At 37.0% G+C, this 127,458-nt stretch overlaps 1 long non-coding RNA gene across 1 annotated transcript; it reads right to left on the bottom strand.

The window, feature by feature from the left end:
• Window positions 1-20,306: 20,306 nt before the first annotated feature.
• On the bottom strand, window positions 20,307-108,602 carry LOC126820292 (uncharacterized). The gene is made up of 3 exons (XR_007679915.2): window positions 108,455-108,602; window positions 75,137-75,185; window positions 20,307-20,414 (listed from the first exon to the last, which is right to left on the bottom strand). It is a non-coding gene; the product is annotated as an uncharacterized LOC126820292 (long non-coding RNA).
• Window positions 108,603-127,458: the final 18,856 nt, after the last annotated feature.

Below are 127,458 nucleotides of genomic sequence, written 5' to 3'. Positions count from 1 at the left end.
CTATACCAAAATTCCATTAAAAAAACCAGTAAAATTCAGATACATAATATCCTCCAGCATCTGCCAAACAAAACCTTTAGCAAAAACTATTACCAAAGGACTTAAATTATGCCAAACCCAACATGCCATTTGGTGCAGAACACTCCGTAGCTATGCTGGAATTAATAGCTTTTTCATAATTGATAAAAATAAACCCATAGTAGATACTTTAGATAAAATCAATAAAAAAAAAGTTAATGCAAAAACAATAGAAACGTTTAACTTTTCTACTTTGTATACTATGCTACAAAATTCAGATTTTACAGATCATTTGGATTGGTTTGTAGATAAAGCCTTTAATGGAGCTTTCGGGAAGGGCAGAAACTTGATGACCATTTACTCAGAAGATGCTAAATGGATTATAAAACGTCGCAATGCCGACACTGTAGTTTTTGAAAAAGAAAAATCTCTAAATATTATACATTTTCTCATTGACAATGCCATATTTGAGGTTGGGGATCAGATACTACAGCAAACTATTGGTTTACCAATGGGAAATGACCCCGCCCCATTGATGGCAAATGCACATATATACTATTCAAAAAAAGTAGGGGATATTTGATTTTGGGGGCATAATACTAAAATATGCAAATGACTACGAAAAAAGTCACTATAGAACCTAACAGAAGAAACATTTCCAGTTACATGTGACGCCCAAACGCACCAATAGCTACCGCATGGAATGCAGGTGATGCTTGGGATCATCATGGGGGTCCAACCCAAGATTTGCACGACTCTGACTTTGAATGTTACAGTCATTGTGGCATTGAATTCCAGGGTGGAAACATCAGTTTAATTGTTTTAGTGACCAGAAAACAAATTTTGATATCCGTCGGCTTACCCAAAATGAAAGGTTACGTGCCCTTGGCATGCTACAGATCGGCACAACACAGGCGGTTGTGGCGCGGACGATGAATGTTTCTCAGTCTGTCATAAGCAGGCTATGGTCCAGATACCGTGATACACAATCTGTACAGGACAGACCACGCTCAGGTCGACCAAGGGCGACAACTCAAGCCCAGGATCGATTTATCCGTACCTTGGCCTTGAGAAATCGTGTCATCACAGCAAATCAGATCAGCGCTCGTCTTCAAACAGACACTGGTGTGAGAGTGAGTGGCCAGACGATTCGGAATCGACTGCATAGGGGTCACCTTCGCGCCCGACGTCCTCGCGTGATCCCTTGTTTGAGAGATCATCACATTCAGGCAAGACGTCGTTGGTGTAGGGATCGTCAACACTGGGATAATCGACGCTGGAGCAATGTGATGTTTTCAGATGAGTCAAGGTTCACTGTTGATTTTTTGGACAGACGTAGGAGGGTGTGGCGTCGTCGAAACGAGCGCTTCCAAGAAATTAACGTCATCAGACATGATCGATTTGGGGGTGGTTCTGTTATGGTGTGGGGAGGCATCACTGTTGCTGGAAGAACGGCTTTACATGTTGTTACAGGGCGTGTTACAGGCCAGTACTACCGGGACAACATCTTGGCAGTCCATGTTGTGCCGTTCGCACGACGTCATGGCCGCCGTTTCATCTTCCAGGATGACAACGCATGATGTCACACGGCCAGGATCGTTACAGGTTAACTCCAACAACAGAACATCACCACATTACCTTGGCCAGCACTGGGTCCCGACCTCTCCCCCATCGAGCATGTCTGGGACATGCTTGGACAGAGGTTACGTCAACGTCAACAACGTCCTGCCAATGTCCAAGAACTTGCTGCTGTGTTGCAACAGGAATGGGACAATCTGGACCAAAATGACCTTAGACGTCTCATTAGGAGTATGCCACGTCGGATCAATGCTTGTTTGGCAAACAGAGGAGGATTTACCCGTTACTGACTTGGTTGTGATGCTGTGGTAACTTTGCTGTTTGACCCCGGGTATCATTTTACCCTTATAATGGTCAGTCTGTGCCTTACTTAGTCTAACGACCATTTGGAATAAATCGATGAATGTGAACTTCATTTCATTTTGTCATTTGTTTCTTCGTCAGTTTCATTAGGTGACTTTAATAACACTTAAAAATCAAATATCCCCTACTTTTTTTGAATAGTAAGTAGCTAAAAGTCTAAACTATACCTTCCGATACATTGATGACATATAACACATATAAGAAAGATGGCCACCGGTATGAAGTCACCGACGATAGTGCTCTGAGTTTGTGAGAATATATGGGCTAAATGTCATGTTACAATACATAAGATGTTATAGATTGATATATCATATGTTTTAGATGCGGTATGGAATAATTGTTAGCTGCAAATAATATTAGATCGCCTGTATTTAGCTAAAAACTACAAACTATATACATATTGTTGGGGTGATGTGAGTTGTTTTCATAGTAGAGACAACACCTAATTGCTGAGTCGACTTTCGCTTGTGTTAGCCGTGTTGGACCTTATCAAGTCAAGAATCTACAACCCTCACAGAGGTTGTTGTGCTGGAAATAATAATTACTTTATATACCAAGTTTGTAAACTTTTGATGGAAATTCTTCGGAAACGTCTTCTGTCGGTTTCAAGTTCGTCCCATGAAAAGATCAAAAAATCCAGGCTCCGTTTTCGCCGAGGAGGATATAATGGATGACATAATGGCTGAATCTGGAGGTAAGAATTTTATTGCCCAGATGATTATTGCAATGCAAGATGAGAGAGTGGTCAAGACAATGGCTATTGCAGTAGCCGATCTTGTTGGATCAAAATTAAAAGAACACATACGCTGTCTCGAAAATAGAGTTGTTCAACTTGAAAATGAAGTGAAGGAAAAAAACTCTGAAATGGCACATGTTTATGATAGACTTGATGAACTAGAACAATATGGGCGAAGAGAAGGGATTCGAATTTCTGGAGTACTTGAAACCGAGGGGGAATCTACTGATGATTTAGTCGTGGCGGTCGGTCAACATATCGGTGTAAACGTTTCCAAGAACGACTTAAATCGAAGTCATAGAGTTGGTCACCCAGAGAGGTACAGTGCTACACAAAACCCAAAACCCATTATTGTACGTTTTAAGGGCTACTACACGAAACGTGATTTTGTCAAAAATGCGAGTAAGCTTCAATCGATTAAACAATCTCATGCTACGGAGGTGCTAAAGAAACATTCCCTTTCAATTAACGACGATTTAACCAAAACCAGAGCTGAACTTGCTTATAAAGTGCGGAAAATGTGTAGGGAGAAGAAATTTGATAAAACGTGGGTACGTGATGGTATCATCTTTGTCAAAACAACATCAGGAAGAGTTGTGCTTATCAAGTCCCAAAGTGAATTTCAATCTCTCGTTGAAGATACCAGCCTCAAGTTTACAACACCTTGTGAATCAAAACAACATTCTGCAGAAATAAACCAGTCAATAAATGAATCTTTTGTCGACCTGTCCTCATAATCTGTTATCTGAGCATTTACACTTAATAATATGTCATTTAATTCATAAGTCTACAGAAATATACTTGGAATATACAACTTTATGCCCAGCATTTGTGCTTAATTTCCATGGCAATACCCTATTGTTCACGAAACCTATCAGTTTTTGTGTATATATTGTGTATATCATTTGTATTATATGTAATGTATCTTTTTATTTATTTATTTATTTATTTATTTTTATCATCCTCACTCCAAAACCAAAACGCCTTATCAACATATTACGATTGTTTTATGTCCTATATACATACAGCATATTCGAGCTGTATAAACAAACAATAAAGTTAAACTGTCTTCTTGATGTATATGTTGGCCAGGTGATTTATGCTATTTTGTGGAGCGGACCGTGTCTTATATATTTACATGATATTATTATATACGCTCTTATCATTTGTCTTTTGATTGTTTTGTGTGTAGATATTCACTCTAACCCTGGTCAGAATTTAATCAGAATAGTTCACTTGAACATAAGAAGCTTAAGATATAAGATTGATCATATTTCTGCTGAACTGTGTAATAATGATATTTTATGCTTCTCAGAAACCTGGCTTACTGATGCAGTGCCGGTTGATTCTTTGTCTGTTGATGGGTTTTGTTCGCCTTGTTTACTAAATAGAAATGATAGTAGGGGAGGGGGTATTGCTGTTTATATTCGTAACAATTTTTACTTTAAACGTAGATATGATCTTGAACTTCCAGGACTTGAAGCTTTGTGGTTAGAAATTACTTTAAAAAATAAAACATTTTTAATAGGAACTTTTTATCGTCCATCAAATAGCAACTCTGATTATTGGAATTTAATTGAACACAGTTTCTCGCAAGCTAAATATAATACTATAATACAGTCAGTTGAAGTCAACCTATGTGGTTTGAGTGATCACAGTCCTGTTGTTGTTTTCTTAATACTAGAAAAACACAAACCCAAATGTTACAAGCGTCTCATCCGGGACTATACCAAATATTGATGTTGTAGGATTAAATAAAAGTATTTTAGATTTTAATTGGAATAAGATTTTTAATGAAGATACTAATTTAATTATTTTAACTAAAACGTTTTCAGGGAAACTACTTGAAATCATTTCAAAATATGTTCCAAATAAGACCGTTACTATACGACCTCGTGATAATCCATGGATGAATTCTCATATACGTCATATTATTCGCAAGAGAAATAGAATACACGGTAAAGCCAAAAAACATAATTTACCTTCTAATTGGACAAACTTTAGGAAATACAGAAACTATTTAATACAATAGGTTCGTAAGTCAAAAAGGTCTTATTACGAAAAGATCGAATCAAATATTAATACAGACACATTTAATAATTCTGACTGGTGGAAACTGGTACGCATTTTTTCATTTAGAAATGGAAATTCTATTAAAGATATCCCCCCTCTGAAATCTGGAAATACCATCAAATACACAAATAAAGATAAGGCCGAGCTTTTTAATAACTATTTAGTAGACAAATCACTATTACCTAATGAAATGGACTACCGACTTCCAGAACTAAAATTACTCGATACTGACATTGAACCGCTTTCTATTGAATATCAGGATGTCGTTGACATTCTTCACTGTTTAAAGGGTAAAAAGGCCTCAGGACCAGACAAAATTAATAATGTTATTTTAAAAAATGTGTCAAAGTCGCCTGCTTTCCCACTGTTAAGATTATTCAATCTGCTTATATCGAAATCCATTTTCCCCGATTGTTGGAAATTGGCACACGTTATACCAATTTTTAAAAAAGGCGATAGACACGTATGTTCTAACTACAGACCAATTTCACTATTAAGTGCCTTGGGTAAAGTTTTTGAAAAAATAATATATAAGCATATTTATAACTTCGTTCACACTAATAAAATTATATATATGTACCAGTCTGGGTTTCGACAAAATGATTGTGCTGTTTACCAACTCACCGATATGTATAACCATGTTTCTTCCTGTTTAGACCAAGGACGTGAGGTAAAAGCTATATTTTTTGACATAAAAAGCGCATTTGATAGGGTATGGCACCGTGGCTTAATACACAAACTGAACTCATCAAAAATTATTTATCAAATAGAAAGCAATCAGTTATTATTAATAATGATTCTTCAGTTTTTAAAAATATATATTCCGGCGTACCCCAGGGGTTCGTACTGGGACCGCCCCTTTTTCTAATTTTCATTAACGATATTACAAATGAAATTATCTCCCGATTAAGATTATTCGCAGATGACACTTCGTTATTTTTGGTTATAAATAATCCCCCCGACACCCTTAATACTTTGAATAATGATCTAAAGAAAATTCATGATTGGTCAGAAAAGTGGAAGGTCGAATTCAACCCAGACAAAACTACCAGTCTTACATTTAGTAGAAAAAACAACCCAACTTTGCTTGTCGCTTCTTTTAATGATATCCCTTTATATGATGCAAATACCCACAAACATTTAGGTGTTATTTTTAACAAACATTGTAAATGGGACAATCACGTGGATTTTTTAATTAGTAAAACCTCAATCATGGTCGACTGTCTGAGAAGTTTGAAATTTAGACTATCGCGTAAATCATTGAGTATTTTGTATAATTCTTTTATTCTTTCTATCTTTGACTACGCTGATATAGTTTGGAATAATACTACTGAAGTAAATTCACAAAAATTAGACGCGTTACGAACGATAACTGGCCTGCCTCGTGGAACCTCCCATAATACACTTTATACAGAATCCGGATTCTCATCTTTATCAGTGCGACGTCAAGCTCATAAACTAACAATGTTTTACAAAATGGTAAATAAGATAGCTCCCAATTATCTTTGTTGTCTTATTCCGCCAATTTCCTCTTCCAACAACCCTTACAACCTACGTAACTCCGACCACATTACGCAAATTAAATGTAAAACTAATATTTATAAAAGCTCATTTTTGCCGTCTACTATAAAAGCGTGGAATAGTTTAGATAATGAAATAAAAAAGGCCTCGTCTTTCTCTGATTTTAAAACTAAGCTGTATCCAACTTTATTTCCCAAAGTTAACAAACTGTTTTTCTATGGTGAACGACAATTCCAAATTATCCATTGTAAACTGCGTAATAATAAAAGTGATTTAAGATACCATAAGTTCCTTATGCATATATATGACAATCCTCGATGTGACTGTGATCTCGACCTTGAAACCACTGAACACTTTTTACTCTACTGTCCAAACTACACACTTCAATGAAATAATACCATTCATTTATTACCAATGTATTTTAGAAATATTACTTGCCTACTCTATGGTAATGCCGAATTATCTCCAGACGTCAACAGCGATATCTTTAAAAGTGTTTACAAATATATTAAAGATACAAAACGGTTTACTCCGTAAAATACAACATTGGGGTGAGGAATTTATTTACTTATTTATTTATTTATTTCTTATTTATTTTTTATATGGAGGTTGTTGTGGATTAGCGCCGAAACAGCCAAAGAAGGAGGACCCCACCTGATGATGGAATTGGATTAGCATTCCTTTGATGTTTACAAGGTAATACACCCAAACCAGAAGGAAGCAAATTAATTAAAGCCTACTCGGCTTGTTTTTGTATCCTATTATTTATGCCTTTTACATTGTATAATATTCTCGAAATAAATACTGTTTAAACCAACACCCATTAATGACAACGGAAATTTGAACAAATATAAAAATGACATATATCCCCAAGAATTAATATTAAATAAAGAAAATTCCGGCATAATAAATGTATTTGTTCTTGACCTGGACATTAACATAATTAACAATAAATTTAATGTCGGTATTTTTGACAAAACGGACAAATTTGGTTTTGAAGTAGTAAAATACCCGTCAATTTATAGTAACATACCAGATACCACGCTGTATAGTGTTTTCTATTCACAGACATTACGATTTTTAACAATATGTAAGATAAAGAACTATTTCTTTCCCGAATAAAATCTCTTTATTTTAATAAGTGCACTGCCAAAGGCTGTTCAACGACTACTCGACACAAACTAGACCATTTCGTTACTAACATATGGTTCAATTTTATTTCAATAATTCGCTTGCGAGGAGGGGTCTAGCAGTGGAAGCAACCAGGAGGACCCGGAGAAAACCAACGAGGTTGGACAGGCCACACTACTCCTTGTCAAGTACAACCGCCGAACCGATAATCGATGCTGAAATTGAAAACAACATTGAACGTGATATGGTTGGCAAATACTATTTCAAATACAAGCTAAACAACATTTGCGGTTCAGCTTATATTTGAAATATACTATTCAAAAAAAGTAGGGGATATTTGATTTTTAAGTGTTATTAAAGTCACCTAATGAAACTGACGAAGAAACAAATGACAAAATGAAATGAAGTTCACATTCATCGATTTATTCCAAATGATCGTTAGACTAAGTAAGGCACAGACTGACCATTATAAGGGTAAAATGATACCCGGGGTCAAACAGCAAAGTTACCACAGCATCACAACCAAGTCAGTAACGGTTAAATCCTCCTCTGTTTGCCAAACAAGCATTGATCCGACGTGGCATACTCCTAATGAGACGTCTAAGGTCATTTTGGTCCAGATTGTCCCATTCCTGTTGCAACGCAGCAGCAAGTTCTTGGACATTGGCAGGACGTTGTTGACGTTGACGTAACCTCTGTCCAAGCATGTCCCAGACATGCTCGATGGGGGAGAGGTCGGGACTCAGTGCTGGCCAAGGTAATGTGGTGATGTTCTGTTGTTGGAGGTAACCTGTAACGATCCTGGCCCTGTGACATCTTGCGTTGTCATCCTGGAAGATGAAACGGCGGCCATGACGTCGTGCGAACGGCACAACATGGACTGCCAAGATGTTGTCCCGGTAGTACTGGCCTGTAACACGCCCTGCAACAACATGTAAAGCCGTTCTTCCAGCAACAGTGATGCCTCCCCACACCATAACAGAACCACCCCCAAATCGATCATGTCTGATGACGTTAACGTCTTGGAAGCGCTCGTTTCGACGACGCCACACCCTCCTACGTCTGTCCAAAAAATCAACAGTGAACCTTGACTCATCTGAAAACATCACATTGCTCCAGCGTCGATTATCCCAGTGTTGACGATCCCTACACCAACGACGTCTTGCCTGAATGTGATGATCTCTCAAACAAGGGATCACGCGAGGACGTCGGGCGCGAAGGTGACCCCTATGCAGTCGATTCCGAATCGTCTGGCCACTCACTCTCACACCAGTGTCTGTTTGAAGACGAGCGCTGATCTGATTTGCTGTGATGACACGATTTCTCAAGGCCAAGGTACGGATAAATCGATCCTGGGCTTACACGCCCTGCAACAACATGTAAAGCCGTTCTTCCAGCAACAGTGATGCCTCCCCACACCATAACAGAACCACCCCCAAATCGATCATGTCTGATGACGTTAACGTCTTGGAAGCGCTCGTTTCGACGACGCCACACCCTCCTACGTCTGTCCAAAAAATCAACAGTGAACCTTGACTCATCTGAAAACATCACATTGCTCCAGCGTCGATTATCCCAGTGTTGACGATCCCTACACCAACGACGTCTTGCCTGAATGTGATGATCTCTCAAACAAGGGATCACGCGAGGACGTCGGGCGCGAAGGTGACCCCTATGCAGTCGATTCCGAATCGTCTGGCCACTCACTCTCACACCAGTGTCTGTTTGAAGACGAGCGCTGATCTGATTTGCTGTGATGACACGATTTCTCAAGGCCAAGGTACGGATAAATCGATCCTGGGCTTGAGTTGTCGCCCTTGGTCGACCTGAGCGTGGTCTGTCCTGTACAGATTGTGTATCACGGTATCTGGACCATAGCCTGCTTATGACAGACTGAGAAACATTCATCGTCCGCGCCACAACCGCCTGTGTTGTGCCGATCTGTAGCATGCCAAGGGCACGTAACCTTTCATTTTGGGTAAGCCGACGCATATCAAAATTTGTTTTCTGGTCACTAAAACAATTAAACTGATGTTTCCACCCTGGAATTCAATGCCACACTGACTGTAACATTCAAAGTCAGAGTCGTGCAAATCTTGGGTTGGACCCCCATGATGATCCCAAGCATCACCTGCATTCCATGCGGTAGCTATTGGTGCGTTTGGGCGTCACATGTAACTGGAAATGTTTCTTCTGTTAGGTTCTATAGTGACTTTTTTCGTAGTCATTTGCATATTTTAGTATTATGACCCCAAAATCAAATATCCCCTACTTTTTTTGAATAGTAGTATTTCAATTTGCAAACCATGTCACGTTGTTTCCAATTTCAACACTCCGCCAAACCATTCAACCTGAAGAAGAGCGAGTCGTTGGTATCAACATAATGGTCCCAATCACACGGTGGCGACACCAAACGACGTCATAATGATGGTTGCTAAGTAGAAGTCTCAAAATTCTAAATTTGTTTGACTTCCATGCTTAACATGTAAAGCCTCAATGAAGAAGGCATTTCCATCTAAATAATAGAAATAAGATGAAATAATTTAGAAATTACATGAATAGAAGTTAGAAATTACATGAATAGAAATTAGACGATAGCATGTTAGAATTTTGAGTCTAATATACTGCCACAATTAACTGTGATTTGGCAATGTTTTAAGATTGACAGGGGTCATGACTATATTTCAGATTTTTTCCCATCATTTCACGAAGTTATTTCTAAGATGGCGACCATTTTTGACAGGAAAATCGGACCTTGTGCTGATTCAGATTAAGTAGTAGTGTTTTGTGTCAATATATATGTTTTCTGGGTCACAGATTCCATTCCTGACATTTACAACCTTGTAAAATGATCACATGTTCAGATACTTAGCATATTTCCAAGATGGCGCCATTTTTGACAAGAAAATGAGACGATGTGCAGATTTTGATTAAGTAGTAGTGTTTGGTGTCAATATATATGTTTACGGGGAGGTAGAATCCATTCCTGACATTTACAACCTTGTAAAATGATCATATGTTCACATATATCATATTTACATTATTGCTGCCACTTGTGTCGGAAAAATCGTACGATATGCTGATTTCGATTAAATAGTTGTATTTTTTGTCAATATATATGTTTTTGGGGCGCAGATTCGATTTCTGCCATATACAACTGCGTAAAATGACGTAAGTTCACCAATTTCGCATATTTGCAAGATGGCGGGACGTTTTCTAAACACATTATTATCATTTAGTTACTTGTTGTTATTTACAGGTTTCTGAGTCTAATTCTGCTACGTAGGCTATTAGCTTGTAGCACATTCCTGAAAGCCGGTACTGTGTCGTATATTATCCAACCACGAAAATTCCCTATCCGAGATGACCACTGAGCTGAAATCGATTTTCCTTTTCACTTGGTCTCCTGACATGAAGGCATAGAGAGCGTAACGGCAGCTTGGGGCTTGCGCCAATAAGCGTGGCAGGAAATTGACACGCGCCCATCATGCTCATGCTACGACCACACCAAGCGCTCCAGTCAAAGGCCGTAACAGCGTAGCAAGCATGCGGCCAGGAGCTTCGTTTCAGCCTGGCGGCAACGTGGTTAAAGGTGGTGGGGACGTGGCTGTAAGTGAAATACACGCTTAGAAGCCCTTATGGCATATATTAAGTTATCAACTGACTTCCAAGCTGAATGTGGAACGGGCATGTGGAATGCTGTTGAGTTGGAAACATAAAGTATGTCACCATCTACACAACAACGTTGCCGGCCACTTTGACATCACGGCCACCAGTTCTTTCAATGGTGATGGCAGAAATGGCATAAATGACTTGCATGTCGTAGTTTAAGTAGTGATATAGTTTGTTTTTCCAACGTGACAGTATTCCTCTGAACAACTCCTTCCACACGCAGCTCGGGGCCAGTTGATAATAATATAATCTATGCCACAAAGGTTTCTTATAGCAAGTATTACTATTTCATTTGCAGTCCTTGTTTTTATTTCTTTGTATACAGCTTTATAATATACATTTCTGTTCTACTTTTTAATTTATTAATTACCGTTTCAAAAGTTTAACATTTTTAACCATCGTTAATTTTGTATCTATAACTCGATGAAGCCACCAAGTCTTAAAATCAGATTGGAGTCCAACTACTAAAACGCGGTCGAACAAATAAATGTGCTATGTTCCTATGTTTATTTCTTTGTATACAGCTTTAAAATATATACATTTCTGTTCTACTTTTTAATTTATTAATTACCGTTTCAAAAGTTTAACATTTTTAACCATCGTTAATTTTGTATCTATAACTCGATGAAGCCACCAAGTCTTAAAATCAGATTGGAGTCCAACTACTAAAACGCGATCGAACAAATAAATGTGCTATGTTCCTGATACTGACATTCAGGAACATGCTATATAAGCTTATACATAGCAGAATGGATTCAGAAACCTTTTCTGTAATGTGTTTAGAAAATGTCCTGCCACAAACGGCGGCCATCCTAGAAATATGCTGAATGGATGAACATCCCATCATTTCACGAAGATGTAAATGGCAGAAATCGAACTGCCGCCGAAAACATATATTGCACAAAAACCCGACTACTTAATCAAAATCAGCACATCGTCCCATTTTCCCGTCACAAATGGCAGCCATATTGGAAATATTCTAAATATGTGATCATTTTACACAGTTGTATACGGCAGAAATGGAAACTGCACCCCGAAAACATCTATCCTGATACCATAGATGACTACTTAATCAATATCAGTGCATCGTCCCATTTTCCCGCAAAAAATGGCCGTCATCTTGGAAATATGCAAAATAGGTAAACTTGTGATCATTTTACACGGTTGTAATTGGCAGAAATGGAATCTGAGTCCCAAAAACTTATCCTTATACCAAAGACGATTTCTTAATCAACATTAGCGCATCATCCCATTTTCCCGCCAAAAATGGCCGTCATCTTGGAAATATGCAACCACAACTAGCAACCTTCCTACTGACGAATTAAAAAATAAAAATTGACCTGTGCAGGCGTAATAAAAGAAAGGAGAAATAAATTAAAAACACCAAAAATTGGGATAAAATGTTCCTTTTATCAATACTCCAGATGAAGAATATGTATGGACATCTTTACAAATTTAATATATTCCATTTAATCTATAGCAAGGATGATTTAGACTTGAGAGGGAGAACAAAAAATGGGTTTAACGTCCACTGGTCACAAACTAGGTCATTTTGGGACAGACATATGATGATGCATATGTTTGGTAATCTTTACAAAGTTTATATATTCTATTCAGTCATCATCAAGGATTATTTTAACTTGAGAGAGAAATGAGGTTTAAGGTCCACTCGACACAAACTAGGTAATTTTGGGACTGACATATGATACAGTTTCAATAATTCGCGTGCGCGAGAATAGAGAATCCGTGAAATTGGACAGACAACACTAGACCATGTTACCTACAAGCTTGTAATGGAAACCACGCCACTTAACTCTGTGACATACGTTATGATCTAAAGCGCATCTGTTAGACCACTTTTGACTTAACTAAGGGACGAGTTTCACGAATGTCCAATGAAATTTACACATAATAAATTTATATGAATATGATATAGTACTGAAATGAAACATATGCGGGGGGGTTCGCAGTAGCATCTCCAATACGTTCTCGTGGCTGGAAATGTTCCGTGGAGAACCGGACAACCAATCACAAACAGTTACGTCGCCCGTGGCTTGAAGTAATTGAAGTGTTTCTAAGGGATTTACATGTTCTCGCGTGTTAAAGGTTTTAAGGACATGGGGGTTGTAGATGATTCAGTGGCATTGCTACACATGCTAAAATTGATTATCATGATATCTTTCAAATTAACAATTGTTGGAATGGAATGTTATATGTATAGAAATATAGAAATGTTAAGTATGGCATTGTTCGACGGGTGCGTCTCTTCGCTGTCTACTATCTTTAAATGACCGCTGATTATCACCTTTTCTCCCTTGGATGGTGCCAAATAGGTTATTTTGGTCAAAAATATTTTAGGAATTAGACCGCAATAATTCCCATCTGTATTTAGAAGCCGAACAGTGAATAGAAACATTTGGACATTTTAATGGAAAGGTATTGAAAATCAGGAGGCAACATACATTCCATATTGAAATCTACTGAAGGAGAAGATGACATATATAGGCTTAAAACATCATTATAAAAATGGGGTCCCGAAACTAAGAACATAGTCAGAATCTAAGTAAGTGAACACTTCTAATCGAACATAGGTATATGTCGATGGTTGGCATGTGCAGTCAGAATTATCCTGGATTGACTAGAGTGCCATGCCCGTGACACCTGTTGTGATATATTTTTTTTTTTCTAAACAATATTTATTCACAGACACTGGATTGGAGAACAGGCAGAAGCCTATAGGCCCACTCTCCATAAAAGTACAAACATAAATATATAATGAAAAGTAAAGTAAAGTAAAGAAAAGTAGAGGAACGATTGAATTATAAGATGGCTATATACTCTATATACACGACATGTACAAACCACAATCAGAATGTTTATATTTCATAAATTTACATACGGAAATTTCAAAATCTTTGGGAGATGTCGATGAAGTTATGTACTGCCGAAAAAATTTCATCAGAATTGTTTCTGTCTTCAGTTCCGAATAATAAATCTTGAGAATTTTGATAAAGATTTGGAAGTTTTGATATTGTCGCAGATCGTGCATCTGAACGTAAGGGACAAATTAAAAGAAAATGTTCAGAGTCTTCAAAGGCGTGACCACAATCGCATGTAGGGCTGTCAGAAATATGCCTGAGAAAACGATGTCCGTTTAAATCACTGCAAGCGAGTCGAAGGCGAGAATGGTGAATTTGATTTTTCCTGCTGCCAAAGTAGTATGATGAAGGTATAGTTTGATCAAGGTAGCCGAGTTTAGATTTAAAAGAAGATGAAGTAGGTAAGTTTCTAGTAGAAAGATCGAGTAGATTCCATTCTCGAATTATAGATGGTATAAAAGAAGAAGAAATAAAAAAGTTCTGCAGAAGTATGTTGGGATGTTAATTTGGTTTCGTAGGCGATACGAATTTATATTAGGTTGTATCAGTTGAAATAAGTATTAGGGAGTGATATGGTTTATGATTTTGTAGAATAAAATTAATTGATGTCTCCTTCTTGAATATCGAAAATTCGCCAATATCAAAAAACAAGGAGAAATATCAGTTTTATGTGAATCCACTGCTCAGGCATCCTCTATTACGATATATTTAGTTCGTTTAACAAAATTGATTTAATCAAATCTGTTTTGGAGACATTCTGTCGATGTACATCCATTAAATCTACTTTTTTGAGATTCAAGTTTGAATATCGAAAAACGAGTAGCTCGTTTTTCGAGATTCGCCAATATAAAAAAAAACAAGAAGAAAGAGAAGTTTTATGTGAATCCACTGCTCAGGCATCCTCATTTATTATATCTTTAGTTCGTTTTAGAAAACGTATCTAATCAAATGTGTTTTGGAGAAATTCTGTAGATATACAACCATCAAATCTGCTTTTTTGAGATTCAAGTTTGAATATCGAAAAACGAATAGCTCGTTTTTCGAGATTCGCCAATATCAAAAAACCAAGGAGAAAGAGCAGTTTTATGTGAATCCACTGCTCAGGCATCCTCTATTACGATATATTTAGTTCGTTTAACAAAACTGATTTAATCAAATGTGTTTTGGAGACATTCTGTCGATGTACATCCATTAAATCTACTTTTTTGAGATACAAGTTTGAATATCGAAAAACTCGCCAATATCAAAAAACAAGGAGAAATATCAGTTTTATGTGAATCCACTGATCAGGCATCCTCATTTATGATATCTTTAGTTCGTTTTAGAAAACGTATTTAATCAAATGTGTTTTGGAGAAATTCTGTAGATATACAACCATCAAATCTGCTGTTTTGAGATTCAAGTTTGAATATCGAAAAACAAGTAGCTCGTTTTTCGAGATTCGCCAATATCAAAAAACAAGGAGAAATATCAGTTTTATGTGAATCCACTGCTCAGGCATCCTCATTAATGATATCTTTAGTTCGTTTTAGAAAAAGTATTTAATCAAATCTGTTTTGGAAACATTCTGTAGATATACATCCTTCAAATCTGCTTTTTTTTTCGAGATTCGCCAATATCAAAAAAAACAAGGAGAAATATCAGTTTTATGTGAATCCACTGCTCAGGCATCCTCATTTATGATATCTTTAGTTCGTTTTAGAAAACGTATTTAATCAAATGTGTTTTGGAGAAATTCTGTAGATATACAACCATCAAATCTGCAGTTTTGAGATTCAAGTTTGAATATCGAAAAACGAGTAGCTCGTTTTTCGAGATTCGCCAATATCAAAAAACTAGGAGAAAGAGCAGTTTTTATGAGAATACACTGCTCAGGCATCATCTATTACGATATATTTAGTTCGTTTTACAAAACTGATTTAATCAAATGTGTTTTAGAGACATTCTGTCGATGTACATCCATTAAATCTACTTTTTTGTGATTCTAGTTTGAATATCGAAAAACGAGTAGCTCGTTTTTCGAGATTCGCCAATATCAAAAAACAAGGAGAAAGAGCAGTTTTTATGTGAATACACTGCTCAGGCATCCTCTATTACGATATATTTAGTTCGTTTTACAAAACTGATTTAATCAAATGTGTTTAGAGACATTCTGTCGATGTACATCCATTAAATCTACTTTTTTGAAATTCAAGTTTAAATATCGAAAAACGAGTAGCTCGTTTTTCGAGATTCGCCAATATTAAAAAACAAGCAGAAATATCAGTTTTATGTGAATCCATTATGTGATTTAATCAAATGTGTTTTGGAGACATTCTGTCGATGTACATCCATTAAATCTACTTTTTTGAGATTCAAGTTTGAATATCGAAAAACGAGTAGCTCGTTTTTCGAGATTCGCCAATATCAAAAAAAAAAACAAGAAGAAATATCAGTTTAATGTGAATCCACTGCTCAGGCATCCTCATTTATGATATCTTTAGTTCGTTTTAGAAAACGTACTTAATCAAATGTGTTTTGGAGAAATTCTGTAGATATACAACCATCAAATCTGCTTTTTTGAGATTCAAGTTTGAATATCGAAAAACGAGTAGCTCGTTTTTCGAGATTCGCCAATATCAAAAAACAAGGAGAAAGAGCAGTTTTATGTGAATCCACTGCTCAGGCATCCTAATTTATGATATTTTTAGTTCGTTTTAGAATACTTATATAATCAAATGTGTTTTGGAGACATTCTGTAGATATACATGATTAAAATTTGTATTTTTGACATTCAAGTCTGAATATTGAAAAACGAGTAGCTCCTTTTTCGAGATTCGCCAATATAAAAAAACAAGGAGAAAGAGCAGATTTGATGTGAATACACTGCTCAGGCATCATCTATTACGATATATTTAGTTCGTTTAACAAAACTGATTTAATCAAATGTGTTTTGGAGACATTCTGTCGATGTACATCCATTAAATCTACTTTTTTGAGATTCAAGTTTGAATATCGAAACACGATCGAAAAACCATCTAGCTTTTTTCCGTTATTCGCCAATATCGAATAACATGTAGCTCGTTTTTCGTTATTCACCAATATCGAAAAACGAAAAACGAAAATCGAGCTAACTTCACACTGCCAACACTTGGTGACTTGTACCTTTCACAGCACCGCATATAGTCCCGAGTGCATCTAGTTGCAAAAATTATAGTTTATGTGTTAGTTCGGTGGTACTCCCATCCCAAATAACGTCACAGTAGTCGAAGTGAGGAAGAATATATGATGTATACATGGTTTGGAGAGATCTGCGACTTAACTTATATTTTAACGAGCGAGGAAAAATTTACAAGTTTAAATCTTATTTATATGAGTATCCCACTTACAGTTTGTTTGGAAAGTCAGCCCCAGATGATTGTGCTCAGAAACTTCTTTAATTGCAACATTTCTAGATTTAGTGTCGGAAGAAAAAAATTATTTTTATTTGCTAGTGCTAGGGATTCAGTTTTCAGCGGGTTAAAAGATACAAGCCACGTCTTAGCCCAAATGCTTATTCTCTGTAGATCACCATTTAAGACTTCCACACATTCGGTTAGGTCAGTTATTTTTATATATATACTAGTGTGATCAGTAAATAATCTAATATTTGATTTTATACTGTTTACTAACCGCACATTCGGTTAGGTCAGTTATTTTTATATATAAACTAGTGTCATCAGTAAATAATCTAATATTTGATTTTATACTGTTTACTATATCGTTGATGTATATAATGAAAAGTAATGGACCGAGAGCGGAGCCCTGTGGAACACCAGAAGGGACCGTTAATGGCTCAGAGGAGGTTCCGTTGACAATAACCTTCTGTTGTCTGCTAGACAAGTAGTCTCTGAACCATTCTAACAAGTCTCCTCTGATCCCAACGGCCCGAAGCTTATGGTAGAGTACGGCATGCCAAACTCTGTCAAAAGATTTACTGATGTTACAGAACACCGTTCTCGTATATTGGCCTTGGTCGATGGCTTGACAGCAGAAGTGCGTAAGATATATTAGTTGGTAAGTAGTTGAGTCTCCTTGCAAAAAAAACCACTTTGCAAATTAGTAATAATATTGTGATCCCTAATGAAGTTAAATACATGTTTGTAGATGCATTTTTCGAAAATGTTGATTATAATGCTTAATAAAGAAACTGGTCTGTAATTTCCGCATAGTGATGGGTCGCCTTTTTTATGAATTGCTGTTATGTTTTCTGATTTCCAAATATATGGAACGGTTTTTAGCCCAAGTGAAAGATTAAAGATGTTACATAAAGGTTTGCTAATTTCGAGGGGGATGGATTTTAGGAATGTGCCGCTAATGTTATCTGGGCCTGTAGCTTTTGAAGTATCAATAATGGAAATCATGTCTTCAGTCTCTTTAGGAGTTAATTTTAGGTGACAAAGTGAAGAGGGATTTTGTTCGAGTTCAGGAAGTTGTGCATTTGTGTAGTCAAGCTGTGATTGGTTAATAAAGTATTCGTTTAAACAATTTGCTTTGTCCTTCGGATTAAAATATGAAACCCCATTATTCATAAGAGGCGGAATATCTCCCTTTTCTGATTTTTGACCCTTCACAAACGAGTTGACTATATGCCACCAATCCTTTATGCCAAAATTTTGATTATCATTTAATTTATGGTCTAATCTTTCATAATATTCTTTTTTGCATTTTCTAATCAAGCTAATATAGTCATTCCTTATATTTCTAAATTTTTGCCAGTCCAGGTCCAAGTTTGATTTTACTGCTTTCCGGTGAATTTTGTTTTTCTTTTTACTCATTTTCCGAATAGTGTTGTTCATCCAAAGTTTGTCTTTTGATCTAATGGTTGCAGTGTTTTTTTGGATATGTGTTCTTGCCAAATTTATTAACTCGCTTGTGAAGGCGGCACATGTAATATCAATAGAATTGTTATCAATAGTGGAGTCCGATAAGATATTCCCAGCGTCACGTCGTAGTTGGTCAAAGTCAGTCTTATTATAATTCCATATAGTACGTGTAAAGCTAATTGATTTCAGGCGATGAAAATTTAACCGACAGTACACAGGGCAGTGATCACTACAGGAATTATCTAAGCAACCTGAATCAAAAATATAACCGGAAGAATTCGTTAAAATTAGATCAATCAATTTATTGTTACCATTATTACCATATCTGGTTGGATCCTTGATAATTTGTTTAAAATCGAAAAGAACATTTGCCGAATGAATAAAAGTTTTGGATTTTGTAAAGAGATCAATGTTAAAATCACTTAATATAAAGATACTGTTTATGTTGTCTTGAATTGAAAATAGAATTATCTAATTGAACAGTGGAATTTGGGGGGTCTATAAAAGGTGACAATTAAAAAATATTTATTATGAATATTAATTTCTACCCAAATGCCCCCTGTATTGTCGGTTTCTAAATCAGACCTGCGTTTTATTAAAAGATTGTTACGAGAATACACTGCTACTCCCCGACCCTGCCCTGTAGTCATGTCTTTGCGAATTGGTGCATTGAAACCAGGGATAGAAAGGGTGTCCGATGATATGCTTTTGTCAAGCCATGTCTCAGTTAACAAGATCAGATCGAATTTTCAGAGAATTCTGTGGAAATAGTGTCAAGTTTATGGCGTAAGCTTCTTACATTCAGATGCGCGAGAGATATGTTGCCATTTGGTCCCGGATTTTCCTCGACATCTCCACTGCGTAACAAGATTGTAATAATGACATATAAAGAAATAAAGGAATAAAATAAGGGAAGTAGAATAACGAATAATGGGAAGTTTGCTTAAGCAGATTGTGGGTTTACTATAGGTATAACATATTTACATTTGAAACAGAAACAGTGTAAATGTACAAAGTGACACAAGGAAGTGTTTAGATGTACAACTGTTATTGCAATGATACCCATGGCTACACCATTGGTTCAGACAGACATTGTTATTGGATTATGATCTGTTATGAAACAGATTTCGAATGCATGTACCAATTTTCGTTAAGTGTAAGACTCTATAATCGGCAATACTATATATCGGAAAAAAACGGAAAACACCGGAAAACACCATTTTATACTGAATACCGGAAAACACCGGAAAAACACTAAGTACCGGAAAGCACGCTAAATACCGGAAAATACCCTAAATAGATAACCCGGAGACTAGCACCCTAAATAGGTAACCGGGAGCCTGGTCCTCTGTGTGTCTGGGTTAGGTTTAAGAATTTGAGGGAGAGGTTAAGTCTCTACATAAGCACTGACCTAGGATGATGAAAAGTTAGTTCGCGATATTTCCTAGTTTTATTAAAAATACATACAATATATTAGATTAATTTACAAAAGTGGTTTCACTGTTTTTGGTGTTGGTGGCGCTGAAGGTCTTCCTTGGATGGTACTTCTGGTATTCTGGTATTTTTGTTTCTGAAGAAACACTCTAGCTGAACTTGCCGCTAAAGAAACAAATAATATACAATCAGCAGTTACAACCAAAACTTGTGGCCATCCAAGATGTCAAACATGCAAAATCTTTAAAATATCCGACCATTTTAATAACAAAACATCTGGCACACAATTCCCAATATTAGACCAACTTTCATGCAGTAGTTCAAATATAATTTACCTAATTTCATGCAGACAATGTGACAAGCAATACGTCTACCAAATGAACGCCAACCAAACCAACGTCTACCAAAGGAGCGCCAACCAAAACAACGCCTATTAAAGGAGTGCTAACCAAACCAACGTCTACCAAAGGAGCGCCAACCAAACCAACGCCTACCAAAGGAGTGCCAACCAAACCAACGTCTAAGAAAGGAGCGCCAACAACCCTCATAGAATTCAGGTGTCATCAAGGCCTTCTTCCAGGTCCTCCAGAGCCTCCACCATTTGACCATTATGGAGAGCCAAGAGAATGGAACACCCACCAGAAGTTTTGCCTGGAAGATCCAAGATCTGAACAAGTTCGTCAAGCCGGCAATGAAAACACCTAGCATAGCCACTACAATTGAGGCATTGCACCTGAACTGGGCCAAGGACGTCGCCTCATCCCTGCCAACACACTACCGAGTCATGCTAGCGGAAAAACTGAAGTACTTTAAGTCACGTCACTTTACCAAAGATGCTGTACAAGAGTACTCTAACCACGCCCTAGCATGGGCCAAGAAATCCTACGGCAAGCGACTTCAGGATAGTGTGAAAGCAGAGTTCCATCGCCAACTCTCCACGGTCTCTAAAACTGTCACGCCCCCTCCCCCATCACCAATGCACATTACACACAACCTTCTCCGGGACACACCAAAACGAAACACACCCAACAAGAGAAAATTATCCCCTGGAGAAGGCACTTGCATTAACACTCCCTCGAAGCGTGCAGCAAGATCAACCAGTTCGCCCCGGGTTGTATCTGGCTCACCTACTTCCTCGGGATCTATATCGCCACTGAACGCGCTTGTCGACTGTCTGTCCCCTAGATCGCCCATCATTCCTAACCCTAGAATCGCCACCAGATCTTCCACCAGATGTAGGCGATCACTCAACCTATCCCTAAAGAGACCTCACGGCTACAAAGGTAAAGACGAGAAGGATTTATGGTACATACCACCAGTCATGGCGAAGACCCTGGTTATTTGATCCTCTAACCTGGCTAGGATTGTATCCTTCCTCGGGGACTGGGAGATCCATAGCTATTTTGGAGCCAAGATCAGCCACATCAAACAGATCCTCCAGAACTACATGGGTCCTGCTCAACAACAGGGAGGAAAGTGGACCAAGGATACACGAGCAGATGCTAGATCTACTCAAGGTGACCAGAGCAGCTTTCCCAACAACCAAGCTCTTCGCCACACAGATACCCACTTCTTCCCGACTCCGACAAGAAAATCCGATCACCTACCAAAACATCACCAGCTACAACCAATTGATCTCCACGACACCTTCACCAAACGCCACAACATAACTAACCTTCAAGGGGAAAATAGAACTGAAAGGTAACAACGCAATCCATTGGAGCTCAGACACGACCAGAGAGATCATCAACTGCTGGATGAGGAATTTAAACTAGGATTAGGGAAAAGGAATGAGAAGCCGTTTTTAGGACAGACAGTTGTCAATTTGAGCGACAGACTTCTCAGCCCCCTAGAAATGAACATTCTTGATAAAGGCCTTAAATTCATCCCAAACCCCACAATAACATCCATAGACCCCATCACCCAGGCAACCGATCGCTTCCAAAGAACACTTTCGTTGACGTATTTTTTTTCAGGAACAAACCCGGCAGAGGTAAAAAATTATTCACAGAAAAATCCACATGGAAACCACCTAAAAAGTCATTATCACCAGCCATCCTAAAAACTTTCGACGAAATGAACACAGAAATATCATCCCTTTAAACACAATCACAAAAACCAAATCTCAACCGAACAACTAAAACAGCATTAAACGCCCTCAAAAAAGACAAAAACATAATAATTAAGAAAAACGACATGAATCGCGCAGACTATATCTCAGAGGCAGAAAAACAAATAAGTAATCCTATACATTACACTAAATTAGACCAACCCATCTTAAAGGACACCGCAACTTTAATAAACAACATCTTACATTAATTGCAAGACAAGGAATACATAACAGCAAAACAATATGATTATCTGTCTGCTAAATCTGATTGCCGACAAAGACATCTCTATACACTACCAAAAATACATAAAAATCCAGAAACAGAATGATTTATACCTAATAAATTACCCAAGTGACGCCCAATAATATCAGACTGTGGCAGCGAATCATACAACGTATCACAATATATAGACCATTTCTTATTACCCCTAGCATGCCAACACCCATCCTACCTTAAAGACACTAACGATTTCATTCACAAAATCAAACAGTTAAGAGTCCCCGAACACACCATTTTAATATCCATCGACGTACAGAGCATGTACACGAACATGGATAATAACACAGGCATTGAAGCAGTTATGAAAGCATGTCTTAGGAACCCGCAAGCATCCATGCCGGACGAAGAAATCCTCAAACTACTCGACATTTGTCTGAGGAGGAATGACTTCGCTTTCAACGACGAAGTATACCTCCAGTCTTCCGGAACTGCGATGGGAAAACTATTTGCCCCGAGTTATGCAAACCTCTTCATGGCGGAGTGGGAAAGGGAAGTTCTGCCGCTCTGCCCATTAAAATCGGATTTCCATGGGCGCTTTCTAGATGACGTTTTCATAGTCTGGACGTACACACTAGACGAATTTTGGACGTTTTTCTACATTCTGAACAATCATCATCCATCTGTCAAATTAACCGCAAATGTAAGTCATAACAGCATAGATTTCCTTGATACTACCGTTTTTAAAAGTAGCAATACCAAAATCACAGGCCAATTGGAAACTAAAGTATTTTTCAAAGAAACCGACACACATCAATTATAGTTCAAAAGCTCGTTTCACCCAAAAGATACATTCTCTGGCATCATAAAATCTCAGATTCTCCGTTTTCATAGGATATGTACTCAGAAGACCGACTTTGAGTCAGCATGTACATTGGTATTTAGCAAACTAAGGGAAAGGGGATACTCCAAACGCTATCTACGACGTATAAAAAACAACACTCTAGCCGAGCTGCCGCCAAAGAAACAAATAATATACAATCAGCAGTTAAAACCAAAATTAGTGGCCATCCAAGATGTCAAACATGCAAAATCTTTAACATATCCGACCATTTCCATAACAAAACATCTGGCACAAAATTCCCAATATTAGACCAACTTTCATGCAGTAGTTCAAACATAATTTATCTAATTTCATGCAGAAAATGTGACAAGCAATTCGTAGGGGAGACTCAAAATGCACTTAGGGAAAGAATGAACGGTCACCGGTCAGACATAGTCACCAAAAAAGACAAACCTGTCTCAATTCAACCAACCAAATCATGACATTTCTGATCTCATTAACACGCCAATAGAAAAGACCAAGAGCGACTTTGAAACTTCAGAAGAAATTCTGGATTGACAAATTGAAAACAACAGCCCCCCTAGGTTTGAATATTCATACGGCTAGCGCAATAGCTCCTTTTGTAGTTCCATTTAGCGCAACAGCAGCAAGTGCATCCAAAATCATCAGAAAACACTATACTGATCTCCAAAAAAATCACCCGAAAATATTCACACAGAAACTTATAATTGTATATTCTAAAAATAAAAATCTGAACGACATCCTAGTGCACAGTAAATTAGATTAAATAAGACCAGTCTCCACCCTGACCCAAAAAAAACCATATATCAAATCCTATCCCTAACCGTTAGTAATTAAAATCAATTAGATATAAGAATCCCTAGCCGTAACCCGGTGATGTGGAACAAACACGATTTTTTTTAGAAAATCCAATCCGTTGTAGGAAACACACTAATGTGGCTCTCTCCCGAGAGCCTCAAATTTATTTTCTTTTTTCTTCAGAAACAATAATACCAGAATACCAGAAGCACCACCCAAGGAAGATCATCAGCGCCACCAACACTAATAAACAGTGAAATCGCCTTTGTATATAAATCTAATGTATTGTATGTATTTTAATAAAACTAGGAAATATCACGAACTAATTTTTCATCATCCTAGGTCAGTGCTTATGTGGAGACTTAACCTCCCCCCCCCCCAAATTCTTAAACCTAACCCGGTGATGTGGAACAAACACGATTTTTTTTAGAAAATCCAATCCGTAGTAGGAAACACACTAATATGGCTCTCTCCCGAGAGCCTCAAATTTATTTTCTTTTTTCTTCAGAAACAATAATACCAGAATACCAGAAGCACCACCCAAGGAAGACCATCAGCGCCACCAACACCAATAAACAGTGAAATCACCTTTGTATATAAATCTAATGTATTGTATGTATTTTTAATAATACTAGGAAATATCACGAACTAATTTTTCATCATCCTAGGTCAGTGCTTATGTGGAGACTTAACCTCTCCCCTAAATTCTGAAACCTAACCCAGGCACACAGAGGACCAGGCTCCCGGTTACCTATTTAGGGTGCTAGTCTCCGGGTTGCCTATTTGGAGTATTTTCCGGTATTTAGCGTGCTTTCCTGTATTTAGTGTTTTTCCGGTCTTTTCCGGTATTCAGTATAAAATGGTGTTTTCCGGTTGTTTTCCGGTGTTCTCCAGTGTTTTCCGGTATATAGTATTGCCGGTTAATCATAGCATACTATTATATTGTTACAAATGTATCTTAGTATATCAAATACAGAGTCCATCACAATTCACTACTATACAACGACTGTATGCGACGCAAAATTAGTCATATTTTACTAGCATGTTCCAAGTATATCTATTGTGTCAAGTATGTTATCGTAAAACAGTATTCAAAACAATATATCATTATGAGACATATATCTAGGCAAGTCCAGAGTACCATCATCTCACAGCTATATTCAAAACAATAAATTAATCTGAGTAATTTATATTTGTAGGACTAGGGTACTATTATCTTAGAACTATGTTCAAAATGTTATATTATTATAAGATCTGTACCGTTATCTTACAATTTTGTCCGAAACAATGTATATCATTATGCGATCTGTATATATGTAAATATAAATACCGTTGCCTTACAATATTATTTAAACAGTATGTTTATTATGACATCTGTATAGATTGCTTTATCTTACAATTATGTTAAAAAAAGATATCAAGTAACATTTTTGAGGTTTGTATCTATGTAATATAAAGTACTGTTATCTTACAACTATGTTCAAAGCAATATATTATTGAGGATTTTATCTAGGTAAGGCTAGACAACAGTTATCTTACATAAGTATTTAAAACAAATCTGAGTCTAGGTAAGTATAAAATACCGCTATCTTACAACTATGTTCAAGGCATTATTTTATTATGAGCTTTGAATCTAGGTAAGCATAAAGAACCGTTATCACACAGCTATGTTCAAATCGAATATTATTCCAAAGATCTGAATCTAGGCACGTTGAAAATACCGTTATCTTACAATTATGTTCAAAATAATTTTTATTCTGAGATCTGGCTCTAGATAAGAACATTGTACCGTAACCTTACAACAATATTCAAAACACTATTTTATTAAGAGCTGTAGCAAGGTAAATAAAAAGTACCGTTAACTTACAACTATGTAGGAGACAATATATTATTATAAAGCCTGTATCTGGGTAAGTTTAAACTAGCGTGATCTGACATCAACGGTTCAAACCAAATACTATTCAAACCAAATACTATTATGAGTAATTTTTATAGTTAAATATAGAGTACTTTTATCTTACAGCTGTGTTCAAAACAAATATTTTTATGAGATTTGTATCTAGGTTACTATGAGTACCGTTATCGTACAACTATGTTCAAGACAATATATCATTTTTGAGGTCTGTTTCTACGTAGGTACAGAGTATCGCTATCTTACAACTATGTTCGATACAATATATTATTATGAAAATCAGTATTTAGGTAAATATAAAGCACCGGTTTCTCACAACTATGATCAAGACAATATATTATTATGAGACCCGTATCTGTGTAAGCATAAAGTATCGTTATATTACATCTATGTCCAAAGCACTATATTATGGTAAAGAAAGTACTGTTATCTTACAACTATGTTCAAATTATTTTTTAATTAAAATCAGTATCTAGATAAATGTAAAGTACCGTTACTTACAACTATGTTAACGACCATGCATTATTATGAAGATCTACATCAAGTTAAGTATAAAGTACCGTTGTCATGCAGATATGCTCAAATCAAACATTATAATGTAGGTCTGTAGGTAGTTATAAAGTACTGTTACCTTACAACAATATTAAAACAATATTTTATTATGAGATCTGTATGTAGCTTAATATACAGTACCGTTATCTTATAACTATGTCCAAAACATAATATTATTATGAGATCTGTATCTGGGCAAGTAGGAAGTGACATTATTTTACATTATTTTCATAACAATATATTATAATGAGATCACTTTTTAGGTAAGTATAAGATATCGTTTACTTACAACAATATTTATAACAGTAATTTATGTGACTTGGTGAGACTATATTAAGGTAAGTATTAAGCACTGTTATCTAACAACTTTGTTCAAAACAATATAAGGATTTTATTTAAGTTTTTGTCTTGGTAACCATTTTGAGAAAAAAAAAAAAAAAGAAGATATATATAATATATAATGTCTAGGTAAGTATAAAGTTATCTTATAACTTTGTTCAAAACAATATTATTTATTTTTATTACATAAATTTATATAGCGCAGATTCCACTATAAAGTGTTCGAATGCGCTTAACAAAAATAGTATAAAACTAGAACTGCGAAGCAGGAATGACGGGTTTCACCGGTGCCACGTTACCCTTGAACTTATGTCACTTCCGGTACCAATGAAACCGTTAAACAGGTTTCCACATAAGCATTGCACACATGAAATAAAATGGACGCAGAAACAACCAAATCCAGCAATCAATTCATTTGCTACATGTCAGTGATCCTGTCAAAATTACATTACTTCCGGTGATAATGAAAATGTTAAATTGGTTTATGAAATCAGAAATAGCATCATCACATGGTGAAAATTTTATGTAAATCCTATAATAATTGCCACCTTTATAGACCAAAAACCTTGAAAAATGACTTGTAGAAAATCGCCTATTTCTCTGCAACCGTAAAAGTTAGAAACCATTTTGAGGTATCTGTATGATCGAATTAGTTCATTCTATTTGTTGATTGGAATCAAATATCATAATTTTAAAAACATTATAAATCTGTTTCATTTGAATAAAATATCTGTTTTGAAGGCTTAAAATACAGTTTTTGCCAAAATGACGTTACTTCCGGTGATAATGAAAATCTTAAATTACTTGTATGAAATCGTAAATGGCATTATGTATCACACAGTGAAAATTTCATGAAAATCGAATAATAATTGACACTTTTATTGACAAAAAACCTTAAAAAGTGACCTGTTGAAAATTGCCTATTTCTCCGCAACTGAACAAGTTAGAAACCATTTTGTGATATCTATATGATCGTAAGGGTTCATTGTATTAGTTGATTTGAATCAAATATCAAAATTTTAAACAAATAACAAATATGACTCATTTGAATAAATTACTGGTTTCGAAGGCTATAAATACAATTTTTGCCCAAATTACGTCATTTCCGGTGATATTGAAAATGTTAAATTGGTTTGACCTAGTTAAAATTGACATTACACATCAAATGGTGTCACTTTTATGAAAATCGAATAATAATTGACTCTTTTACAGGCAAACTAGCGTAAAAAGTGACTCATGCAAAATTGCCCATTTCTCGGCAACTGCGCATATTACAAATTAATTTTCACATACATTCTCTCCGTAAAGATTATTGCTACGAGTTTATGAAAGTTACGAAGTAATATTTTAAAATATGAAATTGCTGGATGGGTTGTAAATAGCTTAATTTTACACCTTTTTTCACCTTTTAATCGAAATAGCCCGAAAACGGAATCGAAATTAAAAAAACTGGTCCCAACATTTTGTGCGCCTTTAAAGGGCGCACAATTTCAGTTATACCAGATTTGAAAAAAATAATATTTGCTTTCGAAAAATGGTACCTAACTGTCAAAATTGTAGTTTTTTGTCAATTTACGCCACTTCCGGTGCCGACAGATAACACTATTGGTAACAAAAAAAATGACAATTGAGACAACGGAGCATATGAACTTTGTTTTATACAAATCGAACAATAAATAATTAATCTAGGACTGAAAAACTGAATTAGCCAATGGGAACCAAGGAAAATTACCGAGACAAAAAATTTTCACATTTTTGCCCAAGTCAGAGGACTCGTTATATTTGTGTAAAACACGACTAAAAAATATTCATAAATAAAAAAGTTTTTTGTAAAAATTTAAATTTTCTAAATTTAGCGCCTAATATCTGCGAAGATTTGCCGAAAATCAAAAATCAAAAGTAGCGTAGCTATGTGCCCCGTCTCCGGCTATGCCAAAATGCATCGAAAGTTAAAATCCAATGATTATTGTTAAAATTACTGCAATATTTGTTGAGCGGAATCAAAAATCATAATTGTAAAAACATTACAAATCAGACTCATTTGACCAAAATATCTGTTTTGAAGGCTACAAATACAGTTTTTGCCAAATTGACGTTACTTCCGGTGATAATGAAAATCTGAAATTACTTGTATGAAACCATAATTGGTAAAAGGTATCAAACAGTGAAAATTTTATGAAAATCGAATAATAATTGACAGTTGTATGGTCCAAAAACCTTGAAAAGTGACCTGTTCAAAATCGTCTATTTCTCCACAACTGACCAAGTTAGAAAGGAATTTGTGATATCTATATGATCGTATGGGTTCATTCTATTAGTTCATTGGAATCAAATATCAAAATTTTAAACGAATAACAAATACAACTCATTTGAATAAATTATTTGTTTCGAAGGCTATAAATACGGTTTTTGCCCAAATTACGTAATTTCCGGTGATATTGGTAATGTTGAATTGGTTTGACCTAGTTAAAATTGACATTACGCACCAAATGGTGTAACTTTTATGAAAATCCAGTAATGATTGACTCTTTTACAGGCAAACTAGCGTAAAAAGTGACTCATGCAAAATTGCCCATTTCTCGGCAACTGCTCATATTACAAACTATTTTTCACATACATTCTCTTCGTATGGGTTATTTCTACAAGTTTATGAACGTATCAAAGAAATATTTTAATATATGAAGGCGCTGGATGGGTTGTAAATAGCTTATTTTTACCCCTTTTTTTACCTTTTAATCGAAATGGCCCGAAAACGAAATCGAAATTAAAAAAACTGAGTCCGAGATTTTGTGCACCTTAACAGTGCGCATCTTTTGGATAATATCAGATTTGTAAAAAATAATATTTGCTTTCAAAAAGTGGTACCGAACTATAGCTAAAAACGCGATTTTTCGTACACTCAGGGGTCATAATTCAGGAAGTTAGGATCCGATATGTGCGAATATCGAAAGGAACCGAGATCTTTGGGTTATAAACTTACATTTCAAGTTTCAACAAAATCGGATAAACATTGTGACCTCTATAGGGTCCACAAGCTAAAAACGTGATTTTTAGTACAATCATGGGCCATAATCCATGAAGTTTCGGTTCGATACATGCCAATATCGAAAGCAACCGAAATCTTTTGGAGCTAAACCAATTTTTCAAGTTTCGTCAAAATCGGATAAGAATTGTGACCTGTAGAGTGTCCACAAACAATTGTGGACGGACGGACGGACGGACAGGGGCGACGGCAATATACGTACACATGAAAATGTGGGCGTATAAAAACAATATCCCAGAAAATATCAATTAAAAACAAATATCACAAAACTTTATGTATATATACTAAGCAGCAAAAGAAACATCAGTTTGGATGTGTTATTCTGAATAGCATCCTCGGTTACCAAGTGTCTCATTCCGTTCTACTCCACTATAACCTGGGTTAATCCATAGGGTTTCCACGATTTCGAATTATCTGCCCTGGACTAGAATGTAGCTACAGTCTACGAACCAATCAGAAAACAGTTTACAAACCAATCGTTTCGCCTTCGTTTTTATAAGGATAGATAACCATATTTATGTCCATTTACTGAATGATTTATGTAAATAATGTATATATTTATAATTTATTTATATTTAATTGTATTATCAAAATCTGTAGTATGTGTTGTTGATTTCAAATATGTATAACATCTATATGTTTGACTTTTGTTATTATTATTACTATTCGTTCTTTGTCTGAAATATGTCATTCTGTTATGTTTTTTATTATTGAACTTATACTTGGCAATTTGATTCACAATAACTTGTCTACGATATCACGTGGACATAAAATTCCGGGAACGAACGAACGATTCTAAATAAAACTAATGACCCTACATTATTATATGAACGTCCGGTCTTTATTAACATAATATACTGAGCGCCATGGAAAACGTATCACTTAGTTTTTCGTATAACAAAATGATCCTGTAAACATATCTTATTTATTTTGCTTCTTATTGTGAACAATATTCAAATGGGAACACATCAACAACAACACATTTGTACACTTATGGAAGTTTAATCTGTAATCAACGGTACAAAGTCAGAGGGGTCAAAACCAAAAGTACGACACAGATGTCAGTAGCGCGTGTGTCCTCCAAGGGCTCTTAAGCACGCTGTGCAGCGACGTCGCATGGAATTAACTCATGTTTGAAAGAAGGCCTGGGTCAAATTGTTCCATTCTTGGACAAGAGCAGCTTCTAAAGCAGCAATGGTGTGCATCTGTGGTCTCCGATACAGACGGCGTTCAATCTCATCCCAGACATGTTCTATCGGTGCCATGTCCGGAGACATGGCTGGCCAGTCCAAGACATTGATGTTGTTAGCAGCCAGATAGTCCATACTATAACGGACGGTATGCGGACGTGCATTATCCTGTTGGAAGTGCTGAAGTTGTGGGTGCTCTCGAAACATCGGAACAACAATTGGTTGCAAGACATCATCACGGTAGGCTACAGCATTAACGCGACCCCTGCAAATGTGTAGGGCGGTCCGGTGATGAAATGTGAAGCCTCCCCACACCATTACACTTCCCCCACCCCATCGATTCGTTTCGATTACGCAGCAATCTGCAAGACGTTCCTCAAGACGTCTCCACACACGTTGACGGCCATCAGTGTGATACAGATGAAAGCAACTCTCATCATTGAAGATCACACTTTGCCAGTCTACTCTTCTCCATGTCTGGTGTCCTTGAGCCCATATCAAACGCCGCTGACGGTGATGATCCCCGAGGATAGCTCCAACATAAGGTCGTCGTGCACGGAGTCCTACTTCTCTTAGACGACGTCTTACGGTGTTGGCACTTACTGGTCCTTGTCTTCCGATGACTGCTGCACCTGTTCGAGTCGCTGGGCGGAATCTGTCACGCAAATAAGTGACCCGGATGTAGCGGTCTTGAGCCTGGGTTGTAACGCGTTGTGAACCAGGACGTTGCCGGTCACGTGTTGATCCAGTAACTCGAACACGTTCCACCAACCTTACAATAGTGGACTGATGGCAATTGAAGTGTCTGGCAATAGCACGTGTAGACATGCCAGCCCGGGACATTCCCATGGCTTCATTCCGTTGATTTTCAGTAAGTCTCGGCATCTCTAGCTCGATTCCTTCACACGTCCGACAACAAATTACGACAGATTGACGTTTCACAGTTCATGTACTGCACATTAAGTTGAAAACATGCTTTTAAAGGGCTCACACACAATGATGCACGTGAATATTGGGTTTTTCATGTGCATCTCGTGCAATTTTTTTTTTGTGCACACGGGCCGATATTTTTTGCGTTTGGGAGCATTGTGTGTAACAATAGTTCATAGTATTGCATAATATTATACATACAAAACCACCTAGTAATAAAATATTTGGGAAAAAAAGTGATGCGTTTTCCATGGCGCTCAGTATATATAATTGGTTGTTAATAATTACGCATTTAGAATAGGCCAACTCCTAACAGTGTCCGATGAGAGTTACTTCCCTTTGCCAACTTCCTTATTAAATAACAATTTATGGGATTGGTCGATAAAAATAGCACAATCATCAAGGGCGGATAACTTGAAAACGTGTCTCCCCCATAGATTAACCCAGGGTATAGTGGAGTAAAACGGAATGAGTACACTGGGTAACCGAGGATGTCTGAATAGACGCATTGCATAAAACTTGCCAAATGTTTTATTGTATATGTGTGACCACATCTCCAACTTTACTTGAGCAACAAGGCTCCTTTCCAAACACATAATTGAACTCAGGAAATTTTCTCAAAAACGAAACCTGACTTCTGAGATGGTTATGTCTTCTCCGTGATTTTCGTGTAAATCATGCTGCACGTGCTGTTCACCGGGGCCAACCCTATAGAATGCACCCCCATACCTGGTTGAATCGCTCACATTACAACATCAGCAGCATGTCACGACCCACGACAGCTCAGAGGAACCAGGCGCTTGGAAGACTCGACGCTGGCCACACTGCCTAAGCCGTTGCCAATCACTTCCAGGTCAATGTTCGGACCATCTACAGGCTTCAGCATCAGTACCGATACAGTGCGCCGACGTCTCACCAGAGAGAACATCCATTGTCGTAGACCGATCCTCATCGCCATCGACGTGATCGTCCTTGCCCAACAACGCCAGAAATGGCGACACAGGCAATGGGGAACTGTTTTGTTCACAGATGAGAGTCGGTATTGCGTATCAACTGCAGATGCCAGGACCTGAATATGGCGTCGACGTGGCCAAAATTTATTCTGACCAATGTGGAACGAGACTCATGTGGAGGTCCAAGCATAATGGTTTGGGGTGGAATCGACCTGAACCAGAGAGTGGGTCCTGTGGTGTTCTAAAATCTAGGTCCAGGAGGAGGACTTGGCATCACAACAGTGTACTACATCGATCAAGCTCTCAGACCCCACGTCATACCACATTTCGCACGTCATCGCACCGCCAGAGTTACTCGGGACTTTCTACAGCAGAACAGTGTCAACGTTATGCACTGGCCAGCCCTATGTCCGGACTTAATCCCGATTTACAGACGCTGCGCTGCTGTTATTGACACTCGCGATGGACACACCAGATACTTATGTATAGACTGTGTACAGACGCTAAAGCTTCTCGTAATGTCTTGGAATTGTGATGAATTAATCACTAATGTGTCAAAAGGAACCAAGCTGGCGACAGGCAGGTAGATACAGTTATCGGAGCTGTTAGTAAAATAAGTATATCTACATAAATGTACAATCCCCTGTAATATCAAACATGTCAGTTGATAAGAGTGTGGTATATTCGTTGATCGAGCGAGACAATTTGTTTACTGGTGTCGACTCTGTGTGAAAAAAACAAACAAAACATTTAATTATCACTGCTGTGACGTCACTTTATTTTGAGCTAAACGGCTAGTTTCACCAGACAACGGAAATTCTGTAAACATCGAGAGCAGTGGAGGTACTGATTATACTGCAGCTTCATTTCTTCTATCATGACACTCAGGTTGATATGCTATGCTGTACATGCTACTATCATCTAGGCTGTATATGCAACATAAGAGACTATCTCACTGCTGCCGCTTGTAAACTACTTGTGAGATCACTGATTTTATCAAGGATTGATTATTGTAATAGTTTACTCTATGGAATCTCACAAGCACTTCTAGCCAAGATCAAGAAAGTTCTTAATACTTCCGCCCGAATAGTAACAAGGACACATAAGTTCGATTACATCCAAAATGTGCTAGCTCCTTTACACTGGTTTCCTGCTGAGGCGCGAGTCAAATACAAAATACTAACATTAGTGTATAAATGTCGCAATAATGCAGCACATCAATACTTATCTGAACTCTTATATGACTACAACCCTATTAGATCACTTCGCTCTCAAAATAAACAGTCACTAGTTGTTCCAAGATATGATTTAAAATCACATGGGTATAGGTCTTTCAGTTCAGCTGGTTCTAGATTATGGAACGAACTTCCACAACAGATCAAGAATCAACAAACTTTTAATCAATTTAAATCCGCACTTAAAATAATTATTGATCCCCTAAAAAATGAAATCAACAAACTAAAGGCTGGCCTTGCAGTCACAACTCCATTATGAAATAAAACAAAAATGTGATGATTTGGAACAATATGGAAGAAGAAATTGCATAAGGATTGGAGGGATAATAGAAACACCTGGTGAAATTGTCGAACAACTAACCTTACAAGTCTTGGAAAATGTTATTCCAGATATAACATCTGTCAATATTGAAAACTGTCACAGAGTAGGTCCCAAGTCATCAATTCCCCCACAAAAAGGTGGAAAACTAAGCTCCAGGAAACATTTACATAAATGAAGACCCAACAAAACACAGAACAAATATGTTTAAACAAGCCAGGAAATCCTTCAAAGATAAACATATTAACATTTTAGATTGAATTTGTTTATAAGTCAAATTTTAAAGGTGCCAGCCAAATCTTTCCTTTTAAACAGCACCTTATAGCTTTTAAAAGGAAAGATTTCGCTGGCACAATTTAAATTTGACTTATACTCAAATTCAATGAAAAATGTTAATATGAAATCAATACAAAACGTTATTCATAACTATGATACAAAACATTATTCATAATATGAAACGAATATAAAACGTTATCCATGACAGTATTAATCGCAGCTTCCGACTGTAAAATCCTGTTTTTAAGTCTTAAATTTCAAGTATAAACTCCAATTGTGTGGTTTACACACAAAACCGGTCCCCTGCTCATTTGATACACGCGCTCAAAACCAACAGCAAAATACCACACCCGAAAAGGTGGCACAAAAAGTTTAATTTCTGTGATATGATATTTGTAACACGGTCTTGTAAATAAACCCAGGTATTTGAATGTTGTAACCATTATTACCATCCACAACTATTACCGTATATGCATTTATAAAATGTACATTATATGTCTTGATATATTAAGCAATATCATATCCGATTAACTGTCTTTACTCTGATCTCCCCACATCCCGACCACTCCACATCCCGATCACTCCTTGAGATATATTTGTCACATGTCCCATCAACGTGACCATTACCGGTAATCGCTGTGTCACTTATAAAACCTTTAGGCCTACTATTTGTTGTCATAAATTTAGTCCATCCAATCAATATCATATTTCACCCCTGTATTGATCAATAGTTGCTTTCTGTTTAAAGTACTCCATATATCTGTTGTGACCTCCCAGCTCCCTTGTAAATATACTATTCAAAAAAAGTAGGGGATATTTGATTTTGGGGGCATAATACTAAAATATGCAAATGACTACGAAAAAAGTCACTATAGAACCTAACAGAAGAAACATTTCCAGTTACATGTGACGCCCAAACGCACCAATAGCTACCGCATGGAATGCAGGTGATGCTTGGGATCATCATGGGGGTCCAACCCAAGATTTGCACGACTCTGACTTTGAATGTTACAGTCATTGTGGCATTGAATTCCAGGGTGGAAACATCAGTTTAATTGTTTTAGTGACCAGAAAACAAATTTTGATATGCGTCGGCTTACCCAAAATGAAAGGTTACGTGCCCTTGGCATGCTACAGATCGGCACAACACAGGCGGTTGTGGCGCGGACGATGAATGTTTCTCAGTCTGTCATAAGCAGGCTATGGTCCAGATACCGTGATACACAATCTGTACAGGACAGACCACGCTCAGGTCGACCAAGGGCGACAACTCAAGCCCAGGATCGATTTATCCGTACCTTGGCCTTGAGAAATCGTGTCATCACAGCAAATCAGATCAGCGCTCGTCTTCAAACAGGCACTGGTGTGAGAGTGAGTGGCCAGACGATTCGGAATCGACTGCATAGGGGTCACCTTCGCGCCCGACGTCCTCGCGTGATCCCTTGTTTGAGAGATCATCACATTCAGGCAAGACGTCGTTGGTGTAGGGATCGCCAACACTGGGATAATCGACGCTGGAGCAATGTGATGTTTTCAGATGAGTCAAGGTTCACTGTTGATTTTTTGGACAGACGTAGTAGGGTGTGGCGTCGTCGAAACGAGCGCTTCCAAGACGTTAACGTCCTCAGACATGATCGATTTGGGGGTGGTTCTGTTATGGTGTGGGGAGGCATCACTGTTGCTGGAAGAACGGCTTTACATGTTGTTGCAGGGCGTGTTACAGGCCAGTACTACCGGGACAACATCTTGGCAGTCCATGTTGTGCCGTTCGCACGACGTCATGGCCGCCGTTTCATCTTCCAGGATGACAACGCAAGATGTCACAGGGCCAGGATCGTTACAGGTTACCTCCAACAACAGAACATCACCACATTACCTTGGCCAGCACTGAGTCCCGACCTCTCCCCCATCGAGCATGTCTGGGACATGCTTGGACAGAGGTTACGTCAACGTCAACAACGTCCTGCCAATGTCCAAGAACTTGCTGCTGCGTTGCAACAGGAATGGGACAATCTGGACCAAAATGACCTTAGACGTCTCATTAGGAGTATGCCACGTCGGATCAATGCTTGTTTGGCAAACAGAGGAGGATTTACCCGTTACTGACTTGGTTGTGATGCTGTGGTAACTTTGCTGTTTGACCCCGGGTATCATTTTACCCTTATAATGGTCAGTCTGTGCCTTACTTAGTCTAACGATCATTTGGAATAAATCGATGAATGTGAACTTCATTTCATTTTGTCATTTGTTTCTTCGTCAGTTTCATTAGGTGACTTTAATAACACTTAAAAATCAAATATCCCCTACTTTTTTTGAATAGTATATGTGTTAACATTTTTTGTCTTGTTCCTTTATTTTGTAAATTTTTCTTCTAAATGTAAAACGCATTGAATACCTTTGTGCACATTTTTCCTGAAGGTAACACATCCCTTGGTAAAGTTTTATTTCATCTTAACTTATTGTTATTGTAGTATTGATTAACTCTCACATTATTATCGGTGTCGATGCCAGGCCTACATTACACACTGTAAATTTATTTTATCTGCAGGAAATACAACCATGTCGATAACTCGCTATTTTAATCCAAACACTATCACATAATATTTAAATATGTTACGCTAAACGATATAGTTTGTATTTCCTACGGATATTTCATTATTTATAACAGACTTAACACTCTTAGTCTTACGAAGACCTGCGTATCTCAAAATTTTAAACTTTTAGCATTGTGCGGCGATATCCACCCAAATCCGGGACCCGATAAATTTTCGATTCTATACTTAAATGTGCGAAACATTAAACATAAACTTGACGAAATAACGGTAGAATTAAAAGATTTCGATATACTTACTTTTTCTGAGACATGGCTAAGTATTAACACACCTTCAGATATACTATTCAAAAAGAGTAGGGGATATTTGATTTTGGGGGCATAATACTAAAATATGCAAATGACTACGAAAAAAGTCACTATAGAACCTAACAGAAGAAACATTTCCAGTTACATGTGACGCCCAAACGCACATATAGCTACCGCATGGAATGCAGGTGATGCTTGGGATCATCATGGGGGTCCAACCCAAATTTGCACGACTCTGACTTTGAATGTTACAGTCATTGTGGCATTGAATTCCAGGGTGGAAACATCAGTTTAATTGTTTTAGTGACCAGAAAACAAATTTTGATATGCGTCGGCTTACCCAAAATGAAAGGTTACGTGCCCTTGGCATGCTACAGATTGGCACAACACAGGCGGTTGTGGCGCGGACGATGAATGTTTCTCAGTCTGTCATAAGCAGGCTATGGTCCAGATACCGTGATACACAATCTGTACAGGACAGACCACGCTCAGGTCGATCAAGGGCGACAACTCAAGCCCAGGATCGATTTATCCGTACCTTGGCCTTGAGAAATCGTGTCATCACAGCAAATCAGATCAGCGCTCGTCTTCAAACAGACACTGGTGTGAGAGTGAGTGGCCAGACGATTCGGAATCGACTGCATAGGGGTCACCTTCGCGCCCGACGTCCTCGCGTGATCCCTTGTTTGAGAGATCATCACATTCAGGCAAGACGTCGTTGGTGTAGGGATCGTCAACACTGGGATAATCGACGCTGGAGCAATGTGATGTTTTCAGATGAGTCAAGGTTCACTGTTGATTTTTTGGACAGACGTAGGAGGGTGTGGCGTCGTCGAAACGAGCGCTTCCAAGACGTTAACGTCATCAGACATGATCGATTCGGGGGTGGTTCTGTTATGGTGTGGGGAGGCATCACTGTTGCTGGAAGAACGGCTTTACATGTTGTTGCAGGGCGTGTTACAGGCCAGTACTACCGGGACAACATCTTGGCAGTCCATGTTGTGCCGTTCGCACGACGTCATGGCCGCCGTTTCATCTTCCAGGATGACAACGCAAGATGTCACAGGGCCAGGATCGTTACAGGTTACCTCCAACAACAGAACATCACCACATTACCTTGGCCAGCACTGAGTCCCGACCTCTCCCCCATCGAGCATGTCTGGGACATGCTTGGACAGAGGTTACGTCAACGTCAACAACGTCCTGCCAATGTCCAAGAACTTGCTGCTGCGTTGCAACAGGAATGGGACAATCTGGACCAAAATGACCTTTGACGTCTCATTAGGAGTATGCCACGTCGGATCAATGCTTGTTTGGCAAACAGAGGAGGATTTACCCGTTACTGACTTGGTTGTGATGCTGTGGTAACTTTGCTGTTTGACCCCGGGTATCATTTTACCCTTATAATGGTCAGTCTGTGCCTTACTTAGTCTAACGATCATTTGGAATAAATCGATGAATGTGAACTTCATTTCATTTTGTCATTTGTTTCTTCGTCAGTTTCATTAGGTGACTTTAATAACACTTAAAAATCAAATATTCCCTACTTTTTTTGAATAGTATAGTTTGAGCATACACGGATATCACCGACCCGTATTATTGAATCGCGAAGACGGTAGCGGTGGAGGGATTGCAGTCTATATTAAATCTAACTTATATTTTAAACCACGTTATGATCTTATCATTAAACAACTCGAGGCGATTTGGATTAAAGTGCATTTTAAAAACAAAAAGTTCTTAATAGGTTCATTTATCGCCAACCATCAGCTCCCACTGATTATTGGGATCTCATAGAAGAAAGTTTTAATGCAACTCGTGATTTTGTTGACTATAATATTATTATTTTAGGAGATTGTAACATTGTTTTTCTTACTATTAAAAATACCAGACTACATAATCTAATAAATACTTTTAACATCTTTCAAGTTGTAAAACAACCAACACGTGTTCAGTCAACCTCAAAATCATTGATCGACCTTGCTATCGTGAGTTGTCATGATTACCTGAGTAGTGTTGAGGTCAGGGATTCTGGCTTAAGTGACCATAACCCGATAGTTTTACATTTTAATTTTAACAAGCTAAAACCTCATAGTTTTAATAGGACCATTCGGAATTTTTAGAATATGAACGTTATAGGGCTAAACGAATGTATAAACAATTTTGAATGGGATAGTAATTTTAACTCTATTGATTTTCCACATGAATTAACTTTAAATCTTTCAGAAATATTAGCAAGTGGTATTAAATCCTTTGTTCCAAATAAGGTTATAATATGTCGACCCAAAGATCGCTTATGGATGAATGCAAATCTCAGAAATCTGTTAAGACAAAGAATTAGAATTCATAAAAAGGCTAAACTATCAAATGATTCGAACAACTGGTACCTATTTAGACAAAAACGAAATTTAGTTACAAACGAAATTTAGTTACAAACGAAATTTAGTTACCAACGAAATTTAGTTACAAACGAAATACGAAAATCCAAAAAAGCTACTTAGATAAAATTGATAAATTACTAAACGAAAATAATTTTAATAAATCAAAATGGTGGTCTTTGATAAAAAAAAAAAGTGTCTTTTAATACGGGAAATTCTGACTATAAACTAGCGCCACTTAAATCGAATGATACTGTCAATTTCGAAAATGTGGATAAGGATAATCTCATGAACGATTACTTTGTGTCTAAATCTTCTAATGCTTTCCCTTTTGTTACAACCTATAATACGATCATAAACGACCTCTCTGTAAATCGATATGACGTTGAACTTACGCTCCTCTCCCTGAAAAAGAAAACATCTAGTGGTCCTGACAACATCAATAATACTATTTTGAAAAACGTAGCCAATTCTTTTAGTAAACCCCTATCCAAACTTTTTAACATTCTAATAGAAAATTGTATTTTCCCAAACTGCTGGAAGGAAGCTAATATAGTTTCGCTATACAAGAAAGGCGATATTCATGATTGTTCCAATTATAGACCTATATCTCTTCTCAGCTCGATTGGAAAAGTATTTGAAAAAATCGTTTACAAACATATTTCTAATTTTACTCTACGCCACAACCTTATAACCCCTTTACAGTCGGGCTTTCAACCAAATAATTCTTCCGTTTACCAATTGATTGAGATGTATGATTATATATGTAGAGCCATTGATAATGGACTTGAAGTCAAATCCATCTTCTTTGATATAAGTAAAGTGTTTGATCTTGTTTGGCACAAGGGCCTATTGCATAAACTAAACTCAGTAGGTATTAGAAATAATACTTTAAAATTAATCGAAAATTATTTATCGAATCGAAAATAAAAGGTACTAATTGGTGGTCAGAGTTCTTCTTTTCAAAATATTGCTTCTGGGGTATCCCAGGGTTCCATTTTAGGTCCGTTACTATTTCTTATTTACATAAACGATATTGTAAATGACATTGATTCTAATTATCGCCCTCAATCTTTAAATTATTGCTAAACAACCCAGATATAAACGATGAATTAAGTCATAAACATTTGGGCCTTCTTTTCAGTAAATCGTGTAACTGGGAAATGCATGTAGATTACCTTAGGTCTAAAATCAGCAAACTGATAAATTATCTGCGAAGTTTTAAATACCGTCTAAAACGAAAAACGCTAGAAACTATATAAGTCATTCATTCTTCCAAGTTTCGATTATGAAGATTGTGTATGGAATAATTGTTCTAAAGATAAATCAACCCATCTTGAAAAACTTCAACTCGACGCATTGCGTACTATAATTTTCTACAAAATTTTAAATGGACTAGTTCCTACATATCTAACCAATATAGTTCCACCTCTTGTATCCGCTGACCAACCCTACCGTCTTCGAAACTCAAACCAAATTAAGCAAATAAACTGTAGAACATTACTGTACCATAATTCTTCTTTCCATCTTCTGTTAAACAGTGGAATGATCTAATTCTTCCAATAAAAAATTTCAAAACTATTTTTGAATTCAAAACTAAATTAAAAACAAGCACGCACTTAATCAAAACTAATGCCCACTACTATATAGGCAAAAGGCATTTACAGATAATACATTGTAAACTTTGAAACTCAAAGAGCGATTTAAACCTTCACAAGTGTCTCATGCATATATCGAAAAATCGCCCTTGTTTATGTGGCCAAGGTGTCGAAGACTGTGAACATTATTTCTTTCACGCTTTAGAACTGCCTAGGTCATTAACCCCCCGCCCCTCCCACACACACACACACACACTTCGAAAGCAGGTGACCTCATAAAACTTGGCGAACTAATTTTGGGCCTTGGCATCGACATCGTCTTATTGAATATCTACCGTTATAATCCACTTGTATGTGTATTGTATGTTCTTTCCAAAGGATCTTTACCTTCACCTTCTGCACCCTGTAAAATATGTAAATCAAACATATCAAGTCGTCTATCTTCTCAATGATCATTGTTTAAGGAAGTGATTTTACATAAGCATCAATGTTTGTTATTGTATCCATATATAGTATGTTAAATATATCTGTGACTCATTAAGAAATAAAATATTGTTTAAATATTAAGGGATGCTGGACTATTGATGGTAAACTTTTCATCTGCCTATTCCCAGCTAATGAAGAAGATCAAGCCAAGATAATGCTCCTATGAAGATTAATAGACTTACCTGGATATGTACCGTCAGCAAGTGAACCTCGAGAGTATGAACTTGGCATTACCAGCTAATTATTTCACCAGTAACCATTGTATCCTTTAATAAAATACATTATAAATAAAAATATGACCACAGATGTAAATAATTCACGGTAGCATTTAAAGCATATCTATTTAGAATGAGTAGGTACTCTAAAATCTATTACCCAGTATTATAACATTGTAGTCCATAAACATTACCACGAATTCTGACCCTACAAATCCTACCACAGGTATTCTGCTAAATGACAAAACGATTATTGCAAAATCTAGCTTGTTATGTCTTTTTAGACTGGACAACAAAATTAGTTTCGATGCGTCAGAAATAACAGTCATTGACTTCTTTAGATCTTATACTGATATGAATTCTCTTATGTTGTAGTTTCTGATTGTATTAATGTAACATTTAAATCATAATGCTATGACACCTCTGTTTTCTGAATCAGATATTCTCATATTGTGTGTACTATTAAAATATTAATATCAGTTAGGTCTGCTTTATCTTTTAAGTTACCTGGAGCCACGGTGGCTAGGTGGTTAAGACGCTGACTCGCTAGCCTGGAGGTCGGTTGTTCGATCCCTGCATTGGCCGAGAAAGTTCATCTGGATTTTCCGACGTGGTTTCCCCTTGTGAGTGGTGCAGAACGGAGGGCCTGACAAGGACAGCTGTCTAGTCCATTGGGATGAGACAAAAAACGAGGTCCCGTGTATATATTGGAATGCACGTAAAAGATCCCTTGGCAGTTGGAATTCGATATAAGAGTAGGCGATAGTGCCGCTGCCCGGGCAAAATTTCCCTCATAGCACACTGTATGGCGTATGCCCGCCTTCATTAGCCCAGTATAGGAGCAGAACATTAGCCCATTCGGAGCAGAATAGTAGGACGTTAAAACCCATTTTATTTCATTTATCTTTGACTGGCGTACAATCTTGGTTATGAAACGCAGTTTCCATATTGTATCTACTTACAATTCCAGACTTGGCTATCGTATTAGATACACGACTCAAAAACTGTTCACGTTAACTGGTCTACTTCCATTTTATATTGTAAACAAGGTAAATAAACAAATAAATATTGAATATTGACATATCAATTGCAAAGGCTTCAGAGCGGGGGGGGGGGCAGCTCAGCTGCCCACTTAACTGTCGGGCAATCTGACTTTTCGGGCAGACGTGTAAAGTGGAAAAAAAATTAATATATCATCTAGTTGGCAAAATAAACTACCCGAAATCTAATAAAACACTAATTTTACTTTACTTTTAATTGAATACCGTGAATTGACTATTAGTAGAGTCAAATTGCAGAATAACCTTTTAAAAATTGCAAGAAAACATTTTATTGCATTTTCTTATTTAGTATTTGGTCCAGAGAACAACATATTAAAAGTTGTATGAAATTGAGATATCGCAAAGGGTCTAAATATGACGTCAAACAAAATGGTCGCCACTGGACCAAAGTCCATTTATCTGGAGCCACTTTGCTTTATGCGACATTTTTCGAGCATCGGGTAATTGTGGCGGTTAAATTATTCAAAATTTTCTCGGGGAGGGCAAGGCCCCCATACAGCGCGACGGCAGCCCCGTAAACTAAACGATTGATTGGTTGTTTGGAATTCAGGTCAACCACCAAACTGGGCAATATTGGATCACTTTGAAGTTGCTTTATTCACGTCCGTTGGCGGCCGTTAAATTTTGAAAATTTTCTCCCGATGGTCGTGGCTATGTGGACTGTAAACGATTGATTGGTTGATTGGAATTCAGATCAGCCACTTAAGTTAGGCTATATTGGACCATATTGAAGTTGCTGTATTAACGGACTGGAATAGCAGGAACACGCTTATACTGTAAGCTCCGCGTATTCGGCTCTCGCTAACGACCGGCGCCACCGTCTATAAATGGGAATGTTTTCGGGCATTTCAGGCCTGCGTCCTCCCCCCCCACCCACCGCCTATAACATTCATGGGGCCCGTACGCCTATGATCAATTCGTTGTTAAGAAGGAACAATTTGTGGAGGGAGGATTTCCTGATGCCTATAACGCCAGGGGTAACTATGGTGTGTTTCAAAGAAAGACTTAGTTTGTGGAAAAATACACTTCAATCCATTAAAGGGCGTATAGTTCTATTCGTTGGAACTTTAAAAAAGACGAAAATGGGGGTCTAAGAAGCAACATATTAATGTAATACGAGTGTAAAAAAGCAATTTGAATTTAATTTATTTTTAAAATATTTGCTGTAATATATGTGTTTTACATTGAACGGAAATCGTTTGCGCCTTCTTATTTTATTCTATACGGTATTTTAGAATTATCATTCTGTTGTTTGTGAATCAGACATTTTTACTTACTCCCGCATTCATTTTCTTCTGAAGAAGAAAAATATTATTGTAATACGAGTGTAAAAAAGCAATTTGAATTTAATTTATTTTTAAAATGTTTGTTGTAATATATAATCAATTGTGTTTTACATTGAACGGAAATCGTTTGTGCCTTCTTATTTTATTCTATAAGGTATTTTAGAATTATCATTCTGTTGTTTGTGAATCAGCCATTTTTATTTACTCCCGCATTCATTTTCTTCTGAAATTTGATTTTCCGTGTCCATTACAAATGTCGCTCGAAAGAATTATTTCCATAGTACACTGCCTCGTGTATGGATTTTAAAATGTTCACAATGTCTTAAATAGTGGATAGTAGTATATCATATATTCACGGCAAGATAACAACATCTATAATGATTGAAATGGACCAATATTCTAATTCGTGTATGTAGAGGTCTAGCTCCTTTAAACTCATTGAAGCTACTGGTCAAATTGAAGAGTGTCATACGAAAAAGGTTGCTTTTTTTAATACTAGACATATATCCATTTTTTATATCGATAATTCTGAGTATTTTTTCACAAGCCAAGTCTTTCTTTGGAACTCACCGTAGAGTCTTGTGGCCTTATAATAGCGTTCTCGCAATACTTCGCTTACCCAACTAATCTGAACTGTCCGAACAGTGGGGTTTTGTTCAAATTTAAGGGGTTTCAATTACGATTAAAAAACGGCTGGGTGCATGGAGCGATCATTTGGAAAATTAAAATTTAACTACTGTTTAAAAAAACCTCGCTAACCTCGGCTGGTCTTTCACATATAAACATACAGTGTGCTTTTATATACTAACTTTGTTTCACCTGTTAGGACACATAAATATGAAAATAACTTGCTACAGATTTGCTAATATATTATATATATTATATTATATAAAATAGTATATAGTCTGAAAAGGCACAACCAACATGTAATTTATTATATAAAAACCTAGAAGTACATGTATATATCTCATGATTCAAAGAGCTAGAAACAATTTATTTGGCTCTGTCCGCTAAAAGGTTCTTTCTTTTCTAATATCTCTTTGCCGCGAATGATAGGTGGTTCCACATATCGGTAAGAAATCAAAACGGACAATATTGCGGAAACATACGGAAATAAGAATCTCATAAACTTTCTTTCGTCCACTTTGCCATGGGCTTTTTCTCTGAAAAATCACAAGAAAAGATTCCAGAGATTGTGCCAATTTACTTGTTTTAGGCCATGATTTACTAAGGTCAAGGTCATGCATAGATCTTGGGCCCCGGGCGAAGCCGGGTATCCTGCTACTACATGTATTATATAAAATGTTATAAAATCTGAAAAGGCACAGTTAAGATAAAAATGTAAAAAGTATATTCATATATATCAAGCTTCAAAGAGCTAGAATGAATTTATTTCAGAATGGTCGGAAATAAGAATTTAACCAATTACACTTTTCTGTTCACTTGCCGTGGGTTATTCCTAGAAAATGGTCCATTGGTTTAGCATCGCTTCGCTCGGCAACAACCTCGTTTGCACCCCCCCCCTCCCTTTCAAAATTTCCTGTTAAAATACGGTAGCCTAAAACTGTGGCAATCTGCTCAGTGAATGTCCTAATCAAAGTTTTTGAGTCGTGTATCTATTGCTAAAGTCAAGCTCGGAATCGCAAGTAGATAAGATATGGACACCTGCTGCGTTTCATAACCAAGATTGTACGCCAGCAGAAGATAAATGCAATATAATAAATTGGGATTAACGTCCCACTGTTCTGCCCCGAGTGGGTTAATGAAGACGGGCATATGTCATACTGTGTGCTATTTGGGAAATTTTACGTGCACGCTAATGTGCAGTTCTGTCGTACTGACAGGGGAACCACGCAGGAAAATTCCGATGAACTTTCATTTATCTTTGACTGGCGTACAATCTTGGTTATGAAACGCAGTTTCCATATTGTATCTACTTACAATTCCAGACTTGGCTATCGTATTAGATACACGACTCAAAAACTGTTCACGTTAACTGGTCTACTTCCATTTTATATTGTAAACAAGGTAAATAAACAAATAAATATTGAATATTGACATATCAATTGCAAAGGCTTCAGAGCGGGGGGGGGGGCAGCTCAGCTGCCCACTTAACTGTCGGGCAATCTGACTTTTCGGGCAGACGTGTAAAGTGGAAAAAAAATTAATATATCATCTAGTTGGCAAAATAAACTACCCGAAATCTAATAAAACACTAATTTTACTTTACTTTTAATTGAATACCGTGAATTGACTATTAGTAGAGTCAAATTGCAGAATAACCTTTTAAAAATTGCAAGAAAACATTTTATTGCATTTTCTTATTTAGTATTTGGTCCAGAGAACAACATATTAAAAGTTGTATGAAATTGAGATATCGCAAAGGGTCTAAATATGACGTCAAACAAAATGGTCGCCACTGGACCAAAGTCCATTTATCTGGAGCCACTTTGCTTTATGCGACATTTTTCGAGCATCGGGTAATTGTGGCGGTTAAATTATTCAAAATTTTCTCGGGGAGGGCAAGGCCCCCATACAGCGCGACGGCAGCCCCGTAAACTAAACGATTGATTGGTTGTTTGGAATTCAGGTCAACCACCAAACTGGGCAATATTGGATCACTTTGAAGTTGCTTTATTCACGTCCGTTGGCGGCCGTTAAATTTTGAAAATTTTCTCCCGATGGTCGTGGCTATGTGGACTGTAAACGATTGATTGGTTGATTGGAATTCAGATCAGCCACTTAAGTTAGGCTATATTGGACCATATTGAAGTTGCTGTATTAACGGACTGGAATAGCAGGAACACGCTTATACTGTAAGCTCCGCGTATTCGGCTCTCGCTAACGACCGGCGCCACCGTCTATAAATGGGAATGTTTTCGGGCATTTCAGGCCTGCGTCCTCCCCCCCACCCACCGCCTATAACATTCATGGGGCCCGTACGCCTATGATCAATTCGTTGTTAAGAAGGAACAATTTGTGGAGGGAGGATTTCCTGATGCCTATAACGCCAGGGGTAACTATGGTGTGTTTCAAAGAAAGACTTAGTTTGAGGAAAAATACACTTCAATCCATTAAAGGGCGTATAGTTCTATTCGTTGGAACTTTAAAAAAGACGAAAATGGGGGTCTAAGAAGCAACATATTAATGTAATACGAGTGTAAAAAAGCAATTTGAATTTAATTTATTTTTAAAATATTTGCTGTAATATATGTGTTTTACATTGAACGGAAATCGTTTGCGCCTTCTTATTTTATTCTATACGGTATTTTAGAATTATCATTCTGTTGTTTGTGAATCAGACATTTTTACTTACTCCCGCATTCATTTTCTTCTGAAGAAGAAAAATATTATTGTAATACGAGTGTAAAAAAGCAATTTGAATTTAATTTATTTTTAAAATGTTTGTTGTAATATATAATCAATTGTGTTTTACATTGAACGGAAATCGTTTGTGCCTTCTTATTTTATTCTATAAGGTATTTTAGAATTATCATTCTGTTGTTTGTGAATCAGCCATTTTTATTTACTCCCGCATTCATTTTCTTCTGAAATTTGATTTTCCGTGTCCATTACAAATGTCGCTCGAAAGAATTATTTCCATAGTACACTGCCTCGTGTATGGATTTTAAAATGTTCACAATGTCTTAAATAGTTGATAGTAGTATATCATATATTCACGGCAAGATAACAACATCTATAATGATTGAAATGGACCAATATTCTAATTCGTGTATGTAGAGGTCTAGCTCCTTTAAACTCATTGAAGCTACTGGTCAAATTGAAGAGTGTCATACGAAAAAGGTTGCTTTTTTTAATACTAAACATATATCCATTTTTTATATCGATAATTCTGAGTATTTTTTCACAAGCCAAGTCTTTCTTTGGAACTCACCGTAGAGTCTTGTGGCCTTATAATAGCGTTCTCGCAATACTTCGCTTACCCAACTAATCTGAACTGTCCGAACAGTGGGGTTTTGTTCAAATTTAAGGGGTTTCAATTACGATTAAAAAACGGCTGGGTGCATGGAGCGATCATTTGGAAAATTAAAATTTAACTACTGTTTAAAAAAACCTCGCTAACCTCGGCTGGTCTTTCACATATAAACATACAGTGTGCTTTTATATACTAACTTTGTTTCACCTGTTAGGACACATAAATATGAAAATAACTTGCTACAGATTTGCTAATATATTATATATATTATATTATATAAAATAGTATATAGTCTGAAAAGGCACAACCAACATGTAATTTATTATATAAAAACCTAGAAGTACATGTATATATCTCATGATTCAAAGAGCTAGAAACAATTTATTTGGCTCTGTCCGCTAAAAGGTTCTTTCTTTTCTAATATCTCTTTGCCGCGAATGATAGGTGGTTCCACATATCGGTAAGAAATCAAAACGGACAATATTGCGGAAACATACGGAAATAAGAATCTCATAAACTTTCTTTCGTCCACTTTGCCATGGGCTTTTTCTCTGAAAAATCACAAGAAAAGATTCCAGAGATTGTGCCAATTTACTTGTTTTAGGCCATGATTTACTAAGGTCAAGGTCATGCATAGATCTTGGGCCCCGGGCGAAGCCGGGTATCCTGCTACTACATGTATTATATAAAATGTTATAAAATCTGAAAAGGCACAGTTAAGATAAAAATGTAAAAAGTATATTCATATATATCAAGCTTCAAAGAGCTAGAATGAATTTATTTCAGAATGGTCGGAAATAAGAATTTAACCAATTACACTTTTCTGTTCACTTGCCGTGGGTTATTCCTAGAAAATGGTCCATTGGTTTAGCATCGCTTCGCTCGGCAACAACCTCGTTTGCACCCCCCCCTCCCTTTCAAAATTTCCTGTTAAAATACGGTAGCCTAAAACTGTGGCAATCTGCTCAGTGAATGTCCTAATCAAAGTTTTTGAGTCGTGTATCTATTGCTAAAGTCAAGCTCGGAATCGCAAGTAGATAAGATATGACCACCTGCTGCGTTTCATAACCAAGATTGTACGCCAGCAGAAGATAAATGCAATATAATAAATTGGGATTAACGTCCCACTGTTCTGCCCCGAGTGGGTTAATGAAGACGGGCATATGTCATACTGTGTGCTATTTGGGAAATTTTACGTGCACGCTAATGTGCAGTTCTGTCGTACTGACAGGGGAACCACGCAGGAAAATTCCGATGAACTTTCTTGGCCATCGCTGGGATCGAAAAAGGAACCTCCATCGTCTTCCTCAATGATCCACCGTGGCTCCCTTTAAAAATAAAAAAGTACATTCGAAGGTTGAACTAAATGGTAATGTCTACATGTAGCCTACTTTGGAGCATTAAATAATACGGGTTCTCTTTACAGCCGAAGATTCCGTTCATATCAGACAAATGACAACAGCGCATCAAGAGTAACCTATCCGTGTGACAAAACGGGTCATGGTTCAACAAGGTCACTTCTGTCAAGCCGCAAACCATTATGGGGTACTATGATAGCGATAGGCTACGAACAATTTTCATTTTACTTTTCATTTGATTTTGATTTTGACTTTTATTTAATTTCATTTTTGATATAAAATTAATTTTGATATGAAATTAATTTTGATATGAAATTAATTTTGGTATGAAATTAATTTTGATTTTGATTTAATTTTGATTTTGATTTTACTTTTCAATTTGATTTAACTTTTGCTTGTAATTTTAGTTTAGTTTTATTTTCAGATTAATTTTTATTTTAATTTCATTTCATTTTCAAGTTTAACAGGGCTATACTATATACCGGAAAACACCGGAAAATACCGAAAAACACCGGAAAACTACCGGAAAACACCATGTTATACTGAATACCGGAAAACACCGGAAAAACACTAAATACCGGAAAGCACACTAAATACCGGATACCACCCTAAATAGGTAACCCGGAGAAGGGCTATACTATAAACCGGAAACTAACCCTAACCCAGGCACTCCTATTTAGGGTGCCAGTCTCCGGATTACCTATTTAGGGTATTTTCCGGTGTTTTCCGTTATTCAGTATAAAATGTTGTTTTGCGGTGTTTTCCGGTTGTTTTCCGGTGTTTTCCGGTATATTGTATTGCCGAGTTTAACTAAAAAAAATTTCGGCAATACTATATACCGGAAAACACCGGAAAACAACCGGAAAACACCGGAAAACAACCGGAAAACACCATTTTATACTGAATACCGGAAAACACCGGAAAAACACTAAATACCGGAAAAACACTAAATAGGTAACCCGGAGCCTGGTCCCCTGTGTGCGGTTTTGGACCAAGTGAGCGCCGATGAAGGAAGGTCAAGGTCCTTACGATGTTCTTTTAAAAATTGCACCCCCCCCCCCAAAAAAAAAAAATTCCGATTTGTTTTTCTCCCAAAAATTTTTCCCGAAAAAAATTTTCCGTCACAAAAAAAAAATTCGAATTTTTCCGAAAAATTGGTTTTACAAAAAAACATTCTGTAGAAAATAATTTTACACAGAAAAATACTGGAAAAAAAATTGAATTTTTTTTGGATAGAAATTTGGGAGAAGAAATTGTTTTAAAAAATCTGATTTCATTAGCGCTCACCTGGTCTAAAACCACACACAAGGACCAAACTCCGGGTTTCTAAATAGCTACCGGAAAACTTAGAAGATAAACTGTGCCCGAGATTTTTTTAGAGAGCGCGCCGCGCCGCGCCGCTCCGAGAGGGATCATCGTCTGGGTGGGACGGGGGTGGAATTGTCCAGTCACGTGACGAACATTGATCTTCCGTTCCTCAACCCATATTATTTCCACAGTCATTGTCATTAATCACAAATTACGGGATGATATACGAAAATGCAAGTTTACTTTGAAATAGTACAAATAATACTTTTCCATCTACAATCTTCAGATCAAAGGATGCAAGTTCTTACACAGTGCAGCATAATTTGTGCAACAGAAGACATCTCGAATATCGATTGTCTGAAAAAACATTTTCTCGAGGACATATTTTTCCGAATACGCATTCGGTGTAAGTCTTCAGCCACCAGGAAATGGTTAACATAGTAATGTTTTATTACGATAGTAGTACATAAAACAAATTGGTTGCCTGAGGTTCTCGGGGGGAAAGTAGTCTCATCGGCTAGAGTCCTCTATTTCACAAAGAAAAACAACAATTGCTTCCTTGAAAATGTATCGATCAACCCTTTTCACAGACGTCCAGCTTACCACTTCCCGTCAATGCAGTAAGATAGAATATATAGTTTTCTCATGGACATTTTGGCGAAATTTGGGGTTTTCTCAAGGAAAACTGGTCAACAAGTTGGGGAAAAAAGCTCGAAAAGTAATCCAGAAAAAAATCCTGTGTCCGGCCCTCGGAATATGATGGAATATGTTGAATATTATTATGGTTCAAGTGATTATATTTGACCCTGGAATGAAAGTAAGCTCAGAAACAAGTAGATTTTTAGCCCTTCCAACGAGATGGATAGCTCTTGGAAAGGATAAACACTTTTCAGATTACAGCCTGTCCGAGAATTGCGTGGCATCCATTTCGTTTGGTGATTAGGACACATAGCGGTTAGACCTGGAACTTCAACTCGAACTATTCAGAGATTTATTAACTCGTTTTTGATGATACTTGCTGTTTTATGATGCGATTTTTTGTTACCTAGGGAGGAGTTGGCCTTGTCATGCCTCCCTGATGCCAGCGTTACTGGTAAGAATCAGGAGACCGGCGCAACCGGCATATAATGGGGCCCTCCGAGGGCAGTGTTTAATCTACTGAAATACTGAAACACTGAAATCTACTGAAATTTACTGAAAACTGAAATCAAAATACAAAATAAAATATGGTCAATGATGGAGGTAGACTGATTGCGTCTTTTAAAACATTCAAAACATAATAGTCATCAACAAAATTTTGGAGAAAAAAAATTGGAATTTTTTTTTTTTTTTGGCGGGGGCTATTTGTAAAACGAACATCGTAATGACCTTGACCTTCCTTCACCGGCGCTCACTTGGTCCAAAACCGCACACAGAAGACCAGGCTCCGGGTTACCTATTTAAGGTGATTTCCGGTATTTAGGATGTTTTCCGGTATTTAGTGTTTTTCCGGTGTTTTCCGGTATTCAGTATAAAATGGTGTTTCCGGTTGTTTTCCGGTGTTTTCCGGTATATAGTATGGCCCTTTTTTTTTATTTTATTCTTTTTTTTTCTCACAAAATAATGAATGATAGCGATAGGCCACCATAGACATTATAAATATATCACTGGTCTTAGTTGAAAGTAGCACTGACAGTATGTTTTAACACTATCTATTTAGGGGGCCATACTATATACCGGAAAACACCGGAAAACAACCAGAAAACACCGGAAAACAACCGGAAAACACCCGGAAAACACCATTTTATACTGAATACCGGAAAACACCGGAAAAACACTAAATACCGGAAAACATCCTAAATACCGGAAAACACCCTAAATAGGTAACCCGGAGCCTGGTCCTCTGTGTGCGGTCATTACGATGTTCGTTTTACAAATAGCCCCCCCCTCCCCCCCCAAAAAAAAAATCCGATTTTTTTTCTCCAAAATTTTGTTTTGAATGTTTTAAAAGACAGAATCAGTCTACCTCCATCATTGACCATATTTTATTTTGTATTTTAATTTTAGTTTTCAGTAAATTTCAGTAGATTTCAGTGTTTCAGTATTTCAGTAGATTAAACACTGCCCTCGGAGGGCCCCATTATATGCCGGTTGCGCCGGTTGCACCAGTCTCCTTATTTTTACCAGTAACGCTGGCATCAGGGTGGTACGAATTAGTGGAAGGCACGACTAGGCCAACTCCTCCCTAGGTAACAAAAAATCGCATCATAAAACAGCAAGTATCATCAAAAGCGAGTTAATAAATCTCTGAATAGTTCGAGTTGAAGTTCCAGGTTTAACCGCTATATGTCCTAATCACCAAACGAAATGGATGCCACGCAATTCTCGGACTGGCTGTAATCTGAAAAGTGTCTATCCTTTCCAGGATCTATCCATCTCGTTGGAAGGGCTAAAAATCTACTTGTTTCTGAGCTTACCTTCATTCCAGGGTCAAATATACTGAGCGCCATGGAAAACGCATCACTTTTTTTTTCCCAAATATTTTATTACTAATTGGTTTTGTATGTATAATATTATGCAATACTATGAACTATTGTTACACATAATGCTTCCAAACGCAAAAAATATCGGCCCGTGTGCACAAAAGAAATTGCACGAGATGCACATGAAAACCCCAATATTCACGTGCAGCATTGTGTGTGAGCCCTTTAAAAGCATGTTTTCAACTTAATGTGCAGTACATGAACTGTGAAACGTCAATCTGTCGTAATTTGTTGTTGGAAGTGTGAAGGGATCGAGCTAGAGATGCCGAGACTTACTGAATATCAACGGAATGAAGTCATGGGAATGACCAGGGCTGGCATGTCTGCTATTGCCAGACACTTCAATTGCCATCAGTCCACTATTGTAAGGTTGGTGGAACGTGTTCGAGTTACTGGATCAACACGTGACCGTCAACGTCCTGGTCCTCAACGCGTTACAACCCAGGCTCAAGACCGCTATATCCGGGTCACTCATCTGTGTGACTGATTCCGCCCAGCGACTCAACAGGTGCAGCAGTCGTCGGAAGACAAGGACCAGTAAGTGCCAACACCGTAAGACGTCGTCTAAGAGAAGTAGGACTCCGTGCACGACGACCTTATGTTGGAGCTATCCTCAGGGATCATCACCGTCAGCGGCGTTTGACATGGGCTCAAGGACACCAGACATGGAGAAGAGTAGACTGGCAAAGTGTGCTCTTCAGTGATGAGAGTCGCTTTCATCTTTATCACGCTGATGGCCGTCAACGTGTGTGGAGACGTCTTCGAAACGAATCGATGGCGGTATATTAGATTCAAAATTCTAACATGCTATCGTCTAATTTCTAACCTCCGTTCATGTAACTTCTAACCTTAATTCATGTAACTTCTAACCTTAATTCATGTAATTTCTTACTTCAATTCGTGTAATTTCTAAATTAAGACAATGTATAATCCAACTTCTTTATTTGTTCAGTGTAAATTTTAATTCTATTTCATCTTATTTCTTTTATTTAGACGAAAAACGTCTTCTTCATTGATTCTTTACACGTTTAGAATTTTTACACTTCTGCCTAGCAACCATCATTATGAAGTCGTTTGGTGTCGCCACTGCGGGCTCATTTGGTGATTGCGCACCTGGTAGGGACCATTATGTTTATATAAACGACTCGCTCTTCGCCAGGTTGGTGATTGGGCGGAGTGATGAGAGAGGAGAGAGAGAGAGAGAGAGAGGGGGTAACGACCACTCGGCAGAAACTAGGTCATTTCTGGACTAACATATGGTTCAATTTATTTCAACAATTCGCTTGCGCGTAGGGGTCTTTAGCAGTGGGAGGACCCGGAGAAAACCCACGAGGTTGGACAGACGACCCTACTCCTTGACAAGTACAACCAGGGAATCGATGGTGAAATTGAAAACAACATCGAAGGTGAAATGGTTGGTAAATACTACTTCAAATAAAAGCCAAACAGCATTTTTTTTCAATTTTCTTGCAGACAGTTAACCCATCAATAATATTTATTTACTGTTAATCTGTATTCTATTACTACTCTAACAAAAATGATAAACTTTTTCTTGATATGGTTCAATGATATAAAATTAGAAACCTCATACTGTAGGGATGAAACGGCCTTTTCGGGAGTCTGGGATAATCTGTTCATGTGGATAGCGATGGAGTTTTTATTTCTGATTCCTTCATTACACCGAGATGACTAACTTTATGGTAGTTTTTTTTTCCAAAAATATTTTATTCAAGTTGCATAAAGCAATACGGAAATTCATAGATAGCGGTTTATCGTCCTACTTTTCTACACCATCTAGGCTAATGAAGACGAACTTACGGTGTGCCATGAGTGAAATTTACGGTCTACTTTTATTACGAATAACAGCTGCAACGGTTTTCGTCCGACCCGAACTACTAGACACTGTATATGCCTACAATAACGGCAACCTCCGCAAATCACAAGGACGGAACTAATAATGTCAGAAATATTATAAAGCGTAGTTTTACCAGTGTGTATACTAGCTGACGATGTTATATAACCCATAGACATATATTTTTTTTTATGATATAACCGCTATATTCCGGCGTGGTTATCCGTCCCTTGTTATTGATACAAGACGAGGGTCTGACACGGACAGTGGCTAGTCGTTCGGGTAGTATAAAGAGACATATTTTAGAGCATTAACAGAATAATTTATATATCAACAGTATATAAATAGTAATTGGCTTAACTGTAAAATAAAAATAAAATAAAATTCTCCAAATCCTGCACTTGTCTTTAAAAAAAATAACAAATGCTGTTTAGCTTATACTTAAAACAGTATTTGCAAACCATATCACGTTCGATGTTGTTTTCAATTTTTACACTCCGCCAAACCATTCAACCTGACGAAGAGCGAGTCGTTTGTGGCAACATAATGATCCCACTCAGTGCTCAATCACCAAATTGAGCACACGGTGGCGACACCAAACGACGTCATAATGATGGCTGTAAGGTAGAGGTATCATAATTCTAAATTTGCTCGACGTTCATGATTAACATGTAAAGTGATAATGAAGAAGACATTTTTCGTCTTAACAATAGAAATAAGACGAAACAGAATTAAAATTTACACTGAACAAATAAAGAAGTTGGATTATACATTGTCTTAATTTAGAAATTACACGAATTGAAGTTAGAAATTACATGAATTAAGGTTAGAAGTTGCATGAATTAAGGTTAGAAGTTACATGAACGGAGGTTAGAAATTAGACGATGGCATGTTAGAATTTTGAATCTAATATACCGCCATAGGGGTGGGGGAAGTGTAATGGTGTGGGGAGGCTTCACATTTCATCACCGGACCGCGCTACATATTTGCAGGGGTCACGTTAATGTTGTAGCCTACCGTGATGATGTCTTGCAACCAATTGTTGTTCCGATGTTTCGAGAGCACCCACAACTTCAGCACTTCCAACAGGATAATGCACGTCCGCATACCGCCCGTTTTAGTATGGACTACCTGGCTGCTAACAACATCAATGTCTTGCACTGGCCAGCCATGTCTCCGGACATAGCACCGATAGAACATGTCTGGGATAAGATTGGACGCCGTCGTATTGGTGACCACAGAGGCACACCATTACTGCTTTAGAAGTTGCTCTTGTCCCAGGCCTTCTTTCAAACATTGGTAAATTCCATGTGACGTCGCTGCACAGCGTGCGTAAGAGCCCTTGGAGGACACACGCGCTACTGACATCTGTGTCGTACTTTTGGTTTTGACACCTCTGACTTTGTACCGTTGATTACAGATTAAACATCCATAAGTGTACAAATGTGTTGTTATTGATGTGTTCCCATTTGAATATTGTTCACAATAAGAAGCAAAATAAATAAGATATGTTTACAGGATCATTTTGTTATACGAAAAACTAAGTGATGCGTTTTCCATGGCGCTCAGTATATAATCACTTGAACCATAATAATATTCAACATATTCCATCATATTCCGAGGGCCGCACACGGGATTTTTTTCTGGGTTACTTGTCGAGCTTTTTCACCAACTTGTTGACCAGTTTTCCTTGAGAAAACCCCAACTTTCGCCCAATTGTCCATGAGAAAACTACATATTCTATCTTACTGCATTGACGGGAAGTGATAAGCTGGACGTCTGTGAAAAGGGTTGATCGATAAATTTTCAAGGAAGCAATAATTGTTGTTTTTGTTTGTGAAATAGAGGACTCTAGCCGATGAGGCTACTTTCCCCCCGAGAACCTCAGGCAACCAATTTGTTTTATGTACTACTATCGTAATAAAACATTACTATGTTAACCACTTCCTGGTGGCTGAAGACTTACACCGAATGCGTATTGGGAAAAAAATGTCCCCGAGAAAATGTTTTTTCAGACAATCGATATTCGAGATGTCTTCTGTTGCACAAATTATGCTGCACTGTGTAAGAACTTGCATCCTTTGATCTGAAGATTGTAGATGGAAAAGTATCATTTGCACTATTTCAAAGTAAACCTGCATTTTTGTATATCATCCCGTAATTTGTAATTAATGACAATGACTGTGGAAATAATATGGGTTGAGGAACGGAAGATCTATGTTCGTCACGTAACTGGACAATTCCACCCCCGTCCCACCCTGACGATGATCCCTCCCGGAGCGGCGCGGCGCGCTCTCTAAAAAAAATCTCGGTCACAGTTTATTCTTCTAGGTTTTCCGGTAGCTATTTAGTAACCCGGAGTTTGATCCTCGTGTGTGGTTTTGGATGAAATAAGTTCATTAACATACAAGCGAGCGATCGCCTACGGTCAAAGAAAAATTTCTTTTCAGTTTTTTTAACAATTTCTTCTCCCAAATTTCTCTCAAAAAAAAAAATCAAATTTTTTTCCCAATATTTTTCTCTGTAAAATTATTTTCTTCGGAATGTTTTTTTTGTAAAACCAATTTTTCGGAAAAATTCGAATTTTTCTTTTGTGACAGAAAATTTTTTTCGACCCAAATATTTTTTTTTTGGGGGTGGGGGGGACTATTTGTAAAACGAACATCGTAATGACCTTGACCTTCCTTCATCGGCGCTCACTTGGTCCAAAACCGCACACAGAGGACCAGGCTCTGGGTTACCTATTTAGGGTGTTTTCCGTTAAATGGCGTTTTCCGGTTGTTTTCCGGTGTTTTCCGGTATATAGTATTGCCGTCTATGTAGTGTAAATCTGGGACATGTTTTTCTTCCCCAAAGAAAAAGGGCCATACTATATACCGGAAAACACCGGAAAACAACGGAAAACAACCGGGAAACACCATTTTATACTGAATACCGGAAAACACGGGAAAAACACTAAATACCGGAAAACATCCTAAATACCAGAAAACACCCTAAATAGGTAACCCGGAGCCTGGTCATCTGTGTGCGGTTTTGGACCAAGTGAGCGCCGATGCCGATGAAGGAAGGTCAAGGTCATTACGATGTTCGTTTTACAAATAGCACCCCCCCCCCCCCCAAAAAAAAAAAAAAATAAATTCCGATTTTTTTTTCTCCAAAATTTTGTTGATGCCTATTATGTTTTAAATGTTTTAAAAGACGCAATCAGTCTACCTCCATCATTGACCATATTATATTTTGTATTTTAATTTTTGTTTTCAGTAAATTTCAGTAAGTTTCAGTATTTCAGTAGATTAAACACTGCCCTCGGAGGGCCCCATTATATGCCCGGTTGCGCCGGTCTCCTGATTCTTACCCGTAACGCTGGAATCAGGGTGGTACGAATTAGTGGAAGGCGCGACTAGGCCAACTCCTCCCTAGGTAACAAAAAAATCGCATTATAAAACAGCAAGTATCATCAAAAGCGAGTTAATAGTTCGAGTTGAAGTTCCAGGTTTAACCGCTATGTGTCCTAATCACCAAACGAAATGGATGCCACGCAATTCTTGGACAGGCTGTAATCTGAAAAGTGTCTATCCTTTCCAAGAGCTATCCATCCCGTTGGAAGGGCTAAAAATCTACTTGTTTCTGAGCTTACTTTCATTCCAGGATCAAATATAATCACTTGAATCATAATAATATTCAACATATTCCGAGGGCCGCACACATGATTTTTTTCTGGATTACTTTTCGAGCTTTTTTCCCCAACTTGTTGACCAGTTTTCCTTGAGAAAACCCCAACTTTCGCCCAATTGTCCATGAGAAAAGTACATATTCTATCTTACTACATTGACGGGAAGGGGTAAGCTGGACGTCTGTAAAAAGGGTTGATCGATAAATTTTCAAGGAAGCAATTGTTGTTTTTGTTTGTGAAATAGAGGACTCTAGCCGATGAGGCTACTTTCTCCCAGAGAACCTCAGGCAACCAATTTGTTTTATGTACTACTGTCGTAATAAAACATTACTATGTTAACCACTTCCTGGTGGCTGAAGACTTACACCGAATGCGTATTCGGAAAAAAAATGTCCCCGAGAAATGTTTTTTCCGACAATCGATATTCGAGATGTCTTCTGTTGCACAAATTATACTGCACTGTATAAGAACTTGCATCCTTTGATCTGAAGATTGTAGATGGAAAAGTATTATTTGCACTATTTCAAAGTAAACCTGCATTTTCGTATATCATCCCGTAATTTGTGATTAATGACAATGACTGTAGAAATAATATGGCTTGAGGAACGAGAGATCTATGTTCGTCACGTGACTGGACAATTCCACCCCCGTCCCTCTCTGACGATGATCCCTCCCGGAGCGGCGCGGCGCGCTCTCTAAAAAAAATCTCGGGCACAGTTTACTCTTCTAAGTTTTCCGGTCGCTATTTAGTAACCCGGAGTTTGGTCCTCGTGTGTGGTTTTGGACCAGGTGAGCGCTGATGAAATAAGTTCATTAAAATACAAGCGAGCGATCGCCTACGGTCAAAGAAAAATTTCTTTTCAGATTTTTTTTAACAATTTCTTCTCCAAAATTTCTTCTCTCAAAAAAAAATTCTAAATTTTTTTCCAGTATTTTTCTCTGTAAAATTATTTTCGACGGAATGTTTTTTGTAAAACCAATTTTTCGGGAAAATTCGAATTTTTTTTTTTGTGACCGAAATTTTTTTTCTTCAAAAAAATTTTGGAGAAAAAAAAATCGGAATTTTCAGATTTTTTTAAACAATTTCTTCTCAAAAATTTGTCTCAAAAAAAAATTCTAAATTTTTCTATGGAATGTTTTTTTGTAAAACCAATTTTTCGGGAAAACTCGAATTTTTTGTTTGTGACTGAAATTTTTTTCCGTCAAAAACATTTTGGAGAAAAAACTTCGGATTTTTTTAATTTTTTTTTTGGGGGGGGGGGGGGCTATTTATAAAGCGAACATCGTAATGACCTTGACCTTCCTTCATCGGCGCTCACTTGGTCCAAAAACGCACGCAGAGGACCAGGCTCTGGGTTACCTATTTAGGGTGTTTTCCGTTAAATGGCGTTTTCCGGTTGTTTTCCGGTGTTTTCCGGTATATAGTATTGCCGTCTATGTAGTGTAAATCTGGGACATGTTTTTCTTCCCCAAAGAAAAAGGGCCATACTATATACCGGAAAACACCGGAAAACAACGGAAAACAACCGGGAAACACCATTTTATACTGAATACCGGAAAACACGGGAAAAACACTAAATACCGGAAAACATCCTAAATACCGGAAAACACCCTAAATAGGTAACCCGGAGCCTGGTCATCTGTGTGCGGTTTTGGACCAAGTGAGCGCCGATGCCGATGAAGGAAGGTCAAGGTCATTACGATGTTCGTTTTACAAATAGCACCCCCCCCCCCAAAAAAAAAAAAAAAATAAATAAATTCCGATTTTTTTTTCTCCAAAATTTTGTTGATGCCTATTATGTTTTAAATGTTTTAAAAGACGCAATCAGTCTACCTCCATCATTGACCATATTATATTTTGTATTTTAATTTTTGTTTTCAGTAAATTTCAGTAAATTTCAGTGTTTCAGTATTTCAGTAGATTAAACACTGCCCTCGGAGGGCCCCATTATATGCCCGGTTGCGCCGGTCTCCTGATTCTTACCCGTAACGCTGGAATCAGGGTGGTACGAATTAGTGGAAGGCGCGACTAGGCCAACTCCTCCCTAGGTAACAAAAAAATCGCATTATAAAACAGCAAGTATCATCAAAAGCGAGTTAATAGTTCGAGTTGAAGTTCCAGGTTTAACCGCTATGTGTCCTAATCACCAAACGAAATGGATGCCACGCAATTCTTGGACAGGCTGTAATCTGAAAAGTGTCTATCCTTTCCAAGAGCTATCCATCCCGTTGGAAGGGCTAAAAATCTACTTGTTTCTGAGCTTACTTTCATTCCAGGATCAAATATAATCACTTGAATCATAATAATATTCAACATATTCCGAGGGCCGCACACATGATTTTTTTCTGGATTACTTTTCAAGCTTTTTTCCCCAACTTGTTGACCAGTTTTCCTTGGGAAAACCCCAACTTTCGCCCAATTGTCCATGAGAAAAGTACATATTCTATCTTACTACATTGACGGGAAGGGGTAAGCTGGACGTCTGTAAAAAGGGTTGATCGATAAATTTTCAAGGAAGCAATTGTTGTTTTTGTTTGTGAAATAGAGGACTCTAGCCGATGAGGCTACTTTCTCCCAGAGAACCTCAGGCAACCAATTTGTTTTATGTACTACTGTCGTAATAAAACATTACTATGTTAACCACTTCCTGGTGGCTGAAGACTTACACCGAATGCGTATTCGGAAAAAAAATGTCCCCGAGAAATGTTTTTTCCGACAATCGATATTCGAGATGTCTTCTGTTGCACAAATTATACTGCACTGTATAAGAACTTGCATCCTTTGATCTGAAGATTGTAGATGGAAAAGTATTATTTGCACTATTTCAAAGTAAACCTGCATTTTCGTATATCATCCCGTAATTTGTGATTAATGACAATGACTGTAGAAATAATATGGCTTGAGGAACGAGAGATCTATGTTCGTCATGTGACTGGACAATTCCACCCCCGTCCCTCTCTGACGATGATCCCTCCCGGAGCGGCGCGGCGCGCTCTCTAAAAAAAATCTCGGGCACAGTTTACTCTTCTAAGTTTTCCGGTCGCTATTTAGTAACCCGGAGTTTGGTCCTCGTGTGTGGTTTTGGACCAGGTGAGCGCTGATGAAATAAGTTCATTAAAATACAAGCGAGCGATCGCCTACGGTCAAAGAAAAATTTCTTTTCAGATTTTTTTTAACAATTTCTTCTCCAAAATTTCTTCTCTCAAAAAAAAATTCTAAATTTTTTTCCAGTATTTTTCTCTGTAAAATTATTTTCGACGGAATGTTTTTTGTAAAACCAATTTTTCGGGAAAATTCGAATTTTTTTTCTTCAAAAAAATTTTGGAGAAAAAAAAATCGGAATTTTCAGATTTTTTTAAACAATTTCTTCTCAAAAATTTGTCTAAAAAAAAAATTCTAAATTTTTCTATGGAATGTTTTTTTGTAAAACCAATTTTTCGGGAAAACTCGAATTTTTTGTTTGTGACTGAAATTTTTTTCCGTCAAAAACATTTTGGAGAAAAAATTTTGAGGGGGGGGGGGCTATTTATAAAGCGAACATCGTAATGACCTTGACCTTCCTTCATCGGCGCTCACTTGGTCCAAAACCGCACGCAGAGGACCAGGCTCCGGGTTACCTATTTAGGGTGTTTTCCGGTATTTAGGATGTTTTCCGGTATTTAGTGTTTTTCCGGTGTTTTCCGGTATTCATTATAAAATGGTGTTTTCCGGTTGTTTTCCGGTGTTTTCCGGTTGTTTTCCGGTATATAGTATTGCCGAAAGAAAAAGGGGAAATTAACCAGTATCATAAATTATATGCCACCATATGAAGAGTCCAGGGGAAGAATGATCTAAGTCACATTTTTGTCTTTTCGCATAAAAGGCAAAACAGACTTTTGGACGAGAATGCTTGACGCGAATAGAACAACGAGTGGGCTTAATTACAACTTCAAAATGATGTTTAAATACGAATCATAATTACCAGTACAACAACTTACTTCCACTTTCAGCCAAATTAAGGTCAAATAAAGGGTACGATGGACGTATTTGTCCGGGAGGCCATTTCACAAGGTCGATGTGCCTCGGGGGGTTGGATGGCTGAATGGTTAGCGTGCGCGCGCTGTATCATAAAGTCTGTCATTGAGTCGACTGGCGTGGTTTCGAATCCCCGGTTGTGCGTGACAAGGAGTGGGGTGGCCTGTCCAACCTCGTGGGTTTTCTCCGGGTCCTCCAGTTTCCTCCCACTGCTAAAGACCCCTACGCGCAAGCGAATTATTGAAATAAAATTTAACCATGTGTTAGTCCCGAAATGACCTAGTTTGTGTCGAGTGGACGTTAAACCCCATTTCTCGCTCTCTCTCTCTCTCTCTCTCTCTCTCGATGTGACCCCGATCGTTTTTACCTGAAATTTATCGTTCCACAAAAAGCTTATATAATTTGTTACCAGATGGCGCCATTAACTGGGGTTCGTTGAAAAAGTGACTTAGATCGTTCTTCTCCGGGGCTTTTCATATAACATCTTGAATAAACATGGTCTTCAAATTAGTAAAACATTTTCTTACCTGTTAGATTGCAAAGGCTGTTAATGATCAATTATACAAGATCTAGTATTAACTGTCACTCTATCAGAGCCATGTCTCTACAAATCACTGAAAACCTATAAACAGCACAAATAAAAATTAGAAATGAGGGTCAAAGGAGAAAGGTGGTGTGTAGGCTCAGGTCCCTACCATTAAAGGTATTGCATATGTGATTGTTTCTAATAATTTAAGTAAGTCTGAAAACTGCCTTTTTCATTTCCTTCTGCAGATGTCCCTCACACTAATAGTAAGACTCCCTATCTTCTCTGTCAATGCTCTGGCTTAGCAAGCTAGGACCTAATAGTTCAAGTAAGTTCGAAAACTGAATTTTTCAAGAATCTATTTTAGACGCCTAATAGCAAGACCCCCAACCTACTGTGATCATTCTTTGGTTTAGCTAGCTAGGACCCACACACCATGTTACTCGCTTGTGACCCCACTTGAGTTTATGTCGGAACTGCTTATTTACACACATTTCCATACTCACTACACGTATGTACCTTCCAATATGTATGTACTTTATCATGATAATAATATTTCAATATGTATGACCTTTATCACTATAGAAGCATATCAATATGTATATACTTTACATATATCAAATAAGCATGTTCCTGGACTTACATAGTAATGTATCAATATGTATGTATTTTAACCAATACAATGATAAATGAATATGCATGCACTTTATTAATAAAGTAATATATAAACATATGCATTTACCCGATCAACGCAATGTAACCAATATATATGTACTCGACTGATAGAATAGCTCATAATTAATATGTCATTTTCTAAACTGGAGCAGAGTAATGGTACTACTAAATGTGGATAAATATATTAAAAAATCAGTACTTACCAATGCAAGTAGTAAAAGTCTAGTAATGTTAATAAGCCTTGAATATCTAAATAAAAAAAATAAATTTCATAATACACACACACCATCTATCTGAAAATAATGATGTATAATAAATAAGAAAATATTAATAATGAAATGTCAGAATCTAGTGTGCATTTGTGAACAATAAGTAAGTATTCACTGGTCCCTAGCTAAACAATAATAATAGCCCTACTAATATTATAATACTATTATAATAGTAATAATAAATCAGAACCATCACATAATTATGGTAATGGGGCTTATCGCAGAACTAATGACATAACATGTATCCATATTTGTTCATATAACCCTGGTAATATATCCATACTAATTATATGTAACTACTGGAGTCCTTTAGTACAAACAATTGCTATTTACTCACCTATTCTAACGGCGTGGTCACGAAACCATCCTTGATCTGTTTACATTCGGTTGCTCGTGATAGTCTCGATTGATAGACCCTTCTGTTGTGAGTGCAAAGATGTCTCCTGTTATCCAGTCTCCCAAATTTTTCCACGTTTTATTATAGCCCCCCCCCCCTTTTAATTAGATAACTTTTCTTTCTACATTTTGTCGATATAAATATAATCTAATATATGTAATTTTAAAACATAATCTACTCCGATATCTTGATGTTTTTACAACCATGCCCGCGGTTTACAAGAAATGTACATAATACATTTATTTTTTATGTATTATAGACCGTCTTAATGTTGCACTGCACTTTACTTGTAAATATTTTAATTACCCTTTGATGTGCTATATAACGTGTTCTGATTATTCATTATACTTGACATATACACCGAACATATACACGGATCTGCGCCTTTTTCGTCGTGCTGGCTTAACGGCAACTCTCGTGTTGTATCTAGAAACACAACGATCTAAATGGACGCTTTCAGCCACCATAGATTAAGGATGTCTAGATAATTTCTGTAGCGACCACTGCCCCGTGTACTGTCGATTAAGTTTCCAAAAACCGAAAAAAAGAGGTTATAAAAGAAATATCTGGGAATACAAAAATACCAACTATGAAGGACTGAGACAGGACGTATTATATCAACTGGGACGAATTTATCGACACTAATTGTATAAATATATCTTGTAATAATTTCACAAATGAATTGACAAGTCTTGCCAAAAGACACATTCCAAACAAATTAGTAACCATTAGACCGAGGGACCAACCATGGATTAATAACAGTATAAGAAAAATGAGTAAAAAGAAAAATAAACTCCCCAAAAAAGCAGTAAAGGAAAACTCAGACATAGCCTGGCAGAATTTCAGAACTATTAGAAACAACTATATTGATTTTATCAGAAAATGCAAACGCGAATATTTTACAAGACTTGACGATAAGATTAACGATAAGGAAAATTTTGGTAACAAAAACTGGTGGCAACTTGTTAATTCATTTATGCAAAAGACACGACAGACATGTAATGAATTACCTCCCCTTACACATGACGACAAAACAGTCTTTTCACCAACCGATAAAGCTCACACGTTTTGTCAAGCCATCGACCAAGGCAAATATACCAGAGCAGTGTTCTGCGACATAAGCAAAGCTTTTGACGCTGGACTCTGTTATAAGCTTGAGGCTACTGGGGTTAAGTGGGACGTCCTTCACTGGTTCAAAAAATATTTAACACACCGCAAACAAAGAGTTGTTGTGAATAGCGCCTCCTCCGCCCCCAGAACAGTTCCATCCGGTGTTCCACAGGGCTCTGTTCTCGGCCCCTTCTATTTCTAATCTACATAAACGATATCATAGAAAATATAAATTCCAACATCCGTTTATTTGCACTCTATATCTAACAATCGATGATCCAGTTGCTAATGCCGATACAATCAATACTGACCTAAAAAAAACTAAATAGGTGGACTAAAACATGGCTGGTTTCCTTCAACCCCCTCAAACACACTTATTTTCCAAGAAGTCCAACAATTTATTTTCTTATCAAAAAGATTTAAATCTCCATAAACAACTCTTAAGTCATTCCAAGCCCTGCACACTGTATAATCATCTAAGTCTCTATATTATCCATGATGTATCATATATGCTCTATAATTATGTAATTATGTATGTATGTATGTATGTAAATATTTATAATGTGTACATGTTCCTAAATCAGAGAGAGGGGTTACACATTGGCATAGCCTGTTCCCCAATCCAAATTCAGATTTAATGAATAAAAATATTGTTTAAAAAAAAAAACCTCAAAACCGAAACTAAAAATATCTTACAATTAGATGCACTTAGAACTATCTGGGGCTGTAAGGGGTACCAACCATAAACTCTTATATAACGAAACCGGGTTTATTACGCTACAAGAAATACGCAAACGACACAAACTGACACTAATTTATAAAATCATTAATGACCTGACACCCGCTTACCTAAAGGATTTAATATTACACCGATCCAATAATTATCATCTTCGAAACAATGACAACCTTTCAGAATACCTATGTAAAACAATTCTTTTTTCAAACTCTTTCGGACCCTCATCAAGAAAAGAATGGAACAAACTTGATACAATATACGAATTTTTCCGTCTCTCACTAGTTTCAAACAAAATATAAAACTAAACGATCTCATTATTCCAAATTCATGTATGAGGAAAAATTGCTTTGATCCATTTATTAAGTCGTTTTCTAGAATGATTTGATTAAAGTGCCTCTCTGATTTTAAAATCGTACTGACGTTTTTTTGTTGTTTAGTACATAATTAAAATAATACACATAATTAAAATATATATAACTATTGTGATTATTATTATTTAGTTTTTCACATTTTGTTGGTTACCATCGTCATTCAGTTGGTGTTGGTAGAGCCCATGAGGGTGTTTCTATTATAGTTAATGGAAACATTCCTCAGAATCAAGTCACGCTCAACTCGCCATTACCGGCAGTTGCAGTTAGAGTGACTCTACATATAATATTCGTATAACTCTCTTTCGACAAAGTTTACATCTTAATCCCAGAGAGATGACCTTGTTGCACAACTTCCTCTGCCGTTTATAATTATGGGAGATTTTAATGGTCATCATTCAGCCTGGGGTAGTCCAGATTATAACATTCAGCCTGGGGTAGTCTAGATTATAACAACAGTGGTTAACAAATAGCGGACTTCATTAACATTAATAATTTGTGTTTATGAAATGATGACCCGCCTACTTATCTACATCCTACAGCTTTTTGTCTTCCCCCGATCTGACCATTTGCTCTCCGGTCCTTTTTCGGGATTTAACATGGAGGGTAAATAAAGAACTGTGTGGTAGTGGACACTTTCCTATCTTGATACATAACAGAGGTCCCTCTCCGGTCGACCTACCTCATAGTGGGAAGTTTCATAAGGCTGATTTTGCTCTTTTTGAATCTTTGTGTCTCTTCTGTTTTGATGCAAAGGAGTTAAAGTATCCAGATGAGCCCACGGTCTTATTCACTTCAATTTTCCAAGATGTAGGTAAGTAGGCGATTCCAGAGAAAACGACCGAACCAAAACATTTCAATAACCATGGTATAATGACGATTGCAAATCAGCTCTTAAAGAGCGTGATCGTATCTTGAGACGACTTAAGAACGACCATTCCATGGACAAACTGTCCAGCATACCATCTTGTTCGATTTGAAACGTTCGTAAGGAACGCCTTCATCCTGAAGCAACATTTATTTGCATTATTTTTTGATCTGGAGAAAGCTTATGATACCACATGGAAATATAGTATCATGCGCGTCCTCCATAAAACTTCGGCTTGTCCTGGAAGATAGGTCATTTAAGGTACGACTGGGATTAATATTTTCCGACCGGTGTTCCCCAAGGAAGCATACTATCTCCTACACGTTTTGCGATAGAAATACCACCCAGCGTACCTTATACCAGGTACACATGGCGCTCTTTATGTTGGATGACTTTCAGATGTGCTACAGATGTGCTATGGTTCTACAGACAATCAAACGTAAATTGCAGCTTTGTTTGAATTCACTTCAACAATGGGCAACAGAAAATGGATTCCTTTTTTTGACATCAAAGACTGACTGCACGAGCCGACATTGCACAACCGACGCGATAGACTGGTCCAACGACAATTGCATCATATAACACCATATTTAGACCCTTTCATGAGCAATTATATATCAGATTTTGTCTGTGACCGGTATCAGCCAGGACATTATTGCGAAACCCGTTTCTTTAGAAAACAGCCGTGGGCCATATCTCCCCCACATCAGATGGTTCGAAAGATAATGATCGGGTAGCTCCAGCTACCGTGTTACCTTCCGAGATCATTTCTGTTCGCATTCCACCTGCTACTTACAGGCCATTCTTGAGGCTTTGAAAAAAACCCAACAAAAACGATAACCCTGGGGGGGGGGGGGGCAGCAAATTTCAACCATACTTGGTCTATCGGGGCCACTAGGCGACAGAAGTCACACGATGAAGTGAAAACGTTTTGAAAGGACAACTTCCGGTATTACTGGAAATTGTTATTTTGGGGCAAAATGTGACATATTTCGACCAATTTTTTTTACCCTAATATCAAAACGCACCTACCCGCAATGTCATGTCTCTAAATTTTCGATATTGGTCCGGTAGGATAGGCCTAGTAGTCGACTTAAAATCCTGCAGTCGTTTGTGTATGAATGAATCGTTTGGAATTTTCTGTAAGTGATCTTAGAGTGGCCATTTTACATATGTTTAAAACTATGCCATCCTAAAACGTGTCTAGCTGCTTTTTTGCAGGTCTGACATAGAATTGATTGGTGCTGTTACGAAGGGCATTTCGAAAAGTAAATGTCAGAAGTAAAAAACTGACCGGAACCCAACCGAATAGAGTGTTGCAATAACCTGAATATGTCTTAAAACGGTATTTTCCACGAAATTCGTTTTTTCACTGATGACCGAATACTATCTTCCGGAGTTCAAATGAACGCTGATCATTAACATTAGTACCATATTTTGTTACTTGAAAGTTCCTCGTGCCAAATATGGTATCTTGGTTAAAAATCAAGAAGTTTTTGTGACAAATCGGACGTTCACGCTCATCGGGCGTAACTGGTGAATAATTTTGCAGGATCAAGCAACAATTATTCTCATCTGTATTCAGTAGTTAGTAGCACGGAAGTGCATAAATGTATGGGCTGGCATAGCAAGATTTTATATTATCACAATTTAGCCAAAACAGCGCCTTTTCAGCAATGAAAATCGATTATCTTTAAATGACTACTGATCATCACCATATGTGCCTCGTGTCAAATAGGTCATTTTGTTTAAAATCATAATATTTTTGTGACAAAAACTGACTTTCACCATCACTTGATAACCATAATGAAGGGTCATAAGTCGCGTGCATAAATTTGCAAGGATCAGACCACGGTTATTAAGATCTGTATTTAGGAGCAGATCACCGTATAGGTTTATTGCCTGACATGACTATCATAAACTTGATATATCTATTGTCCACCTGCTCATGTAAAGAAGAACCATAAGAAAAACATTTAGAAGTGTTCATGTAGGGACATTCAATGTCTGGTATTGAAATCTCTGAAGGGGAAGATGACACAGATTACAACAGGATTTATGGCACCTCGCATGCGCCAACCTCCTACATATACCTACGTTCAAGTAGAAGTGCTCACGTACTTAGATTCCTATGTCCGAGTGTAAATACTTCCTGACCTTCCTTCTAAATTTTACCCGAGAGCTGAGCTTACTCTGAATTGTGTATCTTATTTCACCTTTCATTACCATGTCATATTCATATAAGATGATTTATTCGGTGTAAAATTGCATTGGATATTCATGAAACTTGTCCCTGGTCTAACACATGGTCTTTAGATCATAAGGAATGTCAATGAGTTAGGTGGTGTGACAGGTTGCAGGTGACATGTTGTAGTGTTGTTTGTCCAACCTCATGGATTTTCTCTTTTCGCACAACGTATTATTAAAGTAAAATTGTACCATATGTTAGTCCCAAAATGACCAAGTTTGTGTCGAGTAGACTTTAAGCCCCATTTATCTCTCTCTTAAGTCAAAATTACCGTTGCAAATGAAATGAAATACATTCACTTTGTAAAGATGTCCATAACTATGCATCACCATACGTTAGTCCCAAAATGACCTAGTTTGTGCCCAGTGGACGCTAAATCTCACTTTACTCTGTTTCGCTGCTAACGACTAAATGGAATATATTAAATTTGTAAAGATGTCCATACGTATTCTTCATCTGGGATAATGATAAACGAAACATTTTATTCGAATTTTTGGTGTTTTTACGTTATTTCTCCTGTTGTTTACTCTCCCTGTTCCGGTCAATTTTATTTTTTATTTTGTTAGTAGGAAGGTAGTTAGTTGTGGGTAACATTCAACTTTGTTCCTAGTCACTGCAAAGAACGAGCTATCGCATCTCAAACTTTGGTTGGGTATCCGGCCAGTACCAAGGTAGAATTAGATTAGCAGAAGAAACTTTAAACTTGGTGTGTAGGAGGAACCTTCGTGGTCCTAGTAATGCCCAAAATTTTGTCTTTCCAAATCAAGTATTTTCCGAATAGCAGATCATCCAAATTTGGTTCCAAAATTGTCCAATTTTTGCTCATTTTTCTATTAAAAATATTATTTTCAATTTTCCAAGTGGCTATCAACTGAATCAATCTAATGTTTTGTGGGGAAGTATCTGGGTACTTACTCGTCTCACAGAAAAAAATTGGTCCAAATCCCTGACCTAAGAGTTATCACCCACTGTTTGGTGCTCTCGCGGACACGCTTTTATACACCAATAATCAATTGTGTTGTTTATTTTTAACAGTGATTGAGAAATTAAACACTTGTAAATACTACAAGATGTAAATGAGCAGGCGATTCCAAAAAACACGACTGAACCAAAACGTTTTAATAAACCATGCATGGTATAATGACCGTGGCCGTATTTTGAATCCTCCTTTCAAAGGCCCTTAGAACTATGCTTCAAGTAAAGAAATCTTCCATGACAAGGTTACGTCTAGAGGATCAATCCCCCTATCACACCCAGGTCGCTATGCGATAGGATTCGTGGGATTAATGGTACAAGTAGTGCATTATCAATTAACCATCTAAATGTTGGTAATGCCACCTTAACATTTCCAAATATTGCTAATTCTCCGATCAATGCATTTTCATTTAATTCATCATCCAATTTCTCCTATGATGCATTTCCGGGCATTAAAAATCAACAGGAGAAAAGGCGACGTAATGGTGAATGTTATAATGACAATGTTTCCATTGCAGACCTGTCCGATTCGCTAAATCGAGCTCGGGACACTGCAACAGTTCCAGGTAAAATTCACGATTAGGTTCTAAAACAATTTACCCATTCCAACAGTCTTAATATTATTGGATCGCTTAACCGGTTTTAGGTTCATGGAAATTGTCCTCCTTTGTGGCATGAAGCCACGATAAGTCCTATCCTTAAACTTAGTAAAGATCCTACGGATCCTACAAATTGTCATGCTTTAAAAATGCTTTAACTATCTGCATTTGTAAAAGTATAAAGAGATTGATTAATCGAAGTCTTGTTAGGTACCTTGAGTTCAGCAAGCTGATTTCCTGACGTCCAATGTGGATTTCGGTCCCACAGAAGCACTCTTGATCATCTCGTCCAATTTGAAACGTTCGTCAATGACGCTTTCATCCACAAGCAACTTTTAGTTGTAATATTTTTTTGATCAGGAGCAAATTTGTGATACCACATGGAAATATGATACCATGCGCGACTTCCATAACACTACGAGATCGCTTACCTGTCTTCATTAAAAATTTACGGTACAACTGGGTGATATGGTTCTACAGATATGCAACATAAGTTGTAGCTTTGTTTGAACTCACTTCAATAATGGGCAACTGAAAATTGATTTCGCTTTTTGAAATCCAAGACTGTCTGCATGCATTTCAGTCAGAAACGAGGTTTAAATCCAGATCCAGAACATTCCCTGGGTAGCAACCGCCTTTCAGTTTATTATTTTTATAAACAGTATTTTAATTCAGTAAATATACTCTTAAATAAAGTAGAGGATATTCAGAAACAATACAAAACCGCACTGCTGTTTGTATTAGAGGTCACCAGTGTATGTTAATAACAGGCCAATTGTCTCACATGAACATAAACAGTTAATATGGGCGGCTTGTCTGACGGCCCCATTTCACTCGCAAATGGACGTTTTTGATTTTTGTCTTAATAATGAGTAATTGCTCAACCAATCCCCATTGTGTGTGTGTTGGTACCGGTTCCACCGTCTGCTGACCACAGACTGTGACACATTAAGCATGTTGGCTTCTGCTCGCTGTGTAGAACCCATTTGAAGCATGCCAATAGCACGTAGACGTTCATCCTGTTGAAGACGTCTCATTGCAAATTAAACGTAACAGACTAAAGCAAAAAGATACGTTAAACAGTTAATCTTATACAAGAACCGATAGGAAAGCAAACATGGCTAGGATAAACCAGCACGCGGCAATTTATATCAACCTTTCCTTGAAGTGTCAAATTTGACAATGAACCCCTTCCACGTGTATGGCGCTATTGCGTGTCAAACATTGAGCTCAGTGGTTCTGTTCGGGCGACAAGTTCTTCATCTGTGAACATACTCTCAAAGCATTTCAACAGTCCTTGATTATTTATCATATCACAACCTGCATAGGTATTTGCATTTCAATATCGCCTACTTTTTTTGAAAAGTATATATGAATTCGGATTGGGGAACAGGATATGCCTTTGTGTAAACCCTTTCTCTGATTTAAATACATGTACCCAGTACAACACAAAAAACAAGTATATATACAAATTAAAATTTTCCATAAAAATTTGCCTCTTTAAAAAAAATCTAACGTTTTACAATATAGCTCCGGTAAAGCAAATAATTGACGTAGAGATTGGCAACGGTAATAATTTCAGCTAGTATCTGTAAGATGCTTGCACTCAATCACAATGTGCTTGACTGTCAAAGAAACAGGACAGTGTTTACATTCTGGCCAAGGCTCTCTCTTTAAGATGGAAATGTGAGTTAAAAGGTATGACCAATGCGAGAGCGACACAACACAACTTCATGCCTCCTGTTGGTTCTATGGGGGTTTGGTCAGTTTCCTAAGACAGGTTTAATGTGCAGAATGGCCTGGAGTTCAGGTGCAAATATAGAAACTGCAGGCGGAAGACGAACAGAAATGGTCTCAGGTGGCGTCCAACAACACCGTGCCAATTGCAAAGGAGCCCGTGTTTGCCTATTTAAGTGTCCTTTCTGGGGGAAAAGAGAAACAGGTGCAACAGATAAAAACAGAAAAAAATATTTCTTACACTGAGCCGCGTAAATTGGCTGAGCTTGCCACACCATCGCCCGTATTTGCAACTTCATTTGCAAATATAGCGAGTCCAGAGAGGTTTACGTTGCTTGCAGACCGAGTTGGCCCAGTCAGCTTCCGGGTACTAAGCCTCTAATACCAAAGAAACCGAAGGCCGGTTCAAAACTATTATCCCTCCGTAGCAGGAAGGGTGGAGAAGATACTGTCCAGAACAATAACAGGTTCGGTAATCAGGACGATGTGATGGATGTTGATGTGAAGATTGACGACCCCAATCCCAATTAAACATCTCTGATGATGGTCAATTCAATAATTCAATAGAACTGTAGTGATATTAAGCCAAATTTTTACTGAAGTCAGAATCCTTATACAAAAATTCAATCCATTAGATATCTGTTTACAAGAAACATTTCTTAAAACTTCTGATAAATTATCATTTAATCATTTTATTGCCTATAATCATTTTGCTAATAATGATGGTAGAGCACATGGTGGTGTTCCATTATTCTTAATGGAGACGTTCCACAGAGTCAAGTTTCCCTAACCACTCTTTTACAAGCTGTGGTTGCAAGGGTGGATTTACATATCCCTATTACTCTATGCTCTGCGTACCTGCCACCAAGTTTAAAGCTAAACCTCGGAGCAGATTAGTAGGACGTTAAACCCCATTTCATTTAACGCTAAAAACCAAGGATGCTGATCACCTGACAGTACAATAACCCCCACCCACTATCCATACGGGGGATTCCAGTGGTCACCTTACACTCTGGGGTAGTCCTGGCAATAACATCAGAGGTAATAATCAAGTCGTTGACTTCGTTAACATTAATAATGACACGCCTACTTACCTACATCGAGCAACGGCTTCGTTTTCTTCCCATGATCTCACCATTTGTTCTGGAAATGAAATGAAATGAAATGATGATCAATGTGGAAGTGACAACTTTCCTATCTTGATTGATAATAATGGTCCCTCTGCAGTCGAAATACCTCAGAGGTGGAAGTTGCATAAGGCTGATTGGTTTCTTTTTGAAACTTTGTGTCACTTCTCTTTTGATGCAAAGGACTTTGAAGATGCAGATGAACCCATGGCCTTATTCACTTCAATTCTTCCAGATGTAGCTGAGCAAGCGATTCCAAAGACCACGACTAAACCAAGACGTTTCATTAAACCATAGTATAATGACGATTGCAAATCCGCTCTAAAAGAGCGTGATCGTATCCTCGGACGACTAAAGACCAACCTTTCCGTGGAAAATGTTGCTGCATACCAGATAGTTCGGGCGAAGGCCCGTGGAACCATACGTCAAGCAAAGAAGTTTTCATGGCAAGGTTACGTCTCTAGGATCAATTCCCGTACCACATTTTAAGTCCCGCACTGCTACAATCATAACTTCTCTGTTGCAGAGCTCCGGGATTTGTTTAAGCGAGCTTGCGACACTGCAACTGGTCCAAATGAAATACACTACCAAATTTCTAAACTTTTACCTTTACCAACACTCTTAATTTTGTTAGATCCTTTTAACCGAATTAGGGTTGATGGGAATTTCCCTCCTATGTGGCGGGTAGCCACAATAATTCTCACCCCTAAACTGGGTAAAGATCCTACGAATCCTACCAGTTATCGTGCGATCGCTTTAACTAGCAGCATTTGCAAAACCATGGAGGCATGTTTGGTACGTGGAGACCAACACGCTTATTACAGACCTTTAATGTGGATTTCGGCCCCAAAGGAGCACTCTTAATCATCTCGTTCGATTTGAAACGTTCGTCAGGGACGCTTTCATCCAGAAACAACATTTAGTTGCCATTTTCTTCGATCTGGAGAACGGGTACCTACGGTTGCCTATCTTTATTGTAAGTAGGCAAATGGCTTTTAGACTGTCCTACCTTAAGATGTTTTGCAACAAATCTGTGTCTGCAATTTGGAAGTATCTAATGGCACACTTTCTCAAGATGTACCTTAATATGAATTTGACTTTAGAAGCTTTCTCCATGATTTATGTGCCTAAAGGTTCCCTAAAATACCAGAATTTTATAAGTCGCTACTGAAATCCTGGAATACAATCAACCCAAATCGATATGTACCTAAATTCTACTCGGAAATAACTAGCCAGCCTTTATTCTATAACCCACTAATTGTATATAATAATAAGGTTTTATCATATGAATTGTTTATTCAACATAATATTACTAAAGTCTGTGATATCATATACTGTGCTATTCCTAGTATACTCCCGACTAGGCATATTCTAGACCTTTTTCACTGTCATTACGACTTCGAAGATACAAGTGAAATCGACGATGATGAAGTCAAGAATATGTTTAAGACAATATGTGCTTCCCTGCCAAAAGAATGGCTTCATATTTTAAACAGCCAATCTGGTTTTACCAACAATGAAAATGATTTATATTAAATTCATAACGACAAACCATTGTTAATATCTAACTGCTCATCCAGATTTTTCTACAGATCTCTAATTAATAACATATTTAAAGAGCCCACTTCAGCAGTTTTCTGGAGGAACTTTAATTTTCACGTTAAATGGCCAAAGGTGTGGCAAAATGTCTTTAACCGTTATAAAAGCGCTGACTGTATTCTAAATGATTATAAAATATGCCATAACGTTATATTTACCAACGAAAAGCTTTGTAGAATTCGTATGATTCAAGAACCATATTGTACAATTTGTAACAAGAATATTGTAGAAACCATGCATCACTTGCTTCTGGGGTGTCCGGAACTATCAGAACTCCACGAACAGATCCGCCTGTTCCTGATAGATTTCTATCCGTATGGATTTACAAAGGAACAATTGCTTACGTGGACTGTATTTGGAATGCCAGTACTAAAAGATAGTAAATCCAATAATTTTCTAAATATGTTTTTCTCCTTTATACGCTTAGCAATTATTAAAAGAAGATTTATGTATATTAACCATAATAGAAAGATAGACACTATTAAATTATTTAAGAAAATGCTTGAAAAACATCTGAATTATATGTATTTCAAATTAAAAGATGACAGATTTAAAAACGCTATACTCTCACCTCCTTATATTACTTTTGAAGGTTCACATGTTAAATTATGTATAGATATATAGTCACTTTTCTAGTTGATAACAAAGTGGCGTAGAGACTTATTTCTACGAGAACCCCTACATTTCGTTTTCGACAGTAGGGGAAATGCATTAAGCTAATAAAATCTTTAGTATACCTCCACAGGAAATAGCAATAGAAGAATCTTTCTAAACTAAGATCCTTCGAATTTGTATGACTTTCCTGAACCCTGTAAATCATTTCTACGAAGCGTGATAACCTTTAGTTGACGAATCATTTTTTTACCTTTTTAACCTAGTTTTGATGTACATAAAAAAAAAACTCTTAATTGTAAATTATATATTTTATAAGTTTTTTTTTGTTTTTTTTTTGTTTTTTTTTTCTCACAAATTTGAAATGTTTTAAGGAAACGCAAAAAAAAAAAAAAAAAAAAAAAAAAAAGTTTTTATATTATAATTACGATTGTATTCGCAATGAACATGTAATGTATTAATGTCTTTCTATGAATAAAAAAAACAAAAAAAACCGTACGCGCTATATCATAAGGCCTGTCATTGAATCAGCGGCGTGGTTTCGAATCCCCGGTTGTACGTGACAAGGAGTAGGGTCTCTCTCTCTCTCTCTATCTATCTTTATTTCTTTTAAGGTATCAATTGGGCTCAATTTTTTTCTGATCCATTTCTTGAGGAAATGGGAGACCCCCAGGGAAATATATTATCCCCCACGCTATTTTCTATTAACATTAATACGAAACTGGCGTACCTTAAACGTGGGGTCGACGGCTGTCCTTATGTTGATGATTTTCAGTATACAGACAATCGGACTAAAGTTGCAGCTTTGCTTGAATTCTATTCAACGGTGGGCAACTGACAATGGATTTCGAGTTCCGAAAGTCTGTCTGTGTCCTGATCCGGAGCTTACACTGGATGCTAGTACCATTCCAGTTATAGACGAGACGAAATTCTTAGGCTTGCTATTTGATAAGATATTATCATTTATACCCTGTATAAAAAGCCACAAGAAGAAATGTCTGAAATGCCATAACATATTGATAGTCTTGTCAAACACTAAATGGGGAGCAGACCGTAATGTCTTGCAGAGAATATATCGAGCGTTAATAAGATCCAAACTCGATTATAAGTTGTTCTTTACAGTTTTCTTTCAAGGAAACTAGGATTATTACAATTTACCGCCCGCCCAATAGCAAATTGTGTCAAAGGTTTATGGAAGAATTTGGATTATTTCTGGACCAGTTGATGATGACTAAGTGTTGCACTATTATTTGGAGAGATTTCAATTTTCATGTTGATGATTCCAACGACTCTACCGCGGTTGATTTTTGTGATATGCTGAATAATAGATCTCTCACACAACATGTTTCTTCTTCTACTCATAACGGTGGACATATTCTCGATCTGGTGATAACTAATCCACGTGATATTAAACTGGATAATCTCTCTGTTTCGGACAAATTAATATCTGATCATTTCCCGGCAACTTTTAATCTTATGATCCAGAAACCACAACCAACAAGAAAGACTTTAACATATCGAAGGTTTAAATCATTTGACATAAATAGTGAACTCGAATTTCAATGGCATTCAACGTATTCAAGATATACAAGAGAAGGCAACCCAATATCACTCAAAGCTTGCTGAAATTTTGGACTCGCTTGTTCCTCTTCAAACGAAAACATTTACTATTCGTCCCAATACGCAGTGGTTTAATGATTCTATTTTAGAAGCCAAAAGGGACCGTAATAAGGCTGAACATCTGTGGCGGAAAACAAATCCACATGTCCATAAACAGATTTATAAATCTTTAAAAAACAATGTGAATAAATTAATTGAAGATGCTAAAATTAAATTTTACTCTGATAACATAGAAAATGGCGAAAACAGACAAAAAGACCTGTATAAAGTTGTGAATTCCCTTTTGGACCATAATGCTGAGCGTACTATCCTCCCGGACAAAGAGAATGACACTGAACTTGCAAATTTATTCTCTGATTACTTTCAAATAAAAATACAGAAAATACGAACTGAACTTGATGATTTAAATAAAACTATTGACTTTAACGCTCATGATTTTGATAAGTTAGAAAATTCTGTTTATTTAGAAAATTTTAACTTGGTTAGTGAATCTTTTGTTTTAAAGCTAATTAAATCGTCTGCTCCTAAATCTTGTTCATTAGATCCTGTTCCGACTTCTGTTCTTAAGGACTGTCTAGACGAAGTTATTCCAGTTTTTACCAATATTATTAATTCTTGTATATCATCCGCTACTATTCCCAACGTTTTCAAACGAGCTTATGTTACCCCTTTAATTAAAAAGTCTACACTGGATCCTAATGTTTTTAAAAATTACAGGCCAGTCTCTAACTTAAGTTTTATTTCTAAAATATTGGAGAAATGTATTGCTTCTCAGATAAAGGCCCATCTAGATGATAACTGTTTGTATGAACCATTTCAAAGTGCTTATAAACAATTTCACAGTACCGAAACAGCTTTAACCCGGGTTTCAAATGATATTTTAATGGAAATTGATAATAGAAAATGTACATTTTTAATTTTATTAGATTTATCTGCTGCTTTCGACACTGTGGACCCTTCCATTCTTCTACGTAGACTTCAATTTAAATTCGGTATTTGTGGCTCTGCATTAAATCTTTTAGAGAGCTATCTTGTGGGTAGAAAACAGTGTATTTTAGTTAATTGCAAATCGTCGTCTGAATCTGTTTTGTCATCTGGGGTTCCCCAAGGTTCTGTTCTTGGTCCGATTTTATTTACCCTCTATACGTCACCATTAGGAAATATTGTCAGAATATATGGTCTCAGCTTTCATTTGTATGCCGATGATACTCAATTATATATTTCATTTACACCTAATTGTCCATCTTCTTTCAATTTATCAAAATTGAAACTTGAGAACTGTATTAGTGAAATTAGAAAATGGATGTCAAAGAACTTTCTAAAATTGAATGATGATAAAACCGAATATTTGTTATTAGGCTCAGGGCATCAATTAAGTAAATCTGCACAAGATACCCCCCCCCCCCTGTTGTAATTGGTAATTGTGATATATTTTCATCTTATTCTGCTCGTAAAATTGGCGCTTTGATAGTTTTATGCTTATGGGAGCTCAAGTAAATAATATTTGTAAATTGTGCTATTTTAATATTAGAAATATAGGTAAAATACGTAAATGTGTAACTGTAGAGGCCACTAAGTCACTTGTTAATTCTCTTGTCACTTCTCGATTAGATAACTTTAATTCACTTTTAGTTGGTTTACCTTTAAAGCTTATAGATAAATTACAAAAAGTACAGAATACAGAATACTGCGGCTAGACTTGTTACTTTAATTAAGAAATGTGACCACATAACTCCTGTTTTATATAATTTACACTGGTTACCTGTTAAATATCGAATTGATTTTAAGATTTTATTACTTACTTTTAAATGTTTAAAAAATTTAGCTCCTGTTTACTTCTCAGATCTTTTAGAACTTTATACACCTGGCCGAACATTACGTACATCAGATAAACTACTTTTAAAGCCCAAAACTGTTCAATTAGTCTCTTATGGTCAGCGCTCTTTTAGTTTTCAAGCACCTGTTTTATGGAATAATCTACCATTTAGTTTAAGATGTTGTACATCTCTATATTCTTTTAAAAACAACTTAAAACACATTTATTTAATCAGGCTTTTAACTGACTCTGTATACAATCGTTAACATGCCCATAATCTTGTTGTTTATGTATGATTTACATTGTCACTTTGTAAAGTGCCCCTGAACATGTTATATGAAAGGGTGCACTATAAATATGCTGTAATAATAATAATAATTGTGTATAGGTCAGCCCGGGAGTCTTATCTCAAAGAGCTTGACACCATCCACAACCAAGGACTTAGAATCAGTTTAGGAACATTTTGTACCTCTCCATTGCATGAGTTATACGTCGAGGCGCACGAGCCCTTGTTGCGGGACAGACGTGATAAACTGGCACTGCAGTATGCTACTAAAATTGCATCGCTTCTTGATCATATTTCATATAACACCATCTTTAGACCCTATCATGAGCATTTATATCTGCTTAAAAGCCTAAAGTTGTTCCATCATTTGGTACTCGCATACAACCTCCTTTTGTCTGAAGCTGGAATCAGTCATGCCAATATTTCGAATACCCCTTTCTTTAGGGCTCTACCGTGGACTATATCTCTCCAAAGATTGATTTCGATCTAACACAAGATAGAAAGAAAGACACTTTGGAACACACAAAAAAAATAGCGGCACACCTGGCTAAATATATATGAAAAATTTGCAAAATAAAAACATGGCAAGTCATAGACGGCATACAACCGTAGACACAGACTAGTCATATAGACACATAGAGTGACTCCAACTAAATTAAGAACTTACAGCCATGAACTTAACAGTAGACAGCAATGAATACTCAATTGGGATCACGTGGTTTTTCGCATTTTAAGTGTGCCGTTCAAAATTTTGCGGCACACCTAGGAAGATATTGCGGCACACCTGTGTGCCGCGGCACACTGGTTGAGAATCACTGCACTAGATCCATGACGTTTCAATCTCTCTTTCGAGAGTTAAGATCTAAATATGGTGATTATGGTTCTACTTACGCAGATTGTTCGAAAGATGGTGATCGGGTAGCCGCGGCTACCGTGAGGCCATATTAGTGCGTGTTCCACCTCCATCCTCTTTACTGCAGGCCCCGGATTTTATTCAATCCTCAACTAATTTAAAACATATCATCTTTACTGTTTCTTTGTCCTCTCTTCAAGCAATAAATAATAAGCAAATTGATCACCCATTGGTAGCAGACATGTATCTTTGCTGACTCCCCTGTCACATGGATATAAAAGGGAATAATCAAGCAGATTTGACTGCTAATTCTGCTTTGGATCTTGTCATATCTCAATTTTTAATACCTTTCCATGATTTTAAATTTTCTATAAATTCTTTTATATATGACCGCTGGCAACGGTCTTGGGATCTTGTAGACACATTGGCCAAACTCTTATAGAACCAACAGGAGGGATGAAGTTGTTTTGTGCACACCTTTTTAACTCTCATTTTCATCTTGAAGAAAGAGCCTCAAACAGAATGTGAGGGGGACTAGAATAATTTAGCCGCAAGTATTCTTTTATCCAGGTTATGGCACGCAAGTATCTATTCAGTTAGATACAGTGACATAACTGGACGAGGCCTAATTTTAACATAACAGTGAGGCTTTCAGAAGAAAAAACTCTGCTATGCACTATACTGATCCCTGGGTTAAGAGGTGCTACCCCCCCCCCCCACACACACACACACACACACCGCCCCCAGTTGTGAGGCTCCCGATTAGTTGTATTTATGACAGATTGGGTAATGAAAACGAGACGGGACAGAGTTGTGCTCACATTCTATACCAGGGGCTATAACACATTGTTAACACATTTGTTACACAATATTGGGATTATTTAGGAAAATGTGACTTGGCACATAAAAATGATTAATACATTCGTAACATATAATAGCACCAGGTGTTCGACACTGGCACGGCTGGGCACAGCCATATCCAAGTCATTAGTTATTACAGTTGATCAGAGTTAAGTAATGTCCATTGTCTTGTAAAGCAATATGTACTGAAAGCTTAAATTGATATTATGTAATAATAAGCTGCAATATCGAACTTGTCCAGTACTATATAAGACCGGATCAAAACGATTGTTGTCCATCCAGGCCAGAGAGCCGAGCTGGAAAGAGGCTGCTACAAGACAGGGAACCAATAACTAAGTAGTAATTAAGAAGTCTTGTACCTGATATGTTTGAAGAAAAATAAAAGTTCTTTAAACCAGAACCGATTCAAAGAATGAATACTGTAACATATGAATTGGCGCCGTGTACCACAGCAACGCCTGGAGTCCTAACCACAAGAGGATCAAAGAATTATATGAAGAGGTAAGGCTTTTTCTGGCCACAAGAGGATCAAAGAATAACTAAGGAACCAATAACTAAGTAGTATTTAAGAAGTCTTGTACCTGATATGTTTGAAGAAAAATAAAAGTTCTTTAAACCAGAACCGATTCAAATAATGAATACTGTAACATATGAATTGGCGCCGTGTACCACAGCAACGCCTGGAGTCCTAACCACAAGAGGATCAAAGAATTATATGAAGAGGTAAGGCTTTTTCTGGCCACAAGAGGATCAAAGAATAACTAAGGAACCAATAACTAAGTAGTATTTAAGAAGTCTTGTACCTGATATGTTTGAAGAAAAATAAAAGTTCTTTAAACCAGAACCGATTCAAAGAATGAATACTGTAACATATGAATTGGCGCCGTGTACCACAGCAACGCCTGGAGTCCTAACCACAAGAGGATCAAAGAATTATATGAAGAGGTAAGGCTTTTTCTGGCCACTGTTAATCCCGATATTAGTGCTATGTTTAATAATTTAACTGGGGAAGAGAAATATGCCCTTTACCGGATGTCCCCGACGAAGAAATTAAATACGTTGCATATCAGGCTAGCAGTGGAACAGTCAGAGTTAATTTGTCCCATTATATTCCTCTAAATCCTGAGCCCTCCACCCCCTGGAATGACGTTAAACAGGGTTTAGCTACCCATTACGATGAACCAAGAACAATGTAAATACAAAGAAATTTCAAAAATAGTTTCGCAATTGAAAAATGATAAAGACATTACCGATATTCACAAAAAATTATGTGAATTAATAATATATTGCATTATATCTCTAACACCAATGATGAGCCCAATCCTCGTTTGTACGTACCAATTCATATAAAAAATGAAGTCCTTAAACAATACCATGACTACTTTCACCTTGGTACTAATAAGACATATAGCATGATAGCGCAGAAATATTATTGTGACAATCTTCGAAATGGTGTTAACACGCACAGGCGGGTCTATCCGTTAAATGTCTCAGAAACTTATGACCATTTAAATCGCTGTGGCCTAATCTCAGTTTACAATATATTATCTGATTTTTCTCTATCTCCAATATAAAAGAACTGTGGAATATTATAATTGTTTTCAATCAAGTTTGCAACACATGATGAGACAAAATTTGAGTTTTGTAGTTCGGGTTTCAGTGAGTTTCATTCTCTGATCGTCGACGGAATAAAAGAATTTGAAAAAATATGTGTTCCACAAAAGTGATTATTACTAAGATGATATGGCGATTTGTTTCTTTAAAATAAGGTTAGAAATATAAGAAGGAACTAGTCCATTGATTAACTTATAGAATAATTTTAGGTTGTGTCTTCGTCGACGTTCAGTTAATGGAACAATTTCTTTATATTATTATAGTTTTACATGGCTTGTACCTCTAACCACTCCACAAATGGTCCTTAGTGCATCTAACTGTAAATTTTCTAATTGTGATGCTAATTTTCTGAGCGAACATCCCAAATTACGTCAGTCAGCATAATAGAAATGTTAAAGTAGATAAACAAAAGCGATAGTAACACCGTTTTTCATCGTCAGAATTGTGTATTAAAAATATCAGACGTTGAAATCATTGTTAGTGTCACTTTTGCATGGCTTGTACCTCTAACCACTCCACAAATTGTCCTTTGTGCATCTAACTGTAAATTTTCTAATTGTGATGCTAATTTTCTGAGCGGACATCCCAAATTACGTCAGTCAGCATAATAAAAATGTTAAAGTAGATAAACAAAAGCGACACTAACGCCGTTTTTCATCGTCAGAATTGTGTATTAAAAATATCAGACGTTGAAATCATTGTTCGTGTCACTTTTGTTTATCTACTTTAATATTGATCTAGTCAAGGCCACTTCCGTATCGGATCCTGCGTTCCATTGTTTTCATATCCCTGTTGGATGCGGATTTTACACAAGTTTTGCATTTAATCAAAATGTGGGAGAATAAAAGAAGTATAAATGTTAAGTCGATATTTTTATGATCTAAAACAATTGATAAGTTCCCCTACTTTATTACAGATATTGAATGTATGGACATCCCATTTGCAGTTAGGTTGAAAATTTAGTCTAAGATGTTTATGCTCCGATACTTCTTTTATTCCAAGTGTGGTTTAGTTAAATTTGTTTTAGTTGAAAAGGTTATTGTTTCAGTTTTACGGGGTTGAAACAAGCCATGCCTTTGGCCAGCTGTTAATTGTAATCAAATCATTATTCAGGATAGTCGCATCTGTCCGGAGATTCGTTATTCGTAAATAAAGGGAAGTTTCATCAGCAAATAGTCTAATATTTAAGTTAATATCATTTACAATGTCATTAAACATGCATTATGCAAGAGCTAAATCTGCCCCTATTGCAGGTCTTTCTTTCGGCCTGAAATGTTATCTAAATTATTAATTGGACATTAATTAACTTACTCAGACCATAATCAACTCTCGATGCCATCGTTACCCTGCGATGTTTATTGGATTTGAATACATTTTGTGATGGATAATTAAACGTAAAATAGATAATCGAGACCAACGTCAGTAATGACGAACGAGACTAGCCTAAAATACAATGGCTAATATCTCGGTTCAGAGTGAGTTATATGTTGTTTTCATTATCTATTTTTAACTATTATAGCCAGATCTGTCAGCTCCTCATCTAATATTACCTTATGCTCCTTTAATCTGTCAAAGAGGCCCGAGAACCGAGCCTTGTGAGACACCGACTGGGACAATTCTGGGATAAGAGGAGAGACCGCCAACAACTACTACTTGTTTTCGATTATTTAAATATTCGATAAACCAATTAATCAGCCCTCTCCGCCCTCCTCCGATACCAGACGCCCTCAGCTTATGACAGAGTTCAGCGTGCCAGACTCTGTCAAAATCCTAGCCGATGTCACAGAACACTGCTCTTGTATACTTTCTGTGATCTATGGCTTGACAAAAAGAATGTGTTCACTCAATCAGTTCATAGATAGCACTATATCCCTTTAAGAAACCACTATAAAAAGATTTAAATATACTCTTCAAAAAAAAGTAGAACATATTGTAATGCAAATACCTATCATATGATAATGGTCATGGACACTTGGCATGCTTTGAGAGTATGTTCACAGATGAAGAACTTATCGCCCCAACAGAACCACTGAGCTGCATATGCGACACGCAATAGCGCCATACACGTGGGGGGGGGGGGGCAGTGTCAAATTTGACACTTCAAGGAAGGGTTGATGAAAACTGCCGCGTGCTGGTTTATCCTACACGTGTAGGCTGATACCGTTGACTAATGAAGCTAGGCCTTTTAGTAATGACAATTTTTGTCATTAAATCATATGAGTGGTCAGTAGTCTAAACTAATATTTAGTGTGTATAGAAAGTGGTTAGAAATTATACAGTTCTCATTAATTAGCAAGTGTGTAACTAGCTGTAAAAAATGTGATATTTATAACACCCATCACTATTGAATACACAAACCTAATCAATAGTGGTGTATATCATTCAATAGTCACAGTTTTAAAATGGATTATAAAACGTCGCAATGCCGACACTCTAGTTTTTGATAAAGAAAAATTTCAAAATATCATACATTTCCTCATTAACAATGCGATATTCGAGGCTGGGGATCAGATAATGCAACAAACCATTGGTTTGCCAATGGGAACTGACCCCGCCCCATTTATGGCAAATGCACATTTATATAAATACGAATTCGACTTTCAAGACCATAAAAGAAAAACAGATTAAAAAGTAGCTAAAAGTCTAAACTATACCTTCCGATACATTGATGACATAATACCTATCAATGATAACGGAAATTTCAACAAATATAAAAGTAAAATATGTCTTCCTGAACTGATATTAAATAAAGAAAATTCCGATACTATAAATGCATCTGTTCTTGATCTGGACATCAATATAATTAATAATAAATTTAATGTCGGTATTTTCGACAAAACGGGCAAATTTGGTTTTGAAGTAGTAAAATACCCATCAATCTATAGTAACATACCAGATTCCACGCTTTATAATGTTTTCTATTCACAGGCATTACGATTTTTGACAATATGTAACAATAAAGAACTATTTCTCTCCCGAATAAAATCTCTTTACTTTAAATGCACTGCCAAAGGCGCTAAACATATAACCGACTACATACTGAATAATGATCCAATTTAAATTTTATTTTAGATTTTCTGTAGTTACCTAACCCTGTATGAATTACCTCCCTACATTTTATGCCTTTATAAATACACTTACATAGTACGATTTCTTAAACATACCTGTTTTGCATTTCTTGTGTGGGGTATCATATTAATATACTATAAATTGTACAATTACATAACTTAATAATTCCGATTAGTCTGGATTATCGCCCTTATTATTGTGATTTTTTTTATCACATTCTAAGATATGACGTCATTCCCAAAATAACGTCGCAACTCAGTCAGCAGATGGCTGTCCTTCGAGACAGTCTACATTTCCCGTTTGCTTCATTGTATTCAGTTTTGTTTTTGTGACGGATGGAACATGTACCCTATATGTATTGAATACTGAAACGTTTCTTGATTGAATTTAGAGTGTAGACTACTTTTTTTTATACATTTCACCGATGTGGTTACTTGTATAGTTGAATTTTACTACATATGCTTACATTAGTATTTCGTGTAGCATATAGCAGATCATGACTCATGCTGGCATTGCACAATGGGTTCTTTGGGTTGTATTCCAAATTGTTTTCAAATTTGAGTGAAGTCACTACAGACCCGGCACTGTACAGCGCAGTGGAGGCTTACGGCTAGGCCCTGGATCCATTCACTTTTTTTGAATTGTCTGTATGTTTGTGTTTTTTAAACAATATTTTATTTCAAATTTATGAAAAGGGATCAGGGAACAGGCATAGCCTATATCACCCCTCTCCTCGTACAAAGAATATAAAACATATAATAAACAGATCTGCTATGTACATACTATAAAATAATAGCGAAAAACATATAAATTAGATAAGCTATACACACACTATTTACAACAGATGAAAAAAAGATAAAGTGCTATTTTAAAACTTGAATTATAAATGTTCTGAGTAAATCAGATATTTAATCGTTTGGTGACATCTAAGAATTCATGAACTAATTTAAAAATGTTATTTGATGTAGTCTGATTTTCTATGCCAAAGAGAAGTGGTTTAATGGTTTGCTGGTGAGATGGTAAAAGATTTATAGTGTTTTTCCGTGCATCTGAATACAGTGGGCACCAGCGGAGAAAATGTTCAGAATCTTCAAAGCGATGACCACAGCTGCTCGATGGATCCTCGGAGATATGTCGTAAAAATTTATACCCGTTTAGGTCGCTACAAGAATGTCGCAATCTACTATGTATAATTTGGTTCTTTCTTTTGCCCTGTAGAAATGAATTTGGAATAATAGGATCGTTTAGTTTTAGATTTTGTTTGAAAGTAGAGACAGACGGAGAAATTCTTATATTGATATCAAGTTTGTTCCATTCTTTTGTTGATGAGGGTCCGAAAGAGTTCGAAAATATTTTGTTCTACATTGGTATTCTGAAAGATTGTCATTGTTACGAAGATGATAATTTTTGGGTCGGTACAGTATTAAGTCTTTTAGATACGCAGGTGTCAGGTCATTAATGATTTTATAAATAAGTGTCAGTTTGTGTCGTTTGCGTCATTCTTGTAGCGTAATAAACCCGGTTTCCTTATATAAGAGTTTATGGCCGGTACCTCTCACAGCCCCAGATATAGTTCTAAGTGCATCTAATTGTAAGTTTTCTAGCTTGTTAGTGTGTTCATCAGTGCAACCATCCCAGGTTACATCACAGTAATCGAAATGGGGTAAAATAAAGGAAGTGTACAGGGTATGCAGGGATTTTCGATTAAGCTTGTTATAAGCTTAATTTGCTTGTTTTATTGATAATTGAGTCTACGTGAGCGTGCCATTTGCAGTTGGACTGAAGGATTAAACCGAGATGTTTATGTGTTTATGTTCGTTGACTTCTTTTATTGGAGTTTGATTAAATCTAAGTGGTGGTAGTGGAGGATTTTTCTTGATAGTTAGTGCCAGTGATTCGGTTTTGAGTGGGTTAAAGGATACCAGCCATGTTTTAGCCCACCTATTTAGTTTTTCTAAGTCGGTATTGATTGTATCGACATTTGCAGCTGGATCATCGATTGTTAGATACAAAGTTGTGTCATCAGCAAATAAACGGGCCCCGTGTTCACAAAGCATTCTCAGACTTAAGTTGAGAATTTACTCAAACTTATTCGCCTTATTTTAACTAAAATATAGCCCTTTATAATAATTTTGTTGCTTGAATGTATCAGATATATCAATAAAAAACTATGTGAAAAGTTTTGTGTTTCTGCATCAAAGATATTTCTCATAAACAGTAATTGAAAGTTGAGCAAATTCTCAACTTAAGTCTGAGAATGCTTTGTGAACTCGGGGCCTGATGTTTGAATTTATATTCTCTATTATATCATTTATGTAGATTAAAAATAGAAGGGGACCGAAAACAGAGCCCTGCGGAACACTGGATGGAACTGTTCTGGGGGCGGAGGAGGCGCCATTCACAATAACTCTTTGTTTGCGGTTAGTTAAATAATTTTTGAACCAGTGAAGGACGTCCCCTCTGACCCCAGCCGCCCCAAGCTTATGACAGAGTCCAGCGTGCCAGACTCTGTCAAAAGCTTTACTTATGTCGCAGAACACCGCTCTCGTATATTTGATTTGATCGATGGCTTGACAAAACGTGTGAGTTAGGTCAGTGAGTTGATATACATTAGATTCGCCGTATGATGTCCTGTCCGTGTATTTGTTTTTGTGTAAATTGTGTGTGGTGCAGTCCCCCCTGCACTTACTATTAGTGACAAAACACCTACTTAATGACTGCCTGATTACTAACAATTTTAACTAACTAATACACATTATGTATATAAACTGATGACTTTGATCTATTAGTGTCGTATATTTTCATTTATAACAGTTATTTGTTGCTTAGTCAACGATATCAATCGTTAGCACGTGTGCGCTGTGTCATAAGGTCTGTCATTGAGACAACTGGCGTGGTTTCGAATCCCCGGTTGCACGTGACTTCGTGGGTTTTCTCCGGGTCCTCCGGTTTCCTCCCACAGCTAAAGACCCCTACGCGCAAGCGAATTATTGAAATAAAGTTAAACCATAAGTTAGTCCCCAAATGACCTAGTTTGTGTCGAGTGGACGTTAAACCCCATTCTCTCTCTCTCTCTCTCTCTCTCTCTCTCTCTCTCGCTTTCCTATCGGTTCTTGCATAAGATTTACTGTTTAGCGTATATTGCTTTAGTGTGTTACATTTAATTTGCAATGAGACGTCTTCAACATGATGAACATCTACGTGCTATTGGCATGCTTCAAATGGGTTCTGCACAGCGAGCAGTAGTTAACATGCTTAATGTGTCACAGTCTATGATCAGCAGACTGTGGAACAGGTACCAAAAAACACACAATGTTGATGATAAACCTCGTTCAGGTCGTCCTAGAGCCACTTAACAAGCCCAGGATCAATACGTTCGTACACAGGTCCTGCGAAATCGAAGACAAACGGCCAATCAGCTTTCTGTAAACTTGTACACCTCAAACGATTAGAAATCGGCTACATGCAGCCCATTTGCATGCGCGACGACCGCGTGTTTTGCCTCCATTACCTTGCCAGCACATGGCAAACAGGCGGCAATAGTGTAGGCAGCGTAGAAATTGGGGTAATCGTCGATGGGCGCGTGTAATGTTCTCAGATGTGTCCAGATTTACTCTGGATTTCACCGATAGGCGTGCTCGCGTTTGGAGGCATGTAAATGAGCGTCATGCTAACGTTAACGTCAGACAGCATGAGAGATTCGGGCGTGGGTCTGTTATGACGTGGGGAAGAATAACGGACTTGCATATTGTTCAAGGAAGGGTCACTGGTGTGTACTACCGTGACCACATCCTGACACCGATAGTTCTGCCCTTTGTGCAGGTCGACGTTTCATGTATCAAGATGATAATGCCTGTGCCCACCGCGCTCGTGTCGTGAATGACTACCTCCAGCTTCATCATGTCTGGGACATGATCGGGAGACGTGTTCGTCTACGTCAACCGACAACAATGTAAGAATTGGCCGTGGCACTGCAAGAGGAGTGGGTCAGATTGCCCCAAATCGTGATTGGGCGGTTGATTAGGAGCATGCCACGACGAATTGCTGAATGTCTGAGGATTGGTGGACAAAAATCTAAAACGTCCATTTTCACTTTTGACAGTGTATCTCTTTGCGAGTGAAATGGGGCCGTCAGATAAGCCGCCCATATGAACTGTTTATAATTCATGTGTAGGCAATTGGCCTGTTATCAACATACACTGGTTACCTCTAATAAAAACAGCAGTGCATTTCCGCAGTTTTGTATTGTTTCACAAAAGGAGATAAAACATGTTTATATATACATTTTTCGAATATTTCTACAACAATGCTTAATAATGATACGGGTCTGTAGTTTCCGAATTCATAGGGGTTCCTTTTCTAAAAATTGCTACTACATTTGCCGATTTCCAAATTTCAGGGACTTTTTTTTTAGAAAGATAAATTAAAAATATAGCAGAGTGGTTCGCTTATTTCATTTACAATGATTTTTTAATATTTTCCCACTAATATCATCAGGGCCTTTAGCTTTTGAAGTGTCTAAACATAGAATGATGTGTTTAACTTCTGTACGATCTCTGTAAATAATTTGGATTGAAGTACGGGCAAATTGTTATTGTCATCGTTAAGTTTTGATTAGTTAATAAAAATGTCATTAAGAGCGTTCACCTTGTCCATTGGTGTAAAGTGCGTATAGTCACTATCATATGGGGGTGGCAGTTCGTTGTTGTCAGCAGATTTTGATTTGACAAATGAATTAACTAAATTCCACCAATCCTTGGTACCGAAATTGTCTTTATTATTAATTCTGCCATCTAATCTCACGAATGGTCATTTCTAACTCTTTTTTTCTCACCCATGGTGGAAGTGGACGTAAAACTCTAGGAACGAACGATTCTGATTTTACTTAAGTTTCCCCAATTGATGGATTCCCAGATAATTTGGCTTTTCTATGAATTTTGTTTATTCATCTCTTCATTTTTCTTTACGGCCGAATGATTCGCCTTGTATGTCTTCCGCTTAAAACTTCGTCAATTTCTTTGTTAATATATTCTTGTTTTTGAGAATGGGCGTAATTATATGAAAATCCTCTAATGTAATTGAAAGCGAGGGAATTATTCATGTTCGGGAAAATTTGCAACCCGTCACAATAACTGTAATATTATTTTAAAGGCATGGATGTATTCTTTATTGCGACCCAGTTTCAACGTGATACCTCATATAGTGACGGAGATACGTCATCTTGAATGTAAAAGAAATGCTGAAGAAAATTTTCGCTAATCTTTGTTTCCAAAACTAAGCGGGCGAAAATACGAATTTCGAAAAGTCATCAGACTGAACTTCTATGGGATTTGTCCAAATAAATCAGAGGAAGATCGGTTCAGAAATAAATCGAGATATGGGCGATCTGAGATAATCTTTTGTCATAAGTGACCCAATTTATATTTAAAGAATAGATGGACACCTGCTAGTGACTGTTATAATGACAGGGTATATCCTCCGTGCACAGATTTGGCTATCAATTTTTATTAGAATCCCACCTCGCCAGCAAAAGAAAATAACAGAAACAATATCCGTAACTATACAAACGCAAGAACATTGCCGAGCAATCGATACATTAAGCTTAGATATATCAAAATATAAATAACTGCAATATATCTGGAATTATGCCACAATGTGTCAGAATGTCGTGGAATCGGAGAATGAAAGCTAATTGATTTATTCGAATGTTGTCAGCTGGCAAAGACCTATTTAAAGCTGAATAGCGATTACCATATTCGTGATGTACATGCACAAATGCCCGTGGGGTTTTATATGACCATCATGGAAACAGCAACTAATATCTCGATATATTTGAACAAATTAAAAATCTACTTAAACTGCTGATTATTTATTTTTTTCTTTTATAAATAAATATTTCACCTGTGAACAAAGATTGAAATGCAAACTATGGCTCCATTTATGAAGTCGTACGTAATGGCATTGTATTTTTTAAAGCTAGTAAAAGGAAGTGGCCAATCGATTATGAGCGAGTTCGGATTGTTCTATTTGATGACAGATAAAAAAAATAGTGATATGAATCTTCTTCTGCATTCGGGTAATGAGGACAAACAGCAGAATTGGACAGGAATGGTTCTTTGAGGTGGCTCTTTAGGTTACTACTATTGTTTCTTATTTGGCAGTGTAAAATATTCTCTTTTCTGACACCAAAGTTATGATAGGGTTTGATTTTTTGAAAGGGATATAACTGAGAGATATTAGTTTTAAACTGATTAAGATTATTTGAATTTCTGACGTAAGTAGGCAGATTGTTCCATAGTCGTATAGTACTTGGAAAGAAACTGGTAAAATAAAACGTTGTTTTAAATGAAGGAATTTGGAGGTTGAGATTAGAAGAACGCAGGTTGTAACTAGAGAAATGAAAAAATTCAATTAAGATATCTTGCAGATATGTCGGCGCACAACCATAATAGATTTTATAAAGCATGATCAATTTCTGTTTTTCTCTGCGTTGAGACAGTAGCTCCCATCCAAGTTCAGAATAAATAAATTTTCTTTGAGAATTTCGTCGTAGCCCTGTTATTATTCGCCCTGCTTCTATCTGGACACTTTCTAATAAATCAGAATCTTTCTTGGTACAGTTATCCCAAACGACATTACCATATTCAAGAACTGGCCTTATAAACGACAAATAGATTTTATTTAAAGAAGAACGATCGATTTGGTATTTCATCAGTCTTAATATATTCAATCGTTTGGTAGCTTTTTGATATATAGTTGAAATATGTCCAAGATGGCAATGGCTACTTACTTGTTCAACTAATTGGTTATTAAAATAAATGTTCGGATGTGTAATCTTTTTCCGCGAGAAAACCAAATTTTTAGTTTTTAATGGGTTAAAAGTAACAGCCCAATCATTAGCCCAATTTGATTTTCCGGAGTGGTATTCGATATAAGAGTAGGACTTAGTGCCGATGTCCGGGCAAAATTTCCCTTATAGAACACTGTATGGCGTATGCCCGTCTTCATTAGCCCATCGAAGTAGGACGTTAAACCCCAGTTCATTTCATTTCATCTCTCTCTCTCTCTCTCTCTCTCTCTCTCTCTCTCTTCGCCAATTTTTAAAATAAAATTGCACCATGTTAGTCTCTGAATAACTCTTAGTTTATGTCGAGTGGACGTTACCCCCCCCCCCCCTCTCTCTCTCCACATAATACATTAGCACAGTTTTGAGGTGATCCACTAAGATCAGAATTTATTTTTGTTATCTTATAGTTATTTCCACATCTACTGAACAATATATATTCAGCCTCTACACGCCAGTCTCATCCAAGGAAATCCCTTTTTTTAACGTTGTGCATGTATAATAGGCCCATTCTTAATTGCAGGTACCGTAATGAACCAGAATCTGAATCCTCATAGAAATTTCAATTTTATTTGTGAGAGAGAGAGAGAGAAATGGGGTTTAACGTCCACGCGACACAAACTAGGTCATTTCGGGACTAACATATGGTTTAATTTTATTTCAAACATTCGCTTGCGCGTAGGGGTCTTTTAGCAGTGGGGGGAAACCGGAGGACCCGGAGAAAACCCACGAGGCTGGACAGGCGACCCTACTCCTTGTCACGTACAACCGGGGATTCGAAACCACGCCAGTTGACTCAATGACAGGCCTTATGATATCGCACGCACGTGCTAACCATTCGGTCATCCAACCCCCCAATTTTATTTGTAAGACATGCTTACAATCACACTCGTTGTTCACTTTAGTGAATTTTGGCGACGGTACTGAAACATCCCTATTCGACTGGTTCTTACTTTTCCTACCCACAGTGATAATATAATTTGAAATAAAATAATAATATACAATCGGGAAAACCTGTATATTTTATATGCCGTATGAAGTCACAGTAAATGAAATTCAATTATCAATGAGCGTATTCTAATGTGACCTGGAAAGTAGAGACCCTGCCCATTAACGTTAGCAATTAAAAGGAGAGAACTTTGAATGAAACATATATTTTTTGAATCGGATTTGTAGTTAATAACCTTTCATATTTCACAGTTTCATGCATTCGTCTTCTATTTCTGAAATAATACATTTTTGGATAGTTTTTCTCGGGGTCGAATTTATGGTATTTAAAAATTTCAAAATCTCGAAATGCCACTTTGAAGTTTTTGGTGCCGACAAGGTTGTTTATTGGACAATTATTTTTTTCTTAAATTTTAAAAGTTACAAATTTGACCTAAATATTCGAATAGCCGAGGTCAATCCGATTCCAAAATTATCAGTTTCATTCAAAGTTATCTCAAATTATTTTTCGATATTTTCCCGCCATTTTCAGCTCACTTTCTGAAGTCAGTCCGATTTCTGCAACATAAGTCTCAGTTATCTTCCTTTATTTTTCAGTTTGTTTTTTTGCGCGGATATTTTTTTGCGCGTTCTTCCTTTTCATATTTTAAAATATTTCTTCGTAACTTTCATAAACTTGTAGTATTAATCCATACGAAGACGATGTATATCAAAATTAGTTTGTAGTATGACTAGTTGCCGAGAAATAGGTAATTTCAAACATTATTGGATTTTCATAAAAGTGACACTATTGCATTTGATGCGTAATGTCACTTTTGACTAAGTTAAACCAATATAACATTTTCACTGTCACCGGAAACGGCGTCAGTTGGGCAAAAACTGTATTTATAGCCTTGAAAACAAATATTTTGAGTCCTATTTGTTATCTGAAAATTTTGTTATTTGATTCCAATCAACAAATAGGATGAACCCAAACGATCATGTAGATATCACAAAATAGTTTCTAACTTGTTCAGTTGCGGAGAATTGGGCTATTTTCAACAGGTCACTTTCAAGGATTTTGGACTATAAAAGTGTCAATTATTGTTCGATTTTCATAAAATTGTCAACATGTGATACCTAATGACATTTACGATTTCATACAAGTAATTTAAGATCTATATTTCGTTTCGTGTTTTAATACTTTCGATGGCCTCTACTACATGAAGATCTAACCAGTTGTAGTGGGAGGTCGCGTCAGAGGTCATACCTATGACGTCAGACATGATTAACCGATCAGCGTTGATGTTTCTAGTAGGATACCCACAGTTCCGTGCATCTGCAAATCCAATTTCTCAAAATCTAACCATAGGATCTTTCTTAAACTTTGACCTACCTCTACCCCCCCCCCCTCCGAGAAATGGGTGGTGAATTTTGATTAAATATATTTTTAAAACGGTTTAGGAATCCAAAATCACCGTATTTTACTGACGAAAAAATTGACCTACATAGCCGAACTTTGTGACTTTTTGACCTATTTTAGTAATTCTTTTTTTTTTCTCTGAGGACCTTAAAACAATTACTTTAAATCTGCTATTTCCGATTTTTGAATTTTGAAAATTACGTCATTGACGTTTCATCCCGGAAGAAAATCGAAGACAAAAATCGAAAAAAAAGTAGGTCAGATTGAACCGGAAATGCCACCATCTTGAAGCAGATTTTTGATTTTGGTCACCTAAATTAAATATGAAAAATAGTGAAAAATCCACATTAACGTGCTTGGAAATAAACACAATGGACCGTAGTTTGGAGAATTCGTCTCCTATTTCCGAAATTAATACATTTCTGAAGAACCTGGCCCGGGGTCGAATTAATGGTGGCTTGTAAATAATCGAAATAGACCGTCGTTTCGTGAATTCGTCTCATATTTCCAAAATTAATACATTTCTGGAAACGCTGGGTCAGGGTCGAATATTTGAATCATAAAAATTTTATAATGTTGAATTTCCACTTTGAAGTTTTCGTGCCAAATGTATAAGTTTTATTTATAGTTATCTCATTTCATTTTCCAGCCATTTTTGAATTCTTTCCCGCCATTTTCATTTCATATTCTGATCCTTCCCGTTTTTTAACGGCTTGGTCGATTTTTCTGAAACTTCAGGGTCGGTAAGTCAATCCGATTCCAGCAATATAAGTACGATGATCAGGAAGCTTTGTAAAGCCATCCAAGAAGACTTTGAAATAACTGGAATAGGACAAAAAAGGACTGAAAATCGAAAAAAGTGCAAAAATCGCAAAATGTTTGAAAATGCTCTGTTATTTTTATTTTTTATTTTGACAGATTTTCAAAAGACGTTTATATATTTAGATAGTTAGCCTAATTACGATAATGAGGATGTATAATATGCATTGATTTATTGAAATTTAATTTTCGATATTTTGACATTTTTGCATTCGTGGCACTTTTGGCACTTCTGAAAATATGATTTCTCTGGGGGATTTCATGAGATTAGATAATGTAATATATCATTATAGAGCCCTGCTTATATTCAAGAGCCCAAACTGGTTGTTAAAAGAAAAGAAAAGAAATTGGTGGTCTTGGGAAAAACAGATTTCTCCATCAGATGTCACAGGGTCAAAGCAACTAAAATGTCGTTGGATAGTCCCATTAATTGACTGTCATATGACATCCAATGATATAAATTCGATGGTTAGGAAATAAATTATGGTACGCCCTAAACTAGTATTTTCCAATTTGGAGCCTTTTGAGACGCCTTTGTTTCGAAAAATACGCCTATATTTTTTTCTTAAACTTCTGTTAATCAGAGTCCTAGCGCCGATCTAGGGTGTGAATCAAAATGTAAAAGCCTTGAAATGATATAGGTGGTTCAATATAGGTCCCAGGCATTGAAATGATATAAAATGGGTCTCAATCTTTGAAAAAAAAATCAAAAATTCGTTGTTACTCAATGGATGATTCTGAAACCTCTGGTACAGAAAGTAAAAGTTGAACTCCGATTACTTAACTACAGAAATAATTAAATAAAAAAAGGTTAACTCCCCAAACAACCGCCATACTACATGTAGTTTTCAATTTGTAGAAAAAACATGGCGACCACTTAGGGATAACAAAAACACGGGCAGGTCACGCCCACATCCAAATATATGCCGTGTCAATCAAAGTGTGCACATCTGGTTAGCTAGTCAACTACAAATTACCTCCTGACTGATTGGAGTTTTTTCACTACTATCAGCTTATTGAAAATATTATTGCTACACAATTATTATATCTGAGCAGGTACATATTATTTTACTGATTAGATGAAATAAGCCAACCACGATGTACATTTGCTCTAAAAATAAGAGAAAAACTAACTTGATAGTGATCTGTAAACCGGAAGTAGTCGAACAAATATCAGATTTTTTTGGAAAAAATCGCTAAAAATGAATGTTTTTTTCCGAAAACCCCGATTTCTCCACCGGATGCCACCGGATCAAAACAACCAAAGTATCGTTGGATAGCTCAATGAATGGGCTACCGTATGAAATTTTTCTCGTCTGCTTTCCGGAAGCCGATTCAGTACATCTACGCAGTTCTAGTTATTATTCTTTTTTACCAGCACCCCTTATATCTCAATTATCAATTATCTGTTACATTCTCCCGATAGATATATGCCACCGAAAACAATTCCGAAAGTTCTACCTTCGAAAAGTCGGTCGTAGCATCAAAAGAATTGCATTTTTTTAAAAGCCTGTCTCATGATCTAAATATAGATTTAGATTTTTTATTTTTGATGAAACATCGCAGATATTATGCGCCAAATTATTATTTTTTTATTTATCTATATGTATTTTTGGCCCTTTAGCCAGGGTCATCTGATTTGAGCAAAAATGTTAACAACGTTTGTGTCAATTCAGTTTATGAGTTCTAGGTTAATTAGATGTTGCAAATTCTCAACTTTTCTATTGGCGATAAAGTTATCTGTTGTCACCGGAAGTGACGTAATTTAGCCAAAAACTACAACTTTTACGGTTCGGAACGTCTTTTCTAAAGCAAAAATTATTTTTTACAAATCTTATAGACCAAGATTAATATCCCTACTAAATTAGCAAAATATGTAGGGCTCGTTTTTTTGGGGTTTTTTCGGTTTTGTATTTGCGACATTTCGATTTAAAGGTGAAAAAGGTGTAAGAATGAATTATTTACAATGCATTCAGACTTTTCATATTTCAGAATATTTATTTGTACCTTTTAGAAACTTGTAGCATTAATCTATGTCAAAATTAGTATGTAACGTTTGAATTTACACAAGCCAATTTTCATAGATATTTGGCCATAAAAAAGTAAATTATTATTCGATTTTTAATTTTGTTTTCACCATTTAAAGCCTATTGTCACTTTTGACTAGGCCAAACTAATTTAATATTTTCACTGACACCGAAAACGACGTCGTTTTGGAAAAAAAAACCCTGTATTTTTAGCCTTCAAAGCAAATAGATTGTTTAAATGAGTCATGTTTGTTATTTCTTTAAAATTATGATATTTGATACCCAATCAACACATAGAATGAACCCATACAATCATACAGATATCAATAATTAGTTTCTAACTTGCTCAGTTGAGGAGAAATAGACGGTTTTCTACACGTAACTTTTCAAGATTTTTGTTCCATAAAAGTCTCAAATATTATTCAATTTTCATAACATTTTCACCATGTGATGCATAATGCCATTTATGATTTCATAAAACTAATTTAACATTTTCATTATCACCGGCAGTAATATCGTTTTGGCAAAAACTAAATTTTTGGCTTACAAAACAAACATAAACAAACATAAAGTGATATTCATTATTCGTATAAAATTATAATATTTGATTCTAATGGACAAATAGTATGAAATGAAATGAAATGGAATTTAACGTCCTACTGTTCTCCTCCTATGCTGGGCTAATGAAGACGGGCATACGCCATAGAGTGTGCTATGAGGGAAATTTTGCCCGGGCAGCGGCACTATCGCCTAATCTTATGTCGAATTCCAACTGCCAAGGGATCTTTTACGTGCATTCCAATGTATACACAGGACCTCGATTTTTCTTCTCATCCGAAGGACTAGACAGCTGTCCATGTCAGGCCCTCCGTCCTGCATCACTGACAAGGGTGAACCACGCTGGAAAATCTGGATGAACTTTCTCGGCCAATGCAGGGATCGAACACCCGACCTCCAGGCTAGCGAGCCAGCGTCTTACCCACTTAGCCACGTGATCCCCTCAAATAGTATGAATCAATACGATGATATGGATATCAAAAAAGCATTTCTAACATCTTCCCTTGGCGAGAAATAACCAAGTTTGTCAGGATCACTTTTAAAATTATACATTTTGATACGGCTTTATTAAGGGAAATTCTGTTTAAATTTTAGTCAATTTTCTGTCATGCAAAGAACAATCCAAGTGGTTATTTCTGTAATCTCATTTAAATATGTTACTGATGTTAACTACCCAAAACACTTGTTAAAACTATCCCGTCAATGATCCGTTAACCTAAAAAAAAACATGAGTGTTTTATTTGCGAAAAACTCGATTTCCCCGTCGGATGTCACCGGATCAAAACAACTAAAGTATCGTTGGATAGCTCGTTAGATGGGCTATGGTATGATTCCTTCCTGTCTGTTTCTTGAAAGTCGGTTCAGTGCTGCTTGCATGTCTAGTTATTCGTATTATTTACCTCTTACCGCCTACACCTCGAAGACTGTCAGATATATCGATCAGGAGTTTCAATGTCTAATGAAAACCATGACCAGAACAGAATTCCTCGAATGGTCGAAAACTAGTTCTTTACTTATTCCAAAAACAATTACATTTTTGGATATCTTATCTCGGGGTCTAAAAGAAAGCAGTTGAAATTTTAAAATTTCGAAATGTTGCTGTCTATTTTAGTCCGAAATTCATGTTGTAGCTGTACCTATTTGATAGACTTGTAGTCTTGTACATGAAGCCATACAATAAGACTTTGAAATAATTGGAACAGGATAAGAAATGGACTGAAAATCGAAAAAAGTAAAAAAAATCGCTAAATTTTGGAAAATCTTCTCATTACGATTCTAGGGATGCATAATATGTATATAGTTATTGGAATGTATTTTGACATTTTGGCATTTTTGGCACCTTCGAACATAGTGTTTCTCGGGGTGATTTCATGAGGTCAGATAATGTAATATATTTAAGTGCCCAAACCGGCTGCTAAAACAATGATCCCTATACCGGAAGTAGTCAAGGGATTGAAAAAAAATAAACGCAAAAGAAAATTTGTTATCACCGGATCAAAAGAAGTTCATATATTTATATAGCTGACCTAATTACGATTCTAGGGATGCATAATATGTATATAGTTATTGGAATGTATTTTGACATTTTGGCATTTTTGGCACCTTCGAACATAGTGTTTCTCGGGGTGATTTCATGAGGTCAGATAATGTAATATATTTAAGTGCCCAAACCGGCTGCTAAAACAATGATCCCTATACCGGAAGTAGTCAAGGGATTGAAAAAAAATAAACGCAAAAGAAAATTTGTTATCACCGGATCAAAAAATGTTTATATATTTATAAAGTTGGCCTAATTACGATTCTAAGGATGCATAATATGTATTGAGTAATTAGAATTTAATTTCGGTATTTTGACGATTTGGCATTTTTTACACTGAAGTGCCCAAACCGGTTGCTAAAACTATTCCGACAATGATCCGCATACCGGAATTATAATAAATAACTAAAAAATGGTTGTCTTCCGAAAAACATAATTTCTCCATCAGATGTCAGCGGACCTAAACAACTAAAATGTCGTTGGATAGTCCCAAGACAATGGCTATCTCACATTTGTCAATTTCTAATATATCCGTTTATGACTGATATCGTTCGAAAATTGAAAATACGTTGTTTACGAGACAATTTTAGTTATTTTTCAAACATTTTAAAGTTGACCTACATTTTTGGATACCTGAAGTCCATCCGGTTCCAGAAATATAAGTTTATTTCAGAGTTATCGGCCTTTATTTTTCGAATTTTTTCGAATTTTCTGCCCATTTTATAACTCTTATATTTTTTTTGAAAGCCCCAATCGATGTTTAAGAAACTCATGGAACATAAAGCCATATGGTCGTACCGTTGGATAAAGCAATTTTAACAACGATCCGTAAACCGGAAGTAGTCGAAATAATGTTTGATATTTTGAAAAAAAAAACGCAAAAAATGAATACTTTTGGGAAAAACGCGATTTCTCCATCTGATATGAACAGATGAAAACGATTAAGGTATCGTTGGGTTCATACAGATACGATGAGCAGGAAGCAAAATATGGCACGCTGAAAATCAAGTATTTTCTTTCTGATTTGGAGGGTTTTTGGACGCCTGTATCTCGAAAACTGCCCTAGCGATTTTTCTTAAACTTTCCCTATCGAGTGTCCCTTCAGTAGCCTTTTGCATGAAGCCATCCAATTTGAAATAATTGGAATAGGACAAAAAAGGGACCGTAAATCGGAAAAAAGTCGAAAAATCGTGAAATTTTGGAAAATGCTCTATTATTTGTTGATTTTAACAGGTTTTCAAAAAAAAGTTATACATTCAGATAGGTGACCTAATTACGATTCTAACGATGTATAATATTTATTGAGTTATTGAAATTTAGTTTTCGATATTTTGACATTTTTGCATTTTTGGCACTTTTGAACATAGAATTTCTCAGGGGTATTTATCTGATCGGACCATGTAGTATATCATTATAGAGCCCTGTGAACATGCAAGGTCCAAAACCGGTTGTTAAAACTATTCCGACAATGATTCGTATACCGGAACTAGTTGGCGCTCTTGCCAAAAACTTCAATCCTCCATCAGATATTAGCGGACCAAAACAAATAAAATGTCGTCGGATAGTCCCATGCATACGAATTAAATGGTTAGGAAATGAATTAAGGTACGCCGAAAATCTAGTATTTTCCGTTTTGGAGCATTCTCAGACGCCTTTTTCTCGAAAACGACGCCTACGATTTTTCTTAATCAGAGTTCTATCGGTGGTTTAGGGTGTGAATCCAAAAATAAAAGCATTGAAATAATATAGGTGGTCCAAAAATGACCCCTTCTTTGAAAGAAGTTGAAAAATCGTTAAATTATTAAAAATGCTCTTTTATATATCTTTTTTTTTCGAAAACTGCTCAATGGATGTTTCCGACACAGAAAGTTAAGTATCTAAACAGCTTGTTAAAGCTATCCCGACAATGATCCAAAAACCAGAAGTAGTCGAAAAAATATCCGATATTTTGAAAAAATGCAAAAAATTTATGATTTTTGCTAAAAATGCGATTTATAGCCTAGTGAATTGACTTTCGTATGCTTCCTTCGGGTTTGTTGCCTGAAAGCCGATTCAGCACTGCCAAGCAGGTCTAGTTTGTTTTACTTTGTAAGACGCTGGCTCGCTAGCCTAGAGGTCGAGTGTTCGATCCTTGCATTGGCCGAGAAAGTTCATCCAGATTTTCCGGCGTGGTTCCCCCTTGTCAGTGATGCAGGACGGTGGGGGGGCTGACAAGGACAGCTGTCTAGTCCTTCGGATGAGACGAAAAACCGAGGTCCCCTGTATACATTGGAATTGCACGTAAAAGATCCCTTGGCAGTTGGAATTCGATATAAGAGTAGGCGATAGTGCCGCTGCCCGGGCAAAATTTCCCTCATAGCACACTCTATGGCGTATGCCCGTCTTCATTAGCCCAGCATAGGAGCAGAACAGTAGGACATTAAACCCCATTTCATTTCATTTCGTTTTACAAGCGCCACAGAGCAGTTTTACAAGCTGGATTTTGGCGCTCTACAAGTTCAATTTCAATAAATTATCATTATCATTTTATTTACGAATTTGACCTAAATATTCGAACAGCTTAGATCATTCCGATTCCAGAAAGATAAGTTTCATTTTCACTGATGACCGACCACTGTCTTCAAGAGTTCAAATAACCGTTGATTATCAACATTACATATGCTATCTTGGTTAAAAATCACGAAGTTTTTGTGACAAAATAGGATGTTCATCGTAGGAAAGGTGCGTAACTGGTATATAATTTTGCAGGATCAGGCACGGACGTCCATAACTGTATGGGTTAGGATTGCAAGATTTTATATCAGTACAATTTAACTGAAGCAGCGTTTTTTCAGCAATGACCAACGATTATCTCCAAATCTATACGTTTCGTTATTTGAAAGTGTCTCGTGTCAAATAGGTCATTTTGTGTAAATCAAAATATTTTCGTGACAAAATCTGACTTTCACGCTCGCTTGGTAGTCATATGAAAAAGGGGCATAAGTCGTCTATGATTGATTTTGCAGGGATCACAAACTTTATATACATGTATCTATTGTCCACCTGCTCATGTAAGAAAAAGTACCATTAAAAGAAACATTAAAGTGTAGGGAGATTCAATGTCTGGTATTGAAATCTCTGATGGGGAAGGTGGCATACATCACAACGAGATTTATGGTACCGCATGTGCCAACCTCCTACATATACCTACGTTCCTATATTCGAGTGTAAATGCTGTCTGATCTTCCTTCCTTCAAGTTGACTGTTGTACGCAAAAGTCGAATTAAACGCGACATTTCGACGCTTTGTCGGACCCTCACGCCCATGGGAAGGGGACCCGCAACTTAAGAATCAGGGTTCAGAGTATTGGGCAACGCTGTCCACGCATCTAGCATAGTAGAAATTTTGTACGCGATTTTCGAAACAACTTTGGTTCTCTACCACTCAAGAACTATCGCGGTTCGGTTGTCCGGTTCTCCACGGAACATTTCCAGCCACGAGAACGTACTGACGATACTGCTGCGAACCTTCCGCAGCTATTGACAATGCAGTAATCCTTCTCCGGAGAGCTGAAATATGCCCACTCTGAATCGTTTATTATATTTAACATTTCATTACCATATCATATTCATATAAGATGATTTATTATGTGTGAACTGCATGGACCTTATTCCTGCTCTAACACTTAGATTTAAGATCATAAGGTCTGTCATTGAGTTAAGTGACGTGACAGCTTGAAGGTAGCATGGTGTAGTGTTGTTTGTCCATCCTCATGGGTTTTCTCTTTTCGCTCAAGCGAATTATTGAAGTAAAATTGTACCATATATTATTTCCAAAATGACCTAGTATGTGTCGGGGGGACCTTAAACCCCCACTTCTCCCTTGAGTCAAATTCATCTTTGCTAACGACTGAGGAATATTTTAACTTTGTAAAGATGTCCATAGATATGCATCACCATATGTTAGTCTCATAATGAACTAGTTTGTTTCCAGTGGACGCTAAATCTCATTTTACTCTGTTTCTCTTATGTCTAAATCATGACTAAATGGAATATATTAAATTTGTAAAGACGTCCATACATATATTTCGTCTGGGGTATTAACCAACGGAACATTCCTCCTGTTTTTATTATGCCTGTTCAGGTCATTTTTTTTTTAAAATGTTTTTAGTAGGGAGGTTGCTAGTTGTTGGTAACATTCAAATGTGTCTCTAGTCCCTGCAAAGAACGAGCTATAGCATCTCTAGTTCCGCTCTTAACGTAGGTCTCATTACTCTCGCCATGTACGTCTTGAATCCTTGGCGAAACTTCCCAGTCAATTTTACTGGGCAACGGTTTACTGCTAAATGGTGGGGTGTCAATCCGTGTGAACGCCTATACAATGTAAAGGGACATCTTAGTGAGAAACTAAGACCTAGCTTACCTCGCTAGAGTCAGTATGAGCGACACAACACGCTGTTAAAAAATCCGCACCCGTCTTCTAACCGACTTATCGGACTTCACTGAAATCTAAATATAGGGTAACGCACAAATTTACGAACTCGGCCATATAAGATGAAACGAAATTTAGGTAAGCCTGGGGGAAAAAATAGGGATTTTGGAAACAATTTGATTATAAATTATTGTAATTGGGCTAGGCAAAGCAATAAATGACTGAAGATTCTCAACTTTTCAAAGATTTCAATTGTTTTCTCCCAGGATTACCTAAATTTCGTTTCATCTTATATGGAATTTCCTACATCTTCTCACTAAAAGAACTACATGGCTATCTACCTTAGTACGCACATTCTATTAATCATACATGTATATTCTCAGATTCACGGTCATTAATTATTCTATTTGCTAGTTATTATGATGTAATTAATCATGTGATTGGTCACTCATGCCAAATATGAAATGGTAACTTTCCGATCACGTGCTTTTAGACATATTCTATCCTTGAACTTTGACCCCTTTTCCTGTTATTCTCACAATATTTCATAAACAAATTAATTTGCGTTTTAAATCAACTCATACCATACCTAATATACTGACAATGGAGAATAGACATAAACATGTATTTATCAAATTATAAATCATATCCTCTCGTGCACTTATATTTGTCGAATACAATTTTGCATAAATTATCAAATAGTACTACAAATTGCTCTATTAGTGGGCTACCAGGTGTCACTACGGCGATATTTTATGATTTCGAGCAAGATTAGACACCTGTTCCTCTCAAACCTCGCCCATATTTTTTCAAACTTTCTGTATAGATAGTATAATGGGTTATCTGTTGCACAAAACCGTTGTTCAAAAATTTGAAATATCAGAACTAGGTGAAAAAAGGTAAAAAATGGTCAAAATCGGTAGAAATTGTCTAAGTAGATAGAGAGATTTTGTCCAGTGACAATTGAGTGTTTTACTGTTAACCAATGCAAATAACTCATTTTAGTAAGTAATAATTTCCCTTCGAATTAATTATTTTTGACATTCCTCGTAGATCTCAAAGACTGAGTTCTAAATATTGATTTTTTTCCAGTGAATGCTGTGAATGGTTGGTACTTAAAACTATCTCGAAAGTTGTGAGCAGACCGGAAGGAATGTAAATCTTTAACGTGCACGAAAATTGAAACTCGGCCGCAATTTCAAACCGATTTTTATATATATTTGTATAGCCGAGGACATTATTGATCAGATAACAGTAACTATGATATTGCCATTTTCCCGTGAAAATTTAATTTCTTTTCCAAAATTGTTATTTCTTGGAATTTTGAGATTTCAATTATATATTTGGATAGCCGACGTTTATCCCATTCCAGCAATATAAGTTATTATTTTTTTCCATTCCGCCTATTTCTCAGAAACTATAAGAGATTGAGATCTGATGTTTAATTTTCATTCGGGAAAATGGATGGTGGTTATTGCTTAAAGCTATTTCGAAATTGGTGAGAATAGAGAAAATGCGTCAAATCACGAAAATTGAAAACCAGCCATAATTCTGTTATATAGTAATATTGTGTAGCAGGAGACGCTGTTGATCCGAAAACAGTTCAAAACGAAATAATTAATCAATAGGAAATATTATTTCGTTTAACTGATGGAAATCTTTAACGTGCTCAAAAATTGAAAATCGGCAATAAGTCTGTTAATTTGCAACCGATTATTTTTGAGAAAGTCATATTTTTGTATAGCCGGAGAAAATGTTGATTATATAGCAGTTCAAAATTGCCAAATTTAAAAACTATGAATAGTATGATGTTCCCATTTTCCCGTGAAAATTCGAAAATTTACAAAATTTTCTGTAATTGTTATTTCTAGGAATTTTGAGATTTCAATTACACATTTGGATAGCCGACATCGAACGATTCCAGCGACATGAGATGTGTTGTAAATTGTTAAACTTTATTTATCATTTTCCTTTTATTGTAATGCTTATACGAAGAAAATGTGAATATCTTAGTTATGTGTGTGTGTAGGGGATGGTGTGTGGGGGGTGAGGGGGGGGGGAGTTTGTCTTGTATCCGCTCAACGTGGCGTTTCGGCGTCGTAAAAGTCTTCAGCATTGCGTGCAATTCTAGTTAAGCTTTGATATTTATATTAATATTTTTGTTTCCATTTCAGCTATATCTCAGAAACTGTAAGAGATAGAGGTATGAAGTTTGATTTTTTTCCGTGAGAGTGTGGTGCAGTTAGTATTTTTTCGAAAATTGTACGCATAGCGGATACGTTTCGTCTATTTGTGTTTCGTGATTCCATATGTCGCGATAATCTTAGTATGTTTTGAAATCCATATACAAAATTACCGGAAGCCATGCACACTTTAGAATGTGTCAATGAAATAAATAGAAAGTACTTACGGTAGAGTGTGAATCCTCGGCATGAGATTGATTTTCTATTTTCATTAGATGAACCTTAAAACTTGGAAAGCACCACGACTTCCTAGGAGGCCATTACGCTTCTAAATGTCAGAAATAATTCGTAATTAGGTCGCTTTGAAATAACAAACAACAAACCTATTCAATCTTGTTCAATCTAAATTAACCAAACGAGAGTAGAAGATCAAAGGGGGAAAAATACAAAATATAAATAGCACACTTGAATGGTTGTCTAGTAGATGAAACAGCATATACTTCTGATATAATGTGTAAATGGAAATTGTTCACCTTTCATCAGTGTCAGAAGATTTTTTTTTAAAAAAAACGTCCACGCTATTCTTTTGTCTTGCCTTTTCTATTTCAATATCAGTAATGAAACGTGGTCTTTTAGTATTGATAAAGGGCAGCTAATATGTTGGTCCTCACGGAGAATTTGGTAGAACACTACAGTAATAGACAGTTGAATAGTTCATTGACTAAGAGAGGTTTAACACCCGTTCATTCCTTGCTTCGGTATCACAAAATGAAATCGACTTATCTCTTATCCAAGCAGAGTGAAAAAGACTTACATGACCGTGTATATCTGTGGTGTATCTATAAGCCAGATATCTGATTGGTTAGCGTAGGATTGTTTTAGAGAAAGTAATCAATATTAAAAATCGCAAGGCGTTCATGATTGTAGTACATGTATACGCTGTCTACATTTATTGCTTTACATTCAGATTTTTCTGTCCCAAATTGTTAATGAAGACCAATTCGGGACCTTAGAATTAATTCTTGAGGATTATGCAAGATTATATTTTAATGGTTTAATGGAAATTAGAAAAGAATATTTCTTTATAACATCTATTTACAGGTATGGAAGATTATTGGCCATCCAAATACTTTTCTGATTTCGTGATCATTTAATGCGTTAAAGTTCAGACCTGTTGAAGGGCGACTAAACAATTCATATCAAAGAATAAGTCATTTCATACATACCCAGTTAACATTGATCGCTAGATTCACATAAATTTTACGTCATTTTGGTTAGAGTCGAATAATGGTAAAATTGTACGGTTAAATTGACGTTACTTTTACGTCAGAATGGTTATGGTTACATTTGCGTCAGAAAATGACGCAAATCTAACGTAAATTCTATGAGGGTTTTGTAACCAATGTTTTTTGCTTCGAATACTTGGGGATTAAATAACCATACCAGTGTGTGTACATTCTAACAACTGATAAATAGTTGGACTTCTGACATAATAATGACATATGTATTATTGGTTATCAAACGTTAATCTAACGTAAATTATACGTTAGGATTCTAACCGTTAGTTTATGGTTAGTTTTCTAACGTAATTCTGATTTATGTCAGAATTTTAACCGTTGTTGTCAGGATACTAACAATTGAATTACTGTTACTTTTTGATCGTTAACTAACAATTAAATTACTGTTCCTTTTTGATCGTTAGTTATCTAACCATAATCTAAAATTAGTTTTCAAACATGTCCGGAATAATCCAATGAATTCAAATTACCAATATTCTAAATTGTAAGCATTCTGGTAGTCAACGTGAACAAAATCTGTTAATAATTGCAACCTGTAAAACATTAACAAATAGTGGCTCTGCAGGGGGTTTGATATAGACCAATATAATTAGGTAGAACCCTATGAAGGCTCATGCCGAAATGGAACAAAATCTGTTAATAATTGCAACTTGTAGAGTATTTACAGACAAAATATTAACAAAGAAGTATGTTTGCCACCGACCTAAGGGGAGGAGGGCAGATCATGCAACAAAAACAATAATTGCCGTCCTTAGGGTATAAGGAATAAGTATACCAAGTTCCAAGATAATCCATTCAGAATAATTGTGGACTGTATTAAATAAACACAAAAATTGGTGGTGGCCATGCCCCGGCAGGTCGGGATATGCACCATAATCAATAGTTGCCGCCCCTAGGCTATGCAGAAATACATAAGCCAAGTTCCAAGATGACCAATTCAGAATTGCGGCCTGCATACGATATACGAAATTGGATATGGCTCTGCCCCTAGGGGTCGACATACACCAAAATCAATAGTTGCCGTCATTAGGCTATATATACACACAGTTCCAAGACCATCCATTAAGAATGGCAGCCTGTAGGCAACACACAGACACACAAAGAAAAAAATGGGTGTGGCTCTGACCCTAGGGGATCGGCATTAACCAAAAGCAATAGGGATCATGCAAAGTTTCAAGGGAATCTGTTAAGAATTGTTGCATGTAAGGCGACACAAGCACACACATCCTTAAATAGGGTGTAAGGAATAACTATGAAAAGTTTGAAAATCGCGAATTCCAACTGTCAATGGTTCTTGTGCATGCACACGAACTTGAGCACAAGATCTGGGTTTCCCGTCCTATCCATACTACTAGACACTGTCCTTGCAAGCTCCTCTGTCCTACACCACTTACAAGGGGAACTTTCTCGACCAACACGGGGATCGAACCCTTCGTTCGTTATCCAGTTCGATAAGAGGGAGCTTAGAAACACTGACATGTTCCGACACCCTATCAGACTCAAGGCCGATAAGCGAGATTTTTGTCAGGCAAAAAGAAACACATCAAGTGGTCTGATAGGCCTCCCTCGACACGTGGCGAGTGGGTGTGGTCCTGCTTTTTGAGGATTTGGACTGTTTGATTGTTCACTTGGGCTTCTTAGTGCTGAATGATGGAATTGTCTACATGATATATACACAGCGAGATCCAGGAAATCTAAAAATAGCCAATATTGAGGACCCTAGTACTGTCTGCCAGTACAGTCCCGCAGACTATCAGTCGTCCAACGGTGTATCTGTGCTGTCAAACCTACCTTTCGCTGTCGGTGGAGTCAGTGACAGATTTTATAGGCGGCAACCCCTGTCCTACACCACAGACAATGTGGAACTTTCTCGACCAACACCAGGATTTAATCCCGGAGGGGTTAGCTAGAATGTTACTCATTGAGCCCCTGTGGCTCATTCAGAAAAAGGAGGTTAAGAATGTTGAATAGTGACAGGGTTTGTCCTCATGATCGCAAAGTCTCACACCAAATTTGGAAAAGATTGTTCACTTGGGCTTCTTAGTGCTGAATGATGGAATTGTCTACATGATATATACACAGCGAGATCCAGGAAATCTAAAAATAGCCAATATTGAGGACCCTAGTACTGTCTGCCAGTACAGTCCCGCAGACTATCAGTCGTCCAACGGTGTATCTGTGCTGTCAAACCTACCTTTCGCTGTCGGTGGAGTCAGTGACAGATTTTATAGGCGGCAACCCCTGTCCTACACCACAGACAATGTGGAACTTTCTCGACCAACACCAGGATTGAATCCCGGAGGGGTTAGCTAGAATGTTACTCATTGAGCCCCTGTGGCTCATTCAGAAAAAGGAGGTTAAGAATGTTGAATAGTGACAGGGTTTGTCCTCATGATCGCAAAGTCTCACACCAAATTTGGAAAAGATCTGTCAAAGCCTGTAGCCTCCATGTGGCATAGCAAAATAGAAATCAAAATTACTAATTAAGATGTGCATATTCAGTGTGCTATGACAGAAATTATGCCTGGACAGCAGCATTTCCGCATATAGTCATTAACAAGAGTTTTTTTACGTGCACACCAAACTGTACAAGAGGTATCGTATTTGTCCGTGGGCCAAGTAACTTTAATTTAACATGCTATTCCATTACCTAGGAACCAATAACTGAACCAGCATAGTAAATTATGTAAAAAAAAAGATATTATTTTATTGTGTATGAGTCTGATGAGTGGGTTTTTTTTTTGGGGGGGGGGGGGCAGAAATTAAATGCCACAAGAAAAACTTGTGTGGTCCGTCCGCAAACTCATTTTGCTGCTATTCCATGCTGCGAGTACAGCAACTTGGTAGTGGTCCAATACATAGCCTTATTTATGTTTATGTAGTTTTGCAACCGAAACCCCAAACCAAAATAAAGTCCAGATTTTTGACTAGGGAAACATAAAGTAAATGCAGAAAAAAATCTTGTTTGAAGTGTCCACAGATCCGCGGTCTTCGACGCTGGTCATCGAGTACCAAAACAAATAATGATAATACATGAAAAACTGTAAGGCCTGCTGTCCTGCGTTACCGGCAGCTGTTTCCGCGTGTGACTTTATGTATTTGTAAAGTTTGTAAACCCACATAAATGGCGTTATAAGTGAGATTTCCTCTTTAGAACAGGGAGCCCGACATTGGTTATGTTTAGCCGCCGTCTTTTTATAAAAACAACATTAGCAGCATCAAGACCGGTTGATTGACAGACTGGAAGATGATATATGTTTGTACGACACAACAAAAAAAAAAGACCACAGAAATAAGCCTGTGATCCAAAAAACTATTTGTAGCCATCGGAAGAACGTGAACATGTGGTTGGGCACGCATGTACACACGGTTCGGCACGAAGGTCTTCACTTCATGTGAAAAAAGAAAAGCTGTGAAAAGTGCTTATCAGGAGACTTATTTTTCGTGTGCGGAAATGCGTACATGGAAAACAGGCCTAATGCCTAAAGCAGAGTGACTAATGAAGAATTGGCCTAATGCTATATAGCCAAGGTTTATTACTGGTACACTAGTTTTAAAAAGTCTTAAATTCTAAATGTAATCCATTATGGCATTTGTCAATTTAAAGAAATAAGAATCCTGGAAACACTGATAAAACAAATAATGATCGTTGCCTAAACAATGTTGTACAAAACAGCTATAGAGTATTACTCTAAGATTGGTGCTAGACACTGTTTGTTACACTAGTAACATTAGTAAATTTCTGGGTTTGGATTCCCAGCTTGAATGTGACAAGGAAATCCACGTGGGGTTAAGTGAGTAAGTCTTTGGCTGGTTAAAAGTCCCGTGTTTGATCTCCGATTGACCGAGAAATTCCTCCAAAATTGATGAAGCATATATGGATTATACATGAAAAGTGCCTCACAAAGTATTTAGTCAACTAATCCTACCGGATTCGTGAAAATGCCTAAATTAGTTGTTGTTATAAATGAATATGAACGTCATCCTTCTTTGAATGTGCATTTATCGATCGGAATAGGCGGGCACAGCGAACGATACTGCCATACTGTTGACGCAAGATTGCTAACTGACATGAAAATCGAGACTACAGGTTTCGTATAGATTTAACACTGCGCATTCCGAAAAGCTATAATCCTCACAACTTTCGTTCTAATAATTAACGGCACAAAAGCAAGTGAACGTATGAATCAAACAGGTGAATAGGATCTGCTCGATTGGTATTTAAAACAAGACAAGTAAATCTATTAACGGAGATATTTCGTGCGATAGCACGATACGATTTTTTAAGTTCTTTTTTTAGCATGGAACGATTAAAAAGTTCATTTGCCCCAAAGAGAATATTTAAATCCACCAATCTATTCGTGCTTCTTGTTCAACGATGTCGATACAACCTAACATAAAATTGAAGATTTTCGCACAGAATTTTATCCTACGGTAGATCTTCTAGATCTAACATTTAAAAAAAATACCTACCGCCCCTACCCTATTTTTCAATCCGTTACAGGATACATAGCCCCTTTTTTGGCGTTATCATAAACAAAACGATATAAACTAGAACTGCGAAGCAGTAATGACGGGTTTCACTGGTGCCACGTTACCATTGAACTTGTGTCACTTACGGTGCCACGTTATCCGTGAACTTATGTCACTTACGGTGCCACGTTATCCGTGAACTTATGTCACTTACGGTGCCACGTTATCCGTGAACTTATGTCACTTCGGTATCAATAACAGATTTCCACATAAGCATTGCACAAATAGACGCAGAATCAACCAAATCTAGCAATATCAATTGAATCTATACATTTGTTACCATGTGTTTCATATGTCAAAAAAGTGACCCTGACAAAATTTGTTACTAACTTACCGATAAGTTAGCTATTTTTCTAATGGGAAATTAAAATGGGAAAAAAATCTATAAAAGTCATCCTGAAAAAATTGGTTATTTCTCGACAAGGGACAATGCTAGAAGCAATTTTTGGACATCTATATGATCGTATTGATTCCATCTATATGTCCATCGGAGTCAAATATCATAATGTTAAACGAATAATAAGTAGAAATGAAAGTAGATTGATTCATTTAACTCGACAAAGTTATTTACGAGTGAAAAATCTGCATTAACGGCTTGGAAATACCCGGAATAAGCAGTCGTTTCATGAATTGGTTTCCTATTTCCGAAGGTTAATTGCATGACATTTTTTTTTATCTTAATTTTTAAAACTTACAAACTTGATCTAAATATTCGAATGGATGAGGTCAATCCGATTCCAAAACTATATTTTCTCGGCATTTTTCCAGCTATTTTCTACATGTTTTCAGATTCTTCTGGGTTTTAAACCACTTGAACGATTTTTCAGAAACTTCTTCAAATGAAATTTAATCCGGTTTCAGCAATACGGTCTCAGCAATATCTTTTTATTTTTAGATTACCTTTCGGCCAGGGGGAATGGTTCTCGTTATATTTTAGCAGTCTATTGGTTGACTCGATTTCACTCTTCGGCCCGTTTCAATACTTGCTACGTTAAAGCTTAGCAACCTAAAATTTTAAACGTAGGCAGATATCCATATTATATTGCCATCGCCGTTAATTATATCGATAATTCACCTCTTAACCTAATTCAAGTGATCTGGGGATATTAGACTGAACCTCGTAAGTGTCGTAATCTTTGGGGAAAAAGTAAATTCTCCCACATAAAACCTATTCAATATGTTATATTCGAACATTTTCTGAGATATTTGGGGGTTTCATGTTTGCGCAATATTGTCCATAGCATGGTTTTGATTTTGTCTGATATATACTATTCAAAAAAAGTAGGGGATATTTGATTTTGGGGGCATAATACTAAAATATGCAAATGACTACGAAAAAAGTCACTATAGAACCTAACAGAAGAAACATTTCCAGTTACATGTGACGCCCAAACGCACCAATCGCTACCGCATGGAATGCAGGTGATGCTTGGGATCATCATGGGTTCCAACCTAAGATTTGCACGACTCTGACTTTGAATGTTACAGTCATTGTGGCATTGAATTCCAGGGTGGAAACATCAGTTTAATTGTTTTAGTGACCAGAAAACAAATTTTGATATGCGTCGGCTTACCCAAAATGAAAGGTTACGTGCCCTTGGCATGCTACAGATCGGCACAACACAGGCGGTTGTGGCGGGGACGATGAATGTTTCTCAGTCTGTCATAAGCAGGCTATGGTCCAGATACCGTGATACACAATCTGTACAGGACAGACCACGCTCAGGTCGACCAAGGGCGACAACTCAAGCCCAGGATCGATTTATCCGTACCTTGGCCTTGAGAAATCGTGTCATCACAGCAAATCAGATCAGCGCTCGTCTTCAAACAGACACTGGTGTGAGAGTGAGTGGCCAGACGATTCGGAATCGACTGCATAGGGGACACCTTCGCGCCCGACGTCCTCGAGTGATCCCTTGTTTGAGAGATCATCACATTCAGGCAAGACGTCGTTGGTGTAGGGATCGTCAACACTGGGATAATCGACGCTGGAGCAATGTGGTGTTTTCAGATGAGTCAAGGTTCACTGTTGATTTTTTGGACAGACGTAGGAGGGTGTGGCGTCGTCGAAACGAGCGCTTCCAAGACGTTAACGTCATCAGACATGATCGATTTGGGGGTGGTTCTGTTATGGTGTGGGGAGGCATCACTGTTGCTGGAAGAACGGCTTTACATGTTGTTGCAGGGCGTGTTACAGGCCAGTACTACCGGGACAACATCTTGGCAGTCCATGTTGTGCCGTTCGCACGACGTCATGGCCGCCGTTTCATCTTCCAGGATGACAACGCAAGATGTCACAGGGCCAGGATCGTTACAGGTTACCTCCAACAACAGAACATCACCACATTACCTTGGCCAGCACTGAGTCCCGACCTCTCCCCCATCGAGCATGTCTGGGACATGCTTGGACAGAGGTTACGTCAACGTCAACAACGTCCTGCCAATGTCCAAGAAATTGCTGCTGCGTTGCAACAGGAATGGGACAATCTGGACCAAAATGACCTTAGACGTCTCATTAGGAGTATGCCACGTCGGATCAATGCTTGTTTGGCAAACAGAGGAGGATTTCCCCGTTACTGACTTGGTTGTGATGCTGTGGTAACTTTGCTGTTTGACCCCGGGTATCATTTTACCCTTATAATGGTCAGTCTGTGCCTTACTTAGTCTAACGATCATTTGGAATAAATCGATGAATGTGAACTTCATTTCATTTTGTCATTTGTTTCTTCGTCAGTTTCATTAGGTGACTTTAATAACACTTAAAAATCAAATATCCCCTACTTTTTTTTAATAGTAAGTATGCTCTTTTGAACGGTGGCCAGAAATTAAAAATCGGAAGTGGTTTCGTCAAAACTTTAACGATTTTCAAAAAGATCACATTGTTGGATTCTTGGAGTCTTTCCCGGACAATAGAAATCTCAGATTTTGTAATTTCGAAACTTTCACTGCCCGAAAGCCGATTCAGCACTGCCATGCAGGTCTAGTTATTATATTTTTTTCGCGGGAGCCTATTTCTATGTCCCTGTAACAGATACCGATCTGTGACCTACTTTTCTATCGGGAAACCGTGTGATGGCTACTTGATAAATTATTTTTGAAATTTCTGCGCAGACCGGAAGTGGCCGAATTTCGAGCGGTGCTAAAAAGTTAAAAACGGCCGTAGCTTCGTCAATTCTGTACCTATTTTCATACAAATGACATTTTCGGAAACCCTGTGTCTTTCCTCGGACGATAGCAGTTGAAAATTTCGGTGACTTCTATAGCGTTCGAAAAATGAAAATATGTTGTTTAATAGACAAGTTTTGTTATTTTTCAAAATTTTCAAATTTGACCCTCATTTTTGGATACGTGAAGTCCATCCGATTCCAATAATATAAGTTTCATTCCGAGTTATCGCCCTTTATTTTTCGAATTTTTTTTTAATTTTCTGCCCATTTTCCGACCCTTATATTTTTTTGAAAGCCTCAATCGATGTTTATGAAACTCCTGGATCGTAAAGCCATATTGTCAGACCGTTGGATAAAGCATTTTCAACAACGATCCGTAAACCGGAAGTAGTCGAAATAATGTCCGATATTTTGAAAAAATAAAATAAATGGGTGCTTTTGGGAAACACGGGATTTCTCCGTCCAATTTCAACGGATTAAACAAATGTATCCTTGGGTGGCACGATGATTGGACTGTCTTATGATACCCAATTTATACGGATACTATGACCAGGCAGCAAAATATGGCACGCTGAAAATCAAGTATTTTCTGATTTGGAGCGTTTTTGGATGCCTTTATCTAAAAAATCGTGAAATTTTGGAAAATGCTCTATTACTTTATTATTGAAACGGATTTTTACGAAAGGGTTACACATTTAGATAGCTGACATAATTGCAATTCTAACGATGTATAATATGTATTGAGTTATTGAAATTTAATTTTCAATATTTTGACATTTTTGAATTTTTGGCACGTTTGAACATAGGATTTCTCAGGGGCATTTTATCTGATCTGATAATGTAATATATCATTACAGAGCCCTGTGACTATTTAATTTCCCAAATCGGTTATTAAAACTATCCCGACAATAATCTCCATACCGGAAGTATTCAAAAACTGAAGAAAAAAAAAGTAAAAAAAAAATGGCGCTCTTGCGAAAAACTTGATTTCTCCGTCAGATATTAACGGACCAAAATAACTAAAGTGTCGATGGATAGCCCCATTAATGGACTATCATATGATATCAAAATGATACGATTTCGATGTTTAGGAAATAAATCATGGTACGTCGAAAATCTAGTATTTTCCGTTTTGGTGCCTTTTGAGACGCCTTTTCCTCGAAAACAACATCTACGATTTTCCTTAAACTTGTTTTACTCAGAGTCCTATCGGTGGTCTATAGCATGCATCCCAAAATAAAGGCATTGAAATAATATAAGTGGTACAAAAAGAGCCTCAATCTTTGAAAAAAGTGGAAAAATCTTTAAATTACTGAAAATGCTCTTCTATTTTTCTTTGTTTTGAAAACAGCTCAATGGATGTTTCTGAAACTTCTGGTACAGAAAGTCAAGTATCCAAATAAATTGTTAAAACTATTTTGAAAAAAAAACGTAAAACAAATGGTGATCTTGCGAACAAAGTGATTGAAACGCCAGATTTCACCGAATCAAAACAACTAAATTCGATGCTAAAGGAGATAGATTATTAGTATTTTCCTTTTTGAAGCCTATTCAGACGCTTTTATCCCGAAAATTACTCTTAATTTCTTTTGTTAAACTTCTTTTACTTAGAGTCCTATCGGCGGCGGGACGATTTACCCAATACTATCCAATACTACCCAATACCACCCGAATACCACTCCAATATAACCACATACTACCCAATACTACAACATAATGATTTCTTTCAAAAATAGTGAGATATATCGTGGGAAATTTATTTCGTATGTGATTACCGATGTCTGGCTGTTCCATTTGCCTCCCTATATCACCCAACTCAAGAAAATAATAACCCAGTACTACCAAATACTTATCAAATACTACTAAATACTACCCAATATTATAAAATACAAACCTACTATCGTCAATTAGCAGCACATCAGTATAATTATTGCAACGAATATTCGATAATTTACAGAAAATTAAAATATTTACGCAGTTAGCTCCCTTTACAATCTACAAATAGTTTTTAGATTGCTACTAAGATTAATCATCTTGTTGGGCTTTGCAGTTTGTTTCCAAGACAAAAAAGAGTTTTAAAAGAAGTTAACAAAGATTTAAAACTGAACACGCACACGTAACTTGAACTGGAAAACCAAATTAAAATTGTTATTTTCATCTCTGTTAGAAAATGCCGCGCCTTTCAAATGTAGAACGTCTCCGTGCTACAGTTAGGCTCTATGCTGGTCAGTCTGTGGTCACTGTTGCAAGAGCCTTTAATTGTTCACGCCAGACAATAATTAATCTTAGAATGAGAGTGCTTCAAACTGGAACTATTGCCGACCGCCCAAGGGCGGGAACGCCACGTGTGACGTCACTCCAGGAAGATCAAGCAATACGATTACGTCATCTTAGAAACAGATTTGTCACTGCAACCTCCACAAGTAGAGAGATCTTTGGTAGAAGGGTAACTGCACAAACTGTTCGAAATCGATTGCAGGCTGCTGGTCTTCGAGCTCGGAGGCCCTATAATGGACCAATATTGACACCTCTTCATCGCCGTAGCCGACTTGTGTGGGCCACAAGTCACATAAGATTTACTCAAAGACATTGGAATTCGGTTGTATTTAGTGACGAATCTCGATTCACTTTGAGATTTGTCGATGGCAGGGTCCGAGTGTACTGAAGACGAGGTGAACGTTACGCTCAAGTATGCGTCAGAGAAGTTGACCGATTTGGTGGCGGCAGCGTCATGGTTTGGGGTTCTTTTTGTGCACATGGACGTTCTCCTCTTGTTATTGTCCAAGGGAACTTAAATGCTGTCCAGTACAGGGATCAGATTTTGCAACCTGTTCTTCTTCCGTTTATGCAGAGACATGGGCCTGGACTAACGTTTCAACAAGACAATGCTCGACCCCATACAGCAATTGCTACCCAGAATTTTTTAAGAAATGCCGGTGTCCAAGTCCTGGATTGGCCGTCGCTTAGCCCAGACCTTAATCCTATTGAACACATCTGCTCTTGCTGAGCAGTGGCGACGTCTTCCTCGGGTAGTGTTTACTAATGTTCTGAGATCCATGAGAAGACGTTGTGTGGCAGTACGAGACGCCAGAGGAGGCCACAACCGTTACTAAACACTTTATTCCGATTGTTCTCCAAGTCTGTGAATTTCATTTTGGGGGATACTGTGACATCACGAACGTTATCAATGTCAAGGACTTTCGGCGAGACGTATTCTTGCTTTCTGTTGATGTCAAGGTCGTCTGTGCACAACATAACACTAAAATAGTTGCCTTAAACCAAATATTAAAAATCTAGTCCCAAAAATCCCGAGTGTCAAGTTTTTAATTTGGCTGAGTATAGAATAAACAGTCAAAAATCCAAATAAAGTAATATTTTAGAGGTTGATTTAAAATTGTTCATTTATCGGTCTCGTGGCCTACTCAAAAGTCTTCTTCTACTATAATTATTTCTCCATCTTGGTGATTTTAGTATTATAACACGCTGTCTACAAGTGCACGCGTTCCTGTAAAAAATCATTTGGGTATAATATGTCAGGAAAGCACATGAATTTATCTTTATATCTGTCTTTTAATGACTTATTAACGCGTATTATTTGTGTTTTAAATGATTCCGGTTCCAAACCAGTCGCCCTTGAAAAAAAACCTCTTGTCACAATTTCACCGATACGGTATGTATGCACAGGTGACGATGTCGCGGCGATGTCATTGCCACCTAAATGAATAGACACGGTCACCAGTTTCCTCCCACATATGCATATGTTTGTATTTATTTTTTCATGTCAATGATTAAGTTATTGCATATATACTTAATGGACGATGTTTTATTTTAAAATTAACGAAATTGCATATGTTTATTACAATGCACATGTTTATTACAAATGTGTAATGCTCTACTCGTATACACATTCCACCTGACTTAACAATTAATCAATGGGGTTAAGATTGTTGATTGGGTAATCAAGTTCTGGTTTATTTATATTATCAAAGAAACCGACAGAGTTGTAACAGGCCGCAAATGATAGTTTTTATGAGCTGAGAAGTGTCGCATCGAGAATTACAAACTAGAAAGAAATATGTGCAATTTCGTTAATTAAAAAAAAACCATCGTGCAGTAAGTAAATACGCAATAACTTAATAGTTGACATGAAAAAATGAATATAAACATTATGCAATTGTACGGAAGCGTAATAGGGCCACATATTGTTTTTTATTATTCTATTTTCAATTTTTCAAGTTAGTAACTTGAATTTTCAAAATAGTAACTTGAATTTCCAAGATACTAACTTGAATTTTCAAGATACTAACTTGAATTTTCAAGATACTAACTTGAATTTTCAAGATACTAACTTGGATTTTCAAGATACTAACTTGAATTTTCAAGATACATTTTTTTAATTTCAGCTAAACAAATATGGAAGATAATCCTTATAAGACATAGAGGTAGATTTCACAAATGAAAAACAGTTATATGGATATACTACTTCTGAAGTTATTAACATGCTATGTTTCGATACACATACAGATATCGTTATCAAGCAATTATTTGCTTGATAACGATATCTGTATGTGTATCGAAACGTAGCATGTTAATAAATTCAGAAGTAGTATATCCATATAAGTGTTTTTAATTAATTAAAATATGGAAGAGTTTTTGAATGCTAGGGGTGTGAATACACAGAGATTGAGAGAGGAAAAGGTAATCTAATTGATGTTAAATATCATTATCTGTCAGGCATCTAATATGTATTACTTATGTAATTAGTATTGTCTAAATGTTGTTCATTTACATGTCTTTGTAGTATATGCCTAGTGCAGAGCTTATTCTTTGTATCTGTGTTTATATAAACACACTACAGTGTGATGTTCTCATTATCGCATTATGTTCACTTTATCGATTTGATTTATCCCTTTGTTTACAATTTTCTCTTCTTCTCTACGAGCCCCCCTCTCTCTCTCTCTCTCTCTCTCTCAAGCTTGTTAATATACTGTTAGCTTTTTTAATTTTTCAGATTGACGAAGAGTGTATTAACTTAATGACAGATGAGGAATTGAGTATATTTATACCAGCCTATGGTGATCGCATAGCGCTCAGGAAATACTTTTCAAAGGGCAAAGAAAAGCCAACCAAAAAACATAGTTTATTCGAAACATTGCGAATTAAATTAAAATCAGCTACAGAAGACAGTAGTACTGAATTTCCACCACCAAATCCAACTAAGAAGAAATTTGCCCAAGCTGAAAAACGTGAAAAAATGATTAGTATGGGTATTATGATGTTTAATGAAGCTGAAGCTCGTTACCATACGATGCGCACCAAAATATGGAGGTGGGAACAGAAATTTATATATACCAAAAACTAGCTAAGAAACCAGAAATTATTGAAAGTGCGTTAGAAGTGTTTTTCCCAAATGGAACGTCCGCCAAGTTCGGTGACCCAGAGGAATATACGTTTGATATAATGGACTTTCAATACATACCGCTTGCAGAAAATGTCACTGTTCAGCAAGTCAGCGACATTACCAAATTATCAAATTTACGCTTTTATCTAGCAATGAGGATAAGAAAACCCAAAACCAATCGAAACTAAAGAAAAGAAAACAAGACAGACAAAACAAAATAAAACACTGACATCAAAAAACAGATAATCTGAATCTGATAATCCAGAAACTGTTGGTGTAGAATCAAGAAAACAAAAGTTCATGTATATGAATTGCCAAAACTAAGAAGTACGAGTGGCAACCAGACTTAGAAGAAAATCCTGAAATTTCTTCTGTAGAACAATTCCTCCAAGATCTTGAACAAGCTAGAGATATATTTAAAGATAAAAAATATGATTTAAAGAGAGACGTTATGGTGAATCAGAAATAGCAGAGGACGGTGGTGGTGTATTGAGGGATTTTCTCGTTGAATTTTGGAATTCTTTTTTCGAGGAATGTGCTTTAGAGAGAAATTCAAAAGTGCCAATACTTCGACACGACTATTTAGAAAACGATTGGAAATCTGTTTTTTGGATGGCACCAACAGAATTATTTTCCAATCCAATTGTCCAGGGCATTTATTTCATGCTGTATTTATGGATTTGACACTTTTTCCAATTCTAGCTCGTCGCTCATTACAGAATATTTATCCTATATAAACCAGTCTGAATGTTTTATTATCAAGTCGGCATTAGACCAGGATGAGGATTACGACGAAAATGATCTTATTGATGTACTAAGTGCCCACGATTGTAGGAAAATGCCGAATAAAGACAATATTAGACAGATAATTGGTGAAATTGCCCATAAGGAATTAATCCAGCAGCCAATGTATGTGAAGGAATGTTGGTTCAATCAACTTAATCTTCTTGGTTTTACACTGGGGGACAGTACGATTGATGGAATTTACAGCAAATTAAGACCAACAAATAAAAAGGTTGTAAATATTTTGAAGTTTCCAAAAATGGATGAAGTTCAAACTATAACCACCGAATTTCTAAAAAAATCATTCCAGATCTTCCTTGTGATGTTTTGTCAAAGTTTGTAAGATTATGTACTGGTTCTGATAATTTAACACTGGACCATGATGGTAATCCCAAAGATATTTCTGTCATATTTAATATATTAAAGGGTTTAGAACGCAGACCAGTTGGTCACACATGCAGAATGATTCTCGAATTGCCTTCAGATTATGATTCATTTCTAGACTTTCGATCTGAATTTATCAACATTCTTAAAAGCGATGTTTGGGTTATAGATTTTGTGTAAACATTTTTGCTGACTTCTGTAATATCTGTATTGCCTTATTGATAGCTGTAATTAATGCGAATGTTCTGTACATTAGAATAGCAATTTTTAGTTCAAACAGTTTTCGATTATAACCCCCCCAAAATAGATTTAGCATTAAGAATTAGTGCATCTTTTTAATTTTTACAGACATCTAAGACTTAGTTTGTTACGTTACTACTACAAATGGTCAAAATATGATTATCATTCTGCAGATAAAAACTGCCATTAAAGTTATTATGTTTATATCATATAAATTCGTTTTTTTATATCCTCTTTAGTTTAAAGGTTTGTGTAAAATGCTAATAACATCGTATATGATGTTTTGCCATGCTAGATATTTTAATTACATGTAATAAAAGTTATGTCTTTTATTTAAAATAACGCAATTTGTTCTGATCTAGTGTCTGTGTGTAATTGTTGTAGCTTGAGGGAAGGTCCCAGATATTTTTAGAGGATAAAATTGTTTAATTTTGTGTGAAAAGCCAATACAAACCCTACCTTAGCCCCGTGCAACTATTCCAAACTATGTGACACGTTTTCAAACAAATATAGCCTAGACTGCTGTACCCATACAAATATGCAAACATATATAATATATATATATATTTCTATGCATGTCCCAGCTTTGTAAAAACTGTGTCTGGAAACACCCGACGATAAGTTCCTTTACTTTAACATTGTATCTAAGTGCCACGTTCATAAGGCCACCCGATTACTTATTTTGGGTCTAGCCCCCCCCCCCCACACACACACACACACACACACACCGGACATCCTCTCGACATTTGCCTAACCCTAACCCCTAACCACCAGCCTGTACATACAAAACAGGGATCATATACCCTAGTTTCAACGCGTAATACATGTATCTAACCCTAACCCTGTGCTTAATGGTTCTAGATCAGGTATCAACCCCTATCCCTAAACCTAACCCGGGGGAAATGTCCTGTTTTCATTTATTTAACTCAAAGTAGATAAAAGAGATTTTGACATACGTGTCAAAACGACTCACTATTTTGTGCTAAACAATTTAAACGGGAGAAATTTATACGTAAAATGACTTTTATTTTTTATCAGTTAACATTACTTTTACGTACGACGATTGAATAGTACAAAGTAAGCCGCCTCATACAACAATACCTAAGATTGATTACATGTTGGGTGATTTTAGCTCCATATATACAACACAACAGTTTTCAGCATTGGTCATCCATCTGTACGAACTGTTGTAATGGTTCTTAGTCAAACCCCTTCCCAAAGACCCCCCCCCCCCCCCCTGCTGCAGGACATCTGCCTCTGGGCTTTCCCCTCCCTGGACATTTCCCCACTAGAACATCTGTCCCCTAGGACATTTCCCCCCGAACTTTTCCCTCCTGGACATTTCCACCCCTAGGACATCTGCCCCCCCCCCATTAGGACATCTACCCCCGGGACTTTCACCCCCTGGACATTTCCCCTCCTTAGGACATCTACCCCCGGATCTTCTCACCATGGACATTTGCCCCGTAGGACGTCTACCCCCCCCCCCCCAAGTATTAACGAAGTTATAACCGACTGTGATGTATATTTGGTCCAGGCTTTTATCCGTTACATATCCGTTAAATTTCTGGTAGCCTATATTTGTGTCACGGCTGCTGTGTGGGCGTATTATCTTTCTTGTATGGCCTTTTACTACCAGGAATTTTCAAGCTATTGACTTACAGGCTTTGAAATTTAGAAAAGAATAAATTAATGGCCCTATTACGCTTCCGTAGAATTAACAGAGGGGGAAAGAGTATCGCGTTTATACTCAGCTCTGATAAAAAAACCCAACATGTCTTCTCTTCATAAACTGGCAGTATTGACCTAAATAAATGAATGAGTGAATGTTGTTTATAGCACGTCGACACCGTAAATCATGTCAATCTACGTGTTATCGCCGATAATCTGCTTATGTTCTGGGTGTACCCCTAAATGATCGGATAGGCTGCTCCCACACCTTGTCACTAAGATAGCAGAGAATGGGACTCGAACCCTCGACACCATTGATGGCAAACCAAGGCGTAGCCTATCGGCCACCCGACACTCTCCCCAAGAGTCGCCTTCTATTTACATTGTTTCTTGAAGTACCTCGTAAAGTCCACGGTTCTAAAGGGTGGGTGGGGGTGGGGGGACAGAGATGTCCTAGGGGGCAGATGTTCCAGAGGAAAAATGTCCGGGGGGAGGGGGGTAAAACTCTGGGGGTAGATGTCCTAGGGGGTGGGGTAGATGTCCCAGGGGGGCAGATGTCCTGGGGGAGGGGGGACGGGCAAATGTCCGGTGAGTAAAAGTCCGGGGGTAGATGTCCTAAGAGGGAAGATGTCTTCAGGAGGAAATGTCATCGGGGTAAAAGTCCTAAAAAGGGGGTGGGTGTCCGGGGGCAGATGTCCGGCGGGGTAGATATCCGGGGGGGGGGGGTGAATATCGTGTATTACGTCAATAAAGACTATTTTTAGAACTGGGAACTGGGACGTTTGATTCGTCATTACGCACCACATTTATTTTTTTTTGTACTTCAAAAGGGTTTTCTATAGGGCTCAAAACTGTTAAAATGAAAAATGAATGAATGAATGAATGAATGAATGGTGTTTTATGGCACATCGACACCGTAATAATCTGGTCAATTTGCGCAAATCTGTGTGCTATCGGAGATGATTTGCCTAATGCGCGGGGAGTAATTTCGCTGCAGGGGGAAACCGGAGTACCCGGAGGAAACCTGCGTGATCGAATAAGCTACTCCCGCACCTTGTCATTGAGGTCGGCGAGAACGGGATACGTACTTCGACCCCATTGATGACAGACCGACCACCCGACCACCCTCAAAACTGTTGGACTAGTAGAATAGAATTTAATGAGATGATTTAAACTAAAGGCAGAACACTAACACATTTAGAACTTAGAATAAGGCCTTTTTTGAACCAGCGAGAGTGGAATTGTCCAATTTAAGAAGATAAATTGTCTACAGATGATAACGCAATATTTATTGTTACAACAGTTCACTTTTTATTTCTCGCCTCAAGTTTAGGTACAAGTCACACAGTTGAGAGTTCAGTGGTGGAAACTAACAAGTAAATTCTGTCATTAATATTTCACATATCTCTCTAATTGTCTCGTCACACGCAGAATCACCTTTAAATGTGCATTCGGATTCATACAATCTTAGCGCATTATTTGCGATTGGTTTAAGGTGGTCTTCAACTTGATATAGATCTGGCATAGCATACATTATAATAGGTCTACCACGTGGACATTCACTATTTTTGGAAGGTCTAATTTTGTGATAATTCCACTTTTCCACCATATCATTGATTTCCTTCTGCGAATAAAATTATTAAAAAAATGACTGGTAAGAGAATAAATCCAAATAAGTGTCCCTGATTGTTATACAAACCATGAATTTTTGATAACTAAAATAATTAGCAGTCATTCGGTGATTATTATCAATA

The sequence above is a fragment of the Patella vulgata genome, chromosome 5 (genome assembly GCF_932274485.2).
Source record: "Patella vulgata chromosome 5, xgPatVulg1.2, whole genome shotgun sequence".
Taxonomy (NCBI): domain Eukaryota; kingdom Metazoa; phylum Mollusca; class Gastropoda; family Patellidae; genus Patella; species Patella vulgata.
Note: the sequence above shows the minus strand (reverse complement) of the source record. Positions and strands in the feature narration are given on the sequence as shown.